The sequence below is a fragment of the Delphinapterus leucas genome, chromosome 20 (assembly GCF_059928025.1).
Source record: "Delphinapterus leucas isolate spDelLeu-1000000601 "Yukka" chromosome 20, BTC_Dleu_Yukka2, whole genome shotgun sequence".
NCBI classification, from domain to species: domain Eukaryota; kingdom Metazoa; phylum Chordata; class Mammalia; order Artiodactyla; family Monodontidae; genus Delphinapterus; species Delphinapterus leucas.
In genome coordinates, this window is record NC_143148.1 from 33,924,122 (window position 1) to 34,064,036 (window position 139,915).

Sequence of the window (139,915 nt, forward strand, 5' to 3'; positions counted from 1 at the left end):
ATGATTACTCCCAGCACATGATATGTCATGGACCAGGTGAATCTGCTTGTTACCCTGGGATTTGAAAATGCTTAGAGCGGTCTGGGAATCCCCATCCTGTTTACTTCTTTTCACAGGGGAAATGAAAGTTCTGCTGTAGTTGAATGGATAAAAACACAACTTTGCCAGCCTTCAGAGGGCCCTTCAGTAGTTCCCAAGGTTCCTGTGATTTTATATGAAATGGGCAGGACTGGAATAACAGGTCTTTTGTATTCATTGTTGCTGATGGAAACAAATGGCCTAATACTAGTTTTTGTTTTTAATCACTGAAGAGCCATTCAGTATGCAAATATAATCCTCTCAATAAATATTCATTTGACTGAATGACTCTTTTTCCTTTTTTTTTTAATTATAAAAGCAACACGACTTGATCCGAAGAAACCTCAGAAACTTCAGTGATGTCGGCCATGAGACTCCACCTTCTAGGCTTAAAGGAAGTTACTACCATCCTCTCTAGAGCAAGGGTGTAAAAAGCAAGTCATAGATTAATCCCCGCTGAGGAGGCTTGGGTAACTGGCAGAGCAGATGCTCAGAAGCGCTCAGACCCCTTCCCAGTAAGCCATTTCCGTTGTATCTGTTCTAAGATAACAGCATCACTGAGAAGGGAATATAGTCTGGGGAAGGTAAGTACTAACTGTCCTAAGGAGCAGCGCGTTCCTTATGTGACCGCCCAGCAAACAAAAACAGCATTGGACCATGGGTCACATGTGCCGGAATTCCCACTTAGTCAAAAAAACAGTGTAGCTGCCCTCCCTTCCGCCGGAAAGGTTTTCTATTCTTGAAATGTGGGAGACAAATTCCTGAGGGGAAAACCCAAACATTCAACAACCGTTTGCTTCTCCAACAAGGCTTCCCATATGTTGAAGCCCCACGGAAGAGTATTTTGTTCTTAAAAATAATAACAGGCGGGGGGCAGGTAGGGTTCTCTAGTGACGGTGGGAACTTCGGGGCACAAACACTGTGAAGTTTGTTAATTTCAAGACCAGCCCTGGGAGACAGAGAAGCTGACATCAGGGCAGGATCGCTGGCCGAGCTGCTAACTGAGAGCAACTGAGGCCACTACTGCAGACCAGCGTCTTGGCCTTCTTGCGGTGCAGGGACTCAGGGCTCACGGGGAGCAGGGGAGCGGGGGAGTGGGCGGGGCGGGGGGGCGCACCTGCTGGGTTGTGGCACACTAGCTACCGCCTCCCTATTCCTCCTCCTTCTCCCCCTCCTCTCCCTCCTCCCCCTCCTCCTCCTCCTTCCCCTCCCCCTCCTCCCCCTCCCCCTCCTCCTTCTCCTCTCCCTCCTCCCCCTCCTCTTCCTCCTTCTCCTCCCCTTCCTCCCCCTTCTCCTCCCCCTCCTCCCCCTCCCCCTCCTCTTCCTCCTCCTCCTCCTCCTCCTTCTCCTCCTTCTCGGGGATCTCCACCAACAGGATCTGTTCCCCGGGATCCAGGCCTGAGCTCATGTGGATCCGCACCGAGTGCTCCTCGGGCCAGGCCGCACCCCCCTCTTCTCCCTCGGACCTCCCCTGGGATGCAGGTGGCGGAGAGCCTGGGGCCGGGGTCTCCGGGGCCGCGGGCTGTTTTGAGGTAGCTGATCCCGTCTCTCCCGCTGCGTCTTCCGAACTCTTGGCCTGGAATCCAGAAAAAGTGACTCGTGAGGCAGAGGGGTCTTGGACACTTCCCAGTTCCCTCCTTCTTGGACCCCTGGGACCCCTGAGGAGGAAGACAGCGCTCCAAAATCTAATAGCTGGAAGGTTGGGCGGAGCTGCATCAGGGTTATGTGGTAGAAACAGTATATTATGGGGAAGTTGAAGGATTAAAAGCCCCGGTAGGATGTGGTGAAGCTCTTTGGGATATTTTATGTCTCTGTGGAGTTGCAGGGCCGGAAGCCTGAGTGAAGTTGCTAGTTCAAGGGCAGAGCCCCGTCAACAGTCACTGAGCTATTGAGGGAAGAGAGGCTGTGACCAGGAGGGAGCACCACCAAAACCTCTGCAGAGCTCAGCCAGCCTGCCCTGCCCGGTTAGCCGGGATGTGTACTCCCTGGTGAATGAGAAAAGCTCTAAGCAAATACTAAGGTAAAGGCTGATGAGGGCAGGAGCAGCTGTGGCCTGGCCCGTTTCCTGGAAGGTCTCAAAGGTTGAGACACCGCCCCCCCTCCCCACCGGCGGGAGAATGGGCTGGGTACCACTGGCATTAGGCTGGGCTGAGCCCCTGTGTCTGGAGACTTGGTGGGTACCTCCAACCTCCAGCCTGCGGGTTTCCCATGGATGGGGTTCCCGTGGGTAGAATTAGGGAATTGGGTGAAAACCCAAGCCTTGTGGATACCCACGGCCCCTCCTGCTCTCTCTGACGCCATCTCTGCATGGGAGGAAACTGGGGAGGGAGCAGCCCCCAGAGCAGGAGGCCCAGTGGTCTGTAGGGAGTTTAAGGTGAGAGCAGTCAGCGTGCTTATGAGGAATAGAGAAGTCAGAGGGCGCTGAAGGAGGAGAATTGGGTGGGGTGGGGGGAGCCAGGACACTCCTAGATCCCGCGGCAGCTCTGGGGACCTGCCGCTCCCTCTGTCTCCACGCACTTCTGCATGTTTCGGTGCACCTGTTCCCCCCACCCCCACCCCGCCCATCCACTGTCAACTCTGACAACACACTTCCAGGGCAGGATGCCCAGATGGTGCCCATTATGGGATCTTCTTGAAGCATCCTGCTGTGAATGGAGCCAGAAGGATCATGGGAAGTTTGATCAAGTGCTTCACTGTGTTTAACATGCTTTTATGAAAGTATCCAAGGTAACCTGCTTCACCTCTGCTACCCCATGTGACAGCCAGGAGTAATGTGGGCCCCAGAAGGTCCTGGAGGAGATTCCCCAGGACACAGGGCTGGCAGTGACAGAGTCAGGATTTGGACCTGTGTCTATAGGCTGCTGTTTAAGAGCTCCATGTACTCTGCCCTTCTGCCCTGGTTGTTCTAAAATTGCCTTTTATGAGAACACTCATGCAAATTTAATTCACATCTCCAAGCTGCCTGGGTGAAGAGCTAACACTTAGAAGCAACAAATCCCATTTCAGATAAAACCTTTCACTGCACTGAGAACATTCTCGGAGGTCATGTTCACTCAGTCCCACACACCAGCCAGCACTAAAGACCCCAACTTGCCAGCTCGACCCTGCCCTTGACAGTTTGTGAGCCAGACAATCACATCTGTCCTCAATTTGGGGCCATCGGTGGATGCATCTGGAGAATGTACTGGAACCCTGGGTGACTTTGGTGTCATTCCCCAACTCCTGCTGTCAAATGACCTCTGGATCGGTCTCCTGGACCAGCCTGGATTGAGACTGAGTTCAGCAGCCTCCTCTGATTTCTGTCATGTAGACTGCTGTCCCCTCCCTGCCACTGAGCTTCTGCCTGACCCCACCCCCCCTTTCCCAGCAGCCTCCCTAAAGGACAGTCATGAACAACCATAATTAGTGCAATCATCCTAACTGGCACTCTTGGCATTAGTCGCAGAAAAAAGTCCCAGAATTAGTTAAAAATTCCGTTTAGACTTAGGGGGTGGGGACAGTTGGCACCATGCCTGTCACCTTGGATTTTCCTTTCAGATCTTTTAAATGGTCACAGACACAACATTAAATATGAGAACGTCACTGTGGTCTGGGGAGGGACACTCCCTGCCCACACCCACTGCTCCTACCTCTGTAGCAGCAGCCGGATGTCCATTTGGGGGGATGCGCCCACCCCAATCCCCACTCTCAGTCCAGGGATGGGCATATGAGCCAGTCCTCCCCAGAGCACCACACTGAATGGCTCAGGAACTGACATGTGACCCAATTCTGTCCAGTGGCTATGAGCCCTGGGACTTTTTGCTGAAGCTACTGAGAAAGAGGTACTTTCTTTCTGTGGGAGTTCCTCAACCAGGAGGATGTGATCTTGGGGGATGTCCTCTTAAGCTCTTGGGGGACTGCCTGGGAATGGAGCCATCCCCAAGGGAAGCAAAGGTGATAGAATGGCAGAACTCATCCTACTGGCATCATTTGAACTTTTAGATCCAGCCTTGCCTGAACTTTTCAATGACTTGCTCCTATAAATCCCGTTTTTTCAAGCTAATTTGAGCTTGCACTGTCACTTGCATTTCTATCACTTAAAACCAAATGAATCCTGACTGATAGGAAGAAGGAAAAACAGTCCCTAAAATGGAATGCGTGGGTCCCTAGGCCTTCTTCCTGGCACGTGGTTGAAATGGACCAGGGGGCTGTGTCTCCAACTGCATTACCTGTTCCAGCACCTGCTGCTGTCTTGCAGCCGCCTCCAGCGCAGCCAGCTCCTTGAGTCGCGCCCTGAGGTGGGCAAGCTTGCCATCTTTGGCCCCCTTGGCACCCATCTTTCCTGCTGCAGCCAGGGCGGCACTGAAGAGCTTGGGGGTGCCTGGCCGTGGAGGAAGGATGAGTACGCTCTGCTCCTTGGGTTTGTTGTCATTTCTCAGCATTCTCCTGAAAGAAAGCAGCGTCCACTAACATGACCAGCAAGCTCTGGGAGAGAATGAGGCCGCGTTGGTTCGGGCAGAGCCCTTTAGTTGAGTTGTGTGATGGTGTTTGTTTTGACTAACAGTTTCTGAGCTCCTTTTCTGAGCCCAGCACAGTGCTGTTTGAGGCATCACATCTCACTGAACAATCAGAACAACCATAATGATGTGGGTCTTATTGCCTGTACGTTATAGATGAGGCTCAGAGGGGTTGAGTGGCTTTTCTGAGGTCACACAGGAAATGATGCAGGATACTTTAGTATATAGAATCAGAAATAGGATGTCCAGATGAAAAAGAACCCGAGCTTTCTGCTTCTCCTTCTTTTGCTTCATTGTCATTTCACCATCATCACCATCACCAATGTGGACACAAGTGTCTGTATGTGTCAGGCTCTGTGCTCAGACCTTTACAGGCAGGCATTCTTTGGTGACCCCTGTGATCCCCCTTCCTGGTGTTCACACCTCTGTGTGAACCCCTCACCTTGAGCGTAGTGGGACATGTGACTTGCTTTCAACCAGTGGAATACAACAAGGGAGATCAAATGTCATTTTTGTGAATGTGTCACATAGGATTGTGGTCTCTGTCTTATAAGAAGACTCTCCCTTGCTGGCTGTGATGAAGCAAGCGGCCACGTTGGGAGAGGCCTACATGGCAAGAACCTGAGGGCAGCCACTGGCCAATGACTAGCTAGGAACCAAAGCCCCCAGTCCCACAACCACAAGGAACTGAATTCAGTCAACAGCTATGGGACCTTGGAAGCAGATCCTTCCCCAGTCGAGACTTGAGATGAGACCCAGCTCTGGCCCACTTCCTGATTACTGCCTTGTAGTGGATGCATCTAAGCTGTCCCCAGACTTCTGACATTTAGAAACTTTGAGATAATAAATATGTGTGGTTTTAAGCCACTCAATTTGTGGTAACATTGTTACACAGCAATAGATAACTGATACGCACTTTAAGTCTCACAGTAATCCTTACAGGTAGGTCCTATTATTCTCCCTCATTTCAAATGAGGATGTGGACGTCCAGAGGGGCTGAGTAACTTTTCCAAGGCCACACAGCTGGGAAGTGGCAGAGCTGGAATTCAAACCCCTGCCTTTGACCCCAGCACCCCAAGTCTTAAGGATTACAAAGCAGTATCATGGTCATTATCTTCTTGGACGCTGACAACACTCCACGACCTGGAAAGGGCTGGGATTACCGTACCTAGAAGGGTTGGGGAAACTGAGGCTCAGAATGGGAGGAGTGACACGCCCAAGGTTACAGGAAGTGGCAGAGACAGAATTACAACCCAGATCCAATGCAATATACCACGCTGCTTCTCTAAATAAGGAGAGAATTTTCCATCAAAGAGAGCCCCAGCTTTTATTAAGGAATTCTTCACACTACAAATACATGATGAGTGGTTTGGCTCAAGAACAAATGAGTTTCGCCTGCAGTCTAGCAGGTCTAGACGACTAATTGGCAAATTCATTCATCAGGGTTCCGGCCAAACTTGTTTGTTTAAAAATGAGGCCATTACTGGCTGCTTATCTAATCAGAGGCAATGGATTTAAATTGTGCATATTGATATTAATTGCCCAAGACTTACATTTTTGAGCTGGGGCTCTCCCAGGAGACCACAAACATGATAATTTTCAGAGGCCTCTTCCAAGCCCAGCGCTGTCACCTGTGTTATTTGAGTCCATAATTCACAGCATGGCAGTCCGTGGGAAGGCTCGGTGTGGTACTCAAATGACACGAAAGAACCATCTACAGGCCCTTTGCTGGTCGCTGATTATCTCTGTTTTGAAACACTGAGCTGACTTCTGGGACATTTCCAGATCAAGGAAATTTATCCTCATTTTCAGATGACATGAGTTTCACTCTAATTACGGTATAATTCACCCCCGGAGAGAGTGGCATGCAGGAGAGCTTTTTGCCCCATTTCTTGGAGTGGCCAAGTCAGAGGGTGAAGTGTCTCACTTCTTTGGGGCCTCAGGTCCCCCATCTGTAAAGTGGGGAGCTTGGACAGAATCTCAGCAACTCAGACTTCCCCAGGCCCTGTGGTTCTCAGACCTATATCTCCTTGGATGGGCAGAGCTCATCTGTGATCCCCTGCCCCTCTCCTCAAGCTTGCCTGTCCAGAGAAGCAGCCTCGGCTGCTGAACCGTGCCACGGCCCGCTGTGTGCAGCACGGCCCGCCAGCCCCTCCTCCTTCCTCTGGCTGCCTCACCCCAGCACACCGCAGGCATGGCCAGGAGCAAGGCCTCTGTGGGATCCCGGCTGACTTGCTAAACCCACACCTAACCCAGCCGGAGGAATGGGATGACAGCTATGAGTGTGGCTTTTCTGAGCCATGTTCCTCTTGCAGGGGGCAGGAAGGCAGGGGGAGGGGAACCCGGTACCTATTCTCAGACATGAGCAGTCAGTTCTCATTATCCGCGGTAGTTAAGTTCTGTAAAGTGTCTGCAGACACGGAATTAGTGACTACTGAGCCATGGCTTCTGGGGGAAATACAGGATTCGGTTACGGTGAGCCTCTCCACACGTTTTCATCAACTGTTCATTACATAATCTTGTCTTGTGTGTGTTTCTGTTTAAAGACATCTTATTTAATATACATCATTGATTTGTTTACAATGAACGCGCGGCTCTCTAACTCAGGCCCGCGTGGGGCGACACGAGATAGCACTTCAGCACTACACCTGGGGCCATTTCAACAGCAAAATCCCCAACAAAAATCACAAAAATGTGAAAAACATGCTACATAATGGGCCACACAAAGACACTTGTTTACAATATGAGCTGAAACAAGAAGGCAGACCGTCACCCTCTTCAACTTTAGCTGGGAATGTGCGCTTTAGGTGACTCCAATTTTTGCCTCTGGGCACACGTCTGCGAGTGTCTGCGTGAGCCTTTGAGTATTGATTTGGGGATTACAAATAAATTTAGTGAGTAGGCGAATTGCAAGTATGGAATCTGTGAATAATGGGGATTGACTGTGCATCCTTGTCCCTTGGGACAGTAGGGGGACGTGGATAGACTTGGGGGAAAGATCACGTAGACCGGCCACTGGAAGGGCCCCATGGCTTCTCTAAGAACAGCCAGGTAAGATGAATTACAGAGCAGCCTCCTTCCCTGGGAGACCCCAACGCCTTGTCTATATTATGCTTTAAGGTCAACACTGCATCCACTCACCTGGGAGCTGCCAAAGGGATTCTGTAAAAACTTAAGTCACAGTAAGTCACTCCTCAGTGTAAAACCCTGCATAGCTCCCATCTCCCTCAGAGCAAAAGCTAAAGCCATTGTGAGGCTTCCCCTACAAGGCCCTACCCAATCTCACCCCCTACACTGCTCCCATCCCATATCAAGCTACATTCACTTTCTTGTTGGTCTCCATGTAACACTGAGTCTGTGCCTCCTTGGGACCTTTGCACATGCTGTTCCCTCTGCCTGGAATGCTTTTCCCTGCAGGCAGTTCCCCAGCTCACTCCTTCACTCTGGCGGGTCTCAGTTGAAGTGCCACACCCTGAGAATAACTTTTCCTGACCAACTTATCTCACATAGCTCCCTCCATCACCTCTATCTCTTCATGTGGCTTTATGTTTCCTTATGGCCTTTATCCCCAGCTGACACATCACATAGTCATTCCTTTCTCCATTGTTGGCTTCCCCGACTAGAATGTAAGCTTTGTTTGCTCCCTCCTGTGTCCCCAGGGCCTCGAACTATCAGCTCAATAAATTATTGTGCTGTATGAATGGACATGGTGAGTTTGTTCCCTTTATTATGACCACTCTCTCTACAGATTATTTATGGTGACTGAAGTGGAAAATATGAATATGTGATAAAAGGCAAGGGAGGAAATACCAGATAGGTGGATTAAAAAGGCTTTATCCCATGGGAAAATTATAGAGAGAATTTAATGGATAAAGAGGAACAATTATTATTATTAACATGTATTGAGCTCTCCTGTGTGCCAGGCCCCCTGCTAGAGACATTCACATACACTATTTTATTTAATCGTCTCCACAACAAAGTGATTACCCTTATTTTACAATGGAGAAACTGAGACCAGAAAAGTAAAGTAACTTTTCCAAGGTCACACAGCCAGTACTGCACATGGACAGGACTTGAGCCCTATCAGCCTCCCAAGTCTATTGTGCATTTTCTACCACATCGTGCTGCTTCCATCACTCAATTTAAAACCTGATCTTAAGTGTTTGAAAGCAAAAAACTGCTTTTCTTAAAAATTACCTTTTCCAGGGAATTCCCTAGCGGTCTAGTGGTTAGGATTCCAGGCTTTCACTGCTGGGGGCCCAAGTTCAATCCCTGGTTGGGGAACTAAGATCCCACAAACTGTGTGGCATGGCCAAAAAAAAAAAAAATTACCTATTCCCCAACAATACAAAATACAGATGCACAAGGTTATTCATTGCAGTACTATTTATAATTGCAAAATATTGGAAATAGCCTAAATACAGTTGTTAAAAGGAATGAGGAAGCTGTGTGTGGACTCAGTGAATGTTTTCTGGGATTTCTCGTCAAGTGAAAAAAAGTCAAGTGCAAAAGAGAATCTGCAGTGTGCTATCCTTTGTGTAAGACAGAAAGGGAAATAAGCAAATATTCACAGATCTGCCTATTTTTGCAAAAGGAAACACAAGAAGAAAAAAGCAGAAACTAAGGCGATTAGATTCCTGTAAGGGGTGGGTGGCAACAGGTGCAGGGAGCTGGGATCCTGAATGCACTGTTTTGTAGCCTTCTTCCATGTTCATGTTCTACATATTCAAAACACAAAAAATCAACAAGGGTCAGTGTGGGGGAACCCTGAAATGGAATGCAAACTGAAACACGTGAGCCTAGCTGTATTTCAAATGAACGGAACAACCACAGTAAAGGGAGGAAGACAGAGAACCAATCCAGATAACCCTGAACACAACACCTACATCGTGGGTCCTCAGGCTAAAGACAGAAAGAACTGCTCTCTGCTTAGAAGGCTTTCTTCTTTCCAGTAGTACGAAATAGGAATTCTGGTGCTACTTTCTCTACATTGTAGGGCTGAACAAATGAATCAATGTAATGAGGATAAAGGGAGTCAAATTTCTCAGTGTCGGAGAAGGAATTTACAAATATGGAAAAGGAGATTAGAATGAACTCTGTGATGTTGGATCGAAATTGTTAGATAGGTGGAAATAGAGACAGAGATATACAGAGATATAGATAGACACAGACAAAAAAATAGATGTTGATATATATGTATATGTATGTGCATATACATATATGTATGTGTGTATATATATATATATATATATATATTTGCATTTATACATACAGGTGTATATGTAGATGTATTTCCCAGCTCTGTCCACTGTGGAGGCCTAGTAACACCCCAGTAGCAATGAGAGCACTTAGTACTAATATCTTGGTTTCTAAAAACCATTCCCCTCTAAAAGGAATCAAGCCTCCTTGGAGAAATGCCCATTTCCAGGGATGCAGCAGGGAAAGTATAAGATGAATCTACGTCGTTTTATTGTGCCTATAAGCAAAAAAGTGCTAAAATATAACAGGGACGTAACAAAAGTTCACTATATTCGGCCTACAGAGGTGTCCAGTGGCCAATGTGGAACAATTTGAGCGTGAAAATGATTGTAACAGGATATTCGTGGAATACAGCAAATCCATACCATTATAAATAGATAAATGAAAAATCAAATAAATGGGAAAGAAAAGAAAGTTCTTCCTTACAGTACATTGCTAGCTAATAAATGTAGAAAGCATGACAGAGTTAGAAAATCACCATTTTGCAAGCACCATGGCAGTCATTGCAAGGAACCTTCAGTGGAGACTGAAAGTAGTGAGGTAAAGTGAGATAAGGAACAGGAAATCTACATCATCTCAAGGTGACTCGCCACTCATTACTTATTAATTTCAAAGGGAAAAATAGTAATTTGAGAGTGTGGAAACTTTAACCAAGTGATCAGAGTAAAAAAATCATCAGAATAGGGAGAAAGCAGCCTCTCAAGACACTGTACTGAGAAGGACACAACATCACTTCTGAGTAATTCCTGCCCAAAATGCAGAACCTGAAGGTAATGATGAGAAAACATATAAACTTAAGTGGAGGGACATTCTACAGAATAACTGGCCTGTCCTCTTCAGAGAAGTCAAAATCACTGAAGATAGGCAAAGGTGAGGAACTTTGATCCCAGATCAAAGGAGACTAAAATGGCAACATCATGCAGTGGGGGATCCAGGAATGGAAAAGAAGAAAAGAAAAGCTATAAAAGACACTATTGGGACGATTAACAAAATTTGACTATGGATTAGGGATGAGATAAGTATTGCTTCAATATTGAATTTCGTGATTTTCAGAAAGGTACTACAGTTATGTAAAAGAAAGTCTGAGTCCTTAAGAAATGCACACTAAAGTATATATGGATTTCTTTTATTAAAAAAAAAAAAATGTACCTGGCTTTCTTCCGGAGCAACTTCTGAGACTCAGGATAATGCACCAAAATGTCATTCAGGTCCTTCTTATCCAGAATGAAGAGGTTGGTGAACCCGTGGGCTATCACGTTAGCCGTGCGCCGGTTCCCGCCCCCAACAGCCAGCAAGCTGGGGCAGAGAAGGGAGGGAGGTGAGACCCTCAGGAGGCTGCAGTTCTGATCACACTTAGCATCTTCACTTTCACCCCTGCCTGGAGCATCACGATGGCCTCACACGGGTGAGAGCTGGGCCCACCTTGCATATGTCAGCAGGTGCCAGTGCTGTATGCATAGCGGTTTCCTCAGACCCACCGAAGGGCCCTTGAGGACGTGGTCCCACCCCCTGGCCATCCCTCCCTTCCCCAGCCTTTGCCGAGGTCCCCTTGTTTCACCCCGTTCTGACCTTATTTCTCCAAACACAGATCCAGCTTTCAGCGTCACCAGCACAGACTTCCCATCCGGGCCACCCAAGACCTGCACCTGCCCCGCCTGGATGATGTACATCTCCCGGCCTATCTCCCCCTGAAACAGAGAAGGGGGCGAGTCCCTCTGTGATCACCAAAAGCAACCACAGAAGCAGCAGGGCTAGGCCCAGGCGCTGGTGGCACAGTGCAGAGGAACCTGGGCTGGGATCGAGCCCTCCTACCGACTTGGTATGTGGTGTAGAGATAGTCACTTCCCCTCCGGGGTCTCAGTCTCCCCACCTGTAGATTGCAGGATTACGGTGGGGAGTTAGTGGTGTGATGGAAAATGCTAGATAACGAGGCCCAGGTGTAGTGCTATTTGGTAAATTTCCAGCTATACGCACCCATGGAGGGCCCAGAGGCATGGAAAAGCTCACAGTGGTTCATACAATCAGGTGATATCTGCGCCTCCCCCATATCCTATCAGGAGCTTGGGCGGCATTTGCTTACTGAAATAGGAATGATAACAGCTTTAATAGGAATGTCCACCATTCCCTAACGCTTTTCTGTGCCAGGCGCTGCTCTAAGTGCTTTATGTGACTGAGCCTCCTTAGTCCTCAACAGCCCTCTGCGGTAGGAACTCTGCCCAAGGTCACAAAGTTAAGCAAAGCCGAGCCGGGATTTGAAAACAGGCAGTCTGGTTCCATGAACCCAGAGTTCACGGTTGTTACGAACCCCCATTCATATGTTGAAATCCTAACCACCCCCGGCTCCTCAGAATGTAACCTTATTTGGAAATAGGGTCATTACAGATGTAATTAGTTAAAAGAAGATGAGATCATACCGCAGTTGGGTGAGCCCCTAATCCAATAGGATTGGTGTCCTTATAAAGGGACATTTGGGCACAGAGACAGGCGTAGAGGGAAGACAGTGTGAAGAGGCACAGGGAGAAGGCAGTCATCTACAAGCCAGGAGAGGAGCCTGGAGCAGATCCTTTGCTCACCGTCCTCAGAAGGAACCTACCCCACCGACACTTGGATCTCCGACTTCTAGCCTCCAGAATTGTGAGACAATACAGTTCTGTCATTTAAGCCATTCCATTTGTGGTACTTTGTTGTGGCAGCCCTAGCAGGCTGATACAACGGTCTTAATCACAAATTAAAACCAATGAACGAATGAATGAATAGCTTTGCTTCGGACTAGAATCAGAAATACCCAGTCTGCCAGCACCTTCCAATCCTTATGCCTTCACAGACCGGTGCCCTGGCCACACCTGGTGTGTGTAAAGGGAGAGTGACCAAAGACTGGTAAGTGGCTTATGCTTTTGATTCATTTGACAAATATTCCCTGGGCATCTCACACATGCATGGCCTTCTTAACAAAAAGGAAGAAAGTCTCCTTCCCCTGTTTCAGTGTCCAATTTGACATGGGGCTGAAGTGTGAGGGGCTGCAGAGCTCACCCTCATCTCACTGACCCGCCCAGGGGTGGTCCTGGGGTGGCCTCGGGTTGTCTCAGCGAGATTGTCACAGCGCCAAGCCTGTCAGCAGAGGGCGCCATTTACACACGTTCACCAAGTGTTCACTTCAGCTTCCACGGCAAACTTCCCAACAATCTGATTCATTTTTCCTCATCAGAGGTAAAGTCTACATCACCCACAAGGATATTAGCAGCAGCAATGGCACCGACTCTGTGCCAGCCATGGTGCCAAACTCCCTATGCATATCTTCTTCAATTCTCACAGTCACCCCATGAGGGAGATACTATCAATGACCCTACTTACCCTTGAAAAGAGTCAGGCTCAGAGAGGGCAAGCCACTTCCCCAAGGCTGCACAGCTAGGAAGTGGCTCCAATGTCAGACAAATCATTCTGTTGTTCCCAAACTTCTCTTGGCCGCTAAGGCTGCAGCTTTAAATTCTCAGCCATACCCTTGTCCCCATTCCCCCAGCTCTTTGCTTCCAGAAACTTCACTGTTATGCAGCATACAGCTTGGAGATGGGGCCCTTCTGGGGCTGGGGGGTCCTGAGTTTCACAGGGGGTTCTTGGGCAATATTTTCACCCCTGTATACACACTAAGCTCCTCCACCCTGATCACTCACTCACCAAGTGAGCTCCGTCTCACCTCGAATCCCAAAAAATGGGAGCAGAAGGGGCCTTAGACACTGTCTAGCCCTGGCATTCAAACCCAAATGAGTCCCAGGATCAGGTGGATAATGTAAAGGAGAGGAGGGAGCCTGTGGGGCAGTGGAGAGTGGTGGGACCTGTGGCATCAGGAGAGGACGACATCCCCTTCAGGGCCAGCCCCTTCTCCACTCCACATGATTCTGGCTATTTGGGAAAGTGGGGCTCAATGCTAGCCGATTTTCTGTTTTCAGCCGGAAATCTGGATTTTTATGTGAAACCTTCCAGTTTTTTTTGGCAGTGCTGCGCACTTTGCAGGATCCTAGTTCCCTAACCAAGGACTGAACCCAGGTCACGGCAGTAAAAGCACCAAGTCCTAACCACTGGACCTCCAGGGAATTCCCGAAACCTTCCAACTTTTAAAGGTTGGAGACTAATTCAAATTTTTATTTTTAGATTAGTCCAAAAAAAAGAAGGAAAAAAAAAACCCCATGAAACATCTGTGGGCTGGCTCCTATGCAAGAACCATTAGTTTGCAATCTCTGACCTATCCTACCCCTCCTCCAGCCCCATTTTCCTGACAGGAAGACCAAGACCCTGGAAGCAGGTCCATCTACACAGTCAAGACCCTGCCCCTCTCTATGCTCCTCACTTTCCTCTTCTATAAAGTGGGGCTCCTCGTCCTGGCCCCCATGGCCCCAGGAAGAGGGAGCAAGGCCTGAGGCACATCTGAGTTCAGTGCCTAGAGCTGGACAGAGCCTCCTCGTGCCAAACAAGCCAGGAGCCCTGGGGTCAGCTCACCACCCTCCTCCCCTCCTGGCAATTCCACTCGCCCCGCTGTGCCTTCATAGGCCCCCGCTCCAGCCCAGCTGCGACAGGCAGTGGCTGTGAATCCCAGACCGCCTTGAGGCTGCCCTGGGCCACTCACCTTCTTGCACACGTAGTCGTTGGGCAGGTAGACAACAGAACGAAGTCTCTTCAGCATGTCGAAGATCATCTGCCGGTCACAGCCCTGCCCCGAGAGGACGGGAAAGGAGCCGTTTAGAGGAAGGTGTGGGCTCTGGACCTTCCAGAGTCTTGAGGGTGGGGACACTGGGTGGGCCATACCTGGAAGAGTGCCACTTTGCTGACGATGTCATAGTTCACATCGATGGCGAGGTCCAGCCGCATCTTATCTGGAAGCTGCACCATCAGCTCTGACTCGTCTGCAAATGAGACCCTGCAAGGTTCAGAGGCACAGCCGGCCCCCTCCTCCACACACACAGGGCCCGTCCACACCACACTGGTGGGGACCCCAGGCACACCATTCCTCTACCACCTGGAACCACTCTAGATTGGGAGGGTATCCTCTCTGCCTCCAGGCGTTTGCCAATGCCGTTCCCTCTGCTGGGAACAACCCCCTTCACCTTCCTGGCTAACCCTACTCATTCTGCAGAACCCAGCACTCATGCCACCTCCTCCAGGAAGCCTTCCCTTGACATCCTCCCACCTAGCTATTACGTTATCAGTCCCTGTGCCATAGCACATATCACACCCTTTACTGCAATTGTTTGCCAATGATCTGTCTTCTCCACTCACATTATAAGAACAACATTAGCAAGAAATGAAGTATTTGGAGCACTTACTATGTGCCAGGCAGTTTCACAGAGTGCTTTACCAAGATGATTTCATTAAATCCTCCCAGCAGCTCAAGAGGTGCCCACTATAATCCACTTTACAGACAAGGACAGGGAGACTCCGGAGGGCAGTGACTTGCCCATGTCCGTGCAGCCCAGGGGAATGGAATCAGGACCCCACCCAGGCCCTGTGACTTCAGAACCTATGCTGCGAGAGCAGTATGTCTGCCCACCATGGGGTCTGTGGTGCACAGCTGAGAGCCTGGCACAGAATGAAGGTCGGTAACTGGAGACAGAAATGTACCACGGGGCCTCAGCCCCGTGCTCTGTCCACTGCACCACAATTAGCTTAGGGCTCAAGTGCTAGGTCTGTGCAACCCTGGGCAGGTCAGAGCCCTCTCTGGTCCTCAACATGTGCCCCTGTGAAAAGTCACAAGGCTGTCACTAGAACAGAACGAGGCAGTGGAAATGAACATGCCTTGGAAACTGTAGTCATGTGCTTTGTCCACAGACTTGCCAACACCCCCCAACTCAGGAGTCCGTGGGCCTCAAGTGTGGCTTCTTTGAGACCAGAGTGAACCCCACAGAAGCAGTGGGGGGCCCTTTCATTTTTCTGAGGGCCTTGGGAGACTCTAGGCACAGTGCCAGTGGTCCATAAGCTTTTCAGAGCCCTCCAAAACGATGTCTAGGCTCTGAAAACAAAATTACTAGCTCCCCAAAATAAAAAGGATACAGGAAAAAAATAAAGTCAATTAACATGTAATTAACCTATTCAAATTTCACTAAGGATTCCATTTAGAATCTGTGAAAACTTCACTATATTTGGAAACAGTTTACAGGTAAGATTCTCCCACTTTGCAAGAATAACGGAGCACACCTCATCATTGACAAGAAAACAGAAACAGCAGTGAATGAAAATGCATTGTTTTAGCCAATTTCAGAAGCAAAGTATAACATCAAAAAATTTTTTTAAATATATTGTAATAAACTCTAATAATCTGAAAAAGAATTTTTTAAAATTTACAAAATATGTATTATATGTATGGATGTATATGAAGAGGAAGAGAGGAGAGAGAAACAGAGACAGAGTCTTCCCTCCTGGTTCCAACTGTACTTCTATCTTCGAATGTAGATGCATTTCAAGGTGGCGGGCGGCATTCGGAAGACAAGCGCTTCATGTCTTCAGGGGTCTCCTGATGGCTTAACTTGGGCACCGCCCAATGCCTCCCCAGGCCGCTCTCACTTAAATGTTGGGGCCAAGAGAGGCCCCCATGCTCGGGGCCTCAAGGACACGGGATGAGGCCAGGGACCAGGAAGGCAGGGCACCGGGTCGGGCTGGGGGAGCTGGTGACAGCCGGGTTGGGGCAGGGAGGGGAGGGGGGAGGGGGCGTGGTCTTACCCAGCATGCCTTGGGAGTGCCAGGTGTACTCATACCAGGTCTTGACCCGGTTCTGCACGGACCTGGGGATCTTGTAGAAGTTCATGTACTTCACTGTGCTGTCCATACAGCTGCGGTAGTAGGTCTTTCCCGCAGTAGCGGCCCCCACCACGTCTCTCATCTGGGGGTAAGGAGGGTGGTCAGGGGAGCCGCTGGGTCAGAGCGGGGCCGGGCTCTGGGGACGTGTGTTGTGGGCACATTTACTTAACACAGGCCAGGGGTACGTGCCTGTGGGGCTGGGGGGAGATCAGGAGAGAGGGAATCCCATGTCCACACACAGGTTTTCCGACGATGCTGCACGTGGAGGAGCGAGGCTGCTGGCCCCCTCCCGTGGCCTCAGGTCTCTGGGGCCACACAAGGAGGGAAGGCCTCCCTGGGCTGGGCTGATTCTGGTACAACGTGGCCCCTTGGTGCCAGAGGTCACTTTGACACCACGCGCCACCCTCCCGCCCCACCCCGCCCCGAGGAAATAGGAACCAGGAGTGCTGCTCCTTGGAGCAGAGCCCCTCAAAGGTAACTCTGAGGACCCCTGGTGGTTGCCTCAGGCACTGACTACAGTATGAGCCGCACCCCCAGTACATTAGAATCCACTGGGGACTTCTCTCCAAGGGAACAGCCCAAATCCTCAGCCCCTGCAGAAAGCCATTCAGCCCAACTCTCCAGCTGTCCCAAAGGACTGACATTTCAAATGGGAAGCAACTTCAGAGAGGAAATGGGACCTACACCTCCATCACCACCCCTTCACTCAGCGGGGCCCAGAGCTCCAGGCTCCTAACTCTTGGCCCAGTGCTGTTCCTGGGCCTAGTCTGAAAGGAACGGGCACAGATGGTGATGCTTCTGGCAGCAGCAAGAGGGCAAAGGGCCCTGCAGGCAGGTGGTTTGGAACAGACTAGTGACCCAGCTACCTGTCCGATCATCACGGAGAAAGCGAAGACACCTGTGAAATAGTTCAGACCCTGGAAGACAATTTCAAAGAGCGTCCTGGGGTCGGGCAGGCCGCCGATGGTGATGAGGGTCTTCACAGCCCAGTAGTAACAGCGAATGTAACTAGGGAGAGAAGAGGAAGGGGACCTCAGTCATCACAGGCCCCGCCCTGTGGATCCTGGGCAGCCTGGCGTGGATACGTACGTGTACACTGTACAAAAGAGAAAAAGCTTTACGGCTCATAAGTGCCCCCGACCCTGCAGAGATATGTTGTCATCCCCATTTACAGATGTGGAAACTGAGGCTTCCGGAGATTACTTAGAAGACTTGGCAGGAGGATAAACCAGGGTTTTCCAGCTCCTGATGCCTGGGATCCCTCAGTTTCCCTCAATATGTTTTCAATGTCCGCAGTCTTTCCTTTGCTATCCCATCATGAGGTTTAAGAACAAGCTCAAAAGTGGAAGATATCTGGAGGATCACCTTTTCTGACCCTCCCCCTTGCCTGTCCACTAACCAGATAGTGAAATTGAGGGCCGCAGAGGGAAAGGGAAAACCCATGGTCACCAACTGGCAAGCTCCAGAGCTCAGACTGGAAACTAGATGTCATCTGCTTCTCTGAGCTAGCACCCACCATCAGTAAGCCTTTGACACAGCTCATGAATCATCGGAAAGGGAGGTATGGGTGATGGGGCCCTACTGTGTGGTAAAAGGCATAGGAAATGCCTGCGCTTGTCTAATTATCACAAAGCAGTGAGAGTCCCTCCCTTTCTTTTTTTTTAAAGTTTTGCATGTTTATTTATAATTACAAGTGTACATTACTCCAACAGAGCAGCCCCATTGTTATGTTCTAATTTTTAGCCACTAAGTCCTACAAAAATAAACCTAAGCTTTTACAATATCTTAAACAATACAGAACTAAAATCTTTATAGCTATTTGAAGGGATTTAGTTACCAAGGTACTTATGTTCATACCTTCAGACCGTGCCCTCCTGTCAGCAAGGCTGAGGTCAGCAGGGCCTAAAGCCAGGGCAGTCTCAGCAGGCTTTCCTGTGCTTCCTGTCCTCCCACCAGGGCACAGGAATTGCCCAGAGCCTGCCCTGGCTCCAGTGTCCTGATACACCCATGTTTCCAGGGTCCCTGCTCTACTGGGAAATGGAGAACATCAACCAGATGGCCAATCATCTGGTCCAAGAATGACCCCACATTTGTCCTCCCCTGGGCTCTGTTCACCAGCTATTTTGCAGCACCACGCTTAGAGCATGGGCTCTGGAGCTGGACCGCCTGGGCTCAAACCCAGCTCTGCCACTTTCTAGCTGTATAACCTGGACAAGTTACTCATCTAGCCAAGCCTCAGCGTCCTTCCCCTGAAAGGGACATGGCAATAGAGCATTCTTCACAGGGCGATCATGAGGGTGACATGAGGTGCAAAAGAGCTCCTGGCACACGGTGGGCTCTCAGTAAACGTCAGCTATCAGAGCCTTCTCTGTCACTGGTGCCAGCAGTGGGGAACAATAGACTCACCTATGTCCTCAAGAAGTTCACTGTCTAGTGGGGACAGGCAAGTCAACGTGCAATGAGCACTGGTGGGTGGGGAAGCAGAGGTTGCTGGGGAGTTGGGGCAGTGCGGCGCCTCTACCTCTGAATAGCTGCGAGGCCTGGGGCAGGGCTCTGGGCCTCCTGACCCCTCATTACCACCTAGTGCAAGAAAAATCTCAGAATCATGAGACAGGCCTGCCCTGTCAATCCCCATCATACCAGTCCTGGCCACCAGAGGGCGTGCTGAGCAGCCTTTAGGAGGACTGAGCTGGGCGCCGCCTGGGTACTGTCTGGGCTCTGGGTGCCACTGGGCCACCAATAGAAGATGAGTGATATCCACACAGCTCCTGCTTTCCCCTAAACCCTTACTGGCTGCAGAAGTCAGCCACTGGCATGGATGGCACATCTTAGGGGCCTCCCAAGTCTCCCATGCCACTGGGTCTGTGGGGACCCCTGCATGCTGCCCCAGACCAGGCCAAAGCAGAGCAGGATGAAGAAACCAAATATTAATATATAGGAACTTAGGTCCTTAAGCTCCCTGGCCTATAGCAGGTGCTCAAGGAATGGTCACTATTTTGAAAGTTATTATTACGGATCATGTTTGATTTCTACAGGAATTCTCCTTCACTACTTGTGCTTTTGCATATCCTGGGGTTCCCTACAGGATTCCATTTCGAAAAGGGTAATGCTGCCAGAAAAGTGTGCCCCTCCACTACGGAGCAGTGAGAACTCCCCAGGGCCATGCAGAGGGAAGTCCCGGATGGTTGGCCCTGTCCTCCCCTGCCCTGCCTGCCATTCCTCCCAGGCCTACCCGTGATGGGGGCCAGGCCCAGCTCCAGGACGTGGGTTTTTAGCCTGTTGGGGCACAAACCCCTTCGAAAAGCTAACAAAAGTTATTAGGAAGCTTCTCCTTAGAAAAGCCAGCATGTTCCCAAAATTTAATTCCAATTTCAAGGGGTGGTTGTGACCCCCTTAAATCTCTGGACCCCTGGTTAGGAACCCTTTCCTGGTGTGCCGGCTTCCCCATAAGAATGGCCATAGCTAGGAAGTGAAGTCATTGACTCCTGTCCAGGCACAGGCTGGACATGTTACATACTTTATTTATTCTTCACGAGAAATCTGAGTGTAATCCTACCCTCATTTTATAGATGAGAAAATTGAGTCTCAGAAAGGGTAAGGGCCTTACCCAAGGCCACAGAGCAAGATTTAATGAATAGCTTCTGTTCTTCCCTTTGCATAGAATGTCTTCGAGTCCTCCCTCTGCCCCCTTGTGAGGGGACGAATGAATGAATAAATGAGTGAATGAATGGTCTAGTCATGGGCTCAGGAGCAGGGCTGTGGGTGAGTTCAGCCACAGGGAAGAGGGAGCGGGGCCAGTGGTGATGTAGGCGTGCTGGGCCCTGACCCCATCCCTGACACACTCCACCCCACAGCAGATGGCAGGATTCCCCCCACCTGCCTGGTTGCCCTGGACCCTGTGACTCTCTAGGTGAGCTCCCCTCAGGCCACAGGCCCGTCGCAGAGGGTGACAGCTGTGGCCATTGGGGCCAAGGTTGGGGCATCTGTACTGAGAAGGGACTTTCTGGACCAACAACCACTCTAGAGAGAAGCCACCTTGGACACAAGTGGCCTGTTCTAGCGCCAACTGGAAACAAGCACGTGGAGGAGGTGAAAGTGTTGATAGCCGGACTGAGAGCATTTTGTGTCACTAGCGGGCACAGCCCAGGGTGAGGCAGGGCCTGCCTGAGGGGACTCACTGACCCCCTGGATCTGAACTCTTCCTCCGCCTCTTTGTCACCACAGCTGACCGAGTGCCGGCTGTGGCCTGGCATGGGATCGGTGACTCAGATGCACCCAGTCCTCACAGTTACCTCTTCAAGGTGTGGGGCTCCTATTATCAGACCCATTGGGCAGATCAGGAAACTGAGGCTCAGAGAAACGAAGTGAGCTGCCCACTGCTAGCAGGTGGCAGCACCAGGAGTGAGCTCCGGATTCCTGTTTCTAAAGCCTGTGCTCTGAATCTCCAGGCCCATCCCTGACCTTGACCCTAAGTGCTTCTGTCTCCTTCCCACACTGCCCTCCATCCTTGTTATCACACAAACCCTCTCTTGACCTCTTCTTTTTTTTTTTTTTTTTTGCCCTCATGGACAGGGCCCTAACCCCTAACCAATTCATCTGTCTGCTTCCTGCCTGTCCTCCCCATCCATCCTCCCATCAGCCATCATTGGGAAAATCATCTTTCTGGGATTCCCCTGGGTCCTGTCATTCTCCTGCTTAAAAGGCTTGGAAAGGCAAGTGGTGAGAGTGTAAATGGGCAGCTTTCAATAACCAACCAAGCCTCAGAGATGAGGTGGTGTACGGGAACTCTCTGTACTTTCCAATCCACTTTTCTGTAAACCTAAAACTGCTCTAAAAAAAGAGTCTATTAATAAAAATAATAATAATTTTTTAAACACTTCATAAAATGTTCATACCCTTGGCCCTGCCATCCCTCTGTAGGAATTTATTATGAGGAAACTGTCAGACCAGAAGACAAAGATTCCTAAACACAGACACTCCCTGCAGCATCACCACGTGTCATCATGAAAAAACTGGAGACAACTTAAGTAGCCAATGACAAGGAAATGGCTAAATAAATGGTGGTATCTCTGTGTGGTGGGGCATTGGTATCATGGTTTTTAAAAATTTACTGATGGGAAAATATGCACAAAATTATGTTATTCTATTTCCTTGTTGGTGACAATTCTTTTCAACTTTCACATTTCTAAAATAAGGATTATCTTATAATCCATGTATACGTTTAATGTAATATTTCCTTTTTTCCCAAAAAGCTATATTGACTCAATAATGTATCATAATTAACTGCATCTTAGACTCAAAGAAAGAGAGTATGTTCCGATCTTTCTTTTATAATCAGAATATATATATATGTATACGAACAGTAAAAAAGAGACTTCTGCTGGTTTTGCCTAGGGCAGCTCTATCCAATAAAAATATGATGTGATCCACATATGTAATTTAAAATTTTGAGCAACCACATTTTTGAAAAGTAAAAAGAGGTGAAATTAATTTCAATAATGTATTTCAGTTAACCCAAAATATCAAAATTAATATCATATCCACATGTAACCAATATTTTAAAAATTAGGAATAAGACACTAATCCAAAACCTGTGTGTTCCCTACAGCTGCAGCGTATCTCAGTGGCCCTTGCACTTCAAGTGCAGCCAGTGGCTTCGGTATGGCTCAGGTGGGAAGCTGCTTGGCAACCCGGCCCCGCCTCCCTCTATGGATCCTTCCACACACCCTGCCCGCTCCAGCAACAGAGGACCGCTGGCTCCCTGACTCCACTATTTCGCAACTCCACACCTTTCTTCCTGCTGTTCCCTCCCCCCGGGATTCTCTGCCCCTTCCCTCCACCTACCCAGGCCAAGCTCAAACTTAACTTTTCAGAATTGACCATCCCACGTCTCCCTCCCCCCCACCCAGGGCACTGGGCAGATGGTACCACACGTAAGACTCTGTAGCCGTGCTGTCTGGATTCAAATCCTCGCTCTCTGTGTGATCTGGGAAGTCGCTTCACGTCTGTTACCTCATCTGTGAAATGGGGATGCTGATGGCTCCTGTCTAGTGTGATTGTCGGGAGGATTAAGTGAGATACTACGTGAAGTGCTTAGAACAGGGCTGGTCTGTATAAGCCTTCTCCAATGCTTGCTATTATTAGTATTACTACCATTGTCACCATCATTAACATTTGAGCATGGACCTCTATGTGTGGCAGCTCTCTGGACTGGCAAGTAGATTTCTCCTTGTTTGCAAGCTCCTCCACGGCTAGCAATGCCCAGGAAGCATGTCGAGCAGTATTCCCTGGCCTTGTTCCCGCACAGCCGTGCCCACAGGGTGGAGGAGTGGACACGCACGTGCTGTGAACTGGCCAACTCAGTAGACTTTGGGATGCGAAAGGATCTTTCTAGCAGGTCTTGTTCATGTCTGCCCCCTTTTGCCTGGCACGTGGCAGGTGCTCAGAAAATGTTAGATTAGTGAGGATGTGGAGACTTGGCCCTTGAACCTTATCATGACAATGATTCTTTGGGAGCGAGGTGACCTCGGCAAAATGGCGGCAGTGGGACTCCTTCCTGGGAGTCTTGGTACCGTGAATTATTAAGACACAGGAGGAAGACCGCGGCTCACCTGTTTCCCACGCCATCATAAACCCAGTGAGTGGAGCCAAGGCCCTCATAGGCTGAAGCCCAGTAATACAGACATGAGTTCACATGTAGACTGTAGAGCAGGTAGGCTGTGGTCCTGATAACCCTGCAAAAGAAGGAAAGGCATGAACACAGTAGCAGAAAGGGTGGCAATGACATATCACCCCAGGGGTCAGAACTGCAGGGAACAAGCTAGTCTTCACCCTTCCCAAAGCCCACCTCAGAGCCCTCCCTGTCAGAGCTGCACGGCCCTGCCCAGCTGTCTGGTGCTACGGACACTTGACCGATGGGAACCAGTGGCTGGACTGGGCCAACTGGCTGCTCTGTTGAGACTGTGCTGGTTAGGACTGGTGATACTTGAACAGAAAGTTGTCAAGACTGGGGGCTGGAATAGGCACAGAGCTACATGTGCAGACAATTCCAGGGAAGTGGAAGAGCTGAGTGGGGGATGCATCGGGGCGGGGGAGCAAAGAAGGGACAGATGCATACAGAGGAGCGCTGCTCCATGAGAGATGGGGAGAGCAGCCCTGTCCCCGAGCGTGGCCTGGCTGGTCCTGGGTCCCAAGCTTGGACATCTGCAAGATGGCCCACTGTGTCCATACAGCCACTACCCCCGTGTTTGAGTGGTTAGGGGGGTCAGTTTCCTGAGCTGAGACTAAATTGAGACCCAGTTCCCTGGAAATGCAGGGGAGCCGTGCATGTCAACCTACGTGAGACCTCCTCACAATTGGGGGAAACGGGACATTCCTGGTTCTCTAAAAAACAAACATCCCTTCGCAGAAGGGCCAGGAAGAGGCCCGGCTTCCGGTGAGTGGCTGTGGCAAGGGGGCCTGGGGGCCAGGGGAGCCGAAAGGGGAAGTGATGGGGGTAGAGAATGCCTTGCTCCGTTCTTGCTGCAAATGTCCTGGGGCATGTGTGTATGTGCATGTGTGTGCACGTGTGCACTTCTGTGTGTGTGTGTGTGTGTGTGTGTAGGGGTCTCACCTGTAAATGTAGGCTTTGCTGAGGATGGATTCCAGGCGGTTGTTAAACTCGAAGAAGGCCATGTACTGGGAGAAACAGCAAGGCATCAGGGGCGGCCCGCTGCCCTCACCTCCCAGACCATTCCCCAGACCCCCGGTGGGAGCGGGTTGGAGAGTGAACATTCAAAATCAGAGGTCCTTAGCCCTTTGAGGAATGGGGGGCCAGAAACTCCATTTCTGAATCTGATGGAAACCCTGGACCCTCTTCCTTGGAAATTACATATAATCATGTTGTCACAGTTTGTGTATAACTTCAGGGGACTCCTAGACCTTCCAAATCCTATCATGAAACTTTTAAGGTACATGCATCCCAGGTTAAGGACCCTGTTTTCAAGGTTTACTTATAAAGACAACAATTATATAAAGAAACAGCCACTCTCTGATCTCCTCAAAAGGCTTATTTATAACAATAAAAGTGTAAGATAACTGCCCATTACTGAGCCCTTGTATGACTGCACTTTATACACTTTACCTTAGCACTTATTTACATGTATTATCCTTCTCCTTTTACAGAGAGAAAACCGGCACTCAGGGGAGTTCAGGAACTTGCCCAAAACACACAGCTGGTAAGTGACAGAGCCAGGGTTTGAAGCCAGATCACACTCAAAACTGCAAGCTCGGGGCTTCCCTGGTGGTGCAGTGGTTGAGAGTCCGCCTGCCGATGCAGGGGACACGGGTTCGTGCCCCGGTCCGGGAGGATCCCACATGCCGCGGAGCGGCTGGGCCCGTGGGCCATGGCCGCTGGGCCTGTGCGTCAGGAGCCTGTGCTCCGCAGCTGGAGAGGCCACAGCGGTGAGAGGCCCGCGTACCGCAAAAAAAAAAAAAAAAAACAAAAAAACCCCCTGCAAGCTCTTTCCACAATGTTACACTTGCCTCTAGATCTCTGCACATATGTTGTTTGACCTTTGAAAATAACATTGATGAAGATTCCCTGTGGGCCACGCTATCATCCAGGTGTTCATTCTAATTTCCACCTGGAGTTTGCATTGGATGAAGAAGGACCATGGACTTGGATCCTCACCTTGGACCCAAAGAGTTGCATCCTCTGAGTCCTGCTAGATGTTAGGTGCTTGAGTTACGTTCACTACTACCACGTGGACCAAGATATGGATCCAGCCTCTGTATTTGGGGTAAAACTTGGGCTGTGGATCTAACCCTCCTCACTCTGATGTATGGCTCTAAAGCAACCTCTGCCGCCCCTGAAAGGCTGGCATGTGTCAAATAACACTGGTGCCACTTCCAGTTTCCCTCTTCCTCTGGGCAGCCAGGAAGCTCAGAAGCAGCTTTCATGCTCCATTCCAGATATGCTTTCTTTTCATCGAGGTACTTGCATTCTTCCAGCTTTTCTCTGCCCTATTTCTCCAAGTTATTAAGGTTATTGCATTTTCCTCTTTTGTAAATTCCCTCATTACCATTTTGGGGAAGAAGCATCAGGTATTATGTAAGGAGAAAGATGAATTTACTTGGTCTGCCAGAAAAATCCATTTGGGGGATCCTGAGTGCTCTGACTAGCTGTCCACTCTGGTCGCATTAAAGGATGTTGCTAGGTCTCTACTCTACACTGTGTCACCCTCTCTGAGACATTGGCTCTGCCCCGGTGACAAGAGGAATGGTTGTAGTGACACTGTAATGACAACAACTAATGATGAAACAGGTGTCGGGCTGCATGTTCAAATCCATCCTGGGCACTTCCTGGCTCCTGTGACCTTGGGCAAGTCACCCAAGCTTTCCAAGCCTCTGCTTCTCCATCTTTTAGATGAAGACCATCATAAAGCAGAAGTCTCTCTGTTGAATCTCTATAGTAACTGAAAGCATAGACAGTGGAAACAGGCTGCCTGGGTTCAAATCCAGACTCTACTCCTTCCTACCTGTGTGACCTTGGGCAAGTTACTTAACCTCTCTGTGCCTCAGGCATCTCATTTGTGAAATTCTGGTACTAACAACACTCATCTCATGCTGTTGAGGAGCAGGCACTTGTAAAGCCTCCAGAACAATATGTAACACACAGCACAACTAAGAAGCTAACAATTGTAAGGAATTTGCCATCTCCCCTCGGGGCCACCCTTCCCAGATGCCTCCTGCTCCCCAGTGCTGCTCAGGCCAGACATTAAGCTGCCACTGCAGGTGCAGAGCACGGAGGAGCTGAAGGCCTTGGATGGTCTTACCTTCAAACAGCGGGGCAAGCGCAGGAGGGGATTCACACCGAATTTCAAGTAGAGAAAGTCCAAGGGCAAGAGGCAGAGCATATCCATCTGAAATCCCAGCAGGACACCACAGTGCATAAGAGAGTATATAACTCCCAGGGCTGTGGGCTGGGGTGAGTGGCAGGGGTCTCCACCTTCAATGGAAAGGTGAGGTCAGAATGCCCCTGGAGGGGCTAAAATTAGGGCAGGAGGCATCCTACCAACGAGCTCCAGCCTATGCTGGTCCTGGCAGGAACCACATCACATTGGCCCCAAAGCACCCAGGGACCCCAGAGATACCACCTCCCAAGATCCCTGGCACACACCTTAAAGCGCTGAGATCTCAGATAATTGTCGCGCATCTCCTTTTTGTCTGTCTGGAATAAAATGGAATACTGACTGTGAAATGGTCTGAGAGCTTAATCCCTGACCCCATGGGAGGAGCGATGGAAAGCCCTGCACAACCTCCACCTTCCTATTGAAGTAACAGCCCCATGGATGTGTAGCAGAATGGACAAGCAAAGCTTCAATGAAAGCCTCACAGTCTACAGATAGGGAGGGTCGAGCTCCCGGGGGTGGCATGGTGGGTGAGGGGGGAGGTTGTCCAAGGGCACTCAGCTCAATTCCAACTTCTTGGATGGAAAGCAGGGACATTGAGCTTATTCTCTCTTACCTGGACCATTTGCAACCTTATTCACTGAGGAGCTGGCCACTGCTCTGATCAGACCAGGAAAGAGGTTGCTCAGGGAATTCTCTTTCCTCTAAATTGTTTTAGAGGCTCAAACTCAACTTGTCTGCACAGTGGAGCAGGCTCTGCCAGCATGGGATTTTGAAAAGTGACATGCACAGGGAGATGGGAACTCTGCCAAGTCACAATCAGGACTTAGGTTTTCTCCCTAATAAGTGCACCAGAACACAGGCTCCCAAACTGGTCTGGGTAGTGCTGCAGGAAATGTTGACTGTCAGCAGATACCTGTGCTGAGCATTCTGCATACATCACCTCCATAGATCCTCACAGCAATGGTATGAGGTGGGAGCGATTACTATCCCCATTTTACAGATGAGGAAACTGAGGCTCCAAGAGGTGATACAGTTGTCCTGGTTGAGCCGAGATTTGAACCAGGTCTGCCTGTTCTAAAGGTCATTCTCTAGGCCACTTCTTCATCTCTCATTGCATCAGGTGGTCCAGGAACCATTTCACCCATGAGCAAGACTTGATGTGTGTAATTTGAACGTATCAAAGATGTGTGAAACAAGCAATGATGCTGTTGAATAAGCATGGGTGGACGTCCTGAGATTTCCTTGTTCATTTAGCTTCTGGTCCCTCCCAGCGTCAGGGGTCAGCCCCATGAATGCTCTGGCTGCAGGGTCTGCTCCCAGCCACCCCCCCACACCTGTCTGTGACTCACAATGATGTCCCCGCCTCTGACAAACTGCAGACGCAGCTGGAACACGGTGATGTCCAGGAGGTAGATGAGGTCACACAGGTAATCCACCAGCAGCCAGAGGTGGATGTTGTCCGGCATCTGGTAGGGGAAGGCCCAGCGCACGGGAATCAGCCAACAGTTCCAGTTCCAGGCCAGCACCACGAAGAACAGCCACAGGATGTACATCAGGTCTGCAGGGGTGGGAGGGGCCAGGAATATGCTAGAACGTCAGCCAGAGAAGGGCTCCTCGCCACGGGATGAAGGTGGGGCTTTCCTCTTCCCACTTGACTGTCTGCACTTTCCTACAAGCCCTATATGCGGCCCTTCTGTAATTTTGGCGGGGGGGGGGGGCGTGTAAAACTATCGTTGATATAAAAATAAATCACGGCTAGGCCCTAACAAATTGAGTACTCTGAGTAGGGGATATGGGATATGGGGTCATTACTAGTTAACAGACAGCTAACCAGAAAACACTTCTGCTCTCATCTTGTTGAAATTTTTCCAAAAATGTATTTCCTGCCTTTGTAAATACACAACAGTAAATAATGCATAGAAGATGGACAGATGGATATACAGATGGACAAGTGCATGGATGGATGGATGGATACTGTAGGTCACCTGGGCATTTTATCATTTATCTATTTATTTTTGTTTTTAATTTTTTTGACCGCGCTGGGCAGCCTGTGGGATCTTAGTTCCCCGACCGGCGATCAAACCCATGCCCCCTGTAGTAGAAGCGCAGAGTCCTAACCACTGGACCACCAGGGAATTCCCCCCACCTGGGCATTTTAAAGGACCAATGGACACCAGGGTTGAAGTCCTGCCCCCCAAATGACTTCTTGTGTGTCCTTAGGAAAGTCCCTCTCTGGCACCTGTTCTGTCCTCCTCAGAGAAGTCATAAGGAGAAGTCAGATAAAAAAGGCAGGGCGATCCTTTGTAAACTGTGAAGTACTGTGCACATATGAAGCGTCGTTATTCCTGAAGAATACAAAATGGGCTAAAAGGCAAGTGAGAGGGACTTCACTTTAGATGCTGGAAGAACTTTTCCCCTTTTCTGCTCAGAGCAGCAGCTCTGGGAAGGAGCCAGGAAGAGCAGAGTAGAAAAAAGACTTGGCCAAGAGTCAGGAGTCCTGAGTCTGCCACTGACTAGTTGTGTCTTTATGCCAGTTAACTTCTCTGTACCTTAGTTTGCTTGTCTGTTAAGATGGGTATGATCTTATGTTCCTAGTTCAGGGACTTCGTTAGTTTGGGGCCCTCCCTTGCACTGCCCCCACCCCCTCCCATTCTCCTGACCTCTCATGTGAAATGTGGCAACGCCCACCGCCTTCCCAGGACTCACTGGTCATCGGGTCGATGCTCTGGGGAAACTGGCACTTCTTCCAGGGGCGGTGTTTGAACTTGCAGCAGAGCATTTCACAATAGTGTTCCTCCTCCACCTGCCCCGCTTCAGCTGGCTTCACATCCAGGGCCGGCTCTGGGGCTTTCTTGGCTGGGGCTATGGGATGATACTGTGACCCTCTGACCCAGCCCTGAGGCTCGGGTAGAGGATGCAAAGAGAAGGCTCGCAGGACTTCCCTGGTGGCGCAGTGGTTAAGAATCCACCTGCCAGTGCAGGGGACACGGGTTCGAGCCCCGGTCCGGGAAGATCCCACACACTGCGGAGCAACTAAGCCTGTGTGCCACAACCACTGAAGCCCGCAAACCACAACTACTGAAGCCCATGCGCCACAACTACTGAAACCCATGCACCTGGAGCCCGTACTCTGCGACAAGAGAAGTCACCGTAATGAGAAGCCCGCACACTGCAACGGAGGGCAGCCCCTGCTCGCCACAACTAGAGAAAGCCCGCACGCAGCAACAAAGACCCAACGCAGCCAAAAATAAATAAATTAATTAATTAATTAAAACAAAAAAAAGAGAAGGCTCACAACTGCAGACTCTGGAACTGAAGCTGAGGGGGCCCTGGCACCATCCCATAACCTGCTATAAGCTCTGGGTGCTCTCCTGCAGCAAACCACAAAGATCCTCCTTAATAGCAACCTGGGCACCTGCTCTGAACTCTTACAGCTACCAGTCTGGGACTGCTTCTCAGGAACTGCCTAAAATGAGGTGTTTCTGGGCAAGTTGGATGTTTCAGTTGAGTGTGTGCTTGTGTGTCTGTGCTTGGACCCCTTGGTTTCTCTGGAGGGCTAGGGGCATTGGTACCCAGAACTTCCACCACCCAGGGCCAGAAATCAGGAAAACATTGTTCTAGGTTTTTCAGAGCAGAAATCTCAGCTGTCTCATCTCTAAAACAAGACACCAGATGGGATCACAGTTTTCCTGTGCATCTATGGTGATGTTGTTGGTGACCTAGAAATTGGTTCTTACAGGTTTAATATGGCTATGTTTCCAGCTTTAGGAGTGTGAAGTCAGGCTCTGCTAGGTCCACTGTTGGCACCATGAGTTCTAAGGCACAACCCTCCTTTGAAAAGACCTAGAAAACCTCCCTGGCGAGACAGCATGGTTCTTATTTCCTCCTGGCACTTTGAAAGCAGGAAACTTTCAGGTAACCTCATAAGAATATTGCAATGGAGGCCTCTGAAAAATAAGACTGTGTAGTTCCAGAGTGGGTTACGGACACCATCTAAGTGCAAGACCATGAGATACATCCCAGGGTGGACCACCTGCCCGCCAGTGGGAAAGGGGCAGGGGGTCAACAAGGGAACTTGCCCTGTGGGAGGGAGAGCCAAGTACAACTGGATCACTGGTCAGAACTTTGACATTCTTTCCTCCCCTGGACACGTAGCTAAACCTGTACATAAAGGACCTCAAATTCCAGAGAATGGAGATCTGGGCTTCTCTCAAGCACCCCAACCGTTTCCTTGGGGCCACCCTCCCCAAGAATTGACAGGGGCCTTAAGGGGCCCCACCCCACCCCTGGTCAGGTGGCCCAGCCCCAGCTCTGGACTCACAGGGCTTGGGGCTCTCTTCATCAGAGGTGACATCAGGGTCGATGAGCTTCTCCTTCACCTTCTCCGTCCGCTCCTTGAAAAGCTTCACCAGCTCCTGGAGCCGGTTGTTGATGAGGGCGCTGGTCTGGCTGTCTGTGGAGGCTGCGCAGTCCTGGTCACTGAGGGAACACCACCCAGAGCTGAGCGGGCTGCCTGGGGAGGGACCTCTGCACCACCGGGCAAGAGCTGAATCTATATCCCACCTGGCCTTAGGGGGTAAATCCTGGCCCAGTCTTCTTCTGACATCAAAACATCAAACCCACCTTAATATCTCCTGGGAGGAAAAACACCCGGGTGCCCAGCTTTCAGAAAACCACGAATGCTCTGATTCAGATGGGCAATTCCAAAAGAACTCGGATTCCACTTGTGATTTAGGGGGAAGCTCTGGAACTCAGTCCAGGGCTGTTAGTCTCAGTTTGGGGTTCACGTGAGATACAGGACAGATCAGAGAGGGGACAGGGGCTACTGTTTTAGGCTTAGGAAATAACTGATGGAAAAAACAGTGCAGGGAATTCCCTGGCTGTCTGGTGGTTAGGACTCTGTGCTCTCACTGCCGAGGGCCCAGGTTCGATCCCTGGTCGGGGAACTAAGATCCTAGAAGCTGCACAGCGCAGCCTAAATAAATAAATAGATAGATAAATAAATAAATATTAAAGACAGTGCAGATACATTATTCTTTTAGTTTATAGGAAATTAAACTGCATGAACTTGCAGCAAGGGAGAGACAGACACAGACAGAGAATGAATGAGAGTCTTCCGCTCAGTGTGTGTCAAGAGCCCTGGGTGAGCTGAGACGGGCGGCCGTGTGAACCAGCCTATGTTCTATGTTCTCCTCTGAGTAGCCTGTGATCTGCTTGCTGAGCTGAGGGTAGCACTAATGTTTACAGATCTACTGGTTTTTTTCATACATTGAGGCACTGAAACTCAAGCCAGCTACTCTTCTTGTGCTCAGTTGAGGGAGCTAGCTGGAGAAAATCAGTGGGGGGGGGGGGTTCATAATGAGAGATAGCGCTGGGGGGCAGAGGAGACACGAGCTGCTCACCCACACCCACTCCCTCCTGCAGGGAGGGGTCACCACGCAGCCAGCGACTACGTTGCCCAGGTGTGGCCGTGCGAGCTCTCACGGGTGGACATGCTAGTGCAATTCCGGGCCTCCTTGTGGAAGAGCGTCCCGGCACTCCCCCTTTCTAGTGGTGACCAGCAGGGTCTTGAAAGCCACACAAAGGTGGCAGAGCCACTGTTGGCTGGGGCCCTAAATGACTGCAGGGGGCAGAGCCTTCCATTGACCTGAAACACACCACCAGTGACACAACTGTGACATATGAGACGTCTCGTTCCTTAAGCCACTGAATCATTGAGGTCTATTTGTTATAGCATCTTAACCTACTGAGGTAATACATGGGGTTCCATGCTGACCACCTTAAGAGTTTTCAAAGGTAATTTTTATTATTGTACCTGATTTCTGGCTTATTTTCTGATATTAAACCCTAATCCAACCCCTACCCTACTGCATAAGATGTGACTCCACGGTATGCTAAAATGGATCACTGGGCTATGCGTGAGGTTTGGGTTTTTTCCTGCTTCTTTTGCTTTTCTGAACTTTCCACAATACTGTTAAGCATAAACTCCATAAAATTATGGACAGAAAAAAAGACTGGAAGGAAAGTATATTGTCTCCTAAGGTCACTCCAGAAGCTATGGCTGGAGAGGAGGTGAGGATCCCAGGCCAGAGCCCAGGACTGGGGTATTCACTGTCACCAGCCTACATAGACCCTTCAGGAAAACACCTCCCACTGGCCCAGCCCTTGTGACACTTCGATGTCAGAGACACAGGTCCCGATGCCCTCGTAGTGGCCTCTAAACATTGTTCCACAGACCAGTTGCATCAGAATCAGCTGGGGAGCTTATAAAGATGTGGATTCCCCAGGGCCCACTCTCTGTGGTTCTGGACACAGCTGGGCCCAGAGTTTGAGCCCATTCTGCAGACCAGATTTTTCAGAATTTCTGGGCTGGTCAGAAGCAGCCTGGGCAGGAGACCCGGCCCTCTCTTACTGCCGGGAAGCCACTGGCACAGTCTGCCTTGGGGTGGAAGATTCTAAAAACATCCATTCTCCCCCCAACTCACCTCCCTTTGCTTACCCATCCCCACCCAGACTTCTGGTTCCCTGAGACCCCAGAGATAGCCCCCGCTTACTCAGTGCCCTGCGGGCTGGTGGGGTCTGAACAAGCGACCACGGGCGATACAGCCAGTGACAGCATCTTGAGCTCTTCAGCCTCATCATCTTGGGAGCACAGCCTCTTCCTGCAAGAGCACAGACATGGAAGGGAGGGGCCTTCAGGGAGGCAGGGGCCGCGAGGGGGTGAACCAACTTTGAGCCCTGCAGATCACCCAGAGCGAATCCTGGGGGGGAGGTGGGGACAGAGGATGGTGCTGCCAAAGGGTCCTCACTTGCCTGCAGGGAAACAAAAAAGAGAAGAGGGGACACATCCAACCTCTGGATCTCGGTCTCTGCATCCATTCAATGGCCTAGCATAAAAGTAACAGCACTGACTTGGGATCAGGCAAACCTGAATTTGCACCCCAGCCCTGCTTCTTCCCAGTGTGTGACCTTGGCAAGTTACTCAAACCCTCTGAGCTGCCTCAGTTTTCCCCCTCTATAAAATGGGACTAAACCTACCCAATTCAATGAGGTGCTTATCACTCAGTCAGGTCTCAGTTTAAACATCCTTCTCCCTTCCACCTCCCAGTCTGAGGGCACTGCCCTTCCCAGTCCACCCCGTCCCCTTCTCCATCACACCACCCTTCCAGCTACTGAGAAGGTGTGAGGGCTCACATTCCATCATATTAACTCTCCTGGAAGCTCAGCTTCTCTCCCTTTGCAGATGTGCCCCTGGCTGGAAAAGCTGACACCCATGGGCCATGAAGTCTGTTTTCCAGCTCATGGTGTGACCTGGGGAAAGCCCATCCCCTCCTGGAGTTCCCGCTTCCCTATCTGAAGAATGAAGGCTAAATTATGTCCATGTCCCCATCATTCAGTCCAAGTCTGCCACAGAGTGCTGCATTTGGAATCACTGGTGTCTCAGCTTTTGGTGTCTAGATTTGAATCCACTTGGTACTCTTCCCATACTCAACCACTGTGACTCAGGATTCCATCATTAGGGCTTGTAAAGGGATACAGTCAGAGGGATGTGCAGCATTTGCTTTATTCCACAAGGCTCTGAAACCACCTTATTACCTTCTGCCAACTCGCCTAGAATGGCAAAACTCATGGGTTCACCTCTTTTACGCTCTAATTAAAAGGATGCCTGCAAACAAGAAGACTGGGGCAAAAATCTCACAACTGGGACTTAAACTCAGGCCTCCTGCTCCCAGCCCAGTGCCCTCTCCGGGCCTGGAGAGAATCAAGAGTGTGGAACTAAATCAGCAGCTATGCTCCTCCAGCACCGCCCAGTGCCTGGCCCTGTGCTGAGCACCTCACATACAGTAGCTTGTTGAATTTTCATAATCCTAGTAGACAGGGGACGTTTGGGATTCACTCCAAACCACAGCATTGCACTGTGAGAAGGGCCCTGCCCGTGCGCCCCTCTGTTTTGGTGGCTTTTCTGCTCCCATCAGTTGCCCCCAGTGCTCATTCCATCCCGGACCACAGGCAGCCGCGCTGGCCTCTCATGTCAGGCATCAGAATTCCTTCTTGGCGCCAAGCTCAGGCTGAGGCTTCCCAGTTTCTCACAGTCACATTCTCCTTAGCACTCTCTGGAAAAATCTTGTGTGATTACTTGTTCATTGTCTATCTCGGCCCCACTGGAATGTCAGCTCCATGAGGGCAGGCCCCTCTCAGGCTTCTCCCTGATGCAACCACAGCACCTAGAGCAGAGCCTGGCACATAAAGGTGTTCAGTAAATGTTTGCAAATGAATGAAAGAATGATAATAAAAGGAGCCTCACAGACCCAGCTCATAAGCAAAAGGCAGGAGGCTTTGATTCTTGTCCCAAGTGATCTTAGTCCCCTCCCTCCTCCCGAATATCCACCTCTAACCCAGCCTGTACAGTTTCCCTACCCTTATAAAGGGAACAGAGGGAGGTAGACCAGATGTCTACAATTATGGTGGTGCTCTGTCTTCTGCTCTCTGTACTCTGTGCATGACTCAGTGAATTAAACGTGAGGACTGATGTGTCTGTGAGCTGGGTGAGATTATGACTCTTTTCTCCACATCAAAATCCGGGAGCCTTCTGTTTGCTACGCCCAACCATCTCTGTTTTGACAGTCTTCTGACCTCAGCTGAGAAATTACTCAAGGGTTCATGGATAAAAGCAAGAATTAATCAAGAAAAAAGAACCATCCCGCAATCTAGCCAGCAAAGGAGATGCACTGGCAGCTCCCCTTTAGCTTAATTAACCATTCACACAGCACTGTACTGCAGTTCACAGACTACCTACAGCTCTATGCAGGCCCTCTCTCAGTTACCTGGCTCAGGTTGTCCAAAACCAACTCTAACCATGCAGCAACTAACCTATCTCGAGAGGCACAAAAACGCACACAACCCTGACCAGGAAACCCACTCTCGAGAAAGGAGCCCAAGGACAGAGGGCAGAAGACCAAAGAGATATTTGTAGCACCACTGTGGACAGTATTCAACAACAGAGGATTGTTATGTCTATCCTGGCACATGCAGCTGGAGGATGTCAACACAGCATCACAATGGGTGTTAAGGAGACAGGCTAGCAATATGGAAAAGGGCTCAATAAATAAGATGTGGTCTCAAATGAGATACGATCCAATCACTCCTTCAACTAAAAAGCATGGGCCCACGGACAAGGTATGAAAGAGAAGGCAGAAAAATAAAAGTACCACCTAGAGCGGTGGGATTAGGGATGGTTATTATATCTAGTATTCTTTGGTATGTCCATTGTATTATTTAACAATAAAATTAGCCCTGTCACATTTATTACCCCCTTCAAATGTACAATTGAGGGTATTCTGGACAGGACTTCCTCAGAGAGCTCTTTCTATAGAGCCTGAAGCCAGAAATTAGGAGAACTGAAAATGGTGGGGCCATAGTCCCAGCACTGACAGCAACTCGCTGAGTGACTTGGGCCAGCTTCTTCCCCTCTCTGGCCCCAGTGTCCTCAAATGCCAAATGCACAGGTGGCACTGTGCTATGAAAAGCCCAAGAGAAGCATAAAAGGTGACCTGAGGCTCCCTGTGGCTGATCCTGGGACCCCAAGTGTGTCGCATTTGGCAGGAGACGGGGGCAGCGGCATGGGAGAGGGTGGATTCTCCTCCTCGTTGAGGGGCTGGCTGTCAGCATCAGCGTCTTCCACCTGCACTTCCGGGTGCTCTTCCGTGGCAGGTACTGGGGAGAGGAAGGAGGCACAGCGTCAGAGAGAAGCCAGGTCCCAGGGCCTTGCTGTGTTCTACAGGGAAGCCACAGAAAGCGTGTGTGGAGGGGCCTCTGGAAGCCTTGCCTCCCAACAGGGCCCACAGGAGAGATCCACGCAGGGGGCGCAACAATGCAGAGCCCGGGGCCCTCTGACAGTCACGCCCATGCCAGCCACTAACCCAGGAGCCACAGAAGAAGCCACAATGCCACAGAAGCCACAGGAGCTCCTGGACACAGCCTGGAGCCCAGCTCTCCAAAACCCAGCCTGGTTTCCCTGGGCCTGGAGAAGCATCAAGACCCTGGGGTGGGTGATGGGGGTGCATCACTCAGATAGAGCATGGGGAGCCTGGGGGTGCCACGTCCTAGGGCCTGGCCTGGTGCGGCCTGGCTCAGCTGCTTCCCCTCTCTGGACCTCAGTTTCCCCATCCCAAGGTAGGAGTGACAAGGCTTTCCCAGGCCTGTGGGGGCATGAGACACGGGGCTAAAGGGCCTCACACTCTTTTTATATTTGACTTACCATGTTGTGTCAATCTCTGCTGTACAGCAAAGTGACTCAGTTATACACATATCAACATTCCTTTTTTTCATATTCTTTTCCGTTATGGTTTATCACAGGATATTGAATATAGTTCCCTGTGCTCTACAGGAGGACCTTGTTGTTTATCCATCCTATGTATCATAGTTTACCTCTGCTAATCCCAAACTCCCAGTCCTTCCCTCCCCACCCCCCTCCCCTTTGGCAACCACCAGTCTGCTCTCTATGTCTGTGAGTCTGTTTCTATCTTGTAGATAGGTTCATTTGTGCCATATTTAGATTCCACGTGTAAGTGGTATCACATGGTATTTGTCTTTCTCTTTCTGACTTACTTCACTTGGTGTGATAATCTCTAGTTGCATCCATGTTGCTGCAAATGGCCTTATTTCATTCTTTTTTATGGCTGAGTAGTATTCCATTGTATATATGCACCACATCTTCTTTATCCATTCTTCTGTCAATGGACATGTAGATTGTTTTCATATCTTGGCTATTGTGAATAGTGCTGCTATGAACATAGGGGTGCATGCATCTTTCTGAATTATAGTTTTGTCTGGGTATATGCCCTGGAGTAGGATTGCTGGATCATATGGCAACTCTAGTTTTAGTTTTCTGAGGAACCTCCATACTGTTCTCCATAGTGGCTGCACCAATTTACATTCCCACCAAGAGTATAGGAGGGTTCCCTTTTCTCCACACCCTCTCCAGCATTTGTTATTTGTAGACTTTTTAATGATAGCCATTCTGACCAGTGTGAGGTGGTACCTCAATGCAGTTTTGATTTGCATTTCTCTAATAATTAGTGATGTTGAGCATCTTTTCATGTGTCTATTGGCCGTCTCTATGCCTTCTTTGGAGAAATGTCTATTAACGTCTTCTGCCCATTTTTCAATTGGGTTGTTTTGTTGTTGTGTTGAGTTGTATGAGCTGTTTGTATATTTTGGAGATTAAGCCCTTGTCTGTCACATCATTTGCAAATATTTTCTCCCATTCCCTAGGTTGTCTTTTTTTTGTTTTTGTCTTTAATGGTTTCCTTTGTTGTGCAAAAGCTTGAAAGCTTGATTAGGTCCCATTTGTTTATTTTTGCTTTTATTTCTATTGCCTTGGGAGACTGACCTAGGAAAACATTGGTACTATTTATGTCAGAGAATGTTTTGCCTATGTTCTCTTCTTGGAGTTTTATGGTGTCATGTGTTATGTTTGAGTCTTTAAGCCATTTTGAGTTTATTGTTGTGTATGCTATGAGGGTGTGTTCTACTTCATTGATTTACATGCAGCTGTCCAACTTTCCCAGCACCACTTTCTGAAGGGACTGTCTTTTCCCCATTTTATATTCTTGCCTCCTTTGTCAAAGATTAATTGACTGTAGGTGTGTAGGCTCTCTATTCTGTTCCATTGATCCGTATGTATGTTTTTGTACCAGTACGATGCTGTTTTGATTACGGTAGCTTTGTAGTATTGTCTGAAGTCTGGGAGAGTTATGCCTCCTGCTTTGCTTTTTTTCCTCAGGATTGCTTTGGCAATTCTGGGTCTTTTATGGTTCCATATAAATTTTTTGATTATTTGTTCTAGTTCTGTGAAAAATGTCTTGGGTATTTTGATAGGGATCATATTAAATCTGTAGATTGCTTTGGGGAGTATTGTCATTTTAACAATATTAATTCTTCCAATCCAAGAGCATGGGATATCTTTCCATTTCTTTGAATCCTCTTTAATTTCCTTTATTAATGTTTCATAGTTTTCAGCGTATGTCTTTCACCTCCTTGGTCAGGTTTATTCCTTGGCATTTTATTTTATTTTTTCTGGTGCTGTTTTAAAAGGTATTCTTTTTTTACATTCCCTTTCTGATATATCATTGTTAGCGTAAAGAAATGCAACCGATTTTTGAATGTTTATCCTGTATCCTGCTACTTTGCTGAACTCATTTATTAGATCTAGTGGTTTTTGCATGGAGTCCTTAGGATTTTCTATATATAGTATCACGTTTTTGCATAGAGTGACAATTTTACCTCTTCAGGGTCTCACAGGAGAGAGACACGGTGCAGCGGGGACGTCCCCCTGCTTCCCTGAAGACCTTGAGAGAGGTGAGCTGGAGGTGGGCCAGGGGGGTGGAGGCAGCCAGGACAAGGGCAGCTTCTCAAAAATGCTCAGGGCCCTGGGGTGCCCCCAGCATGGCCCCCAGGCAGCAAAAAAACACCCTGGTCTCAGCATCCATGAAGCTGTCTCACGGAATCTGGGAAGAAGAAGGTGGTCCCCTTACCCCCTGCCTCGCCCTGCACAAGACCCTATGAACTCAATCACTCCCAGGGGAGGGCGGGGAACTCCTAAGCCTGATGTTTCATTTCCTGCCAGCTTGGCAGAGTAGAAACTCAAAGTAGAAATTATATTCGTTTATATTATACTGATTTATAGAATAAGAATACTATAATTCCGCATATAAAGAATATCTTATGCTTAAATTGGTTTAGAGAATAACAATGTTTACTGTTAAGCACTTCCTATATGCCTGCTAGGCATTAGTTTCACTAAACTCTAAGCGCTCTCTATATATAAACTCCTTCATCGTTCCCGGCCACTCTATGAGGTCCCTGTTACCATAGTCCCCATTTTGTGGAGAAGGAAACCGAAGCACAGAGAGATTAAGAAACTTTCAGCAGAGCCCAGATTTGGACCCAGGCAGCCTGGCTCCAGAGCTGAAACTCTTATCCCATCCTGAGGTTGGTGACCAACATACGTAGAGGCCTCTGTCAAAATGAAACCTCGGCTGAGAGGTGCCAAGCAGCACCACTGAAATGGGAATAATGTTCTCACCACATGCTGTCACCGCCTTGTCTGCAGCATCTAAGATCATCGTGTGTCCTACTGTTTAGATTGGGCATAGGTAGAAACCATATATAAGACCCGCAAACTATCACCGAAGGACCTTGCTCTTGATCCTAGATTAAATGTTTTAGAACCAAGTCTGGGGAAGAAGGCCTTGATTTACATCTCTCTATTAATCTGTGTTGTAAATTCGACCACTACCGTGACCAATACCAAGCCTTACATAAACCCCTGTTTTTTAAATCTTTTAATTATCTGAAAGATTGTTTTGACTGACAATATTTTCTATTTCTCTACTTGTTTTACTTTTAACGGCTCATATAGCCATTTTATAAATAGTCTGTATTGATGAATATTTAAACAGCGCTGCAGTAAACATCCTTGCCTATTCATCAGTAAATAAAATCAAATCATCACGTGTCAACGACAGCCGGTTCAACCCCCCGTCCCAATGTGTCGCTGGGACTATTTCCCAAAGTGTGGGGCTCCCAGGGACCAGAGAAGGCACACGATGATTTTAGATGGCACAGCCAAGGCAAAGGATGACAGAACGGAACCATTCATCCCTGTCCGGTTCCGTCTGGATCCTGAGAAGGCAGAGAGAAAGCCTCAAGTTAGTGCTGCTATGGCCTTAACACCTCTCTGACACATCTGAATCCCCCTTTGCAGCTGGGAGAGCAGACTCAGCTATGAGCCTTCAGCAGGCCACGTACCTCACTAGAAACTACCGACTCTACATTGTTCTCCATACCTTTGTGGTTATTTCTATTTATGCCTTCTCTATATTTATGGCAGGCCATGCTGGTTTTCCATTTGAATTATAATGTAAAGCTTCCTGTTTAAATACACTCAATTAAATGAAAAAAGTGAATCCACTGACAGAAAGATGGTAAGTAAATAAATGCAGAGTTGGTACAGAGTGCACAAAACTCGAGCCGCGATATAAGGGTAGAGGGTGTGGAAGACCCTTTGGAGTGATGAGATTTAGGCCCTACCCGGAACACCGAGCCTGGCGTGTCATCCCCTGTCATGGGGTTGATCACATGCCACCTTGCCCCAACTCTGTGCCCACCCCAGGCCAGGAGGAGGGAGAGGACGAGAGTGGATCTCTTCTTGTGAAATGTTCAGCTCGACCTGCCTGTGAATCTCAGAGGCAACCTTGCCCAGCGTAATCCAAAAACAAACAAACAAATTAAAGGGAAAATGGCAGGTCTGGTTTGAGTCAAGGCAGAAAGTGACAGAGGTTAGCCCAGAGGCACCAGTATGTCCCCCAGCACTTTCCAAAGGCCACTGCGGGGATCTTGTCACAATTAAATAGATCCAGACAGGCTCTCTCTCTGCACTGGCCCCTGAGGACGCCTCCTCTGGGTCTGCCTGTCAGCACCTGGGGGCCTCCCCTTTCCTGAAAGGGAATTTGCTGAGCAGATAACAACAGTCCTCAGAAAGTCTAGCTCCCAGCCAACTCTCAAGGTCGGTAGATTCTGTCTGCAACGGACCTCCACATTCTGCTTCTGGTTCATTCCCCTCTGATTATTCTCTTCCCCTACCCAGCTCCCTGCCCCAAGCCTCTTGGCCTGGAGACCTGAGTGACTTGTTTAAACTCGGGTATGAGTGACTACCTGTATAAAAATTGATGATCTGCAAAAAGCCATGTTTAACCCAAAGAAATGAATTGCTAATTGTGAAATTTTAGGCACAGAGAGAAGGGGACTAATACCCTTCAAGTCACCACAAAGCAAGATGAAGGCACTGGTCAGCAGAGGAAGAAGGGGTGGTGTTCCATGAGCCCAAATAGTGGTCCCACGCCAAGACCATGGCACCCATGCAGGAAACAGCCCAAGCCATGCAGAAGCACACCACAGACATCAGCGCGCTGGGTGGTCAATTTCACGCTACCTAGGCGACGGATGGAGCTCCTGGTCTCCTTGGCAAAGCTGGAGTTGGACAAGGCTGTCCTCCAGGAGATGAGGAAAGGGGTGCGGGTGATCAGGGGGTGGTAGCTGGGCACATTGGGGAGGTGCTCCACCAGGTTTGGGGGAGCAAGCCCGGGGGTCACTTGGCCAGGTGGCTGGTCCTGGACCAGGCGATTCAGCTCCACGTCCCGGCCTGGTTTAGCCATGGTGCTGGGGGCAGGGGATCTCGGGCAGAGGCGGGACCCTGGGGACTGCAATGAGGAGCACAGAGCTGGGAGAGGCAGGGTAGGTGGGGCTCTTCCCCACCAGCACCACCACAGACCAGCCCAGTGCCCACCTGCGCTTGCAGCAGCTGCACCCAAAGTCTGGAGCATCACTCTTGTCCCTGGAGTTCAGTGCCAAGAGCATCACCAGTCATGTGGCTCGTCCACCCAACAGCTCTGAGAGACAGCCCTGAGCACCCCAGTTCTGGAGCTTTCTCTGCTAACCAACCATCGTAGCATTTCATACTTTATACTCAAAGAAATTAGAATCAGAGAACCCAGAACCCGTCAGGCTTAGGCTCACAGACTCAAACGTCCTTAGCCTGGTAGGATTTTCCATCCCAAAGAAATCCTGGAGCTCAATTAATTTCACTTCCAACCAGAAGCAATAACTTTTCCTAGGTCCCTGTTTCCCCAAATGGGCTGCATATTGGAATCACCTGGGGAGGTCTGGAAATGCCCAATGCGTGGGCCCATCCCCAGAGATTCTGATTTAATGGTCTGGGGTGAGGACTGGCCCCAAGATTTTTAAATCTCCCCAGATGATTCCAATGTGCAGTCATGATTGAGAACAAGGGCTCAAGGCCATTGCCTCTCAAACACAAATGCCCAGAGAAATCACCAGGGATCTTGTTAACGGTGCAGATTCTGGTTCAGCAGGTCTCGGATGGGGCCTGGGATTCTGCATTTCTAACCAGCTCCCAGGTGACACCAAAGCTGTTGGTTCAAGATCCACACTTTCGAGTGGTGGCAGACAAAGGGCTGTGTTTCAGTGTTTCTCAAAGTGTGGTTCCCAGGCCACCTGCTTCCAAATGACCTGGGGAAGGGGGTGGAACCAGCCCCACGGAACCTGAGTCTGCAACCGGGTGATCCTGGTCTTGTTCATCCATGTGGGGTGCAGACTTAGTAGGTTTCCGGCAGATTTGGGTTAAAGTTAACAGAGGATGGTTTTCAAAGATCAGGTGGGGGGCAGGCTCAGGACACCTGGGGTTAAGGCACGCGGGTCCAGTCCCATTTCCATCAGTGGCTGCCTGGGACACAAACATCATTGTCATGGTCCCCATTATGGTCTCTTCTTTCAGTTCCACTGACGCATTGTCACCCCCACTCTGCCCAACAACCCAGTGAGGTAGGTACTGTTATAGCCCCCTCTTTCTTGATTTGGGAGCCACAGTTAAGAGAGGTCACAGAACTGGCTCCAGGTCACAGAGCGAGGAAGACGGAGGAGCCAATAGTGAAATGCAGGTCTGTGTCCTTGACCACTGAGCCAAATGCTGCCCACATGGAGCCTCAGTTTTCTCATCTGTAAAATGGTCTGTCTGCCTCAGAGGTCAGGTGGAGCACCACCCGTGTCTTGAGGCCTGTGGAAGTTTGCAAGGCCAGGGCTCAGTGTCCAGACATCCTCACTCCCCTAGACTCTGTCCCCATCATCCCTGAAGTTCTCAGGATTAGGGGGGGGAGTGATAAATAATCAAATTGTGCTGGGGATCTTAGCAGTAAGGAAAAGCTCAAAAGACACAGAGTCTAGGACACAGCCTTAGCGAGCTCTGGCTCCAATTTTCACTCAGGTACGTTACATTTGAGCCAAATGCTCACTGGGCAGTAACCTAGAGAGCTGTGTTCCCAGTGAGGGGGTTGGCAGGAGGGGTTGGCTGGGAGTATGGTTTCCCCAGGCCTCTTGAGGTCCGGGGGGGGACCTCAGTGCAATTCCCCTGGGGCCTTTGAAATACATCATCAGGCTCTGACAAAGTGGCCCTAAGATGCACAGAATGGGTTTTGCCTGAGGATGGGATGGAGCAGGGGGACGAGCTGAGAGGGACAGGAGGAGGGTTTGCCCCCGTACCCTGGCTGCCCCCAGCCTGAAAGCATCCTGGACATTCTTATGCAACCCCACCACACGCCTACCTCCTGAGCTGGCGGCCACGGCCTCCTCCTGCATCTCCTGCAAAAGATAAAGAGGAAACCGAAGCTGTGACCATCGAGCCCTGTCCTAGCCCTAGTCCAGCCCAGCCCCTGTGGGGGGATCTACCCTCAGGATGGGCCCCAAGACTAGTCCTGGCCCTGCCCGTTTGGTCATACCCTCCAACTCACCTTCTGGGGTGTCCAGTGCACATAGGAGCCCCAGGCCCCAACACCTGGACCTGTCACATATAATGAGGGGAAATTCTCGGGCAGCCCTCTGCGTGTGGGGACAAAGCAACTGAAGCAGCCACCACGGCACTCTCCATCCGGCACCACACTTCACAGCGTAGAACTGTATACAGTACTCCAGGGAAGGGTTTTTAGCCCCATTTTACAGAGGTGGCCACTGAGGCCCAGAGTGGGGAGGTGACTTGCCCAGGGTCACACAGCCACGTGAGGACTGGAGTCTAAGCCCACTGCTTCCCACCCATGGCCGTACCACCCGGGGCCCTTCCTGACACCATCTGAGCCCTGAGCACCATCTGAGCTACAAGCGGGCCTCCCAGCACGCACCACCCTGCTCACGTCTGTCCTGTGGGCATCTCATCAGCCAAACCCCGCCCCTGTAAGCAAAGGGGACAAGGCCCAGCGCCTTCCGCCGACTCCAGTCCAGGCCTCTGAGGTAGCCCGGCCGCCAGCCTGGTGCTGTTCCATACCTGGTGTGAGGCGCTCTGGTGCTCAGTTCCACCTACTCCACTCTGGTCCTCGCCTCCCTGCGCCACCAGACAGCTATCCAGCAGGACACTGTGACTGCGAGGGGGCAGGAGGGAAGGGCTGGGGTTAGGGGTGTTAAATGTTTCCTGAACTGTGCTGAGTGCCAGGCTCTGTGCCAGGAGCTGGGGCACAAAGACGCCTAAGGATAGGTCCTCGCCCTCTTGAAGCTCCCAGCACAGGGCAGGTGGCAGATCTCACATTCTGCTAACAAGTTCCCAGTCTGAGTCACAGTCTGGAGCAAGTAGCTATGAAGGGCACAGCACAATTCTGCCTAGGAAGGAGGGCTTCCCAGAGGAGGTGGCCTGCGAGCTGGGAATAGGTAGGGAATAGTGTCCAGGAATGGGGAACAGCAAGTGCAAAGAAAATCACGGAGGACGGTTTTGAGGAGCTGTCCTTTGGGGGCTGACCAAAGGGCATTGTAGAGTGTTCAAAATCTATGCCCAGCGTTTCCCCTCTGAGAGTCTCCAGGCAACCTTGGGGATATAGGCAGAGCAGGGAGTATGAGAAAAGTGAGGCACAGAGAGGTCAAGTGGCCCGGCCAAAATCACACAGCAAATTGTCCCACATCACACAAACCTCAGACACAGACCCTGGTTTTTTCCATGCCATGAGATCAGAGCCACACTGCAAATGCTGAAGGTTTCGGGGGTCCCTGGCCCAGGCAGAGGCATACATGAGTGACGGGGGCTGGGGTGAGACTATAGGAAGGAGAGAAGAACCTGTGCCCATCTGAGTCAGCAACTCCACTCTGCTTGGAATGGGAGTCCTGTGGCCAGATCTGCTGATTTTCAAGAGGAGCCTGAACTACACATTTTAAAGGTGGGACCTCCCCATCTCTAGATGCTGATAATTAATCCAAATGAATAGATCTATATTAACATCTGTATTATCTATATTAATATCTATATTAATATGTCAATATCCAAAAGAGCCTGTCTCCAGACTAACTTGGGCCCTGAGATGCCTGTGTGCAATCTCTGGGTTAAAATGATGACTTGGGACCAAGGGCTAATGTGATTTCTGTGGTTAGAATTAGATTCTGCTTCCTAACGGCCTCACCCCATGCCATGGACCACTGTCACCAAGGGGCTCATGGAGGATGCTCCTCGGCGTCCGCTGCCCAGAAAACCTGAATTCCCCATCCTTTATCCAGAGGGCCAAGTCTCAGCCCTCCTGAGGTGGGTGAGGAGATGGGGACGGAATTACAGCCCAGTCGGTTTGGAGCCAGCAGCCTGGGAGCAGGAATAAGCCAGCAATCATATTGTCACAGCAGCTCCCAAGGGCTGTGTGCCAGGCGCCGGGCCAAGCACATGGCACGCACAGTGTCTCACCAAATCCTCACCCAAATAAACCCGAGAGCCCCGCTATGACTGATCCTATTTGAGCTTAGAAATCGGAGGCTCAGAGAGGTCAGATGGCCTGTCCAAGGTCACACAGCCTGTACCAGGTGAACCTGGATAAAAGATGGGTGTCTCTGACTCTAGCACCAAGTCTTTAATACTCCACTGCCTGCCTATGAGTGTCTGCACAGCCCCAGGTGACGTGGAGGAGTGAGGCGAGTGTTTGGAGGATTCCGGCACCTAACTCACTTTACTTCTCTTCACTGCATATGTATTTCCATTGTGAGGGGCCTGAAGTATCAGTCACACTCTCTACCCTGCCCAGGAAGAAACAGCTTTTCTTAAAGAAAGGGGCACATTATGACTTCCACAGGGCCTGGCCACTTCAGCCTTCACGGGCCCCTTCCTCCATAAATATATTTTTAAAATTCCATTTTGTGACTGCATTCATATGAAGACTAAAATGTTAATATTATATACTAAAATATTCTCTTCCATCTAAAAGTTCATTTTTTGGTCTGATTTTGAAAGAAATTAAAATGTTCTTGGGGGCCTCTCAAAGTATTACGGGAACCGTGCCTTCCACACCTGACAGAGAAGTCGGCCCTTCCCGGAAGGGTGGGATGGGCTTGTGCTGCGAGGGGCAGACTGGGTTCTCCTTCCCTGGAACAGATGCAGGGGCCTCCTTGGTTCTCAGAGCGCAAAGGCCCAGGAAATGAACTTCCCACAGTCCCAGTCAGAGGCTTCCTGGTGTCTTGCTCATTCTAGAATCTGGCCTGGAAAGCAAGTCCCCGGGAAGCCTCCGTTTGCTTATCTGTCAAATGGGTAGGACTCATCCAGCCTGTACTGTACAGACTGGCTTATTTGAATGAGGTCAGAAGGGCCAGTGAGAAGCTCATGGAAAAGTCAAAAAACCTCCCCGTGTCCGGTGTCATCTGGATTCTCCATCTCTAAACACTGGTAAGCAGCTTTCCTTGTCTGTAGTACTAGGTGTCCGCTTGGGAGCCCAGCCTGACCTGGGACAGAATCCCAGCTCTGTGCTTGCTGGCAGGGCACCTGTGGATGTGTGGGCTGTTATCTCTGAGCCTCAGTTCTCTCATCTGTGAAATGGGATTAGCAGTAGGAGCCTTAGCACAACGTCTGGCATGGAAAACAAGTGCTAATCAGGTGACAGCTGTTATTATGACTGTTCTTGTCATTATTATTATAAATCCCAGAGGAGGCGGCCTTCTGCAGGTCTGTGAACCACCCACATAGATTGCGGAACATTTTGCACAAACATCTCCAGCTACGGAGACACATAACCAGCCTTACAGTGAGCCTGTCAGCCCCACCAGGGGCTGTTTGGGGACCCATGTACCCCCAAATCATGTTGCCCCTGGTTGGCAGGTTGCCTGGTGCCTGCTGAGGCCCCCTCTTGACCAGCCCAGATGCAGCGGGCCATCAACTTCTGGAAAGTTCCCAAGTTCCAGGGATTTCCAAGTAGAGGATCAGACAGACTGGCTGAGGTGGGCATCCCAGAGGTCCTGGCTCTCCTAGTTAAAGGTGTGGGGAGTAGCCGCAACGGCCAGCCCACTGTCCTCCCCCAAGTCACAAAACAGGCTGTGCCCCCAAGTTAAGGTCCTCACTGTTGCCTTCAGCAGACTCGTCACCCGGTCCCCCAGCCCCGAAAGAAGGAAGGAGGGGAGCCCTTAGGGAGAAGCAGCCACCTACTTGGGTCTCTCTGTCTTTGCTGACAAGGACGCCCGTGGTGCAGGAGTTCAGCTGGGGGCGATGACATTCATTCCAAGCCCCAGGTCGGTGCATGCCAGTGGAGGATTGGGGGAGCCCGAGCCAGCCCCGAGCCTGTGAGGCCAGCTCTGGAGCCAGTGTGACTCGGGAGGCAGATGAGCCACCAATCCTTCCTGCTTCTAATCAGATTGAGGGGATGTGCGGGGGAACTCTGCAGAAATGGCCCCAGGGAGGCCAGGTGGGGCCCAAAAGGCTTCCGTTGCTATGAAAAGCTGAGCTGTTGCCAACAGAGACCAGGTCGCTAAGCGACCATCTGCCCGTTACCAGGGCTTGCGCGTTGTCATCAGTAACCCCTGTGCCTCCGCAAAGCTGGCAAAAGCATCCTTCCTCAGCCAGTGACAGCCCAGCCCACCTGTCCCACGCCTGACACCCTCTGGCCTTGGCCCTGGGATCACTGGCTCTGTCACCACAGGGCCCTTGTCCCTACCTGGGGCCCCAGGCCCCAAAGTGCCCTGAGTTTGAAGCTCTGAGTGAACATCTGTATGAGCCTGTGTGTGCCTGCAGTGTTTGTAGGTAACTGTATGTATGCACTTGTGTCTAGTGTGGATATGTGCAAGTGCGTACACGTGTGCCCGTGTGTGTTGCTTGTACATGTATCAGGCTGTGTAAGTGCCCTGCCTACACGCAAGTGTGCACATAACCCAGCCTGTGTGGCTGTGTTTGTGTGCAGGTGTGTATGTGCGGTGCAGATATGTGTGTGTGTGTCTGTGTGTGCTGTGCAGAGAACACGTGTGTAGTTAGTGTGTGTGTCTGTGTGTGTGCACGTTGGCTCACTGGCTTTCAAGTGGTGTTTTAGCTCAGGAGCTGTGACATATAAAGGGATTTGCAGACCTATGTGTTGGGCATACGGGTTTGGTGGCAGAACAGCTCAGAGCTCTGCAGTCTACACAGAGGCAGGTGAAAGCAGGGGGCAAATAGAACTGCACTAATGCAGCCAGGCAGCATCTAAGGTCTTCATTTAGGGGAGGGGCAGTTACCTGTTAATGAGAGCATCCTGGGTCTGGAGAGGCCTGGAGGGTAGAATTAGGACTGGGTTATAGAAGCCATAGTTTTGGCAGAAGAAATAATTTCCTAACTCAGAGGTGCATATGGATGGAATGGATGGCCTTTGAGAGGTTGTGAGCTCCCTGTCATTGGGAGCAATCAAGTAGCTGCGTGGCCTCCAGCTGAGGATAGAAAGATTATAGGTGAACTGGGCAAGCGTGGACTCAAAGTAGATGACACTAAGCAGGCTTCTAGCCCCCAAATCCTGTGTGGCCTCATGGTTTAACTCTTTCCTGACTGGGACTAAAAGTGACCCTCAGTAGGGATGAGAAGATGGGTGACTTTTGATGGAGCACTTACTCCATACCAGGTCCTACCGCATCCATTCTCACAGCCAGCCCTCTGACCACTCAGGAGGGGCTGTTATCAACCCCTCCCCCCGTTTTAGAGATGTGGAGGCAGAAGCTCTGTGCCCATCTGCCACTTGCCCAGGTCACTCTGCTGAGAGAAGAAAAGCTTGTGCTCCTAACACTTGTGATGCTACCTCGCCTCAGGCCATGGCCAAAGGGGCAGGGAGGAAGTGTATGGGCCGGGGGTACCACAGAGGGCAGAGTGACGGGGACAGAGAATAATACAAGGGGGATGGAGCAAGGGGACAGGTTAAATCATCTGGCCTGATCTGTGGTACGACAGCCACCACGCTGCTCCTCCTGCCTTGGTCTCTGCACAGTGCAGCTGCCAGCCTGTCACTTCCCTGCTCACAAACCTTCCACGGCTCCCCACTGCTCCCGGGAAATCAAGTTCAAGGCCTTCACGATCTGGCCCCACCACCTCTGAAGGATCATCTCCCACCCCTTCCACGAGCTACACTGTCACTCTTCCTGGGACATGTGGGCTGCTCGCGAGGCAGCAGTTCACTCCCTCCTCCTTGAGACACTTTCCAGCTGGGCCTCCAGGCCTCACACCCTTCTCATTTCCCTCACCCCCCATGGGCGCCTCCCCCTCCTTGGTCCTTTCTGGTTCCTCCCCATCTCCCTGACCTCTGATCTGGCATTTTGGCCTCTCCTCCATCTACACTCACTCCCCGGGCATCTCCTCCAACCCCACTTTCATTCCGTCTATGAGATCAGACGCCCATCTTTACATCTCTGGTCCAGCCTCTCATCCCCTAACTCCACTCAGGCATCCAGCCATCTGCTCGTCACCTCCACGTGCATCCACCTCTCCATCTGCCCTTCTGTCCAGCCCACATTGCTCAGAATCTCCTCCCTCTTAGTGGTTTCTTTTCTTATTATTCAAATATATTTGACATATAACATTTTATAAGGTATACAACATGCTGACTGATACATTTGTATATTATGATATGGTTGCCATTGTAGCGATAATGAGCATTCTATCACATCACCTAATTATCATTTCTTTTTAGTGGTGGGAATAATTAAGATCTAGTCTCTTGGCAAGCTTGATTATAACTTTTAGCAGTTTCTGAGTTCCATTTTTAAGCTCTTACTGTAACTGAATTCTTTTGTGTGTTTTGATGTTGAAATTTTTATGGATGTGGATACAGAATCAACCATTATGGAAGATAGAGCAGAATCCAGGGCAGCCTTAAGGGGCATCAAAGGCAACCATTGGGGACGGACTGTTGGGGAGGGTGTGAGGGACAGAGACAGCTCTGCGCCTTGGCTTTGTTAATCACACGGGAGAGCTGGGGGCCCACTGCATGGGTCCGTGCATCCTTCCATGCATTCAACCAACACTGATTTGGTGCCTACTGTGCTAGGCACTGTTCTAGGCTCTGGAGACATGGCAGTGAAGGCAACAGACAAAAATCCCCACCCCGGGGCTTCCCTGGTGGCGCAGTGGTTAAGAGTCCGCCTGCCGATGCAGGGGACGCGGGTTCGTGCCCCGGTCCAGGAAGATCCCACATGCCATGGAGCGGCTGGGCCCATGAGCCACGGCCGCTGAGCCTGCACGTCCAGAGCCTGTGCTCCGCAACGGGAGAGGCCACAACAGTGAGAGGCCCGTGTACCGCAAAAAAAAAAAAAAATCCCCACCCCGTGGAGGTGCATTCTACCTCTGTACGTGTGAGTGTGGGTGGCGTGGAGGTGGTCGCTGAGTATTAGGTACTATGAATCTCAAGGTCATTATGAGCACAGTGGGGTCCCCCAGCACCACCTCAGCCTTTCTGGTCAGTGTCCAGCGGAAGTGGGCACGGAAGAAAGGGAGGAGCTTCCGTGAGTGGCAGAAAGCACCCTCACCCCAGAAGCCCTGGCAGCCCCTCCCTGGGTCATCCCTCAGCCAGGGGCACGGGTCCTTACTCAGGTTCCTCCTCCTCTCCGTCCTCCTCCTCCTCTCCGTCCTCCTCCTCCTCTCCGTCCTCCTCCTCCTCGTCTTCTTTCTCCTCTTGAATCTGAGGCAGCTCCCTGAGTTGAGGTCAAAGGCAGGAGGTGAGGTCACCTGTAGCTGTACCCCGAATCCACCACCTGACCCCTATTTTTAGTACGATGGACTGTGACCCCCCCCCCAGAGACCAGACCTTAACTTCCCACCCAAGACTTTACCTGGGGAGCCCTGCCTGAGCAGCCCCGGCTTCTCTCTAGCAACAGGTCTCCCTCAGTGCATCGGGGACTGGTCCTGGCCCCCAACTGTCCTGGTGCTGACCCTAGGTCAGCCTCTGATCCTCCCTGGACCTCAGTTTCCCCATCTTTGCAATGGAGGTCATGGGCCTGGAGGCCTGAGGCCTCCTGGCTTGAGCAGCTATCACCCAGCTCACAGGTGGGTACTAAGATGGTTCAGCCCCTGTGGAGGGTGACCCAGACATCACTACCATGGTTACACATTCCCTTCCCCGAGGACCTTGCAACTCCCTTCTGGAAATGTGTCCTGCAGGGAGTACACACAAGCACATGCAAGGACATGTGGACAAGAGTGCTTGTCGCAGAATTGTTTATAATAATAAAATTTTGGAATCAACCTAAATGGCCATCAAGTGTGGACAGGTTAAATACATTCTGGCATATCCATAGGATGGAATACTATGCAGTTGTAAAAAAAAAAATGAGGATGATCTCCATGTACTAAATGTGGAAAGATCTTAAGGTACGCTGTTGAATGAACGTAGCAAGGTGCAGATAGGTCAGTGCATGTGATATGCTATCTTTTGTACAAAAAAATGAAGGGAACCCATGCTCATATATGCTCAGATGGGCCCTGGAAAGGTACAGAAGATGCTGGCAGCCACTGTGCCCGTGGGGAGAGGGATGCGTGTCTGGTGGGAGGGAAAGAGAGGAAGAGGCAGACTTGGTGCCCGCTCTATGCCCTTTTATACCTTTGGGATTCTGTACCGTGTGCCTGTTATCTTCCCAAGCACTGTTGTTTTTTAGGGCTTTCTCTGGCTCCCACCTGGGCATCTGCTCCACCACCTCGCTCTCCTCTTCATCAGCTGGAGCTGCCTCTGAGCCCCGTGGGCTGCTGACCTCCTGGTACTCATACTCCTCCCAGTGAGGGTCAACATCTTCTAGGATGAGACTGGGCTCCTCTTGCTCTCCCGGGAGGATGCTGACTACAGGGGACACAGGGTGAGGGGGAGAGTGGGCCTGGGCCTCTGAGACCCCGGGACCACACAGGGAGCCTTGGTCATCACCAGCTACACGCCAGCTCTTAGCCAAGCAGCAGAAAGGGCACCGCTATCAGTGGGACCGTTGACAACCAGGTCAGTGCTAAAGTGATGGGCTGAAGCCCCCCAAGATCACTCATCCTGTCTCCCTCCATTAGTTTTCCCTCTCTTTTTCCCCTTGAGACAGAGCTTCAGTTACAGTTAGTCTTGTTTCTCACCGGAGCCTCCTTCTTGGAGGTTTGTGCAGAAGCAGAAACTATGCTTCCACCACAGTATTGCAGGTGATGCCAAGAGACCCAGGCTCGAAGTCCACCCTGCCACATCCAGGTGCAGTGGCCTGGAATGTCCCGAGGGATACAGACAAAGCTTGCCCACCACCTGTTCTCTAGATGCCGCCCCCTGGTGACAGCGTACTACATGCCCATCATCTCAGAACCTCCTTCCGGGAGTCTAGGAAGACTTCCTCCTGGACTAGAGGCTCCAACCTCCAAGGGAACTGAACTTGACTTTCTCGTGGAGGTGGTCTCACCTTCAATGTTTCTCCACGTACCCTGGTCCCTGGCAACGAAAACGCTGTGCGGCTGTGACCTTGGCAGAAGTGGGTGCAGGGGAGTCTCATCAGGAGCCTAAGCTCACCCCAAGACAGGAGAAAGGTGGAGATTGCCTGGTAGCAGCGGTTCCCAAAAAGCTCCAGCAGTCTTGGTGGCCTTCAGGCCAGGCATGAGTTACTAATGGCGACTTTAAATGGAAGCTAGCCTCAAGTCTCATCCTTTGACTTTGGAAGTTATTGTTCATGGTGTAGACTAATAATATTAATAATAGTAATGGTAATAATAACAGCACCAGCTACATTTATTGAGCATTTACTATATGCCAGGCCCTGTGCTAAGTGATTTACATGGACTAACTCAATCAGTCCTCACATCAACCTTTTGAAGTGGGAATAACTATTACCCTCATTTTATTTTCCCTCTTTTATATCTTATTCCGCATTTTACAGGTGAGCACGCTGAGATGCAGGTTAATACCTTCTTTTACGGGGCGCTCCCCACGTGCCAGACATGGGGCTGTCTGCCTTCCAAGAGTCACCTCACTCCCCACTCCTGCCTCCTGGCTTCCAGGTACCGATGTCATCCGGCCTCACAGAGGAGGCTACTGCCTGCCCTCCAGGGAAGGCTCCCACATGCTTCCTGAACTACGGTCCTGGCTCCCCCATCCCTACAAGCAGCCCTGGGGTTTGACCAGGGAGGATCCTCCAGCTGTGGCCCTGAATCCATTGGTGGGACATACATGTCATAGGTATGTGTCGTTCTATGTTGCCACCCAGTAATGTTGCAGTGTCTTCATCCTGATCAGCCCCTGAGGGTTCCAGTTCCTGCCTGACATCCAGCTGCCATCCAGGGGACAGAATATCCCCTGGCCTGTGAGCTCACGAGCTTTCACGGCAGCGCTGCCGGGTAAGAACACTACTCTCCTGCATTTTATTGACCAGAGAGGACGAGTGACTTGTCCAAGGCCACACAGAGGACGAGTGACTTGTCCAAGGCCACACAGAGGATGAGTGACTTGTCCAAGGCCACACAGAGGACGAGTGACTTGTCCAAGGCCACACAGGATGCTGGAAGCAGTGCCAGGTCCCCTGACTCATTGCCCTGGTGCTATCCCAAGTGACAAACATGCCCCAGGAGCGCCTCCCTGCCATTGGTGGCCACTCCATAATGGGCGCTGGAGGCTGTCCTTGCTTGCATCCTTGCTTTCCCTTGCATTAACCCTTTCTTTTTAGGTACTAATTAGTGAGTAGGCATTTTATAAACACTTCCTCCTTTCATCTTTGTGCCACGCCTGTCCCCATTTTACAGCCAAAGAAGAGGATGGTGCCGGAGGGTACCAGCCAGGAAGGGCAGGCAGGGGATACCAATCCCTGGGCAGGGCCCTTCCTCCCGTGGAGCTCCCAGCCCTCTCTGCAGGCATCTGATTCACAGCTCTCCCGGCTTTTCCAGGGTCCACCCAGGTCACAGATGGGGCTACGATGCACCACAGGTGCTCAAACTCACATGGAAACTGCTGTTCCATCCAGGGCTTAAACTTCACCTGGAGTCCCTCACGGGCACACCAGCTCTCGCGCAGCGTCCTCTCTGCCAGCCTAGCATGGCCCTTAGGGCAGCTGAATAGGGTTCTGACCCCGGCAGCCCCATATGGGGAGGGAGCTGCTGTTTCTAGGAGCAGCAGGCAGGAAACCCAGGAGCATGGATTCTAGGCCGAGGGCCCCGCCCGGTCCCTGGGTTGCTGGCAAAGCCCAGGCCTTGACTCGAAACGCCCATCCTCCCTGGCAGGCCTGGGTCATGATACCCACTCCCTCTGCCTCTCCCCGGTCCAGAACCACATCTTCTCCCATCTGACCCCCAAAGCACTAACTTCTCACTAACTGGTATTTCTCAAAGCACGGTCCTTGCCACTACCCCATCATCAGAATCATCTGGGGAGGTGGGTGCTTCTTGAAAATGCAGATTATCAGGCTCCCACACTCTTCAAACTGAAAGGTCTGGGCATGGGACATCCTTCATAGCTCCCCCCAGATGTGGCCTCAAGTTCAAGAACCCTTGTGTCCATTGCGTTCTCTGCCTCCAATGCTTGTTCAGCCTCAGAGTAATCTTGGTGAAGTCACTGCCCTGCTCAACCACCTTCAGTGGCTCCCCATTGCCTACAGCCTCGTCCCCTAACATCCGGCCCCAACTCTTCTAGTTTTACCTTCTGCCTCAAGGACCCTGGGCTCCAGATTAGCTGAAGTGCCCACACTCTCACCTCCAGGTATATGTTCATTTTATTACGTCTACCAGCTTGCCCTCCCCTCGCTGCCAGTTTGAGACCTCAGGGGTCTCAAACTCCAAGGCCTATGTAGCCAGGGAGATGGTGCATGTGGGTAAAGCGGAGGGTGCCACCTGCCCTCAGGTGGCAGCTGCCCCTCAGACCGTCCTCACAAGCACAGTGCGGGACCATTACAGCTCGATCTTCCCAGTTTTCAAGAGAAGCCAGATTTTTCTATGCAAAGCCACCTGATTTTTAAATGTTGACAACTAATTCCAATTTTTAAAATCACGCCTTGCCCCAAATGAAGACATCTGTGGAGCCAGCTGGGACCCAGGGCAACTGGCTCAGGACCCCTGGCTAACTCCTTCCAGCAGCCCCAATGCCACGGGCCATATGAATCCACCCACTTCTCAAGCCTAGGTACTCGCTTTAGCCTTATCTGAAGCAATAATAGCATGCGACCACAGGTTTGATGTGCTACCGTATGCTTTTTAATGTCAATTAAAGCACGTGCCGCTGTCCACTGGCAGTCCCCAACTCTTTGAGGCGGAGAACTATAGCCAAGCCTAAGGAGATCCTCTTCGGGGAAAAACTGTGTCCCGGGGGTGGGGCGCTGAGTGTGCCAGGCACCATGCTGAGGCTGTGCCTGCAGCCTCTGGTGGGAAGTCCTCCTGCTGTCTAGCCTAAATCCCACAGGCTGCCCTTGGTTGGCCTTCCCCTTGCTCTGGTGGAGAGGGGCCAACCTTGGTGTCCGAGAGGCAGTTCTGGCACTGGATCCCCCTCACCCTGCCTGGGATTGGGGGTGGGAAGCAGGGGGTTCAAGGAGGGTAGGGGTGTCAATGGCCACCTCATCCCCCTGCCCTGCAGGTCTTCTCTTCAGGGAACCCTTCTTTCCTTCCATCTGTCTGTCCATTTGTCCATCTGCGCTCTCCCAGGCTCCCCTCCCTTTTGTTTCAGAGGCCTCCAGCTGCCGCCACCCCTGAAACAAAGGAGAAGAGAGAAGGGTGGGTGGCGGGGTGGACAGGCGGAGGGAATGAAAGGATGGGGAGACTGGGGGACGGAGTGGGGATGGGATACTCATCCCTCACCCCTCAGGGTCACCCTTGTGGTGGGTTGAATAGTGTCCCCCCAAAAAACGTATATCCAAGTCCTATCCTCTGTTACGTGTGTGACCTTATTTGGAAATAGGGTCTTTGCAGATGTCACTAGTTAAAGATCTCAAGATGAGGTCATGCTGGATTTAGGTTGGGCCCTAATCCAATGACTGGTGTCCTTATAGAAGACAGGAGGGGGAGATTTGGCAGACGCAGAGGAAAAGGCAGAGATTGGAGGGCAGCTAGATGCCACAGGGCACCAAGGATGGCCAGCAGCCACCAGAGCCAGGAGAGAGGCCTGGCACGGTTTCCCACTCAGAGCCCCAGAAAGAAACAACCCTGCCAACACTTCGACTTTGGGCTCCTGGCCTCCTGAACTGCGAGAGAATACATTTCTGCTATTTGAAGGCACCCTGCGTGGTCCTTTGTTATGGCACCCCCAGGAAACTGACACACCCCGGGGCTGAGTCCGCCCCGTGGCTGCCCCAGGCCCCACCATGACCCGCACGCTCCAGGCACGCAGGGAGGCCCTGCTACAGCTGGCTGAGACCTGCCTCCTTCCAGAGGAGCAGGGAGGAGGGTAAGAGGGCTGGGGGCTCCGTCCTCAGAGCTCTCAGCGGCCCCTCGTAGGAGGGGGCGCGTGGGTGGCTCTCTGTTCAAGGGAAGGTTTTCCACTCCTCTAACCTTGGCCTGGCTGGGCAGCTGCTTCGCCCAGGGGACTCTAGTCACTGCTCCATGACAACTTGCTTTGTGACCTTGGACACGTCTCTGCCCCTCTGCCTTCCCCAACAGCCATAGGCGGCCCGCGCTGGGCCCTCCAGGGTGGCCACGAGCTCGAGACTGAGCGAGCCCTGCTCTGAGCCTCCCCTTCACGACGCTGTCACGATTATACAAACCCCATGACATCCACACCTGAGCTCCACAGCTGGCCAGCCTGTGGTGGCCGCCCATGTCAGAGTGCTCGTAAAGGCCACCATTGGCCCAGCGGGCCTGGGGCTGGCAGCGCTGGGACACCCGAGGCCCACGGTCCAAGGGCCTGTGTCCAGGGTGGAATAGGGCCACTGCTCCCAGGCCTTAACTCTGCTCTGCTCACCCTCAGCGCTCATCACTGGCCTGGCACAGAGCAGCCCTCCATGAGCATTTGTGAATGGATGAATGAATGAATGCCCCATATACCACATGCCTTTCCAGAGGCCATGAAATGAAGGAAGAGCAGATTTGGGGTCCTAGCCCTCCCCTCCTGGCCTCAGTCTGGGCCCCAGTCCTGGTGCACAGCTGGGATAAAAGGCAGCACACATACCCCACAAGGGAGGGGATGCCCTCCCAGCTCAAGGGGTCCAGTTCCCCCAGAGAAAGCCCATCTCCCCTCTTTCACCCCACAATCAGGGACTCTGCTTAGCCAAACCCACTGGCCCAGGGGGCTGTGGGGAGTTCTCACCAGGGGCTCCTAGCAGGAAAGGGGGGCCCATCCAACTTGACCTCAGAATTATTTTTTCTGGATAGAAGCTGGAAGGCAAGCCATGTTCCTGCCTATGTGTGCATCCACCCACCCCCGGCTCCCAGGAGGGGCCTCCAGCCACCATCTGGCTCTGGGCCGGGCTCTGGTGACCGGGCCAGGCTGACCTGAGGTAGGGCCTACAGAACATGGGGCTCCCCCAGCTCCAGGTCCGGAGGCTCTGCCTGCCCCACGACCCGTGCACGCTCAGACCAAGCATCCCCATGGAGACACACACGAGGACCCACTAACGTGTCACTTACTGCTCTGCACGTCACATGTCACAGGGGAGTCAGGCTCCTGTATGGGGAGAAAAGGAGAAAATCACTGCTGTGGACTCCTCACCGGCCTCCCTGCTTCCATCAGCCCTCCCGGCACACGCAGGAGCAACGGGGTTTCCTCACGGCTCCCGGGATACTGCAGAAGATCCCGTCCTGCTTCTTCCCTCCTGCCTCAGAGGTCACCCGCTCCTCCAGTCACTCCGCCACCAGGGTCACCACTTGCCTCGTCCCACCTCAGCTCCTTTGCCCAGGCTGGGCCCCTGCCTGGAATGCCCTCTCTCTGGTTCTCTATGTATGAAAAACCTCTCCCATCCTTCCCTGGAGTGTTGTCTCAAAGTTCCATCTGCACGAAGGCCTCTCCCTGCCAGCACCACACCATCCCCCCGCAGCCCCATCCTCAGGGATCCCCCCCTCAGTGAGCACATCTTCATCCACTGATCGCTCCTGCCACTGGACACCCCGCTTTCCTCCTGTTGGGGAGCTCCAAAGCTGAGCTTCTTCTGCCACCCACAGAGGCCATGAACGTGGAGCCTGAAGGCTCAGCCCATGGGGAAGGGACCCTGAAGCTTCCTGTCTACCTCCTACTGCAGGGGGACTGCGATCCAGGCCTCCTGCCCCCGAGTTCCAGGTGCTTCTATGAAGATGGCCAATTGTCCCCAAGAGAGAAGGGCCAGGTGGGAGGTTCTGGGAGAGGGAGAGGTGGGGGAGGCCCTGCGCCTCCCACCCACCCATGTGGGAGCTCTAGGTCGTCAGAAATGCACACAGGGCCCACTGGCTTCCTGAGAGCCCCACTTCTTCCCAGAACACTCCGGGCCTCTCTTGTCTCTGGGCCTTTGCACATACAGATCCTCTGCCTGCACGGCCCTTCCCCTTCACTTTCACCCACCCTCTTCCTCCTCCCCCTCCCCCTTCAGTTCTCAGCTTGCAGGCCACTTCCACTAGGAAGTCTTCCTTGATGCTCCTGGGAGGCTCCTCCTCTGCACCCCACATCCTCTCTGCCCGCCCCCCGGGGAAGCACCTCCCCCACTGACTGTGACCACCTGGTAGGAGGGGCTGGGCCAGCACTTGTCAGCCCTGTGGCCACAGTGACCAGACAGTGTGTGTGGAATGAGTGTGAGCCATGCAGAAAGGCGGGCTGGGTGGGCTGAGCTCCAGCTGCAGGCTCCCTTCTTCCTTCTGTGCCCTCCCCTCCCACCCAGGGACCATTCCACCCTTGCCTGAGCTCCCAAGACGCCTCCAACCACCACTCAAGGCTCCCATTCCCCCCAGCCCAGCACCGACCTGCTCCCCAGCCTTCCCACGGACCACTGGCTGTGGCAGGGCCACCTCCAGCCGGTGCAGGAGCCATGCCATCAACCTGCAAGGGGGAGAGAGAGAGTCAGATCCCTTCCAAGGCAGGCAGCAAGCTCACCCGAAGGTGGACTGGAACCCAAGCCCCCGGCCCTGAAAACCACTGCCCCATCCCTGGCCTCCCCAGGAAAGCCTCTGGCTACTGTTCCGACCCCAGCAGGTAACTCAGTCCCCCCTACCCTCCCTGCCACCCCCAAGGTGCATTTCAGGCCCCTCACACTCTGCCAGGGCGGGAGCACCTAGCAGTACCTATCCTGATTTTATTTTTTTCATTTTTATTTTTTAAATAAATTTATTTATTTTTGGCTGCATTGGGTCTTTGTTGCTGCGCACGGGTTTTCTCTACTTGGCGAGCGGGGGCTACTCTTCGTTGCGGTGCGCGGGCTTCTCATTGCGGTGGCTTCTCTTGTTGTGGAGCACGGGCTCTAGGCGCCAAGAGCTTCAGTAGTTGTGGCTCGCGGGCTGTAGAGCGCAGGCTCAGTAGTTGTGGCACGCGGGCTTAGTTGCTCCGCAGCATGTGGGATCTTCCTGGACCAGGGCTTGAACCCATGTGCCCTGCATTGGCAAGCGGGTTCTTAACCACTGAGCCACCGGGGAAGTCCCTATCCTGATTTTAAATGCATGTACCACTTGGACCAACATCTCCACTTCCTCCGATTTATTTACTTGCACGTGAACGCAATGATGCCTGTACAACGCTATTAACTGCAGCAAAAGTGGAAACAAACCTGAATGTCCACTGAATGCGTAAATAAAAGCTGGTACATCCGTATAACATACTATGCAGCCGTTGAGAGAATGGAGCAGACCTCTATGCATAAAACCACCTCTGAGTTACATCTTTACGTGAAAAAAGTGAGATGAGGAACAGTATCTAGAGTTTGCTGCTGCCGGGTACGTGAGTTTAGAGGAGAAACGTGCTCAGAGCTTGTCTACGTGTAGGAAACAGCGCGGAAGCAGGAGAAGCTGCTCATGCGAATGCCCGGGGAGGGGGCGCTGCAAACCCCTTTGAATTTTCTCTCAGGTGCATGTGTTACTTTTCTAATTTAAAAGACTCTTTTAGTGGATGTTGGGCTGGGGCCACGCACTGAGTCTGCTGCTTGTGGGAGGAGAGGCATTTGGAAGGCTCACCTGGCAGGGTCCTGGGTGGGCGGCAGGGAGGAGGCCTGGATGCCGGGCTGGGGCTCTGGAGTCAGCTCCTCCTCGGGCTTCGGGGGGGCAGGAGCAGGCAGGGAGGGGCTCTCCTGGGCCTGCGGCACGGGCTCCATTTCCAAGGCGGGTCCTGGGGGCTCTATGCAGCAGGGAGGGCAGGAGACTAAGGATGACGTGGTGGGGCTCCATGCAACCCCTAGGGCACAGAGTCCAGATTCAAGGCGCCAACGTGACTGAGTGGGGAGCCCCTTGGGACCACCCCCAACTCCCCTCATCATCAGACAAACACAGAGCTGAGGTGCAGGGAGGGGAAGGGACTTGTTCAGGACCTCACAAGGCTGTCCCAGGCTACTGGCTTCCCAGCCTGGACCAAGGAGGGGGGTTTAGGACTCCCACAACAGCCTGCTCCCTGCAAGCACTGAACCCCGCCCCGAGCATCCTTCAGGCCCCAGTTGTACCCCCAGCCCAGTCTGTGACCATCCCAGGCAGCCCCTTCCCAGGTCCCCTCCCTGTACCTGGACCCAAGGCAGCATCTGCAGGCTCATCTCTCCAGCCCTGCGTCGTAAACAGGAAGTGACGTCACGAAAGAAGGTCAGGCGCATTCCCTGCCCCGGCCAGCCCCGCCCACCCTTCCCCTGAACGCCCTGCCCCTCTTGCAGCCACTCGGTGGGTCCCAGGGGTGAGGACAGCCTGCTGGAGTAGGTAGGCACTTCCTGGGTGGTCAGCTGCCTGCTCCCCCTTTTCCTCGACTTACCTCGGAGGTTTTCGGAGGCTGAGGCAGCATTTTCTCCAGATTCTGCTCAAGCCACCTGAGCAGCCAGGGCCCGGGCCTGAAGAGGGGCCAGAGGTCAGCCGAGCGGCCTCAAGGAGTGCCCAGCCACGCTGTCCTGGCCACCTGCTGGGGTCCCAGGCCTCGAGCAGCCCTTCCTCAGCTCCCTTTCTGCACACTGGGGACCTTGGACTGGATACTCTTAAAGGGCCTCTAGGGTGGGGGACTTCCACCAACCTGAAATTCTGACCCAGGGCTGGACCAGGTTCTGGAACAACAGGCCCAGCCTTGGCCTCCTGGGCACAGATGAGAACAGGGGCTGCCTGGGGACCTGAATGCAGCCTGGGGGCCTCCCTGTGACTGGGACAGAGAGCTCTGGCTTCATGGGTATGTGAGCAGTGTGGTCACACAGGGCCCCATACTTAAAGGGCCCATTTTTGGTTTAATGCTCTATCGTCACTGTCTTAAACTCTTAATTTTTTTAAAGGAGTCCTACATTTTCATTTTGCACTGGGCCCCACCAATTATGTAGCTGGCCCTGGGACAAACGTTGGGTCCCCAGATCCATCTGACCTCCAGGCAGCCCTGTCCTCTTAAGGGAAGCTCTATGCTCCCAGGGGAACCCATCCCCCATATACGGCCCCCAAAAAAGCTGGCAAGTCCTTTGGGTGCCCTCATCCTAAATCGTTTTACTGGTCTCACAAGTCAGCGGAGTGGCCCTGGGGACCCATGACCAGGGCAGCCTCCAGGGGACTAAAGAAACAGACAGCAAACTGGAGCAATGGATGAATGAATGGAGTGTGTGATTGTACATATTCATTCATTCATTCATTCATATATTCATTCATCCCTTCTGTGCTGAGTCCCCTTTGTCTGGCAGGCACTGTGCTGGGCACCAGGGCGTTCAGCAGTGACTGAGACAAAAGCCCCCGTGCTCAAGGACCCGACAGTCTAATGAATGAATGAGGGAAGGAATGAATGGGTGGGGTGGATGGAGATGAAGGCGTGACTCTGAATTTCCAGCAGAGATAGCAAACTGGAGGCTTCAGGTTTATTGCGGGAGCTCACAGTGTCTTTGAAAACTTTTCAATTCGTTGGCAACATCTAAAAATTAAGGATTATGTAAAAACCTAAATTTCTAGCTTCTCTTGAAAAACTGGAGGATCTGGCCACACCGGGTCAGCACTCCTGCAGGGCAGAGGGAAGTGGAGTTCAGTGGGGCCCCTCTCTGGAGAGAGACGTGGGCTCCCCCGTTTGCCACAGTTCCCATCCAGCCTGCCACCCACCTCGGTCAGCTCTGAGAAGTCTGAAGCTCTTGCCAACCGTGAGACCAACCTGGGCACCCCAATGTCCCCCACGGTAGCCCAGGCCCTGCTTCCGGGCTTCACACGGCACCCACCTACTCGAGGCCCATCTCTGAGGAGCTCATCCATGCCTTCTCCCATCCTCAGAAGGTGGCCCCCACCCGGGGATCTCTCAGTAATCAGCACAAGAAACCTTGAGCAGCACCGGACCCATCGTTCCGGTTTTGTGGAGGAGAAAAGTGAGGTTCAGAAGAGATGAGGGGCATGTCCAAGGTCACACACAGGCGGTGGTGGACCCTGGGCTCTGGGCATGCTGAGCCCATCACACACACTACAGATGGGGCTTAAGGATGGGGGCTCACCCGGTGTCTTGGGCCCTGGGGGCCTCACCGTGTCCATCTGCAGAAGAAAGGAAGCCGGTCAGCAACAAGAGGCCTGCCCGGAGCTCTCCGGTTAGCCCAACTCAAACCCAGGTTCGAACCCGGGCTGAGTCAGATAAGAAGCTCTGGCCCCGTGGACTCACCCCAGGGAGCAGGGCCCAATGCAACAGTCCCTGAGCCCACCCCTAAGCCATCCTGTTTCCTGGCCTTACCTGAGCCCCCAGTGCTGCAGTGCCCAAGGATCTGTCCTCCTGCCTGCTGGGACAGACAGACAGACGTGGGCAGAGTGTCCAGGGCCATCAGCCTTCCTCCCACCCCTTCCCCACCCGGCTTGCCTCAGCTCCCGGCCCCAGTAGTACCTGAGCTGGACCCTCCAAGCCAGCAGCGGTGCTCTGGGCAGGCCTGCCACTGTGGACGGGCTGTGGAACGACCTTCTCCACACCCTTTCTGAGCCAGGTCAGCACCCGGCTGCTGGGACCACTGAGAGACAGAGATACCGGCCTGCCCTCAATGTCCCCAGCCCCTCTCTGGTCGGCATGGCAGTGCACAGCATCCTAAAGAACTTGGTTTGAACCCCAAACCTCTATCTCCCCACTGTGACACTTCAGACACATCACCTCCCTCCTGGAACCTCGTGTCCCTCTCTGGAAAATGGGGGATGCCAACCCTTGGTGCCATTCCAAGCCCACCGCTGTCAGATACTCAGTAAAAGCATCGCCGCGTCACCCTGCTGCCCCATTAGCCTGGCCCCAGGGGGCCCCTCCTGCACTCGGCACATGTCTTGTGCTCTGAAAGGGTTGAGAGTTTCCTGTGAGGTGTTTCCTTGTGATGGAAGCTAGTCAGCCTAAACATGAGGGTCACAGACTCACCTTCTGAGGCCAGCCCTCCACACCCTCTGCAGACACACTTACTTGGATAAGTACCAAGGGTCTAAAATGTCTGAGCTATCTGGGAGATTTCATGGAAAAGTCTGGATTTCTGTCTTCATTGGGAAAATCAGAAGCTCTGGCCACACTCAATCTGTGTTTCACCCAAGCGCTGAGAAACCTCTGGTCCCCCCGCTCCATTTCTCTTGGTCACATGGTCCATTTGGCCCAGGAGACCCCCACCTCTGCCTGAGCCTCCCTTCAGCCAATTCCTAAGATGTTCTGGGCCTTTGCTTGGGAGTGACTGTAGACCTGAGAGCAGTGCCCATCCCCACCCCCTCAATGGCTCCCTAGCTTGGGTGGGGGGCTGGCCCTGAGGAGAGGGGAGGGTGGTGCAGTACCTGTTTGCTTCCAGAACCACAGCGACCTGAGCCTGGAGGGATGTGGGTGGAGAAGGGGCAGCCTCCTGGGCTTCTGGAAAGGAGTCCCTCATACTTTAGAACTGGAGCCTCAGGGAGACCTGTTTCTACCCTGCTGGGGAGGTCAAGTCAGAGGCAGAGGAGAGGGGAGAACCCTGAGGGAGTCAGAAGCCCAGGGTTCCAGCTCAGCTCAGCTAAAAGGTCCCCACCCTTAGCTTCTCTGAGCCTCAGTTTCTTCATCTGTGAAATGGGTCTGCCAACCTCGTGGGCTGCTTCAAGGCTCCGAGCAGCGGAGAACACAGCCCTTTCCCCGCCTCCAGCCACCCTGCCAGCCTGGGCTTCCAGCACTCACCCTGAGGGCCCGGATCAGCCTCAGCCACTTCCTTCCCCACGCAGGCCTCCTCAGGTGGCTGGAGGGTTCAAACAGGACCATGTAAACCCTCAGAGAGACTAGCCTAAGGCAGGAGCAACCCCTGATCCCCCTCACAACCGACCCCCCACAGGATCAAACAGCTCTATTCTCACAGTGGTCTCTGTAAATCCTGGTGGCCTCACCTTCCACCTGGGATACTCCCTTCTTCCCAGCCCCAGGGGCCCCTCATCCAGGGCTGGGCCCTCACCACGCCCCCCCCCAAGGTGCCCCCCAGGCCTATCACATCCCCCAGGAAGCTGCCCCACTCAAGTGGCCTGAAAAGAAAGAGGAAGAGAGTTACAAGGCCTTGGGGCAACTGAGGGGAGGAGGAGGCGGGAAGAGCCCAGCCCTCGGCCAGCCCCCAGCCAGCTCCCTCTCATTCTGCGCCAAACCTTCCATTGCCCCCTAGTAGCTGGGCGGCCTTCAGCTTCTGCCCTCTGCCTCTCATCTGCCTCTGCAGCTGCACCTCTGCTGCTGTGTGCGCATGTGTGCAGGTACAGACAAGCACGCACATGCATACAGACACACTAACGTGTGCACACATACACTAATACACTCACTCTCATATACTTCAGACACACACACAGACACAAGCACATGTGTATACAGAAAGTGACACACAGACACGTGTGTATACACACATGCATACACACACGAGCTGACACAAAACTAAGTCCATCCGCTCACACATAGATGTGCACATGCAAGGCACAAAGCACATGTGCATATACATTTGCATGTGCGTGCATGCCCCAACACACGCACATGTGCATTAGGCACATGCCAACTTGTGCCTATACACATGTGCATGCATGCAGATGCACACACGTGCAAATATCTGCAAGTGTACAGACACAGACATACAAACGTGCATACGCACACAGTACATTTGCATATAGACACAGATATCTGTGTGTACACACATGTACATATACATGCTCAGTCACATAAACAGGCATATACACGCGTACCTGCACTGACACACAAACATGCACTCATGAACACATTATTTCATATGTGTGTTAACACACAAATACACACATAGATGTGCATACACGCACAGGTGCACAAAATATGTATATATACAAACATGCAGGCACATACCAATATGTCCATCCATACAAGCACAGATACGCAAACGAGCATGCATGCACACACACATGAATAGATTCACAGACTCAGAAACACACACTTATACACACTAGCCTGCCCCACATGCACATGGAACTACAGGCACACGAATGCGTGTGCACATACACATATGTGTGCGTACATGTATGTGTGTACACACACCTGTGAATCGGCATGCATGTGTTCGTGGGCACACAGTTTGCTAATACACATGCATACACAGACATACCACTAAGAACACGAGGCACACATGTATGTACATACACATGTGTGCACATGCAAACACATATGCACAGCAACCCTATACCTGGATAGCTCGCTGTTTCCTAAACACACCCTGCATTACCCAGTAATAGCCTTCCCTCTGCCAGGAAGGCCCCACCTCTTCACCTCCTCCAGTTACGATTTGGCCCAGCCCACTGTGGTTAGGAAGCACTCCTCCACCAGCTTCCAATCTCCAAAATTAAGATGACTCTCTCCTCTGAGCTCCCAGAGTTTCCAGTCTGATACACTTATTTCGTCCTCCCAGAAGGGTAAGCTGAGGATGCTGTTGAAGCTCCCCACCTCCCTCATCACCTCTGTCTCCTAGAAGAATAACCTGGTTGGGTTCTCGTCTGCTGACCCCCAGGGGCAATGCTTTATTCATCACTGTGCTCCCGGCACTGCACACAGGCCTGGCATCAATTAGAAGCAAAATCAAATCTGTCTGAGTTTCTAAATTGGTTGTCATCAGGTTCCCAAATGAATGGGATACAGAGCTGGGAAGTTTGATGTGCTTGACTGAAAGGTCTAGGGCAGTGCTGCTCAAAATGTGGTCCAGGAACCAGTGTCAGTCTGCAAACTGTTACTGGTCCCCAGTGATTAGGCAGTTTGCAGCAGATTGTATAGCAACACACTGCTTCCCTCATGCAGAAAGTCTTAAGGCAAAACAAATACAGCTGAACTAAGCCGCGTACTTACTTATATAGTAAATTTACATCTGGCAAGCTTCTGATCACCTCCTGGACTGGTAACAAATGGTTCATGGATTGGCTACTTTGAGTAGCTCTAGAGGTTGGTAAACAACAGTCAGTGGGCCAAATCCAGCCTATTGTTTGTTTTTGTAAATAAAGTTTTATTGGAACACGACCAGCTACGCTCATTCATTTACGTATTGTCTATGGCGGTTTTCACACTACGGTGGCAGAGTTGAGTAATTAACAGAGACGGCATGACCTACAAAGCCTGAAATATTTACTATCTGCCTGTTTACAGAACCAGGTGACCGCCACGTTTCCTTCTGGCTCCAATTTTCTCTGTTGTGGAAGGTCGCTGGGGGCAGATGACCTGAGCTGGGGCTTCTCCGAGCAGTGAGGTCAGTGTGCCCTTCCTCACCATTCAGTTCTTACCAGGGACTCTTCCTCTAGCTCAGTCTCCTCAGGGGCTGTTTCAGGCTCTGGCTCCAACTCTGGCTCTGGTTCTGCCCCCTCCTCCTCCTCTCTCTTCACTGGTGTCCCTGGGGGCTGAGGCAGCACCCTCTGGACCCAGCCCAGCATCCTGACACCTGTAGGGGACCGAGTCCTTAGGCCTCTCCAGAATGCTCACAGTTGCTCCCACCATTCATGGGCTCCTTCTGTGAGTTATATATTTCGCTTTTCCTTCATCATCTTTAAAAACATTTTTGCAGTTATACCTCCAGGTATTTTCCTGATGGAAATACTCAAGCCCACAGACATATGTGTGTAAAGAGGTCGGTCACAACAGTGTTGGAGCAAAAGATGAAAACCATCCAAATATCCATCAGTAGGAGACTGGTTACTGGGAAGTACCTAATCGGTCTTCTGTAAGAGGGGCACGGATTAAATAAATTATAATACCTCCAATAATGGAATATTATGGAGCCATTTTTTTTTAAGTAGATCAATTTAAACTAACATGGAAAGATCTACACTCTTTGGACTCCAGTCATGAGCAAATCAGTTAAAGGCTCCATGCCTCAGTTTGCCTGTCTGTAAAATGGGGATGTTAACAGTAGCTATCTTGTGGAGGTTAATGTGAGGATAAAATAAACTGATGAGAACAGTGACTGGCACACACTGAGAGCTTAATAAACGTTGGCTGTGACTGTCGTTGGATGTTAAGCAAAAATGCTGATGCTAGACTATCGTGTTCAGCATAACCCCACTATAAATTTTTAAAAATCCATTATGAGCAGCATATGAATGGAAAATATTTTTTGTTTAATATAAGATAAAAATCAACCTATTTTCATGATTTAGAAATTTTTAAGAGAAAATAACAAGCCCCTTTTTTCATGGCTTACTGCGATAGTTCAACCCTGCCTTACACAGGCTCAGTTTCTGGCATCATTTACTTTCAGGGAATGGGCAGCCCTGCCCTTATGACTACATCCCTGCAGGATGGCCTGGCCCAGCGGGCGCCACACAGGTCAATATATGCAAACTCCCAGCCTCGAAGGACCCTTCCGAGGCCATGCCCGGCATGGTGTATCCTCCCTCCCCCCAGCCATGGGCAGCCAAAGTATTCTCTGTCCCTCGTCTGCCAGGGACCCTGGCCACAGGCTGCAAAGGGCAGGCACAGGGCCCAGGACCCCTGCCCCAGTGCCCATCTCCCCGCAGCCCCGGCCATGCTGCCTCACCTACTACTCACAGCCCTGACTTATGTCCCTGCTCTGGCCCTCAGCAGCCCAGCTTCCCCTAAGCGAAGCTGTGCTGAAGGACACAGCTCTGAGTGGGGGGTCAGTTCCCTGGCTCAGCCGCCAAAAATGTGACTTGGGCCAGACATGACACCTCTGGTCTTCCATTTCCTTGTTGGGTATGGGGGTAAAAACACTGATTTCCAAGGTTGGTAGAGCCCAAGATTGCATGTTTAGGATGGCAGATTCCACCGTTCCCAGCCAGCCGCATAAGCCATGATCACCTCATCCTCACCTCCTCCCACTCAGCCTCAGTAAATAAGCGTTTTCATCACCACTTCATAGCCAAGGAAATGGAGGTACAGAGAGGTCAGCAGACTTGCCCAAAGTGACACAGCCAGTAAGTGGCCCAGCTGAGTTTACGCTCAGGTCTGCCTGGCTCCAGGTGTCCCACATCTACCCCGGAGGTACTGATGTTTGCCCAGGATCGGCTGCTTCTGCAGGCCAGCCCTGCAAGCCATTTGCCAGCAGGCAGCAATGCTGGCTTGTGCTTCTGAACCTTCTGGAAATGACTAGGGAAACCTTCCCCACTCCCAGTTTCCCTTCTTCCCCCAGACCCAGCCACTTCCTCCTGCATAGAAACACGTGCAGGCCCCTCCCATCTTTTAGCCCTGTTGCTGCTGATTCCACGTTGATGAGGGAGGCGCAGGCGGGAAGGGGGGCCTGGGAGTGGTACCCAGAACGACAACAGTGCTTGGACCACCAGCCTTTCAGAGTCTTCTGGGGAGCTGTGGAAGATACAGATTCCTAGGCCCCTCTAAACCCTCTGCAGGATCTGGAATCCGTATTTCACAAGCTTCCTTGGAGAGTCACTAAGGTTTGAGCCTCACAGGGGAAGACAGAAGCCTCAGGTTTCCAGCCTTGCCGGGTTCTCCATGTCTAAATGGCTTGATGGGAGGAGAGCACGGAGGGAGTCTCATCAGGGGTCCCACGGAGCCGCGACCTCACCCTGAGTTACCTGCTCAGATGCCGTCCACCAGCCAGAAATTGCCTCTTCCTGCCTCTCTCAGCTGGCCTCTCAGACACAGAGGGGATTAATTGGCAGCAGCAGGGCCAGCCCATATGCAAAGGATTAGGAGGTTCTAAAGAGGGTGGGGAGGTGGCAGTGGAAGAGAAGAGATTGATGCAGAGGGAGCCGGCAGAAAACCCCAGGGGCCACCAGGAATCGGCTCCTGGGAAGGAGCCCTACATGGCCCTTGTTTGGGGCACCATGAGCTGCCTGGGGACCTGGTTCCCTGCATACCCTGGCCAACCCACAGAGCGGCTGGTGGGAGGATAAGAGCTTGGAGTCCCCAGGTGATTCTGGGAGACTCCTCAAGGTAGCAGGGGCCTGTCAACTCAGTCAGCAGTGGCAGGAGGCACATTCCAGCTCTCCAGCCCCAGTGCAGGGACTCAAGCAGAGTCGCTCTGTCTCAGAATCTCCTGCAGCTTGGGCAGGGCCTCAGCACCCCCTGCCTTGGGCTCCACCAGAATGGCTGTGGTCCCAGGGCTGGGCCTTTAGGGAGGACCCGAGGACGGATAGATGACTGACTGCATCCAAGCCGGCCTCCTGAACTGAGGTCGAACCCTAGAGGGGGATGGCGATCTCAGGGGAGAGCGGGAGAGGGACAGAGGCCCAGCACAAAGGGGCTCAGTGAGGTGACAGGACCTGGGTGGGGGGCAGGGCAGTGGGCTGTTAAGCAAAGGGGCAGGGGATTGACTTGATCATCTACAACATTTCTCGACCTTGCCTATGTGTCAGGCAGCCTGCCAGCCTTGGCACATTGAGAAGGACAGAAATAGGACCTGCCCTCACGGGGCTTACATTCCAATGGAAGATTCAGAAGTAAAAAAGATTAACGATGAACTTAAAAGTATTGCAGATACGCTGAGTGCCATGAAAGAAACACACAGGGCAGAGACATGTGTGAGGTGGTGGGAAGTGGGAGTGCGCACAGGTGCCTCTATGAAGAGGGACATATTTGAGCTGAGACATAAGATCTGAGTGAATGGTGTTCCAGGCAAGGGTAAATAAAGGTCCTGAGGCTGGAATGAGCTTGGATGCACCTGAGGAACAGAGAGGGGGCCAGGGGCTTAGTGGGTGTAGGGGAGAGTGGTGGGAGATGAGGTCCAGGACAGATCAGGTAGGGCCTGTAAGCCACGGTCGGAAGATTGGGTTTTAGCTGATGGCCCATGGAAGCCCATGATGGTTTAGAACAGGGGCCAGACACCACCTGTGCGGCTGTTTTGTAGTGGGCAGGTGTGGAAGCAAGGCACTAGTCAGGAGGTAGCGGTGGAACAAACCAGTGTGTGACTGGACGACCCCTGTCCTCTCCTTCCTGTGCAGAACCTCTGATATGCAACCACCCCCAAGGCAACTGGTGTGGGAGAACGTTCTTTCTGCCGTGCTCTGTCCATACGCCAGGCTGCTGGGGATCAGCGCTCCTCCCCATGGCACCTGCAGCCAGAGAGGACAGTGAGCTCTACTGCTCTGCCTGGGTGTGCAAGTGACGGCCAGCATCATCGGTGATGCTCACCCTTGCCTCTAGCTCGACGGAGGCCAGTGCAGAGATGACGAGGCTTGGACCGAGCAAGTGGCAGGAGAGAGAAGAGGGGAGGGGAGGGAAAAGGGAGGTGTTGAGGGTGTTCAGCCTAGGCAGCTGGCAGGTGGTGCCATTTACTGAAAAGAGGGAGCCTGGGGCTGTGGTGTGGAAGAGTTTGGGGGGAAATCATGCGCTCTACTTCGTTGTCTGAGAGACATCTGAGTGGAAATGTGCACCAGGTGGTGAGAGGTGTGTTTTGGGGGGTGGGGGCTGTCTGGAGTCTGGGAGAGGTGGACGACTGGAGACGGAAACTTCGGAGGCATCATCTCAGCTTGTAGATGATGCTTAAAGCCACAGGACTCATTGAATCAAAAGTAAAGAAGAGAAGGACCAGAGATGAGGCCTGGAGCACACTGGCACATTTCGAAGTTGGGAAAAGAAGGAGGAGCTAGGAAAGGAGACTGAAAGAGCTGCTGGTGGGGTAGGGGAAGAGCCAGGAAGCCGGGTTTGCTGCAGCCAAGACGGCTGAGTGTGTTGGGGGAGGATGGCCACACGGGACCACCGTGTGAGCGGAGGCTGACCTGTGCCCCAAGGCTTGGCAACCTGGGAGCATGGAGCCCGGCCAGTGGTCAGAGCCAGGTGGGCCTGGCTGAAGAGTAACGAGCTCTAGCGTGAGGCAAATGAACGAACCTCAGCTCCACCCCAGTTGGATGACTCTCGTGTGCATATATACGGAGGGAAAGAAGCCAGACTGAAAGGACCCCAATGGCCCATGCGTACAAAGCTCAAATAGGGCACAATTAGCCTGTCTTATCTATGGCTGCAAACATAGGTAGTAAAATTATAAAGAAAAGCAGTGGTTATACTACTCGGCCAGGAGAGTGGTTACCTCTTGCAGGAGGTGGGACTGAGAAGGGGTATGCGGAAGCTTCTAGGGGCTGGCGGGGCCCTAACTTGCTTTCTTTAGCTGACATCAATTTTTTAAAACAACGTTATTGTCGTATACTTTGTATGCTGTAAAATTCACCAGTTTTAAGGGTACAACTCAATGATTTCTAGTAAATTTACTGAGCTATGCAACACCTAGTTTCAGAACATTTCCATCAGCCCAGTAAGATCCCTCATGCTGGTTAGAATCACTCCCCATTCCCCCCGCCAGCCTCAGGCAACCACTAATCTGCTTTCTGTCTCTAAACATGTGCCTTTTCTAGACATTCTATGTAAATGGAGCATAAAATATGTGGAGTGTTTCTGTGTCTGGTTTCTTTCATTTAGCATAATGTTTTGATGATCATCTACATTGTAGCACGTATCCATAATTCATTTCTTTTTAATTCCCAAGAGTATTCCATGGCATACAGTCGGTTTCCATGGCATAGATATATTAGAGTCTGTTTACCCATCCGCTAGTCAATGGACACTTAAGTTGTTTCCACCTTTTGGCTATTATAAATAATGCTGCTATGAACATCTGCATGCAAGTCTTTGTGTGGACATATATCTTCATGTCTCTTGGGAAGATTCCTAGGGGTAGAATTGCTGGGTCATATGGTAAATTTATGTTTCACTTTTTAAGAAACTGTTACACTGTTTTGCAAAGTAGTACCCATGTCTTGACCTGACTGGTAGTTACACAGGGTCTCACTTTATAAATTATGAGTTACATTATATATTTATGCACTTTCTGGATTTTGTTGTATTTTTAAATTTAAAAGAGTTAAAAAAAAAATTGCGATGGGGTGATGAATGAAGTCCAGGGAAAGTTTTCTTTAAGGGGTGGGACTTGGGGATGCTGCTCTGGGGCTGGATGGGGCACTGGAGGAGAAGCAAATAGGGAGCCAAATCCTACTTGAATCTCACAGTAGGGGTGCCAGGGCCCAGCAGGCTCAGCACTTAGGCAGGTGTATGCAAAAGCACGTGCCAAGATATGCAAATAAGTTGAGTCTCCCCAGGGTTTCCTCACAGGGATGGGGGGGCAGGGTCCACCTCCAGTGGTTCTTTTTTTTTTTTTTTGGCCTCCCTGCGAGCCTTGTGGGATCTTAGTGCCCTGACCAGGGATTGAACCCTGGACCACGGCAGTGAAAGCGCTTAGTGCTAACCACTGGACCGCCAGGGAAGTCCCCCAGTGGTTCTGACCTTGATGGTGGTCAGGCCCCAGGGCTTCAGGGTGCTGGGCTTAGGACCTCATGACCTCGCTTTTTTGGGAAGGTGGGAGGGAGGCTGCAGGCCTGCAGGGAGAGTATCACCTGCTAATCCCTGTCCTGCTGAGGCCACCACTCTCCCTGATCCCCTTATGCTGACCCTGGATCCTGGAAGCCACTAATCTCCACCTCTGGAGACTCAAGGACTGGCAGGCAGGGCAGTGCCCTCTTCCGTGAGGCTTGTAAGGAGGGGAGCAAGTGTCCGTGAGCCCTGCCAGCTCACAGGCACTCCTCCCGGCAGGGCCGGGGGCCCTTGCCTAACACAGATGGGAGCTTTGAGGCCCAGAGACAGACAGTAAGTAGTCTAGGGTCACACAGCCTGCCCTGGCCGGCCCTGGCCAGCCCTGGCATGGCCACCCCCAGGGAGACCCAGCTCCTTGTCTGATTTTCCCAACATGCCCAGCCGGTGTGAGGCCTGGGAGGAAGGCTGAAAGAGGGGGCCAGGGCAAGGACCCCTGGCAGCAGGCTCTTCTCCTCAGAGCCTCCTGTTGTCATGGTTGCCGAGGAGCCGGTGCCCTCACAATCAGGCTGCAATGGGCATTGTCTCCGCAGAATGTCCCTTTATTCTCCTACTGCCTCATAAGGCACTGGGCCTCGGTCCATCTCCCTGCCTCTTTTCCCCATTGAGCAGTCGGAAGAGCGGAAAATCCCTGTAAGCCTGTGCACCTGGGGCCCGTGGCCTGCAGGTGAGGTACCACTGTAGCGGACCAGGAGCAGGGAGCCCTCCCTCCCCTCTACCCCCACTTCCCACTTCCCTGTCCCTTCCCCACGAAGGCCCAGCCTTCTAGCCGGCTTCCCCATCTGGTCGCCATGCCCTCTCCGTGCTCCTCCATGGCCCAAGGTCCTCTCTCCTCCTGCCCACCTCCCTACCGCCCACCTCCATCTCTCACCTCCAACTGGGGTCAGGAAGAAAGCAACGGGACTCAACAAATTCTCACTAAAGTTTAAATGACTCAAAGGCTCTGGGAATATCCACTTTTTAAAACGAAGCACTGGGGAACCAGCCATATTTTTTCTAGTTCCTGTCTATCAGGTCTCTCCCCTTATTTAAAACCTTTCTATGTCTCCCTGTAGAATGTTGGGTAAATGCCAGATACCTTAGCTAAGACCAGAAGCCCATAATTAATTACCCAGAGGCAGCCTGAGAGCAACTGTGAATCCACTTGCTGCTGCCGCCGCTTCCTGCTCATTACTGAAGAACAGACACAAATGGCATCTCTTTTTAGACCATTCGCTGAATCCTCCAGCCTCCTCAGACACACATCCCCTGTACTGACCTCTGCCGGGGTCCTCAGCACATCCTCTGTGTGTGTGTGTACTTCAGCGTCCCTGGCCCCCACCATAGCTCCTGGCACACAGCAGGTGGTCAGTACCTGTTGGACGAGTAGACAAATTGGCACTGGCCAAGGTTGTGTTCCCACACAGAAGGGTGTCTGGTTGGGGTGTCTCTGCTCCCCCAGCCATGGCCCGCATCATCAACCTGGTGCCCTGGGAGGATGGCTCCACCCACGGGTACGCATCCCCGGCCACCCTGCTGCCCGTGGCACGGCGGCGCAACAAGCTGGCCAGCGTGAAGCAGCAGCTCTACCACCCAACCCTGCCCAGCCTGCGCCGCATGGACATGGACTCCGTCAGGGCCTGCCTTTCCGACGAGCACTGCCAGTCCACCACCTACTGCCGCAAAGGTCAGGTCACCTGGCCACCATCAGCCCCTTTGGGCCTTCGGGGAAGGCGTGGGTGGTTTGGCGGAGAGAGATCTCGGAGGGAGAAGCCATGAGTGGCAGGTGAAAGGGTTAAAGGGAGTCGCCCCAGCTCTGCTCCTCCCTGTCTGGGTATCCTCCAGGTCTGAGCCTCTGTTTCCTTATCAGTAAAATGGGGATGCTGACAGTGCTGGCCTGTCAGGGCTATTTTGAGATTAAAATGAGATAAAGCATGAAAAGCACTTGGAGTAGTGCCTGGCACATAATATGTGCTCAACAATAATATTATTATTAATGGAGAGGGAACTGTGCAGAGGCCAGCAGTTGCAGGAGGAGGAGGAATAATAATAGCAATAATAACAACTTCTGCCCAATCATCTCTCCCTTTGAAAAAGGAAGAGAAAGACACCTGTCATGAAAGAGAGGTGGACATGGGAGCCTTTGGGGTAAAAGGCCACACGGGGCTAAGGAAGAACCCTTCATCGATTGAGAAGCTTGGGTATGGAGATAGCGGTGCCACACAGACACCCACACTCACTCATTCCAGCACATTTACTAATTGCTTGCTTTGTGCCTGACACTGTGCCTGGAACAAAGGCGCTCCAGCTAGCGGGAACAGCACATGCAGAGGCCTGGAGGGGAAAAGCTGCGTGAGGTGTTGGTGACCTTGAGGGGCGTGCTTAGGTGGGAGGATAAGGAGTGCGGGGGCAGCAGGAGCTGTGGCTGAGGACACAGCTCAGGGAGGGCTAAGCTCAGGGGTCTGGGCTTCCTGGGGAGGTAGATAAGAACCTCTGAAGACTTTAAGAAGGAAAGAGGTCCGAGCACTGGGGCCGTGGGGAGTGGGTGACCCAGAGAGACTAGAAGCGGGCGATGGGGGGAGGGCGAGTGATTAGGACACTGGGAGGGACCACAGTCTTCAGGAAGTAGTGATAGTGTCTGGCCACGGGGGAGGGATTTGGAAGGTATTTAGGAGATAAAGTAACACGATTTGTAGCAGTGTGGGTAGAGGGGCAAGAGTGAGGAGTCCAGGGTGATACCCAGGTTCAGACCCCGGTGGCAGGTGGAGTGAGGGTGTCAGAGACTATAGGGAGATCTCCAGAGGCCCCACAGCGACCCCTGCAGGGCCAGGATGGGAAACACAAATACAGGAAGTGGGTGGGGACGCAGTGGGGGGAAGGGGTGAAAGGTGAGGTGGAGTCCCAATACCCCCCTCCGAAAGGGAGCAGCTATGGGGTCCTGCTGATACTGTGTGGGAAAGGTCAGCACAGTTCTACCAATTTCCTGGCTTCCAGGAGAGGCCAAGAGTCTAGATTTTTAGGGAGAGCTCTTGATTATTGCAAGTATGTTTTTAATAAAAGCAATGGAGTCACAGTTTCAAAATTCAAAATGCTGTAACAATGTACATTTTAAAAATTCTCACTCCTCCCCCGCCATCCCCACTTATAGGTAACCACTCTGAGCTCCTGCTGAATCCTTCCATTGTTTACTACTGTAAATACAACCTATTCTCTTCCTCCCCAACTTTTTTTATTAGGAACATATTCAAACATAGAGGAAGGTTGAAAGACTAATACTATGAACATTCATTACCTTCCACCTGCTTCAATTAATGTTTTGACACATTTGTTTTCATTCTCTCTCTCTCTCTCTCTCTCTCTCTCACACACACACACACACACACACACACACACTTTAGCAAGCAGTTCCCAATGACAGAAACAACCTCAATACCATTATCACATCTAGGAAAGTTAAAAATAATTCCCTAATATCTAATATTCAGTCCATATTAAAACATCCCCAATTTTCCCCAAGATGTCCTTTATAGCTGTCAAAAAAATTTTGGAACCAGGATTCAATCTAGGATTGCACCTTGTAATTTGTTGTCATGTCTCTTGGATCTTAGTCTAAAACAGTCTACCCACTTTCCATTTTTCCCTCATAATACTGACTTTTTAAAGAGTCCAAAACAGTTTTATTGTAGAGGAGTCCTACATTGTGAATTTGAGTGATTGTTTCTTTATGGTGTTGTTTACCTTGATAGTCTATTTTCTGTGAACTAGAAGATAGATGTAGAAGCTTGATTGTAGAAGCTTTCACAGGTGTTGGAGGCCATATTTGCCATGATGGCTCAGCAGGAGGCACATAATGTCATTATCCCACTATTCGTGATGCTAAGTTTGATGACTTGGTTAGGTGATGACCTGAATCTATATTCTTCTTTGCCTCCAATCGTCTCAACTTTAGGCTTTAAAGCCATATAAAGGCATATACTCTTCTGCACCTTGGAAGGTTTTGAATCAAGAACTTCCTCTACTGATTTTTACTCAAGGCATAGTGAGGATGTATCATAGTTTATTTAACCAGTCCATTAATGACAGACTCTTGAGTTATTTCCAATCATTTTCTGTTGCAAACTATGCTGAAATGGGTAAACTTTCTACCCACATCATTTCCCAGTTGTGCAACTGTGAAGTAGGATAAATTCCCAGAAGTGGGACTATAGGGTCAAAAGGTATGTGTATTTATAATTCCAATAGATAATGCCAATTTCTTTCCGTAGACTCGAATCAATTTATACCCCCCCCCCCCGCTGGCAACATATGGCAATGGCCCTGTTTCTGATAACTGCACTAACTTTTGGATTCTTTCCAATCTGATATGAAAAACTGGTATCAGTGTAGTTTGAATATGCATGCATCTTATTATGAACGAAGCTGAGTGTCTTTTCATAGTTTAGGGACCATTCGTATTTCTTGTGTTTGTGTGTGAACTACCTGTGCAGACTGTTTACCTATTTTTCTCTTTTTCTTCAATTTTGTTTTATTTTATTCTATTTTGTCTTGATTTATAGGAATTCTTTCAATATTAGGGAAATTGCACCTTATCTACAAAATAAGTGGAAATATTCTTTTCCCATTTGTCTTTTGACTTTCCTTATGTTTCCTTATGTTGCCATGCAGAAGTTTATTTCTATGTAGTCCAAGTTATCAACATTTTCTTTAGGCTACCTGATTTTGAATTAGAGTTGGTGAGGCCTCCCCCACCCCAAGGTTATAAAGAAATTTATCCATGTTTTCTTCTAGTACGTCTATGGTTTCATTATTTTACATTGAAATTTTTTATCTATTTGGAGTTTGTTTTGTTGAATGGGGTGTGTTAAGTAAGAATCCACTTGATCTTAGATTTTTTTTAAGTTGTCAAGTATTTCAAAAACCTTTTAAAGCAGTGTGGACCAAACCTCTCCTGTGTGGGCCTGTGACCACTAGTGGACTCCTCCCTTTCTCTTTCTCCTTTAGATGACTTTGACAATGCCTACTTCACACTCCTCGGTGTCCCCAACAAACGCCTGCAGTGCTTGGTGAGTGTCCTTTGCCCCTGGCCCTGGGTTTGCTCTGGGGACCTGAAGGTCCCGCGTGCACCCAGCCCCAAGCACCTCGAGTGCTGGGCTCTACTCCGCGCACTTCCTCAGCTACCAGCTTGGGACCCTACCCCCTTCGCATCCCTTTCAGGGGCTTCAGGAACCCCCTGGGTCAGATGGTTCAAGTGCCCCCCCCCGCGCCCTGACTCCCTTCGTCCTGGCAGGACATCACGGCGACCGGCCAGAGGCTCCGAAATAGGTGCCACGAGGGAAAGCTGGCGCCCATCGCACCGGGCATCAACAGGGTCGACTGGCCCAACTTCACGCGCGCCATCGAGGACTGGTCCCGCTTCGTGTCCTCTGCCGGCGAATTCAAGCTGCCCTGCCCGAGCAAGAAGGGTCAGTCTACCGGCGGGGAGGATGCCTTAGTGTGGGAGAGACAACTGGGCCGCTGGGTCCCTAGAGCCCTGACCCCGAGCGCTGACCGCGGGCGGGGGGCTTCGGGGGTGGGCTCTGACAAAGACAGGTCTAGGATTTAGGAGCAGCTGGGGCACTCAGAGCAGGCTGGACCCAGACAGATTGAGGTTCATAGAGACAGGGCTTGTCCTGGGGAGGGGGCGGGGCCAGGTCCGAGCCAGTGGGAGCCAGTGTGGTGGAGGTGGAGGGCAGGGTTGGTTCTGGGACTGACGGAGCTTAGTCCGGAGGGGGGACTGGTTCTAGGAGCAGGCGTGGGCGTGGCTTGATCTAGGGGCGGGGCTCAGGTAAGAGTAGGGTCGGGGCTTGCTCTGGGCTGGCGGGGGGCCAGAGATGGGCGCTCTCTCCGCAGTCGAGAGTTTCAGCGGCAATGCGGTGCGGTACTTGAAGCCGGAGGTGACCCAGAACTGGCGGGTAGGTAGGCGCGCTGCTCCGTCCCTGGCGGGGCGGGGGTGGGAGAGAAGCGGCTAACACGGGGTCGGGGAGGGGGAGAGGAGACCGAGAGTAAGGTCTCCCAGTGCCCAGGGCCAAGATCCCCAGCAGAGAGTGCTGTGCGGGGCCTCGGCGGGGGAGTCCGTGTCCGCTCTACTCAGTGGACCGCCCCCCCATTCCTCTGGCCCGCCCCAGTTCTGTCTTAACCAGAATCCCAGCCTGGATCGCTATGGACAGAAGCCCCTGCCTTTCGACTCCCTGTAAGTGACCCCACAGACCCCGGGGGCCCCATACCTGGCGGAAGGAGAGTGGGGACTTGGCTGCTTTCACCACCGCATACCTAGTGGCCCTTGAAAATGTGAGACCTAGGAAGAATTGATTGGCTCCAAAACACCACAAGAAAATTGCAATTTCAAAATGACTAAATGTTTAATTCCTACCAAACGGAACATCCTGTCATCCAGTCCCTAGCAACTCCACCTTTCAGAGTGGAGGAGTTAAGGTGGGGCGAAGGTGCAGTGTAATCTTGGTGGGATGGCGCCTGCCGATGTGTTTGTTCCCAGAGAGGGTCACCCTTCCTCACCTCGGCCTCACCCTCCTCTCTCTTTTGCAGGAATGCTTTCCGACGCTTCGGCTCGATCTACAGGTAGGGCTCCAACTGCAGTGGGGGGGGGGGGGGCGGGTGGGAAATGACCCCGACCCCGCCCCACATTTGGCCACGCCCCCCAGTCGGGCAGCGCGCGGGCCCGCGTGAGGGAGGCGCCAGAGGATTGGTACCCTCCTGGATGATGTCAGGGGGGCGCAAAAGTCTTCCGCTGGAGAGATCTTCGCCAGGCAAAAGTGCAGCCCACTGGGAGGTGGAGGGAGTAGAGTGCCTTTCCCTCCCGATTTGGCCCAGAGGAGGCCAAAAGGCAAAGACGGGGGTTAGGGGGATTGGGGGGGCGGGGTTACCTAGGAGAAGAGCAGGGACTGGAAGAGTAAACAGACATACAAGAAATATAATGTAAGGAGCCAAGAATTTGCCTTCCAGGAAGCAGGTGAAGTGGTAAGGGCTGGGACAAGTGTTCCCAGGAGAAGAATGCAAGATATTCAAGCACCTTCATAATTTGGCCATCTCCCACCTCTCCAGCCCCATTCCCTACACTTCAGCAGTACCAGACTCCTGCGTGCAACCCAAACCAAGCAACCAAACACTCCATATCTTTGCTTGTGCTGTTTCAGCACCTAGATGATCTTTCTACCTCTGCCTGGAAAACTCCTCCTTACACTTTAAAGCCCAGCCCAGGTGTCCCATTGTCCTTGAAGTCTTCTCTGACCTTCTGCCTTTCCCCTCCAGCTCAAACCCCCCTCCAGTTGGTCTCCGTATATGCATCCCTCTCCATCTTAGAGCACACAGGCTATTGCATTATAATTATTGATGAAAGTTTGCCTTCTCTCACCCACCCTGTGCACACACAAGGGAAAGCTTTTTTTTTTTTAACTACTATATAATGCCTGCCAGAGTAGGCTCACTAAATGATTGAAAAGTGAGTAAAGCTCACGGGAGATAAAGATGAGGCAAACCAGAAGTGGGGCTTGAAAGTCAAACAGACCAGCCAAAAATATATTAAAGGTAATAGGGAGCCATTGAGGGCTCTTGAGCCATAGAGAGACAGGACAGAAGCTGTGTTTTCAGAGCCTCGAGGGCAGGAAGGTGGGTTTGGTGGGGAAGGCCTAGAGAAGGACAGCCTGATTTTTCCCCAGGACATCCTAGAGGCCCCCACCTCACCTGTTTCTTTCCACAGTCGTGTCAACTACCTGACCCCCTGGCGTTAATCTGTGAAAAGGAGGCCGATCCCCAGGCTGCCTAACCGTGCCACCTCAGGGTCCCCAGCAGGACAGAGGGTGTATGGTGGCAGCACCGATCTCCCTAAGAGTTTAGCCTGACTGGAAATAAACCTTATGCTCCATAAGGAGGCACCACACCCGTGTGTGTGTGTGTGTGTGTGTGTGTGTGTGTGTGTGTGTGTGTGTGTGTGTGCGTGTGTGGTGCAGGGGCTGGGGGAGGGTCAGGACCTCAGGACCTCAGGATGTCTTGCCCTTACCTGCCTCCTGCCAACTCCTGGAGGACTGGTGGCGGTGGGGGGAGTTGGGAAAGATGTCTGGTGACCCCAGGTAGAGAATCAGGGTCTAGGCCCCAGGGCCCAGCCAGGGATGAGGTACAGAGGCAGGCCTGCCTGAGAATTAGTTTTCCTTTTTGACCCCGTTCCCCTGCTCATAACCCTACAACAAAGCTCCTTCCACCTCAGACTCTGAACTTGAGCCCTAAAGAGAAAAGAGGGGCCTCGAAAGGGATTTTAGACACCTCTCTCAGAAGCCCTTGCCATCCCAGTGTGTGCTGGGGGCCTCCCTGGGCCCAGGGTTCCCCTGAAGAAGTGGAATCAGGCCCTGGAGGGTTGGCCTATGGTCTCTATTCCCTGTGAAGCAACTGAGTGTGGAAGTAAGATGAGGTGCCCAAGCCCACTCAGAGAAGAAAGTTTCCTCTCCCCAAAGCACCGCCAATGAACATACCATGTAAGCAAAAAGTTATCTGCTCTATTCACATAGCTTCAGGACTAGCCCTCATCTGCCTACCAACCTACAAAAAGGAGGCCTGATGTGCTGGGGACAGCCGTGGGGCTCCTGGGCCAGGTCCAGAATAACCCTGCTCAAAGTTTTGGGCTAAAGAAGAGTGTCTCAGCGTGGCTGGGTGTTAGAGCAGCCAGCATCAGCACTTAGCTCCAGGACCTTCCAAATACCATCCCACCTGTGGCCAGTCTGCAAGGACAGACCCAGATCAGGGTAAATAGCCACCAAGCTCAAGAGCTGTTTGAACAGGACTTCTGGTGCTAGGATCTGAGGCCTCAGGGATCCACGAACCTTCTGAAATCATGTGCAAAACCGTGGGTCCACCCACATGTGCATTTTCCATGGAAAGTCTCCTTGTTTTCATCTGATTCTCAGGAGAGTCAGTGCCCACAAAGGTTAGGAGACCCTGACTTACATCCTCCTCATCCCCTTCCACTAATATTTACTGAGCACCTAGTGGATGCAAGCCTGGTCTCAGGTGGAAGGACTTTAAAACAATAATACCAGCCCCCCACCTCTGGACCCTGTGTTATACTGGTTAGAACACATCATCTCCTCCAGGCCTCATACTCCATAAGCACCCAGGAGAGTGAGCAGAACCAAAGCTACTCTACTTCACAGATGGGAAAACTGAGGCCCAGATCAGGGAAAGGCTCCAGCCAAAACCAGAACCCAGGACTCAAAGTCAGTCCCAGCACTTGCCACAGTACTCACATATAGTTTGTGCTCAATATTCGTAGAAAAAGTTATTTCCCAGAATCGGGGTCTTTTGTTCAACCTTGGGTAATAAACAAGGAAATGAGTTGTTTTGTTGTCTGATATGCAAACAGAGCCTGCCTTACAAATTCGAGGCTGATTTTAATTTCTTTTGGGGGTGGTGTTGGAAATCATCACCCTTATACCGAGATGAGGGAAGGAGTCTGTCTCTCTGTCCTGAAGTATGGGGCTCTGCTGACAACAGGGCAGGAGACAGGAGCGTGGGGAGGAGGGGATGGGAAGTGGTAAGCAGATCAGAGCCCTTTCCTCCTTGGGGGCCTGTCAAGGAGGTATCCAGCTTCCTGCCATTTGATGCAGGAAGAAGCACTTTCCTCCAAGCCCAGGGGCAGTCCACCTGGATTGAACCTTGGGAAGCCATTGGTGAAGGCCCCTGAGGTGTGAGAGCCACATTCTTCAGCCCTGAGTGTCCCCTCCAACATGACAGCTCAGAGAGAAATAGATTTGCCCAAGGCTCATAGCAGAGATGCTGGAGTCCTGGCCTGTGTGAGACTGGGGGCAGTCAGGGAGCTCCAGAGAGCGTGCTGAGATCCCAGAGGGAATCAAGTGCCCGTGTGTCTTCGCGTGGCCCTGCTTCCTTGACACTGAATAACTGGACAAGTCCCTCTGGGAATTTGGCCCAGCAGACATTCAAGGCCTCGCCAGACCCCATGCTGGGTGCTGGGACACAGACCAGAAGGCTTGCCTGCCTTAGAGGTACTTCTAGTCCAGTAGGAGAGAGGTAAACCCAGCTGATTCAAACCTGAAAGCAGAAGGTGAGAATGTGAGCACACCTAGATCATGTTCCTCAAGCCTAGGAATTTGATTAGGTCCTTCCTCACCAGTTGTACACTGAATCCTAATTTCGTAGATATAAAAATATGTGCCCAAGAATAAAGGAAATACAGAGTAGATGCACATTAACAAGTCTGATTTAGTATACACTTGCTATTTTTTACGTGCAAAGGCAATGTATCAATATTAAGCACTTGGCAGTACCCAGGAGGTGGGCAGTTTTAGACCCACTTTACAGATGATGAAATGAACTCAGAAAGGCTAAATGACTGGCCCATGGTCACACAGCTGGTGATTGGCAGAGCTGGGAATTGAAGCCAGCCTGCCTGACCCCTTGAGCCTGTGGCCACCATACTCTACTGCCTTCTTGCTATGAGAGCGATGCACGCCAAGAGTCGGGGGGAAACCAGTGGGGACATTCGACCTGAGCTTAGAGAGAGGAGAAGATGTTCCACCAGAAAGTTTTCTTGGAGTTACTGGCAGTGGCAGAATCTGCAGGTTGAAAATCCCAAGAGATGGAGAGAAGCCACCCAGCCTGGGCCTCTGTCTCGCAGCCTGGAAGTTCCCTCAGCCTCAGGGGGCTCTTTGCTCCTCATAGAGAGATCACAGTAGAAATCCTCCCTGTGGCCATTGCCTTGGGGACAGCCCAGCCCCCATGGCCTCACCTCCAGGACTTCCTGGCCTGATCCCAATCCAGTACCCAGGCCCTGGGCCTCCATGCGCTACCCCTACCCACAACGGCATCACCAGTCTCCTTGCTGTTTCGAACACCCAGGCTCCTGTCTGCCTCCTAACCTTTAGTCAACACCTTCCTCCCACCTGAAATGCTTTCCGCATCTCTTCCTACCCAAATCTCACCCTTTCTTCCAGGCAGGCCTCTCTCAAATCCTCCCTTCTCCCCAATTCTTCCCCAAGACTATGAGGACAGGAACCGTAGCTGTTTCAGGGGGACTAACTCATAGCCTCTGGCCCACCGTAGGCTCTTAGGAAATACTGCACTCGCCGGCCCCTCTTATCTCTCTAACAGGATCTGGGACTCAGGAATGGGGCCTGGGGCCTCCCAGAACCAACACACGGGCGTGGACTAAATGATACAACTACTACAAAGTAATAGTTGTGTTTATCACAAAGTAACACGCAAAACACATACCCTCACCCTGGGGCTGGCAATGGGGAGGATCAGGGATGGAGTAAGGGTCCTAGCTCAGGGAGGACGGGGTGAGGGTCGGGGAGGACTCTCACAGGTAATGTTTTGTACTAAATACCAACAGCTTTGACATTTCTGACCCTACCTTTTGATACATGAAAACCTCAAAACTCTCTCATCTGAAGTTCTACCTTCATGCTCTGCCGCGCCAGCTCAGTGTCTGGCAAACAGCAGGTGCTCAGTGATGCTTATGGATGAACAAAGGCAGGAATGCAGACCCAGAGTGGGGATGGACACACACGCATAGTGCGGAGGGAGACCCCACGGGCTGCAGCCCACCTCCGCCCCTCCCCTCGACCTCCTTTTCAGGGCCCCAAAGGAGGACTGGGCATTCCTGCCAGAATCTGCAAAAATCAATAGCGGGCCAAGGCTTTTCCTGGAGGCATGACCTTCAAGGAACAAAGAAAGCACCGTCTTGAGGATGGGATGCGGAGCTTATCACAGGCGAGCCGGGCCCAGGCGCAGAGGCCTTGGGCAAATTTCCAAGGCCTGAGCAGTCCATGGTCCTGTCTGGGGCCTGCTCTGGAGGAGGGATGAGGCTGGGTACTGGGAGGTCTGGTGGAGGCTGTCTATGGAGCTGCCTCTGCACAGATGGCAGGACAGAAAACGGAGGCTCCAGTCCCTCAAGGAGCTGAGAGCAGGCCCGAGGGCTGGCTGCCCCCTCTGCCTGCTGGTGAAGAGCTTTCCTGCTTCCATGGCCAGCCCTGGTGCCAGCACCAGTCCCGGCCATTGTTCCCGGCTTCCTGGCCCGCAAAGAGTGGGCTGGAGCCAGAGCCCCGGGCTTCAGTGGCTGAAGCTGGAGGTCTGTGGGCTCAGAGCCCAGGCGGTCCCACCCCGCCGCCTATCCCCCCACCTAGCCAGACCCCACAATGCCAGGCCTCTCTCATCACTAAGTGTACGGCTTTGGGAAGCCCCTGGGCTTCTCAAGGATCAGCACAAAACACTTCCTCAGCTCTGCCCTGCCCATCTCATGGAGATGGTATGAGGCTCAGACCAGCTGGTGGATGGGAAAGGTCTTGTGTAGCAGGGTGGGCGTGGGAGAGCCCTGATGCTCAGGTAGGAGAGCTAGGCTGGCTCCCTTCTGCCCCTGACCTCCCAGTGCTCTGCTTTCCTGAGTGGCCACTATGTGGCAAACACTCCACTCAGGTCATTTCACGGGACCCTCACCCTAAGCCCAGAAGACAGCATTAATGGCTCCATTTCACAGATGAGGAAAATGCGGCCCAAAGAGGTCCAAAAACCCTCCCAAAGCTTTGGTGCTGATGAGTGGCAGAGGCGGGACTCCAGCCAGGCCTGACTGTTGTGCTCTTAACTACGACAGCACAGCGCTGCCACAGTGGTTCACGAGCACAGGCTCCACCCCTGGAGAGCAGGGTCCTCTCCCACTGCCCCCCGGGAGGCCGAGCACAGAGCCAGCCACACAGTGGGAGTCTGACAGAGCCGTCAAGATGATGGGCTCCCTAGGGAAGTTGTCTTTGGTGGCCCAGCTTGCTCTGGCAATGACTTCAAGGACCCAGGAAAAGGGACCCCCACCCCACCCAGCAGTGCCTCTTTCCCCAAGAAGGGGAAATTATTAATTCCAGAGTGTGAATTTATGTCAGCCTCTCGCTCTCGCTCCTCTGGCCCTCATCCACGTGTCACCCCTCACCCCAAGGTACCACGCTCTTCCCATCCTGTCAGTGGTTGGGGCAAAGGGGATGATTACTCGGAGATTAAAAATGATAGTGCTAGTTTGTAGCCCTAGCCACAGCACCTGAAGTTCCCCCATGAAAATTCCATGCTCTAAGAGATGGAGCCTCACATCAGCTATGGGACACAGGAAGCGATGGGGCTCCTGGGCAGGTAGGTGGGAGAGGTACCTGTGTGTGTGGCCAGGTACAGTGTGTGGCTACTTAAGCCAGTTTGCGCTGCTTCTGTCACTTACAATCAAGAGAGACCAGAATGAGACAGGTGGGGAGCAGACTGGAGGCCGAGAGAGGCAGGAAGGGGAATAGGGGCCATGGGTTGATCCGGTTGCCTTCCCAGAATCAGAGTGACAGGTCTCTAAGGACCCTTAGAGATCAGAGGTCAAGACCTCTGCTTCAGATGGAATCAAGGCCCCAAGAGGAACAGAGCCTGCCTGTGATCACTTGTTATCAAAGGTCTAAGACCTGAGCCTGAACACGCAGGCCCCCAGGCCAGGGCTCCATTCATGGCCCTGGTTTTGGCCCAGGTGGGAGCCCCACTGCTTTGTGAGGGGAGGCAAGGTGGGGACAAAGGAAGAAAAAGTCATTGCACCCTCCATGTGGGCCCATGCAGGGCTCCTCTGGCCCCTGGCACACGCAGAACACCATCTGTTCAGGAAGAGCAACCTGAAGCTATAAAGCACCCAACACGTGCCAGTGCTTTCCAGGAGTCTCTGCGAGGTGGGTGGGTTTTGCCTAAGGTCACTGAACTAGAAAGGAAGCCAGGATTCAAGCCGGGCACAGAGACAAGGGGCCCTGGGCGTCCTCGCTGAGAGGTGGACGCTTGCACACGGCTTCTCAAGGGCAGAGTCCTCCTGTGGCCACACATGGAGGGAGTAAGAGGACCATGGGGTCCTGGTCACATCCAGGGTCCCCCCTGGCGTCTCCACTAAGACTTCTGCAGCCAGTTTTGAGCTCTCTGCGGTGTGGGTAGCTCCTTTTCCTCTTTCTACCCTCACCTCCACCCCTACCTTCAGGGCAGGGGTCCCTCCTGACCACCCTCCACTGGCTCTCAGACCTGGGGGGAGTTGCTTCTACCTTCCTCTCCCCACCTCCACCCTTGCCTTTGAGAAACAGAAGGAGCCTGAGTTGCAGTTGGCCCAATGCAGGACAGGATAGGGGACAGAAGAGGGGTGCAGGAAGGCTGAGATGCAGGTGGCCAGGCTGGACATGCAGATGGATCACCGTGCGACAGGGTGAGCAGGAGTGGGGTGAGAGCATGTGATCCTCGGGGGCGGCGCCTGTAGGCTGCTCCAGGCAGACCCTGATTTTCCACTGGGGCTAAGCAAGCTCTCCTGCTTACCAGGCTCAGTGCCCAGCTTCTGACCATCCATGAGTTGCCAGTCCCTCACAGATCAGCTCCCTTTACAGGGGCTGCAGTTAAACCCCAAGGATGTCAAGAGGTCACAGCCCAAGGATCCCAAGTGTCCTGCAGTTGGTACCGTCAGCATCGTCACAGCTTCCCCACCAGGGCCGCCGTATGCGATTCCACTTAATTCTCACAAGAACCAAGCAAGGCAAGGGTTAACCTCCCCATTTTATAGATGAGGCAACTGAGTCCCAAAGAGGTTAAGTGACTTGCCCAAAGTCACACAAACAGAATGTTCAAAACATTCGAACCCAGCCTTATGTCCCAATCCCAAGCCTGCCACCCTGGACTGCACACCTCACTCCCTCTCCACGTCCCAACATTCCCCTCTGAAGAATGACCAGAACAAACTGTGCTTTGGTCTGTGAAGGTCAATGTCTTTACTTCTAAAGCATACATTGGACTCACTATATATTAACATCAAAAGGGCTATCTAAAATGGAGTCATTCTTTTTAAAAATCCAAATTCTCACATTTTTATATAAGATCCAAAATGACATGAAATTAAACTATACAATGTTATGAACAGTATAACAACTGCTTTTAGAAAGCAAAATGAAAGAAAAACATTAGCAGTTGGGACTGTTGTCAGCCTGGGTTCCACGTCTTTTGAGGCATTGTGACTAAAGCCAGCACCGAGGGGAAGGACCAGCCCCTCTCTGCAGGCACAGGAAGGGAACCTAGGCAGAGGAGGGGGATGAGGGCTTTTCAGACTTCTGAAGGTGAGAGTGGGACAAGACAGGTCTCCCTGCTCCTCTGGGATCTTGGGGTGGGCACTGATTAAAGTCTCCTTTTAAGACCCAGGGAAGGGGGCTGGGAGAGGGTGGGGCAGAGCTGGGTTCAAAAGAATCATTTTGATAGTAAAGGTCTTCTGGCCTTCCCGAGGACAGTCCCGGCCATCAAGCAATACCAATCGACTCCATCTACCTACCGGTTTCCTTAACAACCCTCTTCCCCTGCCCACTCCTTATCCTGAACACCCTCGGCTCCATGAGCCCAGTGGGCAGCCAGAGACCTAGGGGGACCCTAGGAGGACCCGAAGGAGAACACTATGGCCTTGGAAGTAGCTGGATGTTGTCCAGAGCATCTTGGTAGAGCAAGACCCCTGAAGTACAGGCCAGCAACCAGACTGATGGGGGAGGGTGCGCATGGGCTGGGAGGGCACTGTGAGGTCAGAGGCGTTCCCATGGTCCTTTCACCTCCCCTACCCTGGGTACCCAGGCATGGTCTTGGCCCTGAAGCAGGGCTGGGGCGAGCTGATTAGGGCCACGCCCTTGAGGCTTTGGTTCACACAATTCAAAGGGGTGACACTTGTTCCCATCCACTGGGAAGATCACGGGCTTGGCCCTGCTTCCTCCCAGGCACCAGGTGATCTAACAATCCCCTCTTTCACATCAGTAGTTCTGTAGGGCTGAGAGCACATTCCCCACCAGTGCTTGGAACCATGCCGCAAAGGTGGGAGGGGCACTTCTAAAACAGTGGGATTAGCCCTGGGTGCAAAGACTGCCTTTCCTCCTTTCCCTGTGGACAGCACTGTCCCTGGCTGAGTGAGTCACAGGAGAACTTCTCTGCCTCCTCCCTTCTGGCTGGGCCAATTGTTCTCCAAGCAGACTGAGCCCACAGGTGTGTAGCACCCCTGTATGTCTCGCCTGCCAGAAACCTGGAGGATGCATCGCCCCGGCTGAAGCTGACGGAGAGGCCGGTGGCTCACAGTTTGCCCTCCTGGTTCCAGGACTACACCACGGAGCTGGCCTTCTCCCTCAAACAGCAACCTGAAGGGCGATGCCCTACACCCAGCTTACCTCTGGAGTCCAGCCCTTCTCCCAGGCCCTACCGTGACCCTCCTCTTTCCTAACCTATCTGATTTCTAATTAGGCTGAAAGGTCTGGGAAGGTTGGGCTAGCACCACCCCCTCGTTGGGGTGGAGAGAGGCCATTTGACTTCCAGCCTGGTTCCAGGCCCCCAGAGACAAGGGAGGCTGAGGTCTCTCAAGAAAGCGAATCCTGTAATGGGAAAGAGGTCTGTGGGGTCAGGACCAGCCACAGCAATCTGCCGCCCCCGCTCCTCCCCCCAGGCCTGTACCGGGAGTGCCAGACACCCACACCCTCCACCTGCCCAGGGCCTCCCTCAGAACACCGAGCCGGGTGCAGGGATGGGTGCGAGAAGGCCGGGCCGGGCCTGGTGGGGGCCGCGGCGGGGACTCAGGGCAGGCAGGCGGCTACCTGGTAGGCGCCCTCGGCCGCAGCGGCGGCGGCGCTGTGCTGCGCGCTGTGCTCCTGCAGCAGGGCCACGTCCAGGAAGCGCTCGCCACACCACACGCACTTGAACTGCTGCTCCCGGGCGTGCACGCCCTGGTGCTTGTTGAGGTGCTCTCGCTGCTTGAAGGCCTTGTCGCAGTTGGGGCACTTGTAGGGTTTCTCACCCGTGTGCACCCTCCGGTGCCGCTGCAGGTCGGAGGCGTACTTGAAGCGCTTCTCACAGTCCGGGCACTTGAGCGGCTTCTCGCGGGCCGGGTCGCAGCGGTGCTGCACGAACTCGGAGGACGAGAAGAAGCGGCGCTCACACAGGGTGCAGCGCAGAGGCTTCTCGGCGGCCGAGCAGTGGGCCAGCTGGTGCTTCTGCAGAGCCGACGCCCGCTTGTAGGCCTTGTTGCACACCGGGCACTTGAAGGGCCGCTCGGCCGCGCCTGGCAGGCACTTGTGCCGCAGCAGCTCGGCCGACTGGTCGAAGCCCTTCTGGCACACGGGGCACTTGAAGAGGGTCTCGAGGGTGTGCACGTGCTGGTGGTAAAGCAGGTGGCTGGGCTGCCCGAAGCCCTTCTCGCACAGGCCGCACTTGAAGGGCTCCTCGGTCTTGTGCGTGCGCCGGTGCCGCATCAGCGCATACTGCTGCTTGAAGCCCATGGGGCACAGGTCGCACTTGAAGGGCCGCTCGGCGCTGTGCGTGCGCTCGTGCTGCCGCAGGTCCGACGGCCGCTTGAAGGCCTTCTGGCACTCGCCGCAGCGGAAGGGCCGCTCCCCGCTGGGCGTGCACGGGTGCTGCAGCAGCTCGGATGACTCCTTGAAGTGCAGCTCGCACACATTGCAGCGGAACAGGTGGTGCTCGCCCGAGTGTGCGTACATGTGGCGCACCAGGTGCGAGCGGTGCTTGAAGGTCTTCTCGCAAACCGCGCACTTGTACGGCCGCTCCGAGCTGTGCGTGCGCTTGTGGTGCACCAGGTGGGACGACTGGCTGAAGCTCTTGTCGCACAGCGTGCACTTGTAGGGCTTCTCGCCTGTGTGGATGCGCTCGTGCCGCGAGAGCTCCGACAGGTGCTTGAAGGGCTTCTGGCAGATGGGGCAGCTGTACGGCTTGTCGGCCTGTTCTGCAGGGGCTACGGTGGGCGGAGCGGGTGCCGGGGGCAGCGAAGGGGCGGCCGTGGCCGCGGGCTCAGCCGCCTCGGTGGGCTTGTAGGTCTTCTCGCAGATGGAACATTTCACGAGGCCCCCAGTGCCGCTGTGTGCGCTGTGGTGCTGCGCCAGCGACGTGAGCAGCGAGAAGCCCATCTTGCAGACGCCACAGACAAAAGGCTTCTGTTCGGCCTGCACGCACTGGTGCTCCAGCAGGTCGGTAGCCTGGTGGAAGATCTTGAGACACTGCGTGCACTGGAACGAGCGGTCGTGGCCCGCCAGGCACTGGTGCTCATGCGGGCTGGACAGGTGCGCCAGGTCATGACCGCACACGCCGCACTTGGGGCCCGGCTCGCCTGCTGGCTGCAGGGGCGCATGCTGCGGGGGCTGCAGGCCCGGGTCAGGCTGCAGAAGGATGCCATAGACGGCACAGCCCAGGGGGTTCTCAGCTGTGCCTGGGGTCAGTGTGTGCTCGGCCAGGGCCGGCGGTGGTTCTGCGTGGTGTTGAGGCTGCGGCGGCTGCGGCTGCTGCGGCTGCGTCTGTGGTGGCTGCTGCCAGCTTTCCGACATGCTTGGGAAGATGAAACAGGGTTTGGAGAGTAATGGCTTCAGTTTCCCCGCTTAAGTTGACCCACACCAGAGAGAGAAGCTGCCCAGGATCAGGTATGGATGAGGACCTCAAACAAGGCACAGAGAGGGGCTAGTCAGGCAGCCCAAGTCATTAACCAAGACAGACTACAAGGCTCTGCCTACAGGACGGGGGTCTTCGAGGCAGGGTGCCAGCAATGGCGGGGAAGCTCTGCCTTCCCTGATGATTGGTTCTGTAGAGAAGAAAGAAACCGTGAGCTTGAGGCAGGGACATGCAGCTGCTCCCGGGGCCTCTCCCTGATCTGCCTGCACTCGCCACATTGACATAAACCACATCAGGGAAGCAAGAGGGGCTCAGGGCTGGGAGATCTGCTCCCTTCACATGCTACCAAAGAAGTCTGCTGGCGGCTCAGCTCCTCTGGCAAAGGGGATGGTGGCTGTCTCCATGCCCAACCCCCATTCAGTTCCCCATCCCTGGGCCAGGCATCCCAACCTCCCAGCTCACTGTCATCCCTCTTCAATTAGCTGTCTCATGGGTGACAGTCTGGGGTGATCTGTCCACAATACAGAGAAGTCACAAGTTCTGCTCTTGCTCCAAAGAAAGAAGGAGGTGACCAGATAGGGCCCTGGCATCCAAAACAAGAATCTTAGTAACATAACTTTATATTTTGCAAAACACTTCTTACTTGGAAGCCCAGTACCTAAGATAGATAAAAGTAGAAAGGCTCTGGTTGAGGCCTCCCTGTAGGCCTGCCAGCTTCTCTCCTGTTGCTGAATCTCAACCCAGGACACAACTGCTCATAAGAACAGACTGTGGGTCTAAGAGGCCAGGCCTCCCAGACCTGAGGGCCCCACAGCAAACGGCCTCAGTCAGTCAATATCTAAAACAACTGCATGAAACTGAGGACCATCTCAGAAACCTTCTCCCATCAGGGGCTGGCCCATACCCCTCTCAACTACCCCCCAGGCCCTCCCCGACCATGTGTCTGTTCTCTCTTCACATAAGTGGGATGGCTTTACAGGGACCTGAGCCAGTGCATGACGGGGGTTAGATGACGGGTCCACAGACCCACGCAGCCTACATGTCTACATGGCAGAAGTTCCCTAGTCTAGTCATCTCCCAGAGCACCAAAACAAGTCCTAAATCCTCTTCATCTGACAGTGTCAAGGCCTGTAGGAAAATGTAAGCGATTTCCAGTTTGCCCCTGCAAGCTGGGAAGTGGCATGCTAACCACAGAGCGTTCGTCCCTATCACCTTTCCGGAGAGAACCCTGTTCCCTTGCTCCAAGTCTGTAACATTTTGGATAATCAGTGGAAGGTAAAGACCACCCAGCTCAGGCAAATCTCTAACTCACCACTTTGTGGCAGCATAAGGTAATGACAGCGAGAGGGAAGAACTTTTAGAATCAGACACAACCCACTTTCAGGTTCCCAGCTCTTCTGCCTCTAACATTGAAAAGTTTCTAAGTTTTCTCCCGATGAAAAGAGAAGGAAGGGGATGCCTTTACTGGCCAGCCTGGCCTCTAACTGCCAAAGAAACGTAAGAGTCGGGCTAAAAGCTGTCAACCTCAGCATCTTTCTGGGAAGAGAAGAAGTAAATAAGCCGCTGCTCTGGGTGGAGGCAGCAGGTTGCATGAGTGAGCAGGTACTGAAGCCTCCCCAGGAAAGAGGGAAGCAGAACTACTCTGAGCGAGGTCTAGGTCAGGCTGCGCCAACCCAACTGTTTTTGTTTTTTTTTTTCCGGCATGAATGGCTGCCACACAGGGTCCACGGTCCTAGGCCCCCAGCTCAGCTGCCCACCCTGGCCCCCCTCCAGGAAGGTGCGGCCAGAGGCCTCTCTGATCACTCAGCAAAGAGGATGAGAGACTAGGGTGAGGGCAGCAAGCGGAGGCCCCCACCTGAGCCCCACCCCAGCCCTTCCTCTTCCCTGGGAAACCGAATGAAAGCCGATCACCTCCCTGCCGGCAATGCCCGCCGGCCCAGCTGGGCTGCCTCCTGTCAGCCCTCGCCAGGAATGGACAGGCCGCTGCGGCCCGAGGGCCGGCCCCGCGGGCGACTGGGCCCGAAAAAGGCCCCAGGGCTGCAGGCTTGGCCCGGGAGACAGCTGCGCGTCGAGGTCGGCCTGGGCCGCCCAGGAGTTCAGGAGGCCGCCGGGTCGGGCTGGAGGGAGTGGAGGGGCGGCCGGGCCGGCTGGGGAAGGGGTGCGGCGGGCGCGGTAGGGGCGCCCAGCCGCGGCCCCGGGCGCCCAGCCGCTCACCTGCTCCAGGCCGCCCGCGGGGTCAGGCTCAGGGCGAGTGGCGACCAGCTGCTCTCTCAGCCGCCCCTTTATTCCGACTCCATCCGCGGCAGCGCGGCCTACGCGCTCTGCCAATCCCCGGCCTCGCGTAGCGGCGGCGTCCGGCTCGGGGGCGGGAACGGGCTAGCGGCGGCCGGAACCGAGGAAGCGACGTGCGCGGCCGGGATAGCGGGGCCGGGGCGGAGGAGCGCTGGGAGGGCGGGCGGACGGACCGATGGCCTTGCAGAGACCGGCGGACAGGCGGGCGGCGCGGGGGCCAGGGAGGCGGGGCCGGGGGGAGGAGCGGCAGCCTGGGTGGCGGCGGCAGCGGGAGGAGCGGGCGGCGTGGAGCGAGGCCGCCCCCTGCCGGGGACCCCGCGGCCGGGCCGGGTCGGACAGCCGCGCGCGCCGGGCCGGCTCTCCAGTCGCCCGGCCGGCACACCTCAGCTGGCCCAGGGAGGGCGCTCTGTTTCCGACCACCCTACTCGGCCTTAAGGGTGGGAGCTCCCAGGACCCAGCCCCCTGTCCGACCCCTGAACCTGAGAGGAGGGGCCTCCTAGACTCAGAACTTCTGGAACTGACCCGCCTCTGACTGTTCAGCTCGCTCTTAGGGGAGGGGACCCCGGAGCTCGTACTTTGGGCCAGCTTGAGGAAGAGGCCCCGGGACCTCTGACCCCGCCCGGACGGCGAGGGCAAGGGTGCGGGCACTAGACTCCGATGGCTCTAATGCGCTGACCTCTGACCCAGAGACCATCTGCTGCTGGGAGGTCCCGAGCTGCTGCAGACCGAGCAGCGGACAGAGAGGTCAGAGCCGAGAGCGATCTGTTTAATGGGCACACGGAGGATGGCGGTTCCGGGAAGCTCCAGGTAGTGGTCAAAGCGCGGCGAGCCAGCAAGTGTAGTCTAGGTGGGTAGCCTCTTGGCTCGAGTCCTGCCGGGCCCCGCCCCAGACCCCGCCCTGAGGCGGTGCTAACCCGGGCCCCGCCCCCTGGAGAGCACTTCCGGCGCAGAGGAATTCCGGGTGTGGTTCGACTGCTGGCGGGCCGGCTGTGCCCTAGCGAAGGGGGTCCCCCATGAGTGCGGCGCCCCTGGTGGGCTACAGCAGCAGCGGCTCCGAGGATGAGGCTGAGGCCGGGGCCCGGGTCCGGCCGGGGACTAGAGGCTGCAGTCGGTGAGGAGCGAGGAAGACTTTCTGGGGAGGGTGCGGGTTGGCACCCGGACCGGACCCGAGCTTTGGGGTGGTTGGGGAGGGTGCCGGGCTGCTCGCAAGGGAAGGAAAAGGGGCACCGGGGGAAAGGAGGATCCGGAGGACAGCCTTGGACAAAGCCCTGGAGTGCCCCCACCCGGCTGGGCCAAGATTAGGAGGCAGGAAACGTGGGCTCGGGTCCAGCCTCCGCCGCTGGCCCACTCGTCTCCCGACGCGCACCGCTGTACCACCCTAGGTCTGCTTCCTCATTTGGAGAGTGTTTTCCTTTATCCAGTATATATTCATTGAGCACCCTCTCTGCGCCAGGCTCGGGACTGGGGACTCAGCACTGAGCAAAACCATCCAAGTCTCCTACTTTGTGGAGCTTCAGTTCTTAATTGCCAAGCCTGGTGCATCCTGGGTGCTTTTCAAGCAGTCTCCCGGTTCATCTCACAATAGCCCTATCAGGTTGCAGTGCACTGTACAGATGAGGAAACTGAGGCCCACAGAGGCACATGACTTGCCCAAGTCCACGGAGCTAGGAAGTGTCATTCCAGCTGAGGCCTGTCCAGTTAGGGCATGTGACCTCTGAACCACATATTGCCACTTGCCCCGTTGTTAACCATGGGGACCACGTTCCCTGCTAAAGTCTGCCTCCGCGAGCCGTTGGGAGACCCCAATGAGACAGTGTTGGGGAAAGAGCTTTGTGGTTATCTAGAAGCTGCTTACAGCACCTGGTGAGAAACAGACACACAGACTCACCTGGTACAAGGGGTTACAACTTTCATTGTGTGTACAGAGGTAGAGAATGCTAAGAGGCTAAATGTACTTGATTTCTTCTTTTCTCTTGCAGGGGCCAGAGCCCCCTTCCCAGCCAGAAGTTGCCAGTACCCGACAGTGTGCTGGACATGTTCCCAGGCACCGAGGAGAGGCCTGCGGATGATAGCGCAAAACATGGGGGCCGGGTGCGCACCTTTCCCCACGAGCGGGGCAACTGGGCCACCCACGTCTATGTACCATGTGAGTAATGCGTGACAGGCACGTGGCTGACACTGACAGGTGCCCCTTATGGGAGGAAGCTGGCCCCAACAAGGAGGAAGAAGCCAGAAACCTCTGACACTGGTGGTGGGAAAGAGATTAACTCAACAGAGAGAGAACAAGTTTCAAAAACTAGGGAATTTTTCTGTTAACTTGGTTTCAGGTTTTCTGGCCTTTGTTTTTATGCTGGGATGTAGTTGATTATCAATGTTGTGATAGTTTCAAGTATACAGCAAAGTGATTCAGTTGTACATATACATGTATCTATTCTTTTTCAAATTCTTTTCCCATTTAGGTTGTTACATAACATTGAGCAGAGTTCCCTGTGCTGTACAGTTCAGTTTTGAATTCGTTACCTGAAATATTTTTTACTAACCCTGTGTATACTGTTCTCCCTGCTCATGAGGATATGACCAAGGGAGGGTCTAGGGCAGAGTGTCAAGGCCATCCCAGACTGCAGCTGTAGCTGGTACTTTATTTCAAAGAGGGCTGTCGGTGTGCTGGCCTCCAGTCCCACCCCACCCTAGCCCTAATGAGTGAGTGGCAGGCAGAAAATGCCCAGGGTTCAGAGTCTGACCTCACTCCAGTACCCACTACTCTGTGTGCCCTTTAGTAAGTTGCTGACTTCTCAGAGCCTCAGTTTCCTCATCTCTAAAATGGGGATAGTAGTAATACCTATCCTCTAGGACTTTTGTGAAGATTAAATCAGATAATCTATGTCAAGTTCTTAGCATGATACACGGAGAATGTGGTGGCTTTTACTACATTGTGTTAGATCAGGTAAACTCTTGGAACCTCCATTTCCCCATCCACAGAATGAGAATGATTCTCTATACTGCATACTCCACGGGGCACTTGAGCAAATCGAGTAAGTTATTAGTTGTGAGCAGACTATTAACCATGCAGCTCTAGTCACATGTTTGGTTAAAAAAAATGAATAATCTGTGAAAATACAGTGGTGGTCCTTGTTGCATTCTTTGTCTTTATGAACAATCAGGAGATTCTAAATGTCTGATTAAAAAAATGAACTGTTTCTGATTATGGGTTACTGTGGAGCTGTAATTATGAGCTTGATTTATGTAATGAGAGGAAGGCTGTCCAACATGTAGTGTTGTATGGAGAAAGCCAATGGAAGAACTGGTATGCCCTCATCTTTTTTAACAAATAAGATATATACGTTAGTACATGCACTGAGAAAAGGCTGGGGAAATAGGCATCACATCTGACAGCCTTTATCTCTAGGGTAGTATCTTGAAAGTGGGCTGTATGTGCCTGGGGACGGGATCAAGATGATCCATTAGAGAGAACAGTATTAAAACCTTTTAATGTGTTTCTCTTTATCTCATCTTTTAAAATTTCTGTTGTTCCAAGTGTACATTTTATAACACACATAATTTTGCAGTGTAGCACATGTTTGTCATTTATAAATAAATACACATTTATTGTGGATATGTGGGCAAGCTTGTTTGACTAAGGGCCTGTGCAATCACAGTAGTTTGGAGACCACTGCTGTACGTGATAGGATATCAGGGGCCCCTACTTTCTCTGTCACATATTTCTTTTCTCACTTGAATACTTTTCAAAGAGCATGTATGTGTTACTTCTGTAGCCATAAATGCATATTAAAGTATTATTCGAAATACATAGACATAAGCTACTCTCAAAAGCCTTTCTCTGCCTTCTGGGCTTCATCCAGCCATGCCGCCCTGGCTAAGAGAATGGCCCACCCTCTCCACTCCTCCCCTCCAGATGAAGCCAGGGAGGAGTTCCTGGACCTGCTTGACGTGCTGCTGCCCCACGCACAGACATACGTCCCCCGGCTGGTAAGGATGGAGGCCTTCCACCTCAGCCTGTCCCAGAGCGTGGTTCTGCGCCATCACTGGATCCTCCCCTTCGTGCAGGCTCTGAAAGACCGCGTGGCCTCCTTCCAGAGGTGAGTGCCCAGTGCTTCCCTCTGCCCCTCATCTCCCTCCCCTTCAAGGCTCCTCTTCCTGTCCTGAGCTCTTGTGGGGATGGACCTGTGGAAGGCACTACCCCTTCAAGCAGGCAAACCTAAAGGTTAGCACATCGAACATCTCCCAGAGCCGCCTGCTGCGCGCTTCATCCCATGTGCCCTTGGGCGTGCCACGTAAGCTCTGGAAGCCTCCGAGCCTTACCTGTGTGCGGGTCAGGGGAGTGGTGGTGGCTCCCTCAGAGGGGGACTTGTAAGAGTGAATGAGATCACGCATACCCTCAACGTGGCGCTTGGCGAACGATCAGAGCTCACCCCCACTCTGGTTTTATCTGCCAGCCTAGGCTTCTTTTCCCTTGACTATTTCATACCTCTTCTTTCTACTAGAAATGCCCCTCCTTCGAGACTTGGCCAGATCAAAGCACTGCTCCTTCACTGAGGCTGTCCCAATTGGTATCTCCTCCAGAATTCTTCAATCCCAGGGACCCTGCTGTCCTGTGCTTGTCTATACCCCAGTGCTCGTTCCACTCATCCTCATATCCATATTCAGTCATCCCCATGTCCCATCTCCCGCTTGGAGCCCAAGTCCTGCAGGCCAGGAATGCGGCTGCTCTCTGAATTACCCCACAGCTTTTTTCCAGGTGCCTTGCTCACTATAGGCATCAAATAGGTGTTTGTTGAATGACTGAGCAGGAGAGAGAGAGCCCAGAAATCCTCCTCTGGATCCTCTGAATGTTGGTTCCAGTAGGAGCCTAAGAAGCCATCCAGGTGGTGGTTTTCTACTCCTGGTCTTATCTGCAGAGTCCTTTCTTCTGATGAGGTGTTACACAGATCCCTGATGTGTAGCTGGGTAAGAGAGATAAAAACAGAAGTCTTTTAGCCAAAGCCCCACCCTCGCAGTTCAGGAGGCCCGAGGCCCAGGAATTCCATAGAACTACTCTGCCCCATTGGAGGACTGCCCATTTTGTGTAGCCCCTACTCAGGGCCAGAGGAGGAAGGGATTTGCTCCAATTCAGTCAGTTAGCCAGAGACTCAGGACTAAAACTCATCTCTCCCCCTAATCCAGCCCCCATCCCTCTTTTTATTGAGTCATGTACGTTAGTCAGGACCCTCTTGATCGCCGGTGCCAGAAATCCAACCAAAAGTGGCTTAAACGGGGAATTTATAGGCTGGTGTAACTAAAATGTTTAGAGGTAGCACTGGCTTCATACATGGGACCGGGAGACGTCAGATGGCAGCAAGTCCTTTCCCCTTCTACATGAGAATGCTTCAGTTATCCTGCTTCTAGCTGTGTCCCTGGATAAAGGTAGAATGCCATATGTGTTCTTCGGCCACGTCACTTATGGTAAAAATGACTTATGAGCACGTCGTGTCTGGGCTGGGAAGACTGTGAGTGAACTAAGCCCCTCCTGGAAAACCATGGCTTGGGCATCCCTGCATGCGGTGGTTCCCTACCTAGGCAGGTCCCTTGCTGGGACCTCTGGAAACTTTGCGCAAGGGCTATTACAAGAGGTATTGCTCCCCAGGGTGGCTGGGGTGGGTGGATTTAGCTTGTTCTCTTGCTTATTTAGGGAACAGCCCCTGGACCACTGGGTTGGCCCTCCCTGGTGCTGCCCTGCTGGTGCAGTGTTTTCTAGCCTATGTCCTGAAGGAAGCTGGGCCAGGTGGCCTCTTCAGGTTTGACTGGTTGAGCCTAAGATGACCAAGAGTGGGTAGTGTACCTTTGATTCTATGGCTGTGACTGAGGGAATGCTATGCTCTGATTGTCCAGGCCTGTCAAGTACACACCCCTGGGTGGGGGCAGGTTGACCACTCTACCAGCACAAAATGGGAGAGCAGTCCTCCTATATAAGATCACCAGGAGAAAGGGTGTTGGTTGATGTATTAGTCAGGGTTCTGCAGAGAAACAGAATCAATAAAATGTATACAGATATACATAAGAGGAGATTTGTTATAGGTATTGGCTTATGTGGTTATGGAGGCCAAGAAGTCCACTGTCTGCCATCTGCAAGGAGAGAACCAGGAAAGCCGGTGGTGTAATTCAATTTGATTCCAAAGTCCTAAAAATCAGGGGGCTGATGGTGTCAAGTCCTGGTGTGAGCCTGAAAGCCTGAGTACCAGCACGCCAGTGTCAGAGGGCAGGAGAAGATGGACGTCTCAGCTCAAGCAGAGAGGGGGAGTTTGTCCTTCCTCTGCCTTTTTGTCCTATTCAGGCCCTCAACAGATGGGATGATGCCCGCCCACCCACATTGCGGAGGGCCGTTTGCTTTACTCAGTTCACCAATTCAAATGCTAATCTTTCCAGAAACACTCTCACAGACAAACCCAAACCTAATGTTTCACCAGCTATCTGGGCATCCCTTAGCCCAGTCAAGATGACACATAAAATTAACCATCTCAAGTCCACCCCTTATCAACTTGACACTTACATGCATCTTCTTAAACCATACTTAATCTCTAAATTAAGACCACAACAAGGTCATAATTCTGCCTAACATGATACAACATCCAGTGTACATCTGAAAATGCATTAATCCCTTCCCCAGAAGAGGAGGTAATCTTCTTGAGCGATACTTTTTACTCTTCTGAAAGCCCATAACTTGAATACTATGATGTAAAATTAACAATACTTGAATACTAGTATAAAGTCACTACATATTATGGTACCTGGTAAGGGAATAAGAGAAGAAAACAAAGATATTTGCTCAACATATGTACAGGCAAACCTTGTTTATTGTTTTATTGTTTTATCGTGCTTCACATATACTGCATTTTTTACAAACTGAAGGTTTGTGGCAACTCTGCATTGAGCAAATCAGTCAGTGCCATTTTTCCAACAACAGTTGCTCACTTTGTGTCTGTCACACTTTGGTAATTCTTGCAATATTTCAAGCTTTTTCATTATTGTTATATTTGTTGTAGTGATCTGTGATCTTTGATGTTACTATTGTAATTGTTTTGGGGCGCCAGGAGCCTCACCCATATAAGAGGGCAAACTTAATTGATAAATATGTGTGTTCTGACTGCTCCACCAACCTACCATTCCCCCACATCTCTCTCCCTCCCCTTGGGCCTCCCTATTCCCTGAGATACAACAGTGTTGAAATTAATAACCCTACAGCGGCCACTAAGTATTCAGGTGAAAGAAAGAGTCACACATCTCTCACTTTAAATCAAAAGCCAAAAATGATTAAGCCTAGTGAGGAAAGGCATGTCAAAAGCAGAGGTAGGCTGAAAGCTGCTAGGTCTCTTGTCCCAGTTAGCCAGGTTGTGAATGCAAAGGAAAAGTTCTCGAACAAAATTGAAAGTGCTACTCCAGTAAACACAAGAATGATAAGAGCGTTTCGCTGGTTTGGGGAAAGTTTTAGTGGTCTGGATAGATGATCAAACCAGCCACAACATTCCCTTAGGGCAAAGCCTAATTCAGAGCAAGGCCCTAACCCTCTTCAATTCTCTGAAGGCTGAGAGAAGTGAGGAAGCTACAGAAGAAAAGTTTGGAGCTAGCAGAGGTTGGTTCATGAGGTTTAAGGAAAGAAGCCATTTCTATAACATAAAGGTGTGAGGTGAGCAGCAAGTGCTGATGTAGAAGCTGCAGCAACTTATCCAGAAGATCTAGCTGAGATAATTCATGAAGGTGGCTACACTAAACAATTGATTTTCAATATATGAAACAGCCTTCTATTGGAAGAAGATGCCATCTAGGACTTTCATAGCCAGAGAGGAGCCAGTGTCTGGCTTCACAATTTCAAAGGACAGGCTGACTCTCTCGTTAGGGGCTAATACAGCTGGTGACTTTAAATTGAAGCCAGTGCTCACTAGCTATTTCAAAAATCCTAGGGCCCTTAAGAATTATGTTAGGTCTACTCTGTTTGTGCTCTATAAATGGAACAACAAAGCCTGGATGACAGCACATCTGTTGACAGCATGGTTTACTGACTATTTTAAGCCCACTGTTGAGACCTACTGCTTAGAAAAAAAAAGATTCTTTTCAAAATATTACTGCTTATTGACAATGTCCCTGGTAACCCAAGAGCTCTGATGGAGATGTACAATGAGATCAATGTTGTTTTCATGCTGCTAACACAACATCAGTTCTGCAGCCCATGGATCAAGGAGTAATTTCAACCTTCAAGTCTTATTACTTACAAGTCTTATTATTTAAGAAATACATTTCATCAGGTTGTAGCTGCCATACATAGTGATTCCTCTGATGGATCTGAGCAGTCATTTGAAAACCTTCTGGAAAGGATTCACCATTCTAGATGCCATTAAGAACATTTGTGATTCATGGGAAGAGGTCAAAATATCAACATACACAGGAGTTTGGAAGAAGTTGATTCCAACCCTCATGGATGACTTTGAAGGTCTCAGGACTTCACTGGAGGAAGTAATTGCAGATGTGATGGAAACAGCAAGAGAGCTAGAATTAGAAGTGAAGACTCAAGATGTGACTGAATTGCTGCCATCTCGTGATAGAACTTTAACGGATGAGGAGTTGCTTCTTATGGATGAGCAAAAAGTGACTTATTGAGATGCAGTCTACTCCTGGTAAAGATGTTGTGAAGATTGTTGAAATGACAACAAAAGATTTAGAATATTCCATAAACTTAGTTGATAAAGCAGTGGCAGGTTTGAGAGGATTGACTCCAATTTTGAAAGAAGTTCTGTGGGTAAAATGCTATCAAACAGCATTGCATTGCACGCTACAGAGAAATTATTCATAAAAGGAAGAATTGATCGATGTGGCAAACTTCATCGTTTGCCTTATTGTTGTCTCATTTTAAGGAATTGCCATCGCCACCCAGTCTTCAGCAACCACCTCCTTGACCAGTCAGCAGCCACCTACATCGAGGCCAGATCCTCCACCGGCAAAGAGATGATGACTCACTGAAGGCTCAAATGATGGTTAGCATTTTTTAGCAATAAAGTATTTTAAAAATAAGGTATGTACATTGTTTCTTTAGACATAATGGCTTTGTTTAACAGACTACAGTGTAGTATAAACGTAACTTTTATATGCACTGGGAAGCCAGAAAATTGTGTGACTCACTTTACTGTGGGGCTCTGGATCCAAATCTGCAGTGTCCCTGAGGTGTCCTGTGTATATATACTTGCAGACATATTCATAACAAAGTAAGGAGGAAATACTCATGACGATTATAGCCTTCATTTTTGTAACTGGTCACATGGTCGTAGCTGATATTTACAACTACCTTCCACTACCTAGCTCTCTGTTCCCTTTGCCTTCAGCAAGCACCTCAGATGGTTGTGGTTCTTTACCTGGGGTAGTGACCCAAATCTTCATTCCCGAAGGGTCTGGGCCATTACTAATCCTGCCTGGATTAGGTTGTTGTAGTTTTCCTTGGCCTGAAATCAGTAGGCATGGCAATACTAAAAGATGCCCTAACAGATCTCGTGTATTCCAGATATCCTCTTCCATATCTCCATTGTGGAGTAGTAGTCCAGTTTCCCCTCGGTAGTCAGGATCAGTGACCCCAGCCAACACTGTAACTCTTTTGTCTGTTGATTCAAAGGTACAGGAGCCCAGAGTGGCAAGTCTCAACTTCCCGTTCAGTGGAAGCACTACATCTCCTGGTGGAAGCATTCCTCCCTCGGAACTAAGACCTCTGGGCTAGCAGAGCATGAACTTGTGGGAACAGGAAGCAAACATTTTGCTGATGCATCACTAGGGCAATGGTGAGTGGTACCACTCCCATTCCTACCCCTTGATTCCTGGCCCCGTGAGTCCTGGCTACAAGGGAAACAGCACCATATGTGGCTGCTGATTCAGAGCAGATACAGATACTGTGGGTTCTGTTCCAGAATAAAATAGAGTGAATGACACAAAGTTTTTGGTTGCCCAATGCACATAAAAGTTATGTCTATAAAGTGTGCGATAGCATTATGTTTTAAAAAAAAAGGTACATACCTTATTTCAAAACTACTTTATCCTTCATCTCAAAGGGGCTATCTCGATATGCCCCACACCATTGGACCTCTAGACATTTCACTGAGGTAGAAGGCCCTGAATTTTAGTTGGATTTATTTCCCACCCTCTGACACACAAATGTCTTAGCAATAAGTCTAGAGTAGTTGCCACTTCCTGCTCATTAGGTCCAGTCAACATAATGTCATCAATGTACTGGAGCAGTGTGATATCTAGTGGAAGGGAAAGGTGAGCAAACCCTCTACAGTAAATTAGGACGTAGGGCTGGAGGGTGCTGTAGCCCTGAGGTAGGACAGTGAAGGTGCATTGCTGGCCTGAAAGTAAACTGCTTCTGGTCCTTCTGGACAGGGATGGAGGGAAGTGTATTTGCCAGATCAGTAGCTGCAAACCAGGAACCAGGGGATGTGTTAATTTGCTCAAGTAATGAAACCACATCTGGAAGAGCAGCTGCAATTGGAGCCACCACCTCCAGTCATCGGTTTATGATCATCCACTGTCACCTTCCACGATCCATCTGTCTTCCGCCCAGACAGAACGGGGGTTGAATGGAGATGTGGGAGTCAGCACCCCTGCATCTCTCAAGTCCTCGATGGTGGCACTGGTCTCTGTAGTCCCTCCAGGGATGCGGTATTGCTTTTCATTTACCATTTTCCTAGGTAGAGGCAGCCCTAATAGCTTGCACTTGGCCTTTCCCACCGTAATAGCCCTCACTCCACAGGTGAGAGAATCAGTGTGGGGATTCTGCCTGTTGCTGAGTATGTCTATTCCAATTATACATTCTGGAACTGCAGAAATAACCACAGGATGGGTTTGGGGACCCACTGGGCCCACTGTGAGATGGACCTAAGCTACAACTCCACGGATCACCTGACCTCCATTAACCCCTACTCCGAGTGATGAGCCACAGTGACATTTTGGGTCTCCAGGAGTTCGTGTCATTTCAGAGCCAATGTCCAGTAGTTCCCCAAAGGCTGGTTATTTCCTTTTCCCCAGTGCGCAGTTACCCTGGTAAAATGGCATAGGTCCCTTTGGGGAAGGCTGGGAGAAAGATTAACAGTATAAATTTGTAGTAATGTACCGGGGTTCTTCCTCAAGGGGACCCGACTTCCCCTTCATTCAAGCGGCTCTGGTTCTGTGAACTGGCTCCATTCTGGGAATTGAGGGGCCATGACTCTGCCTTTATGATTCAAGTTAGACTTTGGCTCACCTGGCCTAGAACTTTCTTGCTTATACAGATGAAGGAAGAATTTGGTAGGCTTCCTATCTATGTCACTTCTAGAAACAGCCAACGCCCTGTGTCTGCACAAGTCAGACTTCTGATTGCTGCTTCGACTCTGCTGTCCTTTACGGTAACTACGCCCACCTTGCGGGCCAGGTATTTCCAGTTCACTCACTGTGGGCCACCTTTTGGTCCATGTTTCAGCCATCTAACCAAACAGACCCCTTTCCAACTCCCGGAGCTGCAGCATTACATGCCGAATCTCTGCTTAGCAAGCCCATATCCGTAAATTCAGCCTGATCCCACTTTTGATCCTTCTGTCATTGCCCCACACCTTTTTTTTTTTTTTTTTAATATTCACTTATTTTTATTTTTGGCCGTGTCGGGTCTTAGTCGCGGCATGTGGGATCTTTCATTGTGGCGTACAGGCTTCTCTCTAGTTGTGGCACGCAGGTTCCAGAGCATGTGGGCTCTGTAGTTGCGGCACACAGGCTCTCTAGTTGTGGCGTGCAGGTTCAGTAGCCCTGCGGCATGTGGGATCCTAATTTCCTGACCAGGGATTGAACCCGTGTCCCCTGCACTGGAAGGCAGATTCTTAAGCACTGGACCACCAGGGAAGTCCCACCCCACACCTTTAATATCCATTCCCACACACGTTCCCTGGATTTCTGCTTGTATATGTTAGGAAACTCAAATAGTTCTGGAGTGTAGCGCATCTCCTCGTGGGCCACACATGGTACCTCACCTTTAGGGGGTCTACTGGGACTTGAGTCTAGTTATAGGTCTAGAAGCAAAGAGGGGTGTTGGAGGTGGGTCCTGAGGGGACTCAGCATTTTCTTGGCATCTGCCTCAGGGGAGGCCATTACCATTTCCTCAGGCAATGCAGGGTTAATCCCCTCAGAGGTGGGAAGGTCCATAACACTAGGTGGGGGAGGACACTTCCACTGCGTCCGAGAAGACTCATCAGAATTTAAGGGCTCGGGCATCCCTGGTGGTGCAGTGGTTAAGAATCCGCCTGCAAATGCAGGGGACACGTGTTCGATCCCTGGCCCGGGAATATCCCACATGCCACGGAGCAACTAAGCCTGTGTGCCACAACTATTGAGCCTGTGCTCTAGAGCCCACGAGCCACAACTACTGAGCCCACGAGCCACAACTACTGAAGCCTGCACACCTAGAGCCCATGCTCTGCAACAGGAGAGGCCACCGCAATGAGAAGCCCACGCACCGCAAGGAAGAGTAGCCCCCACTCGCCGCAACTAGAGAAAGCCCGCACGCAGCAACGAAGACCCAATGCAGCCAAAAATAAAATAAAAAAAAGAATTTAAGGGCTCAATGCGCCGAGCTTCATCAGAGTTTCCCACAAGTCCCCCATACTTTCCCAATCAGTGCCCTCACTTTAACTGTAAAATCCTGCTTGTTCGAGGAGTTCAACTTGTGTTATAATTCAGCAAATGGCAGGATAAGGTTCCAGATTTGATTTCCAGCAATTTCAGCCCTGCAGCTACAGGGAATCAAGGTCTCCTTTAGGGCACACCGAGAAGCTCTTAGGTCCTTTATGCTTGAGTTGGGAACTCAATACCCTGAGCTCATCTTTTTATTTCACCACTTTGTCCAGCAACATTAGGAGCAGCCAACCAACATCATTATATTCCTTAGTTTTCCAGAAATGTTCGCAAGTAGCATATAGGGTCACTCACCTCGCTTCTAATAAATGGCTGATGAGGGGTATCAAGGAAGACATTTTCACATCTCCAGAAACAGTCCGTGCGGCCTATCAGTGCTCTCTTTACTACTGGAGATACAGTCATGAGCGTCTTTGAATCGAATCAGATTAGAGAGCGAATTCCAGAAACCCCAGAACCAATTCAGAAAACTCATCCTTAAAATTCTGTTCCTGTAGAACCATTCTCAGTGCCAAAATCTGTATTAGGGTTCCCCAGAAAAACAGAACCAATAGGATAGAGAGATAGAGATAGGAGGAAATGCACTGTAGGAATTCGTTCTCGCAGTTATGAAGGTCAGGTCCCAAATCTGCCAACAGCAAGCTGGGGAACCAGGAAAGCCAGTGGTGTCATTCAGCATGAGTCCAAAGGCCTGAGCACCGGGGAATGGTGGGGGGACCGGTGGCGTAATGACTGATATGAGCCTGAAAGCCTAAGAACCAAGGACCCCAACGTCCAAGGGCAGGAGAAGCTGGACGTCTCAGTTCCAGCAGAGAGAGCGTGCATTTGCCCTTCCTCTGCCTTTCTGTTCTATTCTGAAAAGTTGGATGATGCCCACCCACACTGGAGAGGGCAATTTGCTCCACCCAGTTCACCAATTCAAATGCTAATCTTTCTGGAAACACCCTCACAGACACCCCAGAAATAATGTTTTACCAGCTATCTGGGCAACCCTTAGTCCAGTCAAGTCAATGCATAAAATTACCCTTTATAGTTGGGTGCAAATGCCCCATGTCCACCCCAGAACATCTGGCAGGTACTCTACACTTAACCGAGCTCCTGCTGCTTCTATCACCCCTTACATTTTCCCCAGAAGGGATGCACTAGGAGGCTGAAGGCTGACAGGAAAGCCAAAAGTTAACTGACTTCGTGCCCTTGGACAAGTTGTGAGATTCTAACCGGCAAGCTGGGTTGTTGCGTTCCCTCAGATGAGGGTGAGAGCTTGGCCTGGAGCCTGTAAAATGAGTGTTTCCTGTAATGGGATTGGCCAAGTTGGTCCAGGAAGGGCAGGAAGCCAGTTTGTTCCCTGAGATCACCTAGTGACCCAGAGAACACAGGCGGAACCAGCCAGAGTCAGAGCACTTACCTGGCAGAATTTGATGGTCCCCGTGTAACTGATCTGAGAGGTGGGTGACGGTATTTCTGCGGCAATCTCACACCAACAGAGACCCCTCACTAAAGCATCGGGTGAGAGCAAGGGCTCTGGAATCAGGCAGATTGAAGTTCAAATTGTGACTCACCAAATTCAGCCTCACCAAGCTTCAGTTTCTGTGTCTGTAAAATGGGTGTCATTATAGCGCCTGCCTCACAGAGTTGTATGAGGATCCCCAAGCTCAGCCCAGGCACACAGAAATGTTCTTGTTGTTGCTTAGACTGGATCAGAATTGTCTTGTTAACCTGCAAAGAAAAAAACTGGCTCTCAAGTGATCTATTATCACCGGCCTGATGACTTTCTCAGTTCCCATCAGTAAAGCTGGGGTAGTCGCAAATCGCTTATTGGAATCAGCTGCTCTTAATAAAGTAAAATTTTTGCTAGCATCTGAGTGAAGCTATGTGTTACCTGGACTGGGTGATTATTTAAGGTCTTGCCCAGCTCTAATATTTTAGGGTTCAGTTTACCACCTGTATAATAGGGTGACAATACTAAATGTGAAATGAGTTAACTGAATTTTCAAAGTAATGTTTTTGAATATACACTATTTTCTCTGATTTTTTTCCTTATTATTCTTCCTGAAATGTGGTCCTTCTTCTAAATTTCAGATTCTGCTTTACTGCCGACCGGGTAAAGATTTACACCAATCAAGAGAAGACCAGGTGGGTCTCCCCACGCTGCCCCCAGTTGTTTCCAGAAGAGGATTCTTTGGAGTAAAGACTTGAGGAGGTCTTGTCTCTCTCAATTTTTTGTTTGTTTGTGTTCTAACCGGCCCTATGACTACAAGGGCAGCTGTTCCCAAATCTGAACCTTTCATTAAGAAAAATAACTCAGGGAGCATGGGAGGAGGAGCAGAGGGAGAGAACAACATCTTGGTTTAGTGGGAAAAGTCTGAGACTCAAAGAAAACCTGGGTGCCTGACCAGCTCTGCCTGCAATTTAATGTTGAGCTCATACCTTCAACCTCTGTGACCTGCCATTTCCAAGCTGTCACATCATCCATCACATCCTGTCCCATTTCCAAGCATCCATCATTGGGCAGTTGTGAAGCTTAGATGAACGAAACAAGTTTTATAAAAGCATTCAAGGATGAGATGAACATACGAAGAAACTTGTTATCAAGGCTTCAAAGCAAGCCTCCCTGTCAGATCCACTCACTGGATCTGAGCTGCCTTCTGCTCTCAGCACCTCTAAGAAGAGTACTCATTCACTCATTCATTCATTCATTCTATGCTTCACAAATTCGTTAAACACCTCCCGGTGCCAGGCACCTGCTGTACACTACAGATCAGCAGTGAAAAGGTCGGCATGGTCCCTGCTCTGTGGGATCTCACATTCTGCAGGGGAGACAGACAATAAACAAGGAAATGAGATCATTAATAACTATCGTGTGAAACGATAGTTTGGAGCAAGTGGCCGAGGAGGGCGCTAGCAAGGTGGCATTTGCTGGCGACATGAGGACAAGAAGGAATCAGCCTTGGGAAGAGCTACCCCAGGAGCCTCCAAGCAGAGGACACAGCCAAGGAGGTGACTGAGGAGGAAAGAGCCTGGCATGTTGGAGGAGGCCAGTGAAGCAGAACTTGGGGAGCACGTGGGAGAGTGTGAGGAGATGAGTCAGGCAGGGTTAACTCCCACAGGGCCTTCAAGGTCAAGGTCAGGAGTTTGGATTTTCAGTGTCACAGAAGCCATCGGAGGGATCTAAGCAGAGACGTGATCCAATTTACATTTGTAAACGTCAGTCCGGCCCTATCGTGTCTGTGTCTGTGGCTCCTGAGTGGAAAAAAGATCTAAAAGAGCGAGGTTGGATGCAGGGAGAGCAGACAGGAGACAGGTGAGGCGCCAGTGGTGGCCCGGCTTAGGGCGATGGCAGTGGAAGAGCCAAGAAGCAGACACATTCCCGATATACTGGAGGTAGAATCAACTGGAATTACCAGTGGGTTGGGTCTGTGCACAGTAAGGGGAAGAATTAAAGTAGATTCCTGGGTTTGGGGTTTGAACAGCTAGGTAAATATAGATAAATGGCCCCATTGTCTGTGATGGGAAACACCTGTGGGAGGAAGATGAGAAGTTCTGCTTTGTACCTGGTGGATTTTGCTGCCTATGAGACCCCCGGGTGGAAGAGTCGCATACACAAGTGGGTATACAAGAGAGGTGCCAGCCGGAGATAGAAATGTGGGATCCATCGGGCTGTGTGATACTGAAAGCAGGGCTGGGTGAGATCAGCCTGCGGGGGAGGGCGGGCGACGCCGGCTCTGCAGCCCCTGACCATTTAGAGGCTGGAAAGAAGAGAGGGCGGCAGAGGAGACAGAACAGGAGGCCAGAGGTGGGGTCACACCAGGACGGTGTGGTGGGTGGTCTCTTGGAAGCCAAGAGAAAAAAGGGCTTCAGGGAGGGAGGAGTCAAGTATCTGAGTTCAGGAACACAGGTGGTTGGCAGCTTTGACGGAGCGGTTTCTGGCCGAGTGGACTGAAGATGGGAGGGGAGGCGTGAGAGACTGCCGAGGGAGACAAATCGTCGGAACGCACGTTTTACCGGGCATGGGATGGGGGCTGGCTGAGGCTGTGGGTTCAAGGGAGGGGTTTTAGAGATTAGCGGGAGGGAGAGGGAAGTGCCAGAGAGGGAAGCCCTGGAGAACGAGTCCGACATGGGAGCTATGCCGGCAAGCCTGGGCGCCACAGCCTGGGGGTCCGTAGCCTTGGCAGCAGCAGATGAAGACGGCCCTGCTAGGGTTCTTAGACCCTGGGGAAGGAGGGGGGATGTGCGATTAGAGCCGGGGAAGGATGGAGAGCCAGCTCGGAGAGCAGGGAAACGAACTGAACTCACGGCCCAGAACTCCCTCCCTCCCGGCTTTCCTCTGTCGCATCCTCTGCCCCCTCGAGGATGGTTTCTGTTCTCAGGCTGCGTCTCATGCCCGTGTGGTCTCCACCTCTGTCTCCCCCCAGGACCTTTGTTGGACTCGAGGTCACCTCGGGACACACCCAATTCCTGGACCTGGTTTCAGAGGTGGACAGGGTCATGGAGGAGTTTGACCTCACCACTTTCTACCAGGTAATCAGCAGCGTCTTTTTCTCTCCACTGACCCATCTCTAATAGGAATAAAATCAGTCTTAAAGAAACCCTTGTTAGAGGCAAACCGAAGAGCCCTCCAGAACTTGCCCGTGGGAAGTGTCCATTCGGCCAGCCCTCAGAGGACACACAACCCTGGGGAGTTGAGGGCTGAGGTGTCTTCAATATGCATGAGATTTATGTCTTCTACTCTATAATGTATCCATGTTTATTTTTATATTTTTTAGGAAGTAGTTTTCCCCAATACCTTTTAGTCACGTTGACACTCCAGGTAGAGTTGCAGCTTCGCATACCTTCCTCCAGGGGAACTGGAACTCCAAGTCGAATATCAGGGCTTTAAAGGGCCAGTGGTTTTGCTTGATATATTCTTTTAAAATCATGCTGAGAGATATAAGTATGAATTTGAGTGGAGATAATTTATAGTTTTATAATTTTAGACATTTTGGTTTTTGTTCATCTTAAAAAGTGTGTCATCTCTTGAAATATTTTTGATCAGAAAACATTAAATCTGGGACATGTGTTCTCTTCCACATCCCAGAGGTAATGACTCTCTATGATATGTAAAGGAGAGCCTCTGAGAGCAGGACTGTCTTAGCTCAGGCGGCCATAACCAGATACCATAGACTGGATGACTTACACAATAGAAATTTACTTTCTCGGGCTTCCCTGGTGGCACAGTGGTTAAGAACCCACCTGCCAATGCAGGGGACACGGGTTCAAGCCCTGGTCCGGGAAGATCCCACATGCCGCGGAGCAACAGAGCCCAAGCGCCACGGCCATTGAAGCCCGCGCGCTTAGAGCCTGTGCTCTGCAACAAGAGAAGCCACCGTGATAAGAAGCCCGCGCACTGCAACGAAGGGTAGCCCCCACTTGCTGCAACTAGAGAAAGCCCACGCACAGCAACAAAGACCCAATGCAACCAAAACTAACTAAATAAATGATTTTAAAAAAGAAATTTACTTTCTCACAGTTCTGGAGGCTAGACGTCCAAAACCAAGGTGCCATCACGGTCAGTTTCTGTTGAGGCCTCTCTTCCTGGCTTGTAGATGGCCATCTTCTCACTGTGTCCTCACATGATGGAAAGAGAGAGGAAGCAGCTCTCTGCCGTCTCTTATATGGGCACTAATCCCATCATGAGGGCCCCACCTTTAGATGAAGGCCCCACCTTCATCTAAACCTAATTACCTCCCAAAGGCCCCTTCTCCAAATACCATCACAGTGGGGGTTAAGGCTTCAATATATGAATTTGGGGGCACAATTCAGTCCATAGCAGGGACCAACCCAGGGCTATTTTATCTGTCTGTGGAGGGTGCTTGGGATCAACACTGAGGCTCTAGTCTCCCATGAATCAGGTCAGGGATGCAGCAGGGATACCGTGACAACTCTGTCACAGAGCTGCTTTGATGTCTGAGCCTGCCACGACCTCCAGGTGACCGCCTGTCTCCCCGCCGTTCCTCCGCAGGACCCCTCATTCCACATCAGTCTGGCCTGGTGCGTGGGTGATGCACATCTCCAGCTGGAAGGGCAGTGCCTACGGGAACTACAGGTGAATTCCCAGGGCAGGAGCATGGAAGGTGCTGAACCCCAGAAGCTGGGGGATGGAGGGGAGCTGACAGGTGCTGAGGATTAGGCATGCAAACCTGAATCCTGGCATAGGAAATAACTGGCATAGCCAGAGACCCCAACCCCTTACCCTGCGCCTCACAGTGCAGTCCCAGACCACCTGGGAACTTATTAGCAGCACTCACTCAAGCCCCAATCCACATCTAAGAAATCAGAACTTTAACAAGATCGCTAGGGATTTGTGTGCACGTTAAAATTTGAGAAGCCCTGCCCTAGAACACTAATCTGAAAGGATGCTGCAGGCCTCCCCTGAAGTCCTAGACCCTCACCCAGAGGTCAAAGGCTTGGGTGCTCCCAGGGGCCTGGCAGGTGCTGGAAATGAGTGAAACGCACCAGGTCTAAAGAACGTCCACCCTCACAGCCTTTCTCGTATTGTGATAAGTAGGGGATATCTTTCACTTTCCCGCCACTGCCCTCAGAGGAGCCGGTACTCACCCCTGGTGCAGGCAGCTGCCATGCAGGAATGTGGACCTCGTGTTGCAAGCACTTCTGTTTCTCAAGAGAAGCCAGAAATCTTAATTTTTGTGGGTAATCCCTCTATTTTCAAATGTTGGCAACCAATATGTATTTTTTAAGAAAACATTTTGCGAGCCAGACAACACATGTGCAGACGGGACACAGCCCGTGGGCCATCATCAAGTAGCCACATCTGCTCTTGGTCTAATCATTCTGGAGGCAGCAAGGAGCTCCGGTCTCAGGCTCCAGTAGACCCAGGTCCCAAGCCTGGTTTTATTGGATTCTGTGGTCCAGGGCTCTGAGCATCCATTTCCTTATCTGCAAAGTTGGGATGCTAGGACTGACCTCACAAGACTGCAGAGCTGATTAGACAAGGTAACCTGGAGAGCCTGGCGCCTGCGTGGCCCTCAGCCTCCCCTGAGCAGGCCTAACCTCTGAAGGATTTCAGTAGGCTGGCTTTGTTTGCAGTGCCCTCTGGGTCCCTGATTCCCCTTAACGTGATGGTCCTCTCCTGGTTTAAGGAAATCGTGGGTGAGTTTGAAGACTCTGAGACGTTGCTGCGTGCGCACGCCGAGCAGATCCGCTGCAAGTCTGGGAACAAATTCTTCTCGATGCCTCTGAAGTGAGCACCAGAGGCCCTCGTTGTCCTGGGCCCCGCCCTCTGCAGCCAGGCAGAGATGGAGGAACCCACTCAGACCGATGGGGATGCTGCCAGTCCCACCACTGGGAGGCCCGGCCAAATGTGCAGCCGCTCCTGGCCCTCCCCGGGAGCTGGTTCTCTTTTGGCCCTTTTGGGGTTGCAGGTTGGGTGCTGCTGCGTTGCGATCATCCCCAGAAATCACCAGTAGAGGGCAGCCAGGGCTTCCTAGTTCTAGGTCTGTGGTGGTTATGCCTAAAACAAGACACAACAAAAGATGGGGGGTCACCTGGTGAGCCAACCCAGACTCAGCCTGAATCCCCACTGTAGTCCCTCCAACAAATGGCCCTTCCCCACAGCCCTGTGTGCTGTCTGCATTTTGATGCCATTGGCCCCAGATGAAGAGTTTTGTAAGCCATCATACCCTGGCTCATCTCTGCTCAAGCCTGACATAGCGTGCTTCCACGGGCCTGTCATCCTCCCTCCTTGACACGGTGTCGCTTTTATTTATTTGTTTGTAGTCTCACCCCCTCCTATGCCAGCAGAGGCCATTTCAGGGCCAAGGCCCAGGGTGCTAATTTGTGGTTTAGCATCAGTTTTCTCCATTCCTTCCTCCCACTCACCCCCAGCCAGGTGCCTGGGGAGACTTGAGCAGATGTTTCATCTTGGCCTGACTGGTGGCTTTAAGCCAGGCCTCCAATGCTCTGTGACCTCTGGCTTCCCATCAGCTTCCCAAAGAAGCAGAGAGGAGCCTTCACCAGGCAGAGTTCTCTTTCTGCTGCCTCCAGCTGCCTGCTGTGGCCTGCGGGCATCCCCAGGGGCTGCAGAGGAAAGGCCAGGGGCTGCACAGGGGTTTTGTTTTTCTTCGAGCCCTCTCGGGGAGCAAAGGACCAGTGCTCTCCAGTTGCCATCTGATTTCTAGTGATGGAGGAAGAGACACTTTGATGTTTTAGTTTAAAATTAGGTTCAGCAAATAAAAATTGCAATTTTTATTCTGGATTTTGTTTTGGACCACTTCTTTTCAACTAGGTGCAAAGATGACTTTCCTCTGCCCCCATCTTCCCCAGCCTGCTTCACAGTTTGGCGGTGCTCTCGGGAGTCTCTGTTACGACGTCTAAGGTGGCTGGGAGAGGCCTTAGCGATGCCTCAGTACAGGGTGCCTCAGTACAAGGGGGGTCACCTGGCCTGCCAGGCCTGCTGGCCAGAGGGTCGCACACACCGCACCTAGACCAGGGCGTAAGCACAGACATTTAGACGCGATCCTGCTATAACACTTCTGAGTCCTTTCTAGGACCCTCTCAGCTGTTCCTCCCAAGAACCCATGAAAAGTAAACTGGGTTGGAATGATTATTCTGCTTTTCCAGAAAAGCAGGTTCCATGACTTGCCTGGGGTCACATGAGAAGTCAGGTAAGGCCCTAACCTCAATGCTGCCCTTTGCAGCCTGCCAGGCCTGCTCTCCCTACTCCACCCTGAGCCCCCAAGGGAAAGATGTGGGGAGAGGGGCCTGTGGCTCTGGCCCCCACTGTGCCTCCCGTCTGCGCTTCCTGAGGCCAGCTCCCCATCGCCATGCTGAGAGACCCAGGAGATCACACTCTGTGCCCTTCTTCCCCAAGCCCTCTGCATTGAGCTGCTGATTCAACTAGGACTGGCCAGTCAGTTCTTCTGGCTTTTGTGGTCACGCGGGCTGGAGAGGGAGAAGCCGGCCATCCTTCCTGGCAAATCTGTGCAGCCAGCACTTACTGGCACCTGCTCTGTGCCAGTCCCTGACCTGGGCAGTTGGGTGAATCAGACTCCTCCGGCCCTCTGGATACTCGCAGTGATGCAGGGGGATGGTGGTAGAAGACAGGGTGCAGAGAAGAATCCCCATCCCCAACCTTCACACTTCTCAGACTGGGAGATACAAGCAAAGCCACCCAAATTCCTACAGGTTCCAACCTCAGGATGGAGGCAAGCCTCCAACAAGGCGGGTTCTGTGGGCACGGACCACCTGATCTTCCTCATCAGGGACATGGAGCCTCCATCTCGGGCACTCGCTCTTCCTGGGAGGGGGCCCCATGTCATGTAGCATCACCATTAACAAACCCAGGAGGACAGACTGGCCGGCCGGTCCCCGGGGGGAAGATGTGGCACGGATGGAATTAGAGTACAGCGACTTTGATAAATGGGCCAAGATCAATAACCGGCTCTTCAAGAGAGGATGGAAGGTGGTGATAGAGGAAGGAAGCAGGAGATCCCCCAAGCGGGGAGGGGCAGCAGGCGGCAGGGCTTGGCGGGCACCCAGACACTGAGAGTGCAGCTGGAGAGGGTGCGTTCACGGGCGCCGCGCTGACAGTGCAAGAGCAGCTGGGGCTCTTCCATAAGAGGAGATGTGCTCCGGAGACAGGAGGCAAGACCAGAGCAGGCTGGGGTCCACCCCTCGGCAGGCTGGCTCGGAATAAAGACACGCTCTCGAGGGGGATTTTATCACACCAGGGAGGGTGCAAAATCAACACATCTAGCCTCGGTGTCCTCAGATGTTCCCCGCAGGGCAGAGAAATCATCATCTCTCGGCCTGTTTGGCCCTTTTCCACCTGGCACTCTCCCTTCTCTCCACACGCCTCTCCAGACCACCCCAGCTTTGTTTCCAAGGAAGCGGGAAATTACCTCGGCTTGTTTGTTTATTCCCTGTCTTGGTACCAGAAGCCCAGGGGGCCCGCAGGGGGCGCCAGGGGTGGGGGTGGGGTCTCTGGGCCTGGCTCCAGCCCACAGTGCCTTTCCTTTCCTGAGCGAGGGATCTCAGTCTCTACCTGAGCCAAAAGCTGCCTTTAACAAATGAGGAGGCTAACCCAAAGAAGGGAGATAACTTGCTCAAGGTTGCCCAGTAAGTAAATTCGTGCTGGGCAGGAACCCCTGGCCTGGCTTCGGATCCAGAGCTGTTTGTATAACCTCTCACACCACAGCAGGGTCTCAGAATGAAACTGTGCTGTGAAATGAGGTGTCTGGGCTTTAATTCAAAAGACTCCAGGAAAAAAAGCGGGGAGGTTAGGGGCTAGATGAAAAGATAGAGGCGAGGTGGGGGTTGTGGTTTAAAGCTGGGTAACTGAGGATACATTCAGTTAGATATACATATATATAACTGAATCACTCTCCCCCTATTGCAATAGTCTTTCTGAATAAAATATCTCTTTACTACTTTAACCTCTGTCCAGCTCTAGTTCTCTTGAACAGTTTTTGGTGCCATGATTCAGATCTGGATCAGAACCACCACTGAATCCTCAGATGCGACAGCCAGGCCTCACAGGGTACACCTACCTACACGTTTTGTCTCCGGTCTGCTTGCTGGTTTGGGGATCCAGTGGTGAGGCTGACTCCAAAACCCAGTGCTCTGGATAAATGTCCATTGACGCGGAATGAGGACAGATCTTGTTTCTTAGGACTCAGAGTATACTCTAGAAGCTGGGTTAGAGCCCTAGACAAGCCAAAGCCAGGCTAGAGTCCTGGGTTTCTCTGTAACAAGCTAGGTCAGAGTCCTAGGCTTTTCTGTTGGTACGAGGCTGGTCCCTGTAAGGGACAGGCTGGGTTAGAATCCCATGTTTTTCTGTTCGTACGTGTAAAGGCACTATTAGTCAAGAACATGGGGGCTTCTTAATCACCGGGAACTCTCCTCAGACTCCTGCTGGCCACATGCTTCTGCGGCCCTAGTACTGTCTGCTTTTGTTGGCAAAACTTGACCACAAACTCTCTTAAGCTAACACAGCCCCTCTAGGGCTCCTGGGATCTGCTCAAATTAATCCACCTAAGGGGAAGCCCTAGGGCAAAAGGGAACTAAAATTTCTGATGCACAGTGGTCCACTTTCTTCACTTGGTATAAAGAAGCCGAAAACAGCTAAATGATTCAAACCTCGTTCAAACTATTGAAGTTCTTAAATAATGTCTTCAGAAAATGTTTTCTGGGACTTCCCTGGCAGCGTGGTGGTTAAGACTCTGCGCTCCCAATGCAGGGGGCCCAGGTTCGATCCCTGGTAGGGGAACTAGATCCCACATGCATGCCACAACTAAGAGTTTACATGCCACAACTAAGGAGCCCGCCTGCCTGCCACAACTAAGGAGTCTGCAAGCCACAACTAAAGAAGCCCGCCTGCCGCAACTAAGACCCAGCGCAACCAAATAAATAAATATTTAAAAAGAAAATGTTTTCTGACCCAGGAAACCTAGACACCTTCATAGTGCCCCGGAATTCCCCTCCCAGCTCTCCATGATATCTGTCCCTCTCTCCCAGAACGTCCTTCACCAGCGGCACCCCAGCCCCTCAACTCCCTGAAACTGTAAGGTTCTCCAGATCCCCACCTCTTGTAGATGAAGCTCAGGGTGTGGTTGTTACCCATTCTCAAGGGAGGCAAACAGAAAAGAGAACATTTAAACCTTGGTCTCTCTCAGAATTACATGCCATCATCAAGAAATTTCCTGGACTTCCCTGGTGGTCCAATGGTTAAGAATCCACCTTCCACGGGCTTCCCTGGTGGCGCAGTGGTTGAGAGTCTGCCTGCCGAAGCAGGGGACACGGGTTCGTGCCCCGGTCCGGGAGGATCCCACATGCCGCGGAGCGGCTGGGCCCGTGAGCCATGGCCGCTGATCCTGCGCATCCGGAGCCTGTGCTCCGCAACGGGAGAGGCCACAACAGTGAGAGGCCCGCGTACCACAAAAAAAAAAAAAGAATCCACCTTCCAATGCAGGGGACGTGGGTTCGATCTCTGGTTGGGGAACTAAGATCCCACATGCCGCGGGACAACTAAGCCCATGTGCTCTAGAGCCCGCATGCCACAACTAGAGAGCCCATGTGCCGCAACTACCGAGCCCACGTGTTCTGAAGCCCGCGCACTGCAACTACTGAACCTGTAGAGAGAAGCCCACAACTAGAGAGAAGCCCGGGCGCCACCATGAAGAACCCGCGTACTTCAAGGAATGATCCTGCGTGCCACAACTAAGACCCGATGCAGCCAAATTAATTAATTAATAAGTTAATTTTAAAAAGAAAAGAATTTTCCTGAGTCCCGAATGAAAAAGGAAAGATTTCTTGAAGATTTTTTCAGTCTTCAATTGAAGATTGTTCTGGGAGCATACTCTCCAGATTCCCCAATTTATGTCAACTTATCCACCTATTGGCTGGCCCTGGGGATACCTCCCTTTGGCTTGGAAAGGCCAAATGGAGCACCATCCCTGAAGACCCTCAAGGGTCTCAGATGACCCTGATTCTCATTGGAGAATGAAGGAAGTAAGAGGAAAGTTACCAGGAGCCATCCCTCAGGTCCCTCTCACCAAAACTGGTCGGTTGTGTATTCAAAATTGTAAACAGCAAAGAGATGAACTGTGGCTGACCATCACCATCAATTAGGAACAACAGGAACGAGCATCTGGGGCTGGACCTGACCTCCCTAACAGCCTCTGCTCTGGCCACAAGCTTTGTACATGGCCTCAGACCAGAGCTTCATGACACGTTACAGAGAAATAATATTAACTGGCAAAATGCAAACATGTCTGAGCTCCAGACATTAGCCCAGCATTATGAAGATGTTATTTCCAGAAAATTGGAAAATACACAACACAAGCTTATGGCATTTCAGTTAAAAGAGCTAGAAGGACATGAAAATTTTAATCTATGGCAAGCTCCAAAATCACGGTCTCCTATGGATCAAGACCCTTGCTGAAATTGTAAGAAAAAAAGACATGGGTCTGGGAGTGGCCAGACCTCGAGAGGAGGGGGAAGCCTACCGCTTAAGATAGAAGTCGATCTTTCCATGCCCCTCCACAGGATTCCCCAATAGCACTGAAGGCCAGAAGGCATTGAGAGGCTCTGCCCGATAATCCAAGATTAATCAGACAGGAAACGTCGAGCTCCCACTTGCAGTCCATGCACAACTCCCATTTGGATCATCAAAGCCCCCAGTGGGCAAGGATGTTCGTTAGTCCAGATCTGAGATTTATCAAAATCGTGAAACTCAGATTTGCCCTGGTGCCCAATCCTGGCCCTATCCTGTCTGCTATTCCTCCCAACACCCAATATTTCCCAGCCCTCAATTTGTGTTGCGCGTTGTTTAGGATTCCCCTTTATAAGGAATCCAGTACTTGTTTGCCTTCTCCTGGGATAACCAGTAATATACCTGGACTGTTATGCCCCAGGGATTTACTAAGGCTCCTACTTCCTTCTCACACACCCTGAATGCCAGTTTGAGGGACTTAAATTCCCAGGAGACTCCACTTTAATCCCGTATGCAGATGACCTCCTTCTATGTTCTGGCAGTTAGGACAACTCCTTTTGGACGCTGAATACCTTTTTAAGGCATTCGCAAGAAAGAGCCGTGAGGTGGCTAGAGACGAAATTCAGATATGCTCTCTGTGTGTCTGATATCTGGGTCATGATATTTCAGCTGCAGGGAAAATGATCACAGACTGAGCCTCTGCTATTCAACATTTTCCTCTCCCTGAAAGAGAAGGGCAACGGACAGGGTTTTGGGGTCTTGTGGTATATTGTAGGCCGTGGATACCTAATTCTCTATGATTGCCTTACCCCTCTATGCTGTGACTGGGGAGGCACCCCCCAGACCCAGTAGTCCGGGACCCCCTATCCAAAGATGCTTTCAAGAACCTTAAGGGCTCTCTGCTTTTACCTCCCACCCTTGAACTTTCCAACGACTCCCTGTCTTTTTCCTTGTTTGTGCACGAATGAGAGGGTCATGCCCTCAGTGTTATCCTAGAAGCATAATGGACACCAAAGACCTCTGGGATATTATAGTTTGGCCTTTGACCCAGCAGCTAAGGCATATCCCCCTTGCCTGTGAGCCATGGCTACAACCACCAAACTTGTCCAGGCTACCTCTGACTGAGTATTAGGTCATCTGCTTAACATACATGTCCCTCATGCTGCACAGACCCTATTGCCTAATGAAAACACACAGTACTTTTCTGCATCTCGACTTACCTCTTATGAAATCTTACTACTCTTTCCCTCTCACATCACAATACGTCACTGTCAAAACCTTAACCCTGCTACCTTGCTTCCTTTACCCACTGATGGGACGTCCCATGACTGTGTCGTTAACACTAGATCATTATCCTGTCCTAGGCTAGATTTAGCAGAAAAACCCCTCCCCCAAGTTGACCTCACTCTTCATGTTGAAAGCTCCTACCTCCGGAAGGGAGATGGGGCCTTCCAGGCTGCATATGCCATCACTGATCAATATAAACCTCTAGAATATCGAGCCTTGCCACATGTCAGATCAGCCCACGTAGCCAAGTTAATTGCTCTTACTTGGGCTTGCCTAAGAGCATAAGGAATGAAGGTGAACATCTATGCTGATAGCTGCTACGCCTTTGGGTTAGTGCATGATTTTTGGTACATGATAGAAACAGAGAGGATTCATGACAGCAGCTGGTACCCCATTCAAAAATGAGCCCCAAATAGCAGAACTTCTAGAGGCATTGTTATTGTCCCAGCAGATCATGAGAGCTAAAACTGAAGGACACAGCACAAAAACTTTCAGATGAGGCCCGATAAATACGATACATTAGCAGCGCCTTCCCCAACCACCCAAGAAATCCAAGTGGTTTCTAAGCCTTGGGACCATGCCCCCTGCATCCTGCTTCAAGGCCCTAGACCCCAATGGGATTATTCACCTTTTCTTGAGGGAGAGCACTCATTTAGGATGACCCCTAAGGAAGTCTTAAAAGCGGTCCACATGGCCTAAATAACAGCTTTAGACTCAGAAGGAACTGGATGGGGAAAAGCTGGCTGTTCAAGCCATTCAGATGGACTTTGCAAGCACCCAGACGGCTGCTTGGTAGCTCTTAAGTATCTCTCTTGAGTCGCTGTGTGTGGTTTATATGACGTGACTTACATGCAAAGGACAAGATGCAGGATGCATTACACAGACAGTAGTTTGGACCCTTTGGCTTTTATTTGGATCAAGCAGTTCACTTGCCTCGATTGCCAGTAACATGACCCTGGAAGACCTGTAAAGGTGGGGCAAGAAGGGAGGCACCTCCCCCTCAGATCTTCCTTCACTAGCAAATAGATTTTATCCAGTTACCAAAAGCACAAGGCTACCAACGTGTTCTCACTGTTGTCTGCCTGTTTTCTACACGGTTAGAGGCTTTCTCCTGCCCAAATGCCTCAGCAGCATCAGATGCCAAAGTGTTCCTGCAGCAAAGCTTCCCCACTCGGGGCATCCCCTCTGCCATCTCTAGTGACAGAAGACCACCTTTCATTGGTAAAATTATACAGGAAATTGAAAAGGCAACACATTTAGTCAAAGACTCCACCATCCTTACCATCCTCAGCCATCAGGTGCCATAGGAAGAGCATAGAAACAGCATCCTCAAGACCAAACTGGCTCCACTGTCTGAAGGACTGGACTTACATGGCCACAAGCACTGCCCCTTGCTCTTAAGACTCTCAGATCACCACCCCTCTCTCCAGGCAAGCTATCCCCTTTAGAAACGATCACAGGAAGGCCCACAAAGATGCCTTATTCATCTTGTCTAGTGGAAGATTCTAACTTAATTCAATGCAACATCCTTAGATACTGTCAAGGATTAACAAAATATACTCGATCCTATAATCAACAAGTCGAGACTTCCCTTGATTGCCTTCCCTTTAGAACTTCCTGATCCCTCATGTGCTTTACAAGTAGGCCATCCGGTATTCTAGAAATGCCACCATTGGAAAACCAATCTTGAGCCCAAAAAGGACCTTATACTGATTTACTCGTTGCTAACACTGCTGTCAAATCACAGGGTGTTCAACCTTGGGCTCATGTTTCACAACTAAAGAAACACAAGAGTCTTTTTTTTTTTTTTTTGTGGTACGCGGGCCTCTCACTGTTGTGGCCTCTCCCGTTGTGGAGCACAGGCTCCGGACGCGCAGGCTCAGCGGCCATGGCTCACGGGCCCAGCCGCTCCGCGGCATGTGGGATCTTCCCAGACCAGGGCACGAACCCGTGTCCCCTGCATTGGCAGGCGGACTCTCAACCACTGCGCCACCAGGGAAGCCCAAGGAACACAAGAGTCTTATACAAATAACTCATACAACTCAATGTCAAAACAAACCAAACAACCCAGTTAAAAAAATGAGTAGAACTGAATAGACATTTTTCCAAAGAGGAAATACAGATGGCCAATAGGCACATGTAAAGATGCTCAACATCACTAATCATCAGGGAAATGCAAATCAAAACCACAGTGAGATACCACCTTATGCCTGTCAGAATGGCCATCATCAAAAAGAACACGAATAAAAAATGCTGGAGAGGATGTGGAGAAAAGGGAACCCTTGCACACTGTTGAGGGAAATGTAAATTGGTGCAGCCACTGTGAAAAATGGTATGGAAGTTTCTCAAAAAAACTAGAAATAGAACTATCATATGACCCAGCAATTCTACTCCTGGGTATATAGCTGAAAAAAACCAAAACACTAATTTGAAAAGATACGTGCACCCCAGTGTTCATAGCAGCACTATTTACAATAGCCAAGATATGGAAGCAACCTAAGTGTCCATCAACAGATGAATGGATAAAGAAGACGTGGGGTATGTATATATATATATATATATATATATATATATATATATATATATATATAATGGAATACTACTCAGCCATAAGAAAGAATGAAATTTTCTCATTTGCAGCAACATGGATGGACTTGGAGGACATTATGCTAAGTGAAATAAATCAGACAGAGAAAGACAAATACTGTATGCTCATATGCGGAATCTAAAAAATACAACAAACTAGTGAATATAACAAAAAGAAGCTGACACACAAGTATAGAATACAAATTAGTGGTTACCAGTGGGGAGAGGGGAGGGGGAGAGGTAATATACAGGTAGGGGATTAAGAGGTATAAACTATTAGGTATAAAATAAGCTACGAGGATATACTGTACAACGTGGGGAATATAGCCAATATTTTATAATAACCATAAACGGAGTGTAACCTTTAAACATTGTGAATCACTATACTATACACCCATAACTTACATAATATTACCGTACATCGACTAAACTTCAATAAAAATAAAATAAAATAAAAAAATTTTTAAAAGAAATACAGGGCTTCCCTGGTGGCTCAGTGGTTGAGAGTCCGCCTGCCGGTGTGGGGGATGCAGGTTCGTGCTCTGGTCTGGGAAGATCCCACATGCCGCGGAGCGGCTGGGCCCGTGAGCCATGGCCGCTGAGCCTGCGTCGGGAGCCTGTGCTCCGCAATGGGAGAGGCCACAACAGTGAGAGGCCCGCATACGGCAAAAAAAAAAAAATCAGACCGTGGAAGTATTCCAAGCGGGACTTCAAACTGGGTCTCTTTTGAGAGCCTCCATAAGCAGATGACAGCCAGAGCAGAGAGTTGCCCCAAGAACCTTGGAACAGTAAATGAGGTCAGGAGGGAGTCAATTTCCACTCAAGACCACAGAACAAGACCCACCTGGGTCCCTCCCCTTTCTCCTCTGCTTCTTACCCTTGGCATTTGCATGGAGACCCTCCTGCTCTTCCCACAATAACCTTCTGCCTTAACTATGACTTTTCCTCACCTGAGATGAGTCTCCACCTTCATTTCTAAATTTATGAGTTCCTGCTCCTCTTCCACGCCCTGCTTTTCCCTCTCTCAGCAAGACTATTTTGCCCACAGAACCTGTAAGCTTGGCTAAACTAGTTGCCACTTCCATTAACGCCACAGACTATTGGTACTGTCCTCCCTTTCCTGTGCGCACATCTGATCTGGCATTTCCCAGATCCCTTGATCAATCAGGATATCTATTTTGCTAAAACCCTCCCTCTCTTTCCCTCCACCATTTTTTTTTTTCGGCTGCTCTGTGTGGCATGCGGGATCTTAGTTCCCCGCCCGACCAGGGATGGAACCCGTGTCCCTTGTAATGGAAGTGCGGAGTCTTAACCCCTGGGCCGCCAGGGAAGTCACCCCTCCACCATTTTATACTGTAAGAAACCCCTGCACCTATTCCAGTCTATCCTCACAAGAGTCAAGTCTGTTGCCATCGTCATTTTACCACAGGCTCCCTCCTGAGAGTGAGCATTCACCATTATACTTCCTTAGCTGCCACTAGATCAAACATAAAACCCCCAAGCCACTACAGGAACCCTGGATATCCCTCACATGAGTGGCAATGACCCCACTGCCCCTCCCAGCCTAATTTCTGGGACCCAGACCAACCCCACACGACTACCTTCAAACAAATCCTTTCCCCACCCTAAATTTAGCATCCTTTGGTTACCCTCAGCCATCAGATAACTATCTCTATGGCCCCTCGCTAACTCCAGATGATTCTTATTTTGTGCATGGAACCCAAGTTTATTGGCTGTTACTTGCCAACTGGGCCAGATCTTTCTACCTTGCCAATCTTACCAATCCCTTCATCTTACTCTATTCCCCACAACCTCCTTCCTCTCTTAAACTGTCTCTAAAACAATCACTCACTCCCTCAGGTTCATCTCCTCTCATTGTAGGAACCAAAGGTATCCAGGATCATTGTAGATGATCTTGGTTCCCGGGGAGACAATTTAGAAAAAAACAGCTACGGAACTGCGCCTACATTCCATCCACGACCTCACTATTTTTGGGGGAACAGTTTGCCACCTTTTGGGTACCATTCCCAGGAATCTATAGCCTGGCTCAAGAAGTTAGACTCGGGACTTCCCTGGTGGCGCAGTGGTTAAGAATCCGCCTGCCAATGCAGGGGACACGGGTTCGAGCCCTGGTCCAGGAAGGTCCCACATGCCGCGGAACAACTAAGTCTGTGTGCCACAACTACTGAGCCTGTGCTCTAGAGCCTGTGCTCTAGAGCCCATGAGCCACAACTACTGAAACCCACATGCCGCAACTACTGAAGCCCACACACCTAGAGCCCATGCTCTGCAACAAGAGACGCCACCGCAATGAGAAGCCCGCGCACCACAACGAAGAGTAGCCCCCACTCACCCCAACTAGAGAAAGCCCGTGCGCAGCCAAAACTAAATAATTTTTTTAAAGATGAATAAAAACAAAAGAAACTTGACTCAATGACAGAATCATCTACTCATTGCTGAAGCAATTCACCCTGTCCCCAGATAACATCACCACTGGCCTGAAATCAGTGACTCACCAACAGTGAGAAACCCAGTGTGCTATTCTCCATAACTGCATTGCCCTCGATACGACCCAAAAAGGGGGCACGTGTACAGTGGTTGGAAGCAACTGCTGCGCCTTTGTCCTCAGCAATCTACCTGACATCTCTGCCATGACCAGGAAGGTTCGAGCTGTGAATGAAGAAGTGTGTGCATCACTGCCGTCGCGCTGACACCACCCACTGAGGAAGGGCAACAGGTCCTGGGACTTCTGGTAGATCCCTGAAGGTCTACAAAGTTGGGCACAAGGACCAATTCAGCCTCTAACCTTCATCTTTCCATTTATCTTCAAGGTATTCCTCTCATCAAATGTCTGTGGATCCTACAGTACAGCAATTAGCAACCATCAAGTCTCAACAGATGATTCAGCTGGTTCTAAATGAATAAAAAGCAATAAAATGAGAAATGGATGTATATTGATCAGAGGAAAGAATGCCTCTCCTTCCCTTGAATAAAAGTGGGAAGTGAAAAAGACCCTTTGCTTAACCAAACTTTAGTCAGTCTCCCTTGAACCTTCTCCCCAACACAACCCATCTCTGTACTTCCTTCCAGAATCCAGTTTTAGCAAGAATCTTGCTAAGTCAGTTTAGCTGAATGCCCCACCCTTGATATCTGATCAAACGCAGCATCCCCACTATGCCCCAGGGGATATCTGTTCACCCTCACCTGCCTTCAGCCAGAATCCCCCCAGACTTGATGTCTCCCCTTAGTAATTTTCCATCCACCAATGCCGCCCCGCCCCCCACTTGTTCCTTGGCAGTAAATCCCCACTTGTTCCAGGTGTATTTTGAATCAGGCCCAGTTCTATATCGGAGTCTCTATTGCAATAGTTTTTTTTTGTTTTTTTTTTAAATAAAATCTATCTTCATCACTTTACTGCCTGTTCTCTTTAACAGGGCTCTTTTTCTTCACCTGGCAGGTCGGTGAACAGGCCATTTCTGAAGCTCTGCCAGATCTCTGTGGATTTCCAGGACGTGAGGCCTGCCGGGCGACCTGAGGGCTTACATTAGGGAAACCCGCCCTCAGGTAAGGAAAGCTCCCATTTCCGGGGCTGGGAGGTGGTGTCGGAGAGGGACGGTTTCCGCCCTCCTGCCCTCCCGCGGGGGCCTTCACCTCAGGACTCTGCCCCTCCCGGACTTCCCTTGGTCAGGATGCGCAGCCTCTCTGGACCTTAGACACAGGCCTCCCACCTCAAGCCTTCAGCATCCAAACCGACCGGATCTCAAGCCGCTCTTGGAATAGAATTAAACTAGCACTTTAAGCTCCGCTCTGCGGGGAGTTTTGCCCACCCGCCCAGCACCCTGTGGGGCTACATTGTCACATTTCATTTGCACGAAATAGTGTTCTTTGCTCGGACACCTAATGTGTGCTAGGCCAGCAGCCAGAAGTATATCTAACCCCCCACCCCAGCCCTTTGCCCTGCGTTCCAGATAAGGACTTGGAGGCTCAGAAAAGTTAAGTAACTTGCCCACCTCCATACAGCAAGTATGTGGCAACCCAGGACTGCAACCGCGTCTCTGTCGCTTGGCACTGCCCATCCAAGGTACCCAACGCTTCACTTGGCAACTGAGAAAAGTCCTGAAGGGCCAAAGACACCCTGAGGCTTTTGAAAAGAGACCTCAGGCCAACAAATCTCTAGATTTTTATCTTTTTTTTTTCATTTTTTTTAGCCTAAGACCAGACACTTGGGTCTCTCCTTCTCGGCTCTCCCTGTTCACCGCTGCCTCAGTGTCCCCAACCACCCACTAGGCGGGAGAAAGAGGCGTCTTCATTCCTTTTTGCCTCTCCCTCTGTGGGGCGGGCCTCTTGGGGGTTAACCCAGCTCCCCAAAAGCAAGGAGGGGAGTGACGGGGGCGGACTGGGCAGGATTCCCGCCGTCTGGGAAGAGTAAAAGGGTCGCCTGTCCGGCTCCACCGCCGGCACCTGCTACCAAGAAGCCTCTGGCTGAGGTACCGCCCCCGGACCCCGCCTGGGTCCGTCCGCCAAGAGAGCACTGGCCCTTTAAGAGCGGCGGTAGTGCATCGCGGGGAGGAGGGCCGGGAGCGCTCGGGGTTGTGCGGAATTCGCCGGGAACGTCTGGCGCCGGCTCTCTGGCTCGCTCACTCGCTCCGACCGGCTCCCTGCGCCTCATCCCTGGGCTGCGCGGGGACCCGGGCCCGGTCGGGCGCGGGGCGAGCAGGATCCACGGGCGGGAGGCGCGCGCTCTGGGCAGCGCCTGGCCCCGGACATGGACAGAAGGAGCTGGGCGCGCAGGGGGCGCCGCGGGACCGGGCGGCCGGAGCGCTGAGCCAGACAAAGGCTCAGGAGTTGCGCTTGCTCTCGAGAGCCGGGCCGCGGGCGCCGAGGCTGCAGGACCCCGCGGCGGGCGGCTCCGGCCCGCCCTCTCCCCCGTGGGCAGGCTCCGCGCGCCCGGCCCTGCCCGGCCCGCTTTTCCTCGGGCGTGGGAATTTGCCGAGGAGACCTAAGCGGCTCCGCGGTGGCCGGGACCGGGAGGTCTGCCTCGCGCCCGCCGGGCGGGGAGCCAGGGAGCGTCGCAAGTTTCCGAGCCGCTTGCGTGGACCCGGCGAGCGGGCGAGCCGCGCGTGCAGCAGCGCCCCGGACCAGGCCGGTCGCCGGAAGCATGGGCAGCGACCGGAGCGCGCCCGGACGGCCGGGCTGGGCGGGCAGTCTCCTTAGCGGCCGGGAGGCGGCTGCGCGGCCGCGACTGCTGCCGCTGCTGCTGGTGCTTCTGGGCTGCCTGGGCCGCGGCGCAGCGGCGGAGGACGCAGAAGTCAATGCCGAGGTAAGGACCCTCGCCCAGTCCCTTTGCCACGGCTTGGAGGACTTGGGGCTGGGGGACTTGGGGTGGGAAGGAAGCCACGCCCGCACCCTGAAGCGTGGAGAGGAAGGGCGCGGAGATGAACCCCAGTCCCGGAGTTGGGGGCGGGGAAGAAAGGGGACCCGGCAAGCTGCCCCTCCCCAGCTAGCCCTTGGTGGTGCACCTCTTCCCAAACCCTGGAGGGCGTAGGGCTTGCGCCCGCTCTCTACCCCTACAGCCCCGCCCTGGGCACTGATCCTTCCCAGCCCGCGTCCCGGGAGCCGCTTCTGCCACCCCCAGCCCTTGCTCCTCTCCTTCCCTCCCTACCGGACTCCTGATTCCTCGAGAGCTCTGCGGACGCACGGTGACGTTCTTTGCGAATGGGAAGGGGGCTGCTCTGTGTGTGTGTGGGGGGGGTCTTGGGCACAGCAGGCAGCGCTCCCGCCTAGATAGACTCTAGTTTGGGTGACACTGAGCCTCGCGCGGCGGGCTGGGTTAGGGGGAGGGGGTGCGAACCTCTGAGGTAGCCCATTCGGGTTGAGGGGGCGCTTTGGCGACTTTCTCAGACTCTTGCGCGCAAGCCGCGCCACGGCCAGATGGCATGTAAGAGGGAGACCCGGTCTCACCCGGCGCTTCCTCCACCAGCGCCCCTACGCCAAGGCCCGGGCCGAAGAGGGTGGACCCCGAACATTTTTTCACCAGGAGCCCGGCAGACGTCCCTACCGGGGCCCATCTCTGGAGCGGTCCCGTGGGTGATTAGGCGCCGCCTCCTGGCGCAGAGCTGCGTCCAGCCAGCGCCCCCGGCTCCATGGGGTCGCCGAGCGCCGTCCTCCGGATTAGGGACAGTGAGGGCACTAGCTCCGTTGACCCAGAGCAAAAGCGTAGACGTTCTTTCCCGACTTCTAAGACCCTGCCCCCCGCCCAGGAGAAGGGGAGAGGTTTGGCATGATGGGGAGACACCCCCCTCAGCGCGTCCCCGGTAGGCTCGGGCCTCGGTGCCCTTGCGCCGGCCTGGAGCCTCCTGCCGTCCGGGCTGCTGCCCTGAGTGCCGTTTCTATTTGCAGCCAGGCCGGTGCTCCCTCCCAGCTCTCAGCGGCTTCCCCACCTCCCCGGCTGCCTGGGAGATTTTTCCGATGGAAGCCTGCCCTTCCCCGCCCTACTTTAATAAAAGCACTGAGGAAGGGCAGGGAATTCCTCCCAGCTCAAGTTACACCTCCCAGCCAGTTCCCCACCTGCTCTGCCCTCCCTCTTCGGCCCGGCCAGGGAAAGCTACAGGGAGCCAGGCCCTGGCAGGAGGCAGAGTGGGACCCCAGGCCATCCCCAGTCCAGCTCCACCACCCCACCCCCGATTCACACAGGCAGGCAGGCAGGCAGGGGCTTACTGGGAACCCCTGCTGGTGGGGATTGCCCCTCAGCCTGCATCCTGGTACTAGGCAGAGAGTGCTGTTTGGGCCCACCTGCCACTCTCTGGAGTTGAATACCAAAGAATTGCAAGTCATAGACCCACCCCCGAGGAGTTTATAATCTATACTTAGAAATGGCATCTCCACACAGAAAGCAATTGCAGACCAAACTGGAATTTGGTAGCCAGGCATTGTGATTTGGCATTTTAGATGGCCAGGAGCTGGGGCACTGGGACCTGTGGTCTGAGGGCCTTCGTTCTCTCTTTCCTTTGCTTCTGCTTCTCCATCACCTCCTCCTCTCCCAGTTGCGGGAGTACCCAAAGCCCAGGGCCTGCACTGGGCCACAGACCATGGCCCTATGCCTGTGTGGCACTGACTAGGGATTCTGTGACTGACCTGCAGCCCCTCCCCTCGGGAGAAACTTGGGTTGGGCTATTGTGGGAAGAAATTCTGGAAAGTACAGGGCACCCTTGAGTGCTGGAAGCCAAGGTAGACGCAGGATTAGAGACCGGTGGGCTATCCCAGAGCCTAGAGTTGGCTTTGGAGTACAGGCTGTTCTATGGACTCCCATCAAGTCTGGCTGGATCTGGGCCTAAAGAGTCAAATGGCTTCAGCAGCCAGCGCATTTGCCCGGAGGCTGTGAAAACTGTCCCCAGGTCCATGCTAACCAAGAACCAGCATCAGAGATTCCTGGGCCTGGCTGCACCCTGTTGCTAGAGGCTCTGTCCCTTGGAGAAGGGTTTTGGTCCTTGACCACAGCTCCAGACCTCCAGCCAGGTCAATGGCTGGGACTGTCTCTGAGCAGCTTAGAAACTGAGGCAAGGCCAGCCCCTCTCCCTCTCTCTCCCTCCCAGGGCAGAAACCAGAGGCATCTCATCATACTAAGGAATCAGACGTGTGCTAGGAGCCAGTAGACACTGGCAGCCTGCCAGGCCTCAGCCTGGAGAAGGCTGTCTTCCTTGGGGAAGCCACCACTGAGCTACTCTGCCCTGTCCCACTCCCTCCCTTGGCTGTCAGGTCCCAGTCTCCAGCCATTCTGGCCCACATAGACCCAGGCCCCACCTGACTGAGGTGCCAGCTGTAGCTCCTGGCCTCCCTGACCTGAGAGTCCAGGCCCTCCTTCAGATTTCTGTCTTGCTCTTTCTGGCTGTAGCGCATACTCCACTTAAGTGCCTTTGATTTTTCACCAGAGAAGCTTTGGCTCTCCCCACCTCCCCCTACCCCCCAGACACACCTCTAGGCCCTCAGCCCACCCACGCCTCCGCATGGAGGTGACTCAGGCCGCTAGAGTTCGAAGGTGTGGTGCCACTGCCACTAAAACATGGACACACCCACCTCCTTGCCCCTACCTGGCAGCTTAGCAGGAGAGCAAAAAAAGGGGTAGGAGTCAACTGGAATTCTGCTTTTGACCTTCAGGTCTGACTGTGGCGCCGCAGCCCCAGGCTTCCTGTGCTCCAGTCTCTGCCCGCGCCTCCATGCTGGCCGCTGGGGCCCCACCGTGTGCTCCTGTTAGTGCCCTTTCCTAACTGGAGCAGAAGTAGCAGGGGCCCCCGTGCTCACCTGCGAAGAGAAGGGGTTAATGTGAGGGCTTGTCTTTGGGAACTTATAGAAGCTGAATCTTCTCGCCTTCTTTCTCCCTCTCTGCTTTTTAATCTGTTCTCCTCTTATCACTAACAAGCTACTGCTCTCCATACTTTATTTCAAAACCCAGAGAGAACTGGGCTGACTGGTGCTGCCAGGCACTTGGGATCTGACTGGGCTGTGCCCTTCATGCCCAGCCCTTTGCCGGAGCCCTGTGTTAGGTCTGCCCTGGGGTCCAGTCAGTCAGCTTCCTCCTTGCAGAGAACAGCCCAGTGTGTTCTCCATGTGTGTGCATCACCTGGCCTGCCTATTCTGACCCCTGGACTCAAGACGCCTTCCTTTGCCCCACCTCAAGGAGGGTGGAGAGGAAGCAACCTAGAAACACACCCAGACCCCCCTTAGAAGACTTCCTGCAAATCCCTCCAAAAACTACCCTTGTTCTCTGATGCCAATTCAGAATAGCAATGCTGCCCGGCAAGGAAAATCCTCTCCCTGCCAAGCACTTGGTTCTGGTCACTCCTCCATGCCCCCTTTGTTGCTTGGTCCAGATGCCTCTTGCCATCGACGCCTCTGCCCAGCTGGAAGTTTGACTTCTGCCTGAGGCCAGCTTGAGGTGGTTGTAGTGGTGGCCACTGCTTCCCACCTCCAATTAAAGTTGGTGCTGTAGGCCTTTGGGAGGTGATTAGGTCATGAGGGCAGAGCCCTCGTGAGTGGGATTAGTGCTCTTATAAGAACTGCCTGAGAGGACTTCCCTGGTGGTGCGGTGGTTGAGAATCCGCCTGCCAATGCAGGGGACACAGGTTCGAGCCCTGGTCCGGGAGGATCCCACATGCTGCAGAGCAACTAGGCCTGTGTGCCACAACTACTGAGCCTGCGATCTAGAGCCCGCGAGCCACAACTACTGAGTCCGCGTGCCACAACTACTGGAGTCCGTGCTCCGCAGTGCCTGGGGGCCGCCGCGGTGAGACGCCTGCACACTGCAACAAAGAGGGGCCTCCGCTCACGGCAACTAGGGAGAGCCCGTGTGCAGCAATGTGGAACCCAACGCAACCAAAAGTAAATTAAATAAATAAATTTTTAAAAAAAAGATAATTAAAACTTCCTGAGAAAGCTCCCTTGCCCCTTCCACCATGTGGGGGCACAGCAAAAAGTTAGCAGCCAGGAAGAGAGCCCTCACCAAACCAGACCATGTTGTCGCTCTGATCTTGAACTTCTTGCCTCCAAAACTGTGAGAAATAAATATTGTTATGAGCCACCCAGCTCATGGTATTTTCGTTATAGCAGCCAGGGTGGATTAAGGCAGTTGGCATGTTCAGTATCGTCCCAACATTCATGTAGTTCACACAGCTGACCACTCGGGCAGGGGTCAAGCCCCATGGCCAGCTCTGCCCTGGGCGTGGAGATGTGTTCTGTGAGTCAGCAGAAGCAGAGAGGGCTTGGGGGCTCTCTGCTTAGATCCTTCTCCAGCTCAAAGAGGGCCCAGGGAGGAGTCCACAGATGAATGTGAGGACCTGGGACCCTGCAGGTAGCTGAACACTCCAGACCTGAGGCACACAGTAGGTGCCTTCTGACTGGACAAGCCCCCGCTGAGTTAGAGCTCATATGAGGCCGTTCCCCAGAAGAACAGTGGTTCTGGGGATGCCTGAGCCCTTTAGGGGAGGTAGTACAGATTTTGCAGCCCCGGGCAGGTACAGCAGAGATGTATGAGATGGTCCTGGATCAGAAAGACAAAGAGGGATGCCTCTTAACCAGATCCCATTTCCCTTGTGGGAATAGCAGGAAATGAGCAAAACGACCCAACTCAACCTCCAGTATCTGGACAGACAGATGGGGACCTGAATCCCAGCCATCAGCCAGCCCTCAAAAGATGCCCCACAGCCACGGAGCCTGGAGGTCAGGGTCTGGAACTGCTCTCTAGGATTTGCCCTTAGCCCTGGACACCACCTGGTCCTCCCAGAAGCAGCTTCTCCCACCCCCCAGAGGGGTGGGAGCCCAGCTTCGTGTCCACCACACATGGGCCTGGCGCCTGGTACATAGGAAGCGCTTACAAAATGGTGACAAAATACAGTGACCATGAGAAGCACATGGCATTTGCTGTTGTGGGCAAGTCACTGACCCCATCTGAGCCTCAGTTTCTCATTTGTCTACAAAATGAGACTAGTAATAGTATCTACTGGATGGAGTTACTGGGGAAATTCAGTGCGTTTATGTGTAAAATGCCGAATGCTATGTACGGTGCCCCTCACGTGGGGCCCATGGAGGAGCAAGTGTTATTTTTGAGCACCTTCAACATACTTGGTGCTATCCTGGTTAGGGCCTAGGGGTGTTTTGTAAGCATTTTCACATTTAATCCTGTATTAACTGTAAGTTTAGGTGCAGTCATGACCCCATTGTCCAGAAGAGGAAGCTGAGACCTTGAGGTGAGAGACATTACCCGATTCCCCAGCCTGGGTGGTGGCAGAGAAGCCTGAGCTCCCAGCCCCCAAGCGGGGTTAAAGGCTACAGGTCAGAGCCCAGGGTGTCATCCTTTGGAAGTGCCGCCAGGCAGGAGCCTGCTGGGCCTGAGCCAGGTGGGAAGGAGGGTGTGGAGGTAGAGCCAGGGCCCGCCCCCAAGCAAGTGAGCCTGGAGCCCTACCCCTGCCTGTCCAGCCACCCAGGCTCTGCCTGGAAAGCAGCCCCACGTAAGAGACAACACCTACAGGGGGTTTCCAGGTGAGGCCCCAGGCCTGGCCCTCGGCCAGCCCGAAACCACTAGCAAACAGGACCCTTTTCCCCATCCCTGCCCGCCCACTGGCCGAAGGACCCGGCTGCTTTTCCCTCCGGGTTAAGGAGTGCGGGGCAGGCTGGGAGCCCACAGGGTAAAGAAGTGGCGTCCACTTCCTTCCTGCTTCCCTGGCTGGATGTCCCCCACCCGGCCTGCTCTCCCCACCACCCAGAGCCCCTTCCCCACCTGCAACTTTCCCATCTTGGGGGGGGTGGGTTAGATTTGAGCCCCAAATGAGCAAGTGTGTTCTTCCAGAACTGCTTAAATATGGACTATGCTGTCTCTAAAGGGAGTAAATGATCCACTAAGGACAGGGTGGGCTGGCTTGGCGCCCCCTTTCTTCCCTGGCCTCAGACTAGTTATGCCGTCTGCGGGCACAGTGAGGACCTCAGGACACCATGAAAGGTCTGCGTCCGTCGCTGGCGCGCCTGACAAGACGCCTTTTGTGCCTGTCTGGGCAGCCCTGCTAGGGTCTGCTTGGCCTGCAGAGAGAGCCGTGGGTGAGTGAAGCAAAGCAGAGCCAGGAGAGATTCTTCTTATCGCACAGGGTCTGATAAGGCTGGGTGGGAGGCGGCTTGGTTTGTCTGAACCCCAAGGAGCTGGATGCGTCTGCAGCAGCACGCTCACCCTGCCCCCACCGCTGCTTAATGCACAGTATGGATCGGGCAGCTCCTTCCCAGACACGCCAGCCCCGTGGGGAGGGGTTGTCTCGGCAGTCCTGAGGGGCAGCCCTGCTGACGTGGCCCAGCGCCCAGACCCAGCCGGAGATGTGGAGTGTGGGGAGGGCTGGGCGCCCTCCCCCAGTGCCGTGCTGGGCGCTGTTCCCGAGAAGGGCCAGAGCCCAGTGTCCCCTGCCTCAGGCCCAGAGGAGCTGCTGCTGCTTCACAAACAGCCTGGTCCAATAGCACTGCTTATGGGCTCCGGTTCTAGCCATAGACCAGCTGCGTGACCCTGGGTGGGCCCCTCACCCTCTCTGAAACTTGCTGTCTGTGTAATGGGGATGGGGTACTTGTGAGCATCGAATGGGGTGACGAGAGTGGACAGGGGTGACGAGAGTGGACAGTCTGGCCTCCAGCAGATTCTCAGCCCCTGGCTGCTGCATTTATGTCCTCTCCTAGGGGCCAGGGGGCCAGGAATTCCCCCTCAGATTCTTGATGGCTCTACATCTCTTTGCCTGGGGCCAACCACTCACCTGAAGCCTCTACACACACTTATGGGATGGGGTCTGGAGCTTGAGAAAGAAATGGCTGAAACAACCAGGGTGGGTGGGGTCTCCTGCAGCGGCCTCCCTCCCAGGCAGGAGGGGGCCTCGTGGCCCAGAGCTCTCTCTGCAGAACCCTTACCTGCCTCCCACTGGACAGTGGTCCTCATGGAGGAGGGCCCACCACTCTGCTGCTTACTGACCTCCCTGAGCCTCAGTTTCCCCAGCTGAGCAACAGAGCTTCACTGCTTGGCTCACCCCACCTGTGAGACTCGAGGTGACTGGACAGAAAAGGAGACACCTTATGGAAGGGACAGCCTTTACCGGTAGGAGCAGCAGGGGCTTGAGCACAGCCCCTCCCCGACTTTGAGACCAGGGGTCAGTCATGACCTTGGGAATTGCTTCCCGCTTTTGTCCCAGAGCCGCAGAGCCCCTCAGGAGGCTGGAGTTAGGGCAGCACGTGCCATGCACCTGTGCCCCCCATGGTCTTTCCCCTCCGCCCCCAGGGCTTGTGGAACTTAGCAGAGCAGTAAGGTGATGAGAAACTTCTCCTGGACACTGGGGGAAGGAAAAGCCCCAGCCCCGCGGGCGGTGTAGACTGACTGGCGCGTTGCCCGTTAGGTGGGCTCAGTCAGCTCCTTGTCTTCCGGGGCCTCAGCTGCTCTGGGCCAAGGCTGTATTTCATCTTAGCCCACTCATGTCACCAGTCCTCAGCCTCAGCTTTTTACCCAGCAGTGGCCGAGAGACATTTGTCATCAGGAAGCCTTGGCTGATACCGAGATGGAAGCTTCTGGCTTCCCTGGGATTCAGAGGGTGTTTGTCTGTGTGAATGGGGGTCCACAGGCACCCTCGGGCCTTTCCCGTCAGCCCCCTGAGCTGTGCCCAGTATTGAAGGGGCCCCTCTGCCCCATCCCCCACCGGGCTCTGGAGCTCTTCACTGCAGACAGGCCCAGCTCCCTCCCCTCCCCAGGGCCCCAGCCTGAGCCTCCCCCGCCCTGCCCTCCTCCTGTCACTCGCCACACTGCTAATCAGTCCCTTGGTGGCCTGTGATTGCGCTCCCCAAGATATTTTTACCTTATGCAAATAGGTGATATAGAGGTGCCCTCATCTGTCAGCAGCAGCCCCAGTTCTCCCCCCACCTCCAGCTGGATTCCTTTCACTGATAGAGCTGGCCGAGCATCACAGCCTCGCCTTCTAGATCTTTCCAGGCTTCTTCAGGCAAACCGTGTCCATTAACGGTGGTGGACATCCGCCTTTACAGACACACAGGAGCCTCAGGAAAGGTTTCCATGCTTGGGAAGAATGGGGAGGGCGCCCATAACACTGCCAGTGTCTGGTGGAACTGAAGGAAGGGGGCCCTGGGCAGGAGGGGTGAGGGGGGTCCATGGGGGATGCCACAGGGTGCTCCTGCCTCCCCCAGCTGCCCTGCCCCCACCCAAGCCTGCCTTGTCGGAGCCTGGATCCTTCAACCCTGTCGACCGGCACAACAGGCTGCCACTCTAGGAACAACTGGGCAGTGCCCCTGCCCCCACCAGCCTCTGTCATTAATACCGTGTTGACTGAGCACTTTCCCCTGCCCAGCACAGTGCCAAGGGCTCCTGTGGACTTGCCCATTTCATCTTCACAGAAATCCATGAGATGAGGCAGGTCTTGAGTCAACCCCCTTTTACGGACTGAGGCACAGCGAGCAAAGTGGCTGGGCCAGGATCTGTACCCAGAGCCGTGGTCGTTTCTCAACTCGGTGTCTGCTGCGTTGTCCTGCGAGGCCTCGAAGTTGTGGCTGGGCATCCTCAGGCTCTGGCAGTCTTCCCGCGCTGCCCTCGTTGGCTCAGCCTCTGCTCCCTCCAGCAGCAGGCTGGGCGGTGCTGAGCCGGGCTGTGCGGGCAACCCATCCATACCAGGGGCCTGGGCAGGTGCCAGGGCTGGGCTGGCGAGTGGCACTAAGGGAAGCCAGTACCTTTGGAGCTGGATGTGACCCTGGTGGCAGACAGATGTGAGCGTGGCCCAGGCCAGCTGACACATGGCTGTCAGCCCAGAGCAACTACCTTGTCCAGCTGCCATCCTGCCCCGTGGGCCCTTGATATGCAGCCCTCACCTTCCAGAGTGTCTCAGAGAGCAGGCCTTTAGGTCCCCTCACTCTGGGGGTTTCCAGAGACCAAAGATAGACAAGGAAGGGTTCAAAGGACATGCTTCCATGTAGCCCAGGCCCACAGCAGTCCCTGGCCTCTGCTCACCAGCCTCCCACAGTGGTCACCATGTTCTCGTGGCCTTGGGGGCACCAGGTGGGCAGGGCAGAGTTCCCTTCCTTACCACCACTCAGCTTGGCTCACTGGGGATCCCGTCCACCGGTTTTGACTGCAGTGGTCCTGTCTGCTCACAGACTTGCCAGCGTGAATTCCTCACTCTGCGTGTGCACCGGGTCTCCCCAAGGAGATCATAAACCCCTGGAGGTCAGGACACTTCAGCCGCCTCCTCCACGGCCTCCAGCTGGCATGGCGCCTGGCACAGACAGGGTGCTCAGAAACACTTGGCAGGATGGCTGGCTGGGTGGGCCGACACACAGACAGATGGGGGTAGATGGATGAAAAAACTTGCCCAGCAAGTCTTGAATGGGACGGGCACCCCCACTGCGTCCCAGCTGCTTTTCCCAGGTCCATCTCTCTCACCCCACTTCCTGACAACCCCATGGCTCCCATTTTGCACACAAGGACACTCAGGCCCGGAGAGAAGACAGTTTGTGGCAGAGCAGAGACTGGACTTCAGGCCTCCTGTCCCACCCTCCTGGGCCTGGGTGGGGGGCCTGAACCCACCTGCTTTCCCTCTGGAAGGTTCAGGGTCTGTTGGGGAGCAGCACCAAGGGGCGGGTTTTCCTACTTGGTGAGAATTCAAGAGCTTCTGAACCCTGTAGGGTCCCCAGTGGTCTGCCTGGAATGGTAGAAGGCCCCACCCTGGAGGGGCCGGCACAGTAATAAGGACGGCAACTGTGGACTGTCCTCAGAGACACAGCTTCTGTCCTGATGGAGGAAGGCAAATAATAAACACCTAAGTGAAACATACAGGGTGTCAGATGGTGACAAGTGCAGGGAAGCAAGAGAGGGAGTACAGGGTACAGCGGATGGGTGTCTTTTTTACATTTGTCAGAGAACACTCCTCCAATAAGGTGATGAAGCAGACATCTGAAGAGAATGAGGGCATGAGCCATGCGGATTTCTGTGGGGAGAACACTCCAGGCAGCAAGAAGAGCAAGTGCAAAGGCCCTGAGGCCTCACAGGTAGTTCCTGTGAGAATTGGCTTTTCCTCTGAGATGGGAAGACTTTGGAGGGTTCTAGACAGAAGACTGACCAGACCTGACTTGTAAAGGCCTTTTGTTCCGGCTCTTGTGTGAGAACAGACCGTAGGAAGTGGAAGCACGGAGAGCGTACAGAAGCTCACATGGTCACCTGGAGGGAGGTGGTGACGGGAGGTGATGGTGGTGGAGGTGAGAGGTGGTGGGATGCAGGCCATGCATGTTTGGAGGTAGTGGTGCCAGAACCTGCTGACCAGGTCATGGCCTCTCCTTTGCAGAACTGGCTGCGGCTCTATGGCTACCTGCCCCAGCCCAGCCGCCACATGTCCACCATGCGCTCCGCCCAGATCCTGGCCTCGGCCCTCGCCGAGATGCAGCGCTTCTACGGGATCCCCATCACGGGTGTGCTGGACGAAGAGACCAAGGCGTGAGTCCCTCGGTCGGGCCATTCCCAGACCCCACTGGCACCTGCCCTCCTTCTGGCCTGCTCTGATGAAGGCTTGGCATGTGGAGTTTCCAGAAAAGAGTGGCCTAGATAAGAGATGGCATATGGCTTGATCCTCCGTGCTAGCTCTGATTGGTTGGGAATGGCTGCCTGCTGCCTAGTGTTGAACAAGCTCCTGAGGCCAAAGCCCAGTTCAGCAGCAAGGAGCATAGGATTGATTAGTGATGTCTGCCACAGGCATGGGAATGGGGAGGTGCAGCACACATGCACACATGTGGTTGCCTAGCTAGGCCTTGCTCTGAATCTGGCAGAGGTGATGTGACCCAAAGCCACATCCTTGATGAGCACACACAGAGCATAAGGTATCAGGGATAAGAAGCCTCAGGGTAACTCTCCTCCCATTCCTGGGTGATAGTGCTGAAAAGGGGCTCACCTTTGCAGAGCCACTGCTGGGCACCCAGTCTTCCAGTACAAGGTCACTGTACCGTTTTCCTGATGAGGATCTCGAAGCTGAGAGAGTCCCTCACCCCCTCCACACCCAT

General features: G+C 52.3%; 5 protein-coding genes across 9 annotated transcripts in view; 3 read left to right on the forward strand and 2 right to left on the reverse strand.

Moving 5' to 3' along the window:
* Nucleotides 1–1,306: 1,306 nt before the first annotated feature.
* CNGB1 (cyclic nucleotide gated channel subunit beta 1) lies at nucleotides 1,307–69,200 on the reverse strand (the record flags this gene model as incomplete). Its single annotated transcript, XM_089902477.1, has 32 exons — nucleotides 67,047–69,200; nucleotides 64,468–64,525; nucleotides 64,098–64,170; nucleotides 63,190–63,310; nucleotides 63,043–63,085; nucleotides 62,813–62,849; nucleotides 61,132–61,207; nucleotides 60,893–60,932; nucleotides 60,357–60,516; nucleotides 59,157–59,232; nucleotides 57,858–57,894; nucleotides 51,984–52,143; nucleotides 50,900–51,004; nucleotides 44,403–44,496; nucleotides 43,690–43,726; nucleotides 36,061–36,223; nucleotides 33,064–33,171; nucleotides 30,831–30,988; nucleotides 29,216–29,371; nucleotides 27,859–28,067; nucleotides 26,776–26,826; nucleotides 26,432–26,518; nucleotides 24,229–24,293; nucleotides 23,228–23,350; nucleotides 17,483–17,624; nucleotides 16,539–16,698; nucleotides 14,631–14,728; nucleotides 14,452–14,535; nucleotides 11,403–11,521; nucleotides 10,983–11,129; nucleotides 4,287–4,503; nucleotides 1,307–1,654 (listed from the first exon to the last, which is right to left on the reverse strand). Coding segments are annotated over exons 1-32 (3,699 nt in total), but the record flags the coding sequence as incomplete, so codon positions are not given.
* Nucleotides 69,201–74,119: 4,919 nt separating this feature from the next.
* ZNF319 (zinc finger protein 319) lies at nucleotides 74,120–94,055 on the reverse strand. 3 transcript variants are annotated; one of them, XM_089903153.1, is made up of 3 exons: nucleotides 93,733–94,055; nucleotides 89,721–91,708; nucleotides 74,120–74,449 (listed from the first exon to the last, which is right to left on the reverse strand). In XM_089903153.1, the coding sequence occupies exons 2-3, from the start codon at nucleotides 91,455–91,457 to the stop codon at nucleotides 74,135–74,137; spliced, it is 2,052 nt and encodes a 683-aa protein (XP_089759279.1). In that variant the 5' UTR covers nucleotides 91,458–91,708; nucleotides 93,733–94,055; the 3' UTR covers nucleotides 74,120–74,134. The 3 variants fall into 3 exon arrangements, with proteins under 3 accessions (XP_089759279.1, XP_089759280.1, XP_022411527.1); XM_089903154.1 differs by lacking the exon at nucleotides 93,733–94,055 and adding an exon at nucleotides 93,430–93,726; XM_022555819.3 differs by lacking the exon at nucleotides 74,120–74,449 and having other exon boundaries at nucleotides 79,727–91,708; nucleotides 93,733–94,054.
* SPMIP8 (sperm microtubule inner protein 8) lies at nucleotides 74,537–79,307 on the forward strand. Its single transcript, XM_089903157.1, has 5 exons — nucleotides 74,537–74,761; nucleotides 78,076–78,137; nucleotides 78,362–78,536; nucleotides 78,964–79,025; nucleotides 79,152–79,307. The coding sequence occupies exons 1-5, from the start codon at nucleotides 74,539–74,541 to the stop codon at nucleotides 79,305–79,307; spliced, it is 678 nt and encodes a 225-aa protein (XP_089759283.1). The 5' UTR covers nucleotides 74,537–74,538.
* Nucleotides 94,056–94,171: 116 nt separating the features above from the next.
* USB1 (U6 snRNA biogenesis phosphodiesterase 1) lies at nucleotides 94,172–114,748 on the forward strand. Of its 3 annotated transcripts, none has more exons than XM_089903155.1 (7): nucleotides 94,172–94,617; nucleotides 95,790–95,956; nucleotides 97,724–97,907; nucleotides 108,577–108,630; nucleotides 110,910–111,015; nucleotides 112,496–112,579; nucleotides 113,634–114,748. In XM_089903155.1, the coding sequence occupies exons 1-7, from the start codon at nucleotides 94,580–94,582 to the stop codon at nucleotides 113,736–113,738; spliced, it is 738 nt and encodes a 245-aa protein (XP_089759281.1). In that variant the 5' UTR covers nucleotides 94,172–94,579; the 3' UTR covers nucleotides 113,739–114,748. The 3 variants fall into 3 exon arrangements, with proteins under 3 accessions (XP_089759281.1, XP_089759282.1, XP_022411644.1); XM_089903156.1 differs by lacking the exon at nucleotides 94,172–94,617 and adding an exon at nucleotides 94,727–94,921 and having other exon boundaries at nucleotides 112,496–112,623; XM_022555936.3 differs by lacking the exon at nucleotides 94,172–94,617 and adding an exon at nucleotides 94,728–94,921.
* A 13,166-nt stretch (nucleotides 114,749–127,914) lies between these two features.
* Nucleotides 127,915–139,915, forward strand: part of MMP15 (matrix metallopeptidase 15) — a 21,478-nt gene continuing 9,477 nt past the window's right edge. Inside the window, exons 1-2 of the mRNA XM_022555934.3 lie at nucleotides 127,915–128,678; nucleotides 139,207–139,355. Of these exons, the coding sequence (XP_022411642.1) occupies nucleotides 128,517–128,678; nucleotides 139,207–139,355 (311 nt within the window). The 5' untranslated portion in view covers nucleotides 127,915–128,516. The remainder of the gene's footprint in view (nucleotides 128,679–139,206; nucleotides 139,356–139,915) is intronic.

What these genes read in the sequence shown, in the direction of transcription:
- SPMIP8 (XM_089903157.1), top strand. Translation starts at nt 74,539, where the DNA reads ATGGCCCGCATCATCAACCTGGTGCCCTGGGAGGATGGCTCCACCCAC. An exon ending in CACCACCTACTGCCGCAAAG is followed by an intron (nt 74,762 to 78,075) that starts GTCAGGTCACCT and finishes TTTCTCCTTTAG; the next exon opens with ATGACTTTGACAATGCCTAC. An exon ending in AGGTGACCCAGAACTGGCGG is followed by an intron (nt 79,026 to 79,151) that starts GTAGGTAGGCGC and finishes CAAGATCCCCAG; the next exon opens with CAGAGAGTGCTGTGCGGGGC.
- ZNF319 (XM_089903153.1), bottom strand. Translation starts at nt 91,457, where the DNA reads ATGTCGGAAAGCTGGCAGCAGCCACCACAGACGCAGCCGCAGCAGCCG. An exon ending in CGGCCGAGGGCGCCTACCAG is followed by an intron (nt 74,450 to 89,720) that starts GTAGCCGCCTGC and finishes CTCGTCCAACAG; the next exon opens with GTACTGACCACCTGCTGTGT.
- USB1 (XM_089903156.1), top strand. Translation starts at nt 94,824, where the DNA reads ATGAGTGCGGCGCCCCTGGTGGGCTACAGCAGCAGCGGCTCCGAGGAT. An exon ending in CACCCACGTCTATGTACCAT is followed by an intron (nt 95,957 to 97,723) that starts GTGAGTAATGCG and finishes CCTCCCCTCCAG; the next exon opens with ATGAAGCCAGGGAGGAGTTC. An exon ending in CGCGTGGCCTCCTTCCAGAG is followed by an intron (nt 97,908 to 108,576) that starts GTGAGTGCCCAG and finishes TCTAAATTTCAG; the next exon opens with ATTCTGCTTTACTGCCGACC.